At 44.2% G+C, this 112,803-nt stretch overlaps 1 protein-coding gene and 3 long non-coding RNA genes across 11 annotated transcripts; all 4 read left to right on the top strand.

Moving 5' to 3' along the window:
• Positions 1–20,903: 20,903 nt before the first annotated feature.
• LOC308484581 lies at positions 20,904–39,568 on the top strand. Its single transcript, XR_013990009.1, has 5 exons — positions 20,904–21,020; positions 29,007–29,153; positions 32,259–32,390; positions 38,548–38,707; positions 39,149–39,568. It is a non-coding gene; the product is annotated as an uncharacterized lncRNA (long non-coding RNA).
• A 2,839-nt stretch (positions 39,569–42,407) lies between these two features.
• LOC308484578 lies at positions 42,408–48,541 on the top strand. 2 transcript variants are annotated; one of them, XR_013990005.1, is made up of 4 exons: positions 42,408–42,520; positions 45,112–45,222; positions 47,004–47,134; positions 47,910–48,541. It is a non-coding gene; the product is annotated as an uncharacterized lncRNA (long non-coding RNA). The 2 variants fall into 2 exon arrangements; XR_013990004.1 differs by having other exon boundaries at positions 47,004–48,541.
• A 1,211-nt stretch (positions 48,542–49,752) lies between these two features.
• LOC308482350 lies at positions 49,753–53,655 on the top strand. The gene is made up of 3 exons (XR_013989242.1): positions 49,753–50,317; positions 51,380–51,744; positions 52,826–53,655. It is a non-coding gene; the product is annotated as an uncharacterized lncRNA (long non-coding RNA).
• Positions 53,656–55,785: 2,130 nt separating this feature from the next.
• Positions 55,786–110,478, top strand: LOC308484449 (uncharacterized protein). Of its 7 annotated transcripts, XM_081019414.1 has the most exons (5): positions 55,786–55,849; positions 59,440–59,532; positions 62,765–62,911; positions 65,168–65,299; positions 110,050–110,478. In XM_081019414.1, the coding sequence occupies exons 1-5, from the start codon at positions 55,801–55,803 to the stop codon at positions 110,211–110,213; spliced, it is 585 nt and encodes a 194-aa protein (XP_080875540.1). In that variant the 5' UTR covers positions 55,786–55,800; the 3' UTR covers positions 110,214–110,478. The 7 variants fall into 7 exon arrangements, 2 of the variants coding, with proteins under 2 accessions (XP_080875540.1, XP_080875539.1); XR_013989918.1 differs by lacking the exons at positions 55,786–55,849; positions 59,440–59,532 and adding an exon at positions 60,302–60,495; XM_081019413.1 differs by lacking the exons at positions 55,786–55,849; positions 59,440–59,532; positions 62,765–62,911; positions 65,168–65,299 and adding exons at positions 61,105–61,675; positions 106,866–107,012; positions 109,577–109,699.
• Positions 110,479–112,803: the final 2,325 nt, after the last annotated feature.

Genomic DNA, 112,803 nt, shown 5'->3' on the forward strand with positions numbered 1-112,803 from the left:
ATTTGACCATGCCTCTTTCTCTTTACCAGGTGACAGTTCAGTTCCTGATGACATTTATAAAGGCTGTGCCAGCCCATCTTTTTGTGACTTGGCCAGGAAATTCTGGTATGATAAATACTTTTCGAGCAGAATAACTGAAGCACGATGCTGTGATACGCTGCCTTCCTAGAACAGCTCAACTTTGAAGAATAGTTAGGAGAGTAAAATGTCTTCTTCTGGTCCATGGGGTCACCATTTGCTGCAACAGTTGAGGTGGAGGTTGCTTGCCTGGTGGTGGGAGTGCAGAGCGACTGGGATTCACAGGACTCCTCTCTTTGACATATTGTGAATGGGATGCAAAGGCTAGAAAAGCTAAAGTGGGAACGTGGGGCTTGGTGGCTCCGGCTCACAATAATATGGTACAGTATATGGGTTGAAATTTCCTTTGTTCATAATCAAAATAAATTGGTGTGGCAAATGAAAACTGGTGTATGTCAGCATTTATCAAATGAAGGATATTTTTCAGTGGCAGCAGCAAGAAATAGTGTCTTTAAAAGATACTAATGGGTAATTTATAAATTATTTTATTGATTTAGCAAATGCTTGTACCACCACGTATTTCAACGAAATCTCCAAAGATTCAAACAAATACAATAAAAATTTTCCCACCAACTTATACAGAGGAGAACATTGATGTCCAACATCATTGGATTAGTTCTTCCCACCTCCACCCCCAGGCTCTGCTCTTTGGCCTATAAATACCCCAAAAGTCAGCCTCTTCCTCCACAGGTCACCTGCTGCTTTGCTCTGAGTCTTCTTCAGCTTTTGATCCCTCCATTGCTATGAAGGCTTTCCTCTTGGTGCTGCTTTTTCCGGGTGAGTAGGACGCTGAGATGATGCATCGTGGGGGTTCCTACTAAACCTCTGTTTGAAGTTGCCCAGTCAGGTGAGGCCTCAGGGATGGGGCTTGGGAGTGGGCCAGACTACCTGCAGCCTTCACTCCAGTCAGCTTCCACTGCTTAAAAGGCAGCTAGCCCTCTCCCAGGCACCACATTTGGATAGAAATGGATGTTTTGCCTCCCCCATAGCAATAGTGTATGCTTTGGCAGATGAATGGCTGGGTGAAATGGTGTCTCACCCCCATCTTGGAGCAGTGTGTCTGCAGGGTATCCTGTTAAAGGGGTCTAGACTCTAGAGGAAGGTTTCTGTCCATGAGCCAGTCATCTGGCAAATGGGCCATAGTGCTTCCTTCAGCGGCGTAGGAAGGCCATTCGTGTAGACCTGTGTCTTGCAATGCACCCATATATCCTAGGATTGACCCTGTAATGCCCCAGTCCTCAACATGTAAGGGATACATGACCAAAGCCTATGTCAAAGCCTATCTACATTTGTGATCAATAAAGTTGTAGCCAATTTTAAATCCTGTCCTATTCTGTATACTGTTTACTTGGGGTCTTGCTCACTGAGGTGGAAGGTACTGGGAGTGGGACAGCAATGAGCAACCAAGTAGGGTAGCACTGAGTGTTTCCTCCTCTCTCCTCACAGCAGTGGCAGCTCTCCTCTGTTTTGACAATTCTTTGAATCAAACAGAAGTAATCCGTGATTGCAAAACTGATGACGTTTGCTTTTTGCGTACAACTGAAAAGATTTCAGGTAAGTATTAAAATTTTCTGTCTAATTCAAATAGTGTGTTGCCCCTCCATTTGCTCCCTGGAGTATCTTGGACTCACTTGCATATGTTCATGTGAAATGGCCACAGTGTCCTGATCTCACCTTATGTTTAGAAACACAACCCTTTTTTTCATGCATTCATTTGAGTCACTAAGTGCTGAAAAATCAAAGAACTGGAGATGATTGATTGATTTAAATCCTTTATTAGGCATAGCACACCACACACTATCAAACAAACATCAAATACAGACTGTATAAAATACGGGCTCAGCGAACACAATTTATCCCAGTCCTATTCTTAACTCCAAGAAATAAATCGATGTACATAGATAATATAATACAACAACACAGCAACATCACCTACCATTAAAAACCACAAGTCTCTTTATCATGGCCCATTCTTTCTTCATGGACAGCACTTAAAAATTCAGCCGCTATTAAAGTAATTTGATCATCGCTGTCCGCCAGCAGGTCCTGAACAGTTGGTTGTGTAAAAATCTGTCTATTAACTTTTAGGGCCTCAAATAATTGTTTTCTGGCATAACTACCAAAATCACAGGAAAAGAATATATGCTCTAGAGTATCGGGTTCCTGTTTTCTGCATTTGCAGAGACGCTCTGATTCTGGGATAGCTAAGTATCTTCCTCTCACTACCACCGAGGGAAACATGTTGAATCTGGCCAACATAAACAGCCTACACGATTCATGTTTCTTCAGATTTGTCATGTATCCCTTTTGGAAATCTCTACACAAAGGGAGATTTAAGTGGATAGGAGAGCAAGTGCTGTGCTTTGCAGCCTCAAGCATGGCGAGAACACTTTTTCCGGTAAGAGTCTTCCTGATAATTTCCCATATGTCTTTGGGATCAGAGATTACAAAATCAATTAGAGTGAGCCCTATCGAATCCAGTTTTCTCCTACAAATCAATGATAGATTGTAGATTGCACTATCACTTAAAAGATCGTAAAGTAGAGAATTAGGGGATAGGGCTCTATAATGGAGGAAGATCCAATATTTCAAGGTCCTCAACCATGCTCTTACTGATAAAGGCAATATTCCCAGCTCACAACATATTGTTTCATATTTTACAGAGTTTGCAAGTCCTAATAATGACCTCAGAAGGGATGCGTGGAATTTATCCAACCTCTTGAGGTCACCTGAAATCCACACTGGTGTGCCGTGTAGAAGTTGGGCACAAAGTTTCATGTCAATCACTTGCAATACGGCTGGAATAAATCTGTTTCCTACTGAAGAAAAAAAGTAGGATTTAATATGGTGGGCTGTCACTTTGGCCTTAACTATTGCAGCACATATATGTGTATTCCAATTCATCTTATTTTTAAATGTGATTCCCAGGTAATTGAAGTGCTTAACTTCCTGTATTAAATGTCCATTAATTATACAGCCTTTTGGGTTCCCTCTCTTTCCAAATTGCATAATCTTTGTCTTATCATAATTAATTTTGAGGTTATTGAGAGAGCAGTAGTTTGAGAAACTCTTAAATAATTTTTTTAAACCCAAAACAGAGAGTGAAATAATTACAGCATCATCTGCATAAAGTAATAAGAAAAGTGGGCTGTTGTTTAAATAAGGAGTATGAGTGGTTGCGTTTTGAAGAAATAATGGTAGGTCAGATAAAAATAAATTAAATAAGGTAGGGGCCAAGATACAGCCTTGCCTAACTCCACGATTATTCAGAATAGGACCTGCAAGTCTAGCATCTTTTGATACTTTAACATATATTTGGTTATTAGAATGTAAACTTTGAATCAGTGTAAGTAGATATGGGTCGATACCAAGATGTTCTAGTTTAGTCCATAGTTTGTTACGGTCGACCGACTCAAAGGCACTTTTTAAATCCACAAATGCCACAAAGAGTTTTCGTTTATTTCTCATGACATATTTATCCACAAGATGACTTAACACTAGACACTGGTCAAGAGTTGACGTGCCTGCCTTAAAACCAGCCTGCTCTTTACCAGGTAGACCTTTTGTCAGCATCCATTCTTCCAATTTAATAAGCAGAGATTTGGCATAGATTTTACTTATGCATGGTAACAGACTTATAGGCCTGTAATTCTCTTGACAATTCCTATCACCTTTTTTAAAGATCGGTACCACTACTGAGTTGTTCCACGACTTAGGTACAAGGGCTGAGTGATAGATAGAATTAAAAAGCGGCACAAGTTTAATGGCCCACCATTCTACATCTAATCTCAACAGGTCAATTGGAATGCCATCCATACCAGGTGATTTCCCTTGCTTAAACGAAAAAATTATCCTTTTCATCTCCTCAACAGTAATTTGAAATTGTGTGGTTTTTGCCAAAGAAAATTTAACATTTTCCTTTTTACAAACTTGGTGATCATAAAAAACATCAGTAAAATGTGAAATCCAAGCCTCATCGCTTATATTAGGAAAATCAGTGATATCTTTTATTGAGAGAAGTGACCAAAAGGTTTTGGTATCTTTGATTTCTAATGCAGTAACAATTTTAGACCATTTGGCTAGTGCAAACTCAGATTTTTTTTCCAGGAGCATGTTCTTAAAAGCATTTTTCATTTCAAAATAAGTCTTCCAGAGACCTTGAGAGTTGGTAGTATAGGCTTCTTTTAGACAAATTCTCAGTTCTTTCTTATAGTTAATACAGTCTTTATCAAACCAGTTATACTTATTTAAAGGTTTGTTGCTGAACTGAAGGTCTAAAAAAGAAGAAAATAATTCCTGGATAGTCTTATAATAACAATCATTGTCCTCCAAGGGCAACAAATTTTGGTTAGCCACAGGTTCGAGAATAACTGGGTTATTTTCAAATACAGCCAATAAATCCTCCCTATTTTTATCACTTATATAAATTCTTTTGGCATAAATAGTCTTATCAATACTAATAGGAGGACTAATATCATTATTTCTAGAATTCCTGCACATCTCTAAAACTATTGGAAAATGGTCACTCTCTGAGCGAGGTACAACTGTAAAAGAGGCAACTTCATTTAACATTTCAACGGAAACTAGAGAATAGTCAATTACGCTCCTACCCCTTTTGGAGCTGAAGGTAAAATTTCCTGGAATATCCGGCCGCATTGAGCCATTCAAAAATGAGAGGTTAAATTCTAAAACCAATTGTAAAAGTTTTCCTCCCGCTTTATTAATAATGATGTCCTTTGAATTCCTCCCTATTCTCAATGGAAGTGGGGCATCTTCAGCTAGATTTGAGACATAGCGTTTATAGAGAGCTATATTATCTGATCCAATTTGAGCATTGGTGTCTCCCATTACAATCAAGGGAATATTTGGAGATTTACTACGTATTAAATACAGCTCTTCAGAGACTATATTCCAACCATAATCTGGTCTAATTTCCAACTCTATGGGAGGAAAATATATATTTAAAAGAAGAATTTCCCTGTAAACAATGGTAAATGATAACAATTGTGCATACTGTCCAATATTTCTGATATAATTAATTTTAAGGTTAGAAGACTGTTTAATACCACAGATCAAACTGGCTTTAGGGCGACCTTTTGTTGACATTTTAGTAGCGGGTAGATTGTAAGTAATAAAATTAGGGATATTTAAAGGTTTAAGAGACCAGGTTTCCTGCAAAAGTATTATATCATAAGACTCAAGAAAATTTATAAAATCAGAATCAGCTAATTTACATTAGTCCAGCTACATTCCAGGACATAATAGAAAGAGTTTGGAGAGATCTTTGATTTAAGGGTGCTAGTGAGGTATGCGTGGTGCATTCCATATGTCACACCAAGATTCTCTGGTTCTTACTATTAGCCCTTTCAGCGGGTTCAGATAGTTCAGATGCTAATTCAATGATGTTTAAAGATGTATTCAGTATGCTCACATTTGAGGAGGGTGGAATGCTAGGGTTGCAACCTGGCGCACCCATGCTGGGCACTTTATTTGGGGAGCCCAATTCAGTCTCATCTAATTCTCTCATTTTATCCCATGCTAATGTAGTGACCAGGTTTGCCTCTGGGATGGATTGCATGCGAGCTGGATTATAGGAGGGGCGTTTCAGCTCCAAGATCTGAGAGGATGGATTCATCTCCGCAGTAACCAATTGGCCTGGGGTAACGGAGGGTTTCCCGACCCATAAATCCAGCTCGTGACGATAGAAGCATGAAGCCTGATCTGGGACATAATCAGATATATTTTGGTTGTGTGGTCCCAGTTGGTCCTTCGTCAGATTTGTCAGACAAGAGCGAAGGTTATTCAGTCTATAAAGTATTTTGTTCTGAGTTTCTTGAGGGAGAGCGCAATAGGAGTAAATTAAGTTATTTTCAAAACTTTCGAACCCGTTACCTTGGCTCGCCTCATATAAAGTCCCGGGAGAGTCTGGTCTTTGAGGATCATTAGTAAGTAACTCTGGGTGGTGATTAGGTGAGTCCTCAGTGGCTTTTATATCAATTAAAGTGTGGTATTCAGCCTTTTGATGAGGTGCTGCAGTCGAAGTTGCAGAACTGGGGACTAGTGGGATAGGAGAGGCCTCATTTTTAAAGAACCTTGATATTTTTACACCACTTGTCTTTAGGTGTTCTCTGTGTTTATATATCAGTTTTGCCAATCTCCGATCATGGAATGTAGCCACCGCCCTGGCACTCAAGCCATCAAAATATAGATATTCCACTTGGTCCAACTCCGAGGGATTACTCAAAGTACCTGGCATGTATGCCTTAAGGAAATTCAGTAGATGTACTTTGCGATCCTCTTGAGATAAAAATCCTGGAGGCTTAGGATAGCTTGAAAAAACAAGTTTGTTTTGAAGCAACACCAGCTTCCAGTTCTTATTTGTTGGAATGCTCTCCTTATTGGATTTGGAGTTATCTATGGTTAAAACGTAGGACCATGGATCTTGGGGCAATAAATCTTGCTTAGAGCTTGGTGGTGGAGCAAGTGCTGAAGGTTTTAGACAATCCGGAGCTTTATCAGCACAGACGTTTGGAGGCAAATCCTGTTCAACTGACTTCTTGGCTAAAGACTTCACCGGGTTCCCTCTAGTGCCAGAGGCTGTTGTGCTCTCGAGTAAGTTAATAAGCTTTTTAAAAACCATTTTTTTATAATACACTGTCTTAAGATTTTTTATGTTTTTACTTTTTTTAACATTTTTTACAACTGTGAATCTCCTTTTACAAGCATTAGCTCTGCAGGCTTTCTTACCCTTCCTTGATGAGCCACTCCTACAAAGGGTGGAGGCGAGGCCATGATTACTTTCCAATTCTGCAGGCATTCCAGGTTTTCTCCAGAGAGTTTTACAGGAGTCAGCCATGATGGTAAGAGTTTTTGTGCAAATGTCCAAGTAGGACTTTATGGATTCAATGTCCTCAGTAAGGAGCACTAGCCATTTGATGATTGAGAGACCCTCTTCATTTGTCTCATGGGAATGAGAATAAGAGTCTTTCGAAGGTTTGATATTTCCCGAGGCTAATTCCGAAATTTGTTTTAACATTAGTTCCTCCATTTTTTGATCTAACGATGGTTCGAGAAGAACTTGGGATTTGGCTTTCAGTTTCGGGGATGCTTCATTGGCTGTATCGAGGATATTTTGTGTTGCTTCCAATATATTCAGGCTTTTATCACTGCTTTTAGTACACTCCTTTCTTTGCATAACCGGTCCTTCACTATAGCTGTAAGAGGGATTGGTAGGAGAGAGTAGAATTTCCCTTCCCTTCTTGTTCTTGTTCTCATTCATTTCAGTCGTTTCCTCATTTGTTCCACATTTTGCTCTGTTCATGTAGAAGCGAGTGATTTTTGTTTGTGCTTTCTTTAGAGTGGCTCTTTTAAAGGTGGGTCTTACAGCTTTCAGAGAAAAGCCTGAGGTTTTGCAGCCACTCCTGGTCGTCACCATTGTTTCTTTAAAGTTGTAAATTATTTCTTTATTGTTGTAATAAACACGCTACAATGCGTTGACTGAGATAAATAGATAAGAGGTAATTGTAAAAGAGAAGAAAGACAACGTGGTGGAGAAGCAGGGGTGAGTTTACTTCTTCAATTGCTGCAAAGTGATTACCTCAGAGGCTCTGGTGCTCCCCTGGTAATAATCAAAATGCTTAAAAAGGATATATATATATATATATATATATATATATATATGTCTTCTTTCAGGGTCTCAGTACCTTAAAACTTTGAGTTAAAAACTTAATTAAACTAAACTAGAATCATTAGCTCCGTCGCAGGGCTCTCCGGAAGTCAGTTTTCAACTGGAGATGATATGAGGTGAGTGTGTATCTGACACAGGCCTGTGATTCTGCCCAAAAGACCCTGTTGAATCTGTTGACATATAAGGGACTTGCTTTCTTCAAGGGATCTAGGGTGCATCTGGATGATTTCTCCTGCTGGAGCTCCAGAAATGCTGCTAGGACACATGCTGTGAAGAAAGGGCCTGAGCTGCCTAGCATTTCTTTTAGTCAAGTTGTCACGTCTCTCCTGCCAAGCCTCTTCTTTGCAAAAAGGAGATTTAAAAGGCCTGTTTAAGGGACCTGAGAAACTTGACCAGAAAGAGCCAAGTGGGGTGAGCCTTTTAAAAAACTGTGCAGCTTCTTGCACCTTGTTCCCCTCCCAACATTAGGGAATCCAGTTTCCTATCCAGCACTGGGGTTCTAAGATGGGATCTTCAAAGAATCAGCCTTGATGATTCTTTGTGAGTAAACTTGACCAATGGGTGTTGTGTTTTTGCTAGGATTAGTTCAGTTTAGAGTCACAGTGCTTGGGTTTATTTTTATTCTGCTTTGACTTTCTGCCTGTTTCCTTGCTATCTTTACTCCCAATAGCATTTCTTAATCTGATTTCTGAAGTGTGTATGTCTGCCTTTCATGTTTATTCTTTTCACTGATATACATTCAACAGGGGAGAGCCACCATGGTGTTTTACTTTCTAACAATTCCTTGTATCTGGACCAGACTTCATAAAGTGGCTTCCTTATTACAAGACTCTCTCAGTGAGGTGGGGGGTAGAATGTAACAGCAGGAACAGTGTCCAGTCGTATTCAGCCCCTTGCACAACCTAATCCGAATTTTATAAATATTCTTTTGTGAAGAGGAAAGAGGCATGCAAAGCGTGATTTACTGCCTTTTCCCAGATTTCTAATTATTTCTAATTATTATTATTTTTTCTGCCGTAGTTACTGAAAATCACCAGCAGATGGCATTTATATGTTAAGTCACTGGAAGTACCTTCTCTGCTGCTTCTAAATTTCCTGGAATCACACTTAAATTGAGTAGAATGTAAGCAGACAAGCAGATAATTCAAACAGTCTTTCACCATGCATAGTTCAATCCAGTCCCCCACATTCATTTAGCTCTCTCTTGCACAGCCTAATCCAAATATGGTAAATCTTCTTTTAATGGGAGCATTAAACCCAAAACCATTCTTTTTTAAAAAAATCAATTTTATTGATTTTCCAATAAAAACAGCCAATCAACATGTCCACATCATAATCCAATTAAAAACTAAAAACTAAAAAAAGAGAGACCAAATTGTATTCCAAATTGTAATTAATTTTTTCCGGGCTCCCCATAGTCTGGACCTCTGAAGCATATCTCCAAATCTTCAGTCCTTCCTCCTCTCATTGTTTTCATATTTTCCACATTCCGATCTTAACGCTTTAAAGTTATCCGTCCCTGGCTCTGCGATTCTCAGTCATGTCAAAAATCATATATCCTTTTGTCTGTCAAATACCGGTTTAATTTTGTATATATATATATATTCAACTGTCTATTTACCAGCGCAGCTTTCTCTGTCTCCATTCCAATCTTCCAATCCAGGCTCTTGTCCAAGTCTATCATCTGAAGTTTAATGACGCAGCAACTCCCAAGTTGTTAAATCATTCCAATCTGGGCTGTTGTCAAAGCTTTTCGTTTGAGATTTAAGACATACCAAACACCTCTGTAATCCACACGCCATGATGAGAATCTCTTTGAAGTCCGAGCTTAAACACCAGGGACTGTACAGTTCTGCAGGTTTTTCCTTAGTCTTCTTTGGTCCAGACTATGTCTATTTATTGTCCAAATCCAATCATTTCATCAAACAGATATTTCTGGCTATGAGAATGACATCAGAGAGTGCCAGCTGGCTCGTGTTCTGGGTCATAGTGTCCTGCCGCTTGCACCTCGATGCAAGCTGACAATCTCGGACAATCTGCGGATCTGCGAGATAGTCCTTCCCCATCCTGGGGAGTCTGCCAGGGCTAATTACCTCCACATCAGCCCTGAATTACTGGCACGGCTGGGATCCGATCGTATGGGAGTCAGCCATTCCCACCACCGGAAACAGGAAGCTGAACCTGAAACAGTTCTAAAACTGAGGCGCGCTTTCGCTAATGGGGCCTCCTGCTTCCACGCCACCGGCGTGCAATTTCCGTTCTCATCCTGGGGCAAAGTTCGTAACCCAAGGTGCTGTAGTTTGAGGCAGCTTCTTGACTTTGGCTCTCAATCAACTAACTGATTATCAGGTAGAGATGGCTGGTAGCTCAACCTGTTTTGGGCCCTTACTGTTTTGTTTGTGTAGAGATAAAGTCTGCCTTCTCCCATTTATGTGCAAATTTTAACAGAAATGACCTAGAATAAGTTTTTGTTGATTCTTACAGAAAGTACTTGAAGGGATATCCTGCTAAATTCAGTTGTTGCAATATTTGTTTTTCTTATACCACCCATTTGACCACCCCAAAATTAGAAAGCAGCATACATATTTCAATAAGAAGAATCTTGATTTGATTTTTTGCAGATGTAGTTATTCCTTTCCAATTTTATCTCACAGATCTTGCTTTGGCAATCCAGTTTGAAAATGGATGTGCTACAAATTGTCCCTCAACAGATTACAGTTTCTCTACAATCGGTTATGCCTTAATTAGTACGACCAACTACTGTGAAGATGACTTATGCAATTACTTTGACTGTAAGTAGCTGTATGCTTTTAGAATTATATATCTGTATATTTTCCAGAGCATTAATAGCAAATCTCTTTCTCAATTGCTTTTCTACAAATGACACTGCGCTAGTCAAAGATTCATTTCCCTAGTTTATCAGGGACATAGGTAGTGCTGTGGTGTAAATCACCGAGCCTCTTGGGCTTGCTGATCAGAAGGTCAGCAGTTTGAATCCCCACAACAGAGTGAGCTCCCGTTGCTCTGTCCCAGCTCTTGCCAACCTACCAGTTCAAAAGCATGCCAGTGCAAGTAGATAAATAGGTACCACTGTGACAGGAAGGTAAATGGCATTTCTGTGTGCTCTGGTTTCCATCACAGTGTCCTGTTGTGCCAGAAGCAGTTTAGTCATGCTGGCCACATGATCCGGAAACCTGTTTGTGGAGAAACGCCAGCTCCCTCGGCCTGAAAGCGAGATGAGCGCCATGACCCCATAGTCTCCTTTGACTGGACTTAACCATCCAGGGGTCATTTACCTTTCAATCTTTCCTAGTTTACATAGGAGATGGTTAGAAACAGCATCACCACTTGTGTTTGAAAGAGAAAGGAGGTGTCCTGCCTGAAATACTTATTGACCACAACTTTTAGGAGCCACCTGGGTGTGTGGAAAACACTCTGCATATACTGGGAGATTGGCAAGAGAGAGGAAGAGAGAGAAGAATACATTTTCTCCTTGCTCCTTGCTATCCCACATAGCCCTGGGAGTTGTCCTGCTGGGAAGAACTGGGGAGGAAGTAAGTGGAGCCCTCAGTTGCTGCTGATGGCCCCCAGCCAGAGAACTACAAAAGCAGCACTGCTGAGGCAAAGGGTGTTGGGATTGTGATGAGGGTACCCACAGTGAGGGTTTTAAAATGGCCCCTTGCATGAGTTGGATTGTCTGAGCACACTCCTTGGTAGAAGGAAGGAGTATCAGGGAATCAGGGTGGGCACTTCTGCCTATCCTCAGGTGAGAGTCTGGAGTGGGAGACAGCAACCTAGGAAGGAGCAAAATTGTTGTCAGGAATACCTGTGTGACTAATGGGTTGTAATTTGTACTATTATTTTATATGGTTCAACCAGTGAACAGTTCATTTCTTTCCTTAGTTTTTGTATAACATTTTGTGTGTGAGGAAGGGGTGACTGGTGTGAGTGGTTGGTGGCTGAGTAAGAGATTCTTAAATGACTGGATGGAAGATATATATGCATGCATTTGTGGAGCAGAAGGATGTGTTGCACTGATACCTTGGTTTTAAATAGATTTTATTGTTTTATTGCATTGCATTGTAATTATTTTTAAAATAGCTTTTTATTTTATTGTAGTTTCTCAGTTTCATGTGTGTTTGCGTATGCGCAGGGGACCAACTTGAATAAAATATTGGGGAGGCCCAGGTAAGCCCTCCCCCACATAATAAGAAGTACATACACAATTTGAAAGGCAATGGCCATCAACTGGGGGGGGGGGGCAGCCACCTCCAACATTTTATTTGGGAGCAATGGGACCTCAACCCCTAGGAGTTGGCTCCTTGATTACCTCCTTGATTAATTCCAGAAGCATGGGACAGTGGAGAATATGAAACCCACCCCTGAGGATTATAGAATTGAGGCCTAGGGTTTTATGGAGAAATATGTGTTGGATCAATGAATTAACTGTAGTCATTGCTTTGGGCAGACCCATTTGGTGCTGACTTCAATGAGCAGAAGTGTGAGGCCTGTCATGTTTCTGGCTCACAAGCTTGTCCACACCTGGAAACTGTTCCTTGTTATGGTGCTGAGACTCAATGCATTTCGTTTGTTATTGTTCACAGTAAGTAAGCACTGCCAGCCAATGAATGGGAGAGGAGAAACACAGCCTGCTAGCGGTGGGTGGGTTGCTTTCCTGTTTTATTTGCGTGTTCATGCCAGACAATAGATTGCATGTGTGTTGGGGGGAAGGTTTTATTTTTCTTGAAAATATCATTGTTAAAGTCACTTTTGCTTTTTATTTATTTAGATTAGCCTGTATCTTCCAGGGGTGAGGGGGTGGGGGTGAGAAAGGGATAGAAATAATGGGTTTGTTAAATTACGTGCAAAACTGTTTTTTAAACTAGCCTTTTTAAAAAAAAGTAAAAGCAGACATTCAACTCTGATCTAGAATGCAGTTTCCCCTAACAGTCTCTTCCCTGTAAGAGACTTTTATTATATCTAAATGTTAAACATGTGTATGATATTAAACCATATGATTTTTAGAAGACATCTGATGGCAGCTCTGTATAGAGAATTTTTTAATATTTGATGTTACTGTCTTTTATATTTTGTTGGAAACTGCTCAGAGTGACTGGCGCTATCCTGGCAGATGGGCAGGGTACAAATAATAAAAATATTACTACTACTACTACTACTACTACTAACAGCAGCAGCAGTTACTAAAACCATCTCATGATGTGATTCTGGCATGATTTCTATACTTGCACAATTCCCTTAATAACAATGAAAATGCTCCTATTCTGTATCTTCTGCACACACAAACACATCCCTTACTACCCAGGCACTCATGTGACCATGCCTCTTTCTCTTTACCAGATGACAGTTCCGTTCCTGATGAGATTTATAAAGGCTGTGCCACCCCATCTTTTTGTGACATGGCCAGGAATTCCCCGTATAATGAATACTTTTCGGGCACTATAACTGAATCACGATGCTGTGAAGCTCTGCGTTCATCAGAACAGCTCAACTTTGAAGGGTAGTTAGGAGATGTCTTCTTCCTTTTGGATTCCACCATTTGCTGCAGTAGTGGAGGTGGAGGTCGCTTGCCTGGTGGTGGGAGTGCAGAGCAAATGGGATTCAGAGGACTCCTGAGTCCACTCTTTGGCATTTTGTGGAGGGTGAATGGAATGCACAGAATAGAAAAGCTAAAGTAGGAAAGGGGGCCTTGGGGGCTCTGACTCATGGTTATATGGGTTAAAATTTCCTTTGTTCATAATCAAAATAAATTGGTGTGGCAAATAAAAACTGTTGTGTGTCAGTATTTATCAAATTAAGAATATTTAGCAGTGGCAGCAGCAAAGAACAGTGTCTTTAGAAGAAACAAATGGGTAATTTGTAAGTTATTTTGTTGATTTAGCAAATGCATATGCCACTCCATATTTCAACAAAATCTCCAAGTGGCTAACAATATCAAAAAATTCAGACAAATACAATAAAAAAATTCCCACCAACTTATCCAGAGGAGAATATTGAAGAAAGGTTTAAAATGCAGCTGACTCTGGGCTATTGTAGCTGCTTTTCTGGCAATTTGCCATGCAGCACTAGGCAGCCAGGGGAGATTACTGCTGTCTGGCGAAACTCTGGAGAGCCATTGAGGGACTCAGGAGAGAGGTACATAAGAGGATCCCTGCTGGATCACACCAAAGACCCCTCCTTGCTGCTATCACATTCCTATATAACCCCATGCCTATGAGGAGCCCAGAAAACAAGGCATGTACACAATACCTGGGGTCTCCAGTATTGAGTAGAAAGAGCATTGGAGTCCAGTCCACTAATGGGGCAATGCCCTCCCACTGAAAACATCAAGCGAAAAGTGCCCCCCCCAATCTTAAAGCAACAACACTTTCCTGTCTCATACACATTTTATGTTTCCATTTCTGTTAGTCTCAGATCAACCTGCTCTTTGCACCACTAACCCAATCCTCGTCCCAAATATAGCTATGGCAAATGAGTACTTCCGGTCCTGCATACCTGAAGGTGCATCTTCAGTTCCATTGTTCAGGATACTAAGGTCCAGCTCTGAGGCCCTGCTGGTAGTTTCCTCACTGTGAGAAGTAAAGTTACAAGGTACCAGACAGAGGGCCTTTACGGCCCTGGTGCCCTCATTGTGGAACACCCTCCCATCAGATGTCAAGGCGATAAATAAGTACATAACTTTTAGAGAGAAATCTTTGCTCTGCACTCCTCTCAGCTCTCATTCCTCCCCCTTTGACTGCTATGGATGCATGACCTGCCTGCCTGCCTCTAGGCACTGTGGTGGTCTGCAATGGACTCCCAAATAGATGGGTGGATATTGCCAGTCATCATGTCATGTTTGCAGACATTCTGTGGAAAGGCGATCCAATAAAACTTTGTACGCAGTCTCTATTTTCACCATTTCCCTCCCTCACTGGATAAGTTCTTTCCAACTCTAGCCCTTTTCTTCCAGGCCAGTGTCTTCCTCCACAGGTCCCCTGCTGCTTTGTTCTGAGTGTTTCTTGGCACTATGATGGCTTTCCGCAGTGCCTGCCTTCTCTTGGTCCTGCTTTCTCCAAGTGCATAGGAGTGAGTAGGAGCCTGAAATTCTGGATTATTTTTCCCCTCTACCTGGGAGGAGAAATGCAGAGGACAAAGCTCGTGAGAAAGAGATAGGTTAATTGGAGACAAATGAAGCTGAAGAAGGTGGATTAGACCAGGCACAGGCAAACTCAGCCCTCCAGATGTTTCCGGACTAAAAGTCCCATCATCCCTGACCACTAGTCCTGTTAGCTTTCTTTCTATACTTGAGCAATACAGTTAATAACATTTGAAATGCTCCTATTCTGTATCTTCTGCACACACAAAGTCATCCCTTACTACCCAGGCACTCATTTGACCATGGCTCTTTCTCTTTACCAGTTCAGTTCCTGATGAGATTTATAAAGGCTGTGCCAGCCCATCTTTTTGTGACATGGCCAAGAAATCTCCGTATAATAAATACTTTTTGGGCAGAATAACTGAAGCACGATGCTATGATACACTGCCTTCCTCAGAACAGCTCAACTTTGAAGGGTAGTTAGGAGATGTCTTCCTCCTTTTGGATTCCACCATTTGCTGCAGTAGTGGAGGTGGAGGTTGCTTGCCTGGTGGTAGGAGTGAAGAGTGACTGGGATCCACAGGACTCCTAAGTCCTCTCTTTGGCATTTTGTGGAGGATGAATGGGGTGCAGAGGATAGAAATTCTAAAGTAGGAAAGGGGGGTTTGGGGGCTCTGACTCGTGGTTATATGGTATATGGGTTAAAATTGCCTATGTTTATAATCAAAATATAGCACTCCATATTTCAATGAAATCTCTAAGTGGCTAACAATATCAAAAGCACATCATCAAAAATTCAAACAAATACAATAAAAAATTTCCCACCAACTTATCCAGAGGAGAACATTGAAGAACGGTTTAAAATGCAGCTGACTCTGGGCTATTGTAGCTGCTTTTCTGGCAAGTTGCCATGCAGCACTAGGCAGCCAGGGGAGATTACTGCTGTCTGGTAAAACTCTGGAGAGCCATTGAGGAACTCAGGAGAGAGGAACATAAGAGGATCCCTGCTGGATCACACCAAAGACCCCTCTATGCTGTTCCCATATTCCCATAAAATCATATGCCTACAAGGAACCCAGAAAACAAGACATGTACACAATAGCCTTCTTCCCTCTGGGATCTCCAGTAACAAGTATAAAGAGCAGTAGAGTCCTGCCCACGAATGGGGCACAGTCCTTCCACTGAAAATGTCAAGGGATTAAAAAAGAAAAGTGCCCCCCCTCAAAAAATCTCAAAGCTATAACACTTTCCTGTCTCATGCATGTGTTATATTTCCATTTCTGTTAGTCTCTTATTCTCAGATCAATCTGTTCTTTGCACCACTAACCCAATCCTTGTCCAAAATGTAGCTTTGGCAAATGAGTCCCTATACCTCTGTGCCAAAAGGGAGATGGATTGATTGAAATGAGTCCCTTCGGTGTGACTGCTTGGGCTGCACAATGTTCAGCCCTACTAGGAAGGCCCTGATTCCATTTGTTTTTATGAGGCCTATCCTGTTATAACAGGTAAGGGATGATCAATGATCTCTGGCTGGGTAGGCACAGAGGTGAAAGCTGTTTCCTGGTTCTGCTGGATTTCTCAGTGGCTTTTGATACCATTCACCATGGTAACCGTCTGGATTGTCTGGAGGAGTTGGTAGTACTGCTATACAGTGGTTCTGCTCCTTCCTCCTGGGCGTTGCCAAGAAAAAGGTGTTGGGGGATGAGCGTTCAGATGCCTTGCTGCTCATGGCACCCTCTGAGTTGGCAAGGCTCAACTGTTAAATGACTGAAATGTGTCCCAATATAGGACTGTGATTCATTAATCTTTCCCCAGAATGTCAAAGTGAGTGAATGCAATGAACATCCTGCGTGAGTGCCTGGAGGTGGATGGAGGATGGATGGTGGTTAACGGGTTGAGGTTGAATGATAACAAGACAGAAATACTGTTTCAGGGGCCAAGAGGTAGGTGTGGGTGTGGGTGTGTGTGAGAGAGAGGGGGGGGGGGACTCCTTGGTCCTGAAGGACCAGGTGTGCAGCCCGGGAGTCATTTTGGATGCACAGCTGTCCATGGAGGCACAGGTCAATTCTGTTTCCAGGAAAGTTGTCTACCAGCTCCATCTGGTGTGCCGGCTGAGACATTACTGCCCAAATGCTGTCTTGCCAGAGTGGTACATGCTTTGGCTATCTCCTGCTTGGATTATTGCAATGTGCTTTACTTGAAACTACCCTTGAAGGTGACTTTGAAACCATAACTAATCCAGAATGTGGTTGCCATACTGGTGACTGGGACTGGCCACTAGGACCATATGACACCTAAAGGATCATGAAGGATCTAAAATGGCTCCCAGTGTATTTCTGAACACAATTCAAAATGTTGGTGCTGACTTTTAAAGCCCTATGCAGCATTGGCCCTGCATACCTGAAGGAGCGTCTTCACCCCCATTGTTCATGATGCTAAGGTCCAGCTCTGAGGGCATTCTGGTGGTTCCCTCACTGTGAGAAGTAAAGTTACAGGGTACCAGGCAGGCTGCCTTCTTGGCAGTGGTGCCCTCCCTGTGGAAAACCCTCCCACCAGATGTCATGGAAATAAATAAATACCGGTACATAACTTTTAGAGAGAAATCTTTGCTCTGCGCTCCTCCCAGCTCTCATTCCTCCTCTGGTGACTGCTATGAATGCATGACCTAACTGCCTGCCTCCAGGCACTGTGGTGGTCTGCAATGGACTCCCAAATAGCTGGGTGGATGTTGCCAATCATCATGTCATGTTTGCAGACATATTTGTAACCCAGAGTTGGTCTGCCAATGGGTCTGGTGCCCGAAGCCAGCTCCCTGTAGAGCATATCCTTGGGGCCATCCTACCATCTTCCATTCTCTGGGAATGACCAAGCCAGTGCAGAATCTTTGAATGAATTAATCTTTATTTGTGTTAGCCATTGGCCATAGCAACAAAACAACAATGTGATATACAAGGAACAGAAATAAAAAGTCGATTATATAAAACACACCTTAGGGTCCTGTCAGGGAACTGACATCAGAGCGGGAGGCGAAGGGAAGGCTCCTGGATGATGCTGGAGAAGGACCCAGCAGCAGGGGGAGAGGCAACTCAGTGGAGGGGGAAGCATTTAAGCGCAACACCAGGAACAAAAGTGAGCAGATGGGGAAATCGGAGAGAGGGCTCACGGACTCTTCACTGGAACTCAGTGAGGAGGGGACAGGTCCCCCGCTACCCACGCCCACCCTGCGCAGAAGGCTCCCGCGCAGTGAGAGGCGGAGGAGATTGGGTGTCAAACAACTCTTATGTTGGAAGAGATTCAAGAAACGCCCACTGACGGATTCTGCTAGTGACTGAGACAGTCATGATGAGAAAGGGCTGTGCAGTCAGAAAGGTTTAACAAGGCAAATTAGCCTAGAGAGGCACCCGTTTACGCACGAGTAACTCATACTCATTACAGGTCCTGAATCAGCAGTCAAATAGTGAACCTTATTCTGATTGCCCCAGCTAAAAACCTAGCAACCTTTGCTGTCATCTGCTCATCTTGATCTACCAAGAGAAAGGACACTGTGGCAGTGGTTGGGCGACCCAGAATGGACAATAAAAGAGAATCTTTGTGATTCTGTCCTGTCATGTAATGCCCAAAAATCTCCCTGATACAGCACATGTGGAAGGCATTAAGGTGTGGCCTATAGTGGTTGTAAATTGCCCACAACATACATTAATAAAGCAGCATGCTCAACGTGCAAGGCTAGTAGACCTTCAATTTGGTATTGGTCATAAGTATCACATTCTCCCACACCCTTTTGGAGAGTTGAGCCATTGCTGCAGCTGGCCTGCCAATACACTTGCCCATTAATGGAGAACTTGGTGGTTATGGTAAAACCCGGGTAGAAAAAAAACATCTGTCACCCCATGGATGTCTGAGTGCTGTGAAAACAATGAAACAAAAAAATAGATTCATCTTCACTTCTATTTATGTTTTGAAGGATACATTTTGTAAAATGATTGAACATTAAAGAATTGAACACGTTAACTTGGCTGACTCTAGTGATACAACACTGAACTTTGTGTTCTAATAAAACATTATACGCAATCTCTATTTTCATCATCTCCCTCCTCTCACTGGTGTAGTGGAGCCAGTGTGGTGTAGTGGTTAAGAGCGGTAGTCTCGTAATCTGGGGAACCGGGTTCATGTTTCCGCTCCTCCACATGCAGCTGCTGGGTGACCTTGGGCTAGTCACACTTCTCTGAAGTCTCTCAGCCCCACTCACCTCACAGAGTGTTTGTTGTCGGGGAGGAAGGGAAAGGAGAATGTTAGCCGCTTTGAGACTCCTTAAAGGGAGTGAAAGGCGGGATATCAAATCCAAACTCTTCTTCTTCTTCTTCTTTCCAACTCTAGCCGCATTGATCCAGGCCAGTGTCTTCCTCCACAGGTCCCCTGCTGCTTTGTCTGAGTCTTCCTCAGAGGTATGAAGTTGTTCCTCAGTATCTGCCTTCTCTTGGTGCTGCTTTCTGAAATCCTGGTTTATTCCCCCCCCCCCCATCTAGGAGGAGATATGTATGCAGTGGACTAAGCTAGGAAGACTGAGATAGGTTCATGGATGAGAAAGGAAGCTGAAAAAAGTGGATTAGACCAAGAGGATCTGGGGACACAGACTATAAATTTTGGAGGGTGGGAGAAGACCAACAAACCACATTTCCAGGACCTATAATAAATAATAACAACAATAATAATAAATTTTATTTATATCCCGCCCTCCCCAGCCGAAGCCGGGCTCAGGGCGGCTAACAACAATAAAACAGTACAAAAGTACAACACAAACAGCACTCTAAAATCATTCATTATAAAATTAATTCTATAGCCATTCAAAACAAAATCTATCCCCTAAACACCTCACTGTCAAATAGAATAGTAATTTTGTTATGGGACTCATTAGTTGAGGGTCTGGTAGAGATTACTTCTGTTTCATGAAATTGGCTTTATGTAAGTCTTCACTGGTAGTGCTTGATTTTAGGGTCAACACTCCCAGTGTTACCTGTGCTGATCTGGCTACTCTGCTTTGGCTTGATAAACTTCTCATGAGACTGGGGTACCAATGTGGCTTATAGGCAACCTTCCAGCTGCAACAGGTTGCTTATGACCCCTATCTGTGGATTCACCCTTTGCCTTGTGTTGGTAATTGTGGTTCCCTCAGCTGGCCAAGCAGCAGTTTGGCAGGGCTGATGAGCACAATTTCCATTGTGAGGAAGGTTGATGGGGAAGCCTCTCTTGGTGTGCCTTTCTCCCCATTACCCTCATGCACCCAACAGCTTTTTGTGAGCTGTGTGCAGAATGTGTGGTGGGATTTCTGAAATTGCACTGTGGCGCTCAGTGCCCATCTGACTGGTGCTGGGACAAAGTGAGATCGACACAGCCAGATATCTGGTCAATAGGAATGCAGAAGGTAGAATGGGGGTGGTTTACATTTTCCTATTACCATGTGTTATGGTGGGGAAAGGGGATGCCTTTGCTCTAGTGTGTGAATGCATAAATCAATATAAACTATTTGGCTGTCTGTCACTGTGTGCTTGTGTGTGAGAAAGGGGGGGGGGGGAGGTGTGTGTCTGTGAACATGCATCTTTCAATCCATTACTGCTTGTGAATCCTGAAAGCTAGTAAGATTGTTATATGACAAGACTTCCAAAATTCCATTCTGTACCTCAATTGATTGGTGGATAGGAGGAAAGTGTGATGGGGTGTCAGGGTGCTTCCCATCTCTGTGTTTTGAGAAGTGGAAACATGTGTATGCATATGTGGTTATGAATAGGAAGAAGACTATGCATCTGCCAGTTTCTCTGTATATTTGTGTGTTTGTGTGATGGAGGAAGTTGGTGTTTCTATGTATGTAGCCCTCGACCCACCATTGCAAGTGGATCCTAAGAAGATGAAAACTGCTCATGTCTGGCTGGGTGGATTGCATCCAACAAAGGGTGCGATCATGGCCATATTTCTAACCGTGAATGTAGATGTCATTTCTCAAAAAACGGGCAACTCAATGGGGTAGCACTGTCTCCTCCTCTTTCCCTGCAGCAATGGCATATGAGGAATGTTTTGACAATTCTTTGGGTGAAGATGCATGGGATCCATTTTGCGCTATTGAGGATGGCCTTTGTTTTGCCCATTTAACCAGAAACGGGTTACGTGAGTACAAAACTTTTCTGTCTTATTAAAACTGAGTCTGTGGGCCTACCATCCCTAGAGTATCTAGGGATGACTTGCATATGTACGTTCACGAGAAATGTACGTGTGAATCTTGATCTCATCCTATGTTGAGAGACAGAAACCATTTTTTTTAAAAAAGTGGAGAGATATTTCATGTATTCAGCTGAGTCATTAAGTGCTGAACCATTAAAGAACTAGAAAAGATACAAGGTGTATATGTGAGTTTATACGTGAACCAAGCCTGTGATTCTGCCTAAAACACTTTGTTTAGTCTGTTGACATATAATGGGCTTGCTGTCTAAGGTGCATCCAGAAGATTTCTCTTGCTGAGGTCCAAGAGATGCTGCCTGGGCACATTCATTGAAGAAAGGGCTCAAACTTCCCACCATTTCTCTTAGTCAAATGATCTCACCTCTCCTGTCAAGCCTCTTCTTTGCAAAGAGAATACTCAAAGGACCTATTAGAGGGACCAGAGAAACTTGACCAGAAGAAGCCAAGGCTTCTCCACTCCCATGAGAAGGGAATGAGCCTTCTAAAAACTGAGCTGCTTTTTGCAGTTTGTTCCCCTCCCAACGCCTTTCCATCACTGGGGCTGCAAGATGGGATCTTCTAAGAAAGAACCTTAGGCTGAACTGTTACATGACTGAAATGTGTCCCAATATAGGACTGTGATTGATTAATCTCTCTCCGCACTCCCCAAATGTCAAAGTGAGGCTTTAAAAAGTGCCTGGTCTTGTACCACACTGACAGGCCATAACAATAAACAAGAATGTAAAATTGCTGGGGCATCATCAGGTAAGTGAATTAACTGACCTGCCATAGTTTGGAAATTTGGGCAAAGAGGCAGTAGCCACAGGTTCTGTGCCAAAGGGATGCTGAGTTTGGGAGCTCTGTAGAAGTGTTCCCCAAAATGCCCCCCCTCAAAAAAAAAAAAGACCACTTGCCTGTTGTAGTAATTATAATGTGATGTGCTAAATGCTGTGTGGTTTTTAATTCTAACTTTTGTTATATTCTTTTATTTCTTCTTTTGTATTTTACTATTTCCTATGAACTTGACCTGTGAAGTCAACACTCACCACCGCCTTATTAGCCTTATCTTTTTCAGGTTTCCAGTTCTTCTTACTGTCGTATTCATTCATGTCAGAGCTGGCTCCAGGTCCCAGCTCACAGAGGACCAACGCTAGCCGGCAGTAATGTACAAAAGTCTTTATTGAAGTACAGTTTCCATTTTCAAGCCGCAGCGCCCCAGCTCTACGTCTAGGGGTTAGATCGGCGAAGCTCCATCTGAGTCTCCGCCCCCTGTACACCAGTTTAAGATTCTAGCCTTACTCCACCTCTTACGTCTCTCCTTTCTCCTCTGGGTCCTGCTACCCCCCGGGGTCCCTTCCTTCCTGGATTCTTCTGACACTGACGTTGACCCCCCTGACTCCTCCCCCTCTTTTCGGCGGGCTTTGGGACCTGGCTCCCTATCCGGGCTGCCAACTGCGCCGCCCTCCTGTACATTTGAACTTGGCGCGCGCGCCCAGCCTTCAACCTTCCTCTCGACCGTTTCCTCGCTCCCCGATGGAGGCGTGGCCAATCCTGACTCATGTCCTCCCACTGGCAGTGCGCCGCCTGATCCCGATGCCTGGGACTCCTCCCCCCTACTGCACTCTGGTGTGGACGCTGGTCCTGATTTCCAACTGCTGCTCTCTGAGTCCCCTCTGGCCCCTTCTTCCTGGGGTGTCCCCCTCGGCACCCCCCTTGCTCTGACCATGGGAGCCCCTTTCTGTGAATCTTCCGATTCGCTGGAAAGACTCAGAGACCTCGCTCTCTATTTCCTCCCTTTCCTGTGCCTCTGCTCCTGAACCCCTGACATCCATCCCCCCCTCGAAGCCCCCCCTTCCCCCCTCCCCTCCTTCAGGTGTGGGTACTGGGTGCTCCGTCGTTGTGGGGGTGAGTGCCGGATACAGTTCGTCCCCCGTGGCGTGCATCCAGCCGGATAAGTCCGGCTCGTCCTCCGTGCTCTCGCCGACCTCAATTTCCTCTGCTTCCATCTCTTTGCCGCCGTGCTCGAACCCAAGGTCCTCCCCCAACACGTCCATGTCCGTCTCTCCCCCGGTCTCCTCCGGGGACGTTGCCTGCCAAGGACCCCCCAGCCACTTCCTGCGCCACTGCTCCTCTGGTCGATTGTCCCACCAATAGGAACGGTCTGAGGCAGACCCCGAGGGTGATCCCTCCGGGGAACGTGTTTCTAGTGCCGGTTCCTCGTCCGAGGTGAACCCCTGGAATGTGCTAGCTGAAAATGTGGGTGTGAAAAGCCAGTCGTCGAAATACTCGGCTGGCATGGGCCTGTGTGGGAAAAGGGCATGAAACTCGTCCTTGAGAAGAGGTTCGTCCAAGGCATAGTCTGGCACCCAACTGTTGGCGCTGGCCGGGGTACCTTCTCTGGCGAGAAGATATTCTACTCCCTCTTCCCCCCATCTCGAGTCTAAAATCTCTGTGACTTCGTTGACGGGTTCCCGCCTTGGCGACCCCCCCCCTTGTGGGCGTTTCCCTGAACGGGTCTGGTGCCGTGCCTGGCTCCTGAAATCTATGAGGTGCTTTGTAGGGCGTGAGCACTGATCTATGGAAAACTGGGTGCATTCTGGATCCCTCCGGCAGTGTCAACCGGAAGGCCACTGGATTGACCTGTGCCTCGACTTGGTAGGGTCCTAGCTGCTTATGCCCTAGCTTCTTCTTCGCTAACGATCTGGCCGGCACTGCCTGGGCTGCTAACCAAACCCAGTCTCCCACCTGTATGTCTTCCCCAACCCTTCTGTGCTTGTCAGCCTGCAGTTTGTATGCGTGCTTTGCTAGTTCTAACTGCCTCCGAAGCTGTTCGTGAACCTCCTGCAACTCTGATGCTAAGGCTTCCGCTGCCTGTGGCTCCCCCTCCCCCGCTCTCGCTAATCCCGGGAAGGTTCTGGGATGCCTCCCGTTGTTGGCGAAGAACGGTGTCACCCCCGTGGACACGTGCTTCGTGTTGTTGTAGGCGAACTCAGCGAGCGGCAGGTAGTCCACCCATGTTGCCGGCTGCTGATTTGCGTAGCATCGCAGGTACTGCTGCATGATGGCGTTGACTCGCTCCGCTTGTCCGTTCGTCTGCGGGTGTCTCGCCGACGCTAGGTTGATCTTGACGTTCAGGAAACCCATCAGCTTCTGCCAGAAGTTCGAGATGAACTGTCGCCCCCGGTCGGACAGGATAGACCGTGGCAGACCGTGAACCCTGAACACGTGGTCTATGAACAGTTTGGCGGTCTGTTCCGCCGTGGCCACCTTCGCGCACGGAATGAAGTGGGCCATTTTGGTGAACATGTCCACCACCACTAGCACTGCCGTCTTGCCCCTCGAGCTGGGTAGGTCCGTGACAAAGTCCAGGGCCACCCTCTCCCACGGTTCGAGCGGTGTCTGCAGCGGTTCGAGCAGTCCCACCGGCGGTTTGTGCACTGACTTGGCCCTTTGGCAGGTGTCGCACCTCGAGACGTAATCCGCGACTTCCCCCCGCATCTTGGGCCACCAAAAATCTCTGGCTACTAATTCTACCGTCTTCTCTTTGCCAAAGTGCCCGGCGGTGGGTGCGTCGTGCAACTGCTGCAGTACTTTCGCGCGGAGGTCGTCTCCCGGTACGTAGAGGGCCCCTCTGCGGATGAGCAATCCGTCGCGTATCTGGAACTCGTCGTCCTCCGCCGTGCCCCTTTGCACCTCCTCCATCTTGGCTTGTGCGAAGGGGTCCTTCTGCAGTGCTCGACGTACAGCATCCAGGTCCACGGTTGCTGAAGCGCACGCCCACGCTTTCGGTGCGAAAATGTGCTTGGCCGCTGCTGGTGCCGCCTCCTCGAGGTATTGCGGCTTTCTGGACAGTGCATCCGCCATGATGTTGTTGTCGCCTGGGATGTACTCTATCCTGAAGTCGAAATCCGCAAAGAACTCCGCCCATCGTATGTGCCTCTGGTTCAGGAACCTTGCCGTGTGCCAGTACTCCAGGTTTTTATGGTCCGTGCGGACCTGCACTGTGTGTTTGGCTCCAATGATGAAGTGCCGCCACGCCTTGAATGCTGCATGAATGGCCAGCAACTCCCTGTCCCAGATGGCGTAGTTCTGCTCTGACTTGCTGAGCTTCCTGGAGTAGAAGGCACACGGTCTCCAGTCCCCATGCGGGTCTTGCTGCAACAGTACTGCCCCCACGGCTCTGTCTGAGGCGTCCGTTTCAACCCTCATCGGTCTGCTGGGATTCACATGCAGTAGCTGCTCTTCGGACGAGAAGAGACGCTTGAGTTTCTGAAAGGACTGCTCCGCTTGCTCCGTCCAGATGAACTTCTTCTTCTTGGAGCTGAGCGTGTCGGTAATGGCCGCCGTCTGCATCGCGAACCCCTTGATGAACTTGCGGTAAAAGTTGGCGAAACCGACAAACCGCTGGACCTCCTTCCGATTGCGCGGGCTCTTCCAGTCCAACACTGAGCGAACCTTGGCGCTGTCCATGGCGAGCCCCTTGTCCGACAACTTGTAGCCCAGGAAATCTACCTCCTTCATGTCGAACTGGCACTTCTCCAGCTTGGCGTACAGCCTGTGCTCCTGCAGTCTCTGCAGAACTTCCTTGACGTCTCCCTCGTGGGTCTCCTCTGATTCTGAAAATATCAGGATGTCGTCCAGGAAGCAGACGCATTTCTTGTAGAGGAGACCCGCCAATACGTGATGCATGAAGGCTTGAAAACAGTGGGAGCCATTTTGTAATCCAAAGGGCATAACTCTGTATTCATAGGTGCCCAGGGGCGTGAACATGGCAGTCTTCCATTCGTCGCCCTCCCGTATGCGAATCAGGTTGTACGCCCCTCGCAGATCCAACTTTGTGAAAACGCGTCCTTTCCTCACCGTTGCGAGCAGGTCATCTATCTTGGGCATGGGAAAGGCTGTGGGCTTGGTTTTCGAGTTCAAAATTCTATAGTCCACCACAAGCCTTTTTTGGGGCGTGTCCTTCTTCTTCACAAAGAATACAGGACTGCCCCCCACTGCCTTCGACTCCTGGATGAAACCGCGCTTCAAGTTGAGGTCTATGAACTCCCTGAGTTCCTGCAGCTCGTCTTCAGACATGGAATACAGTTTCCCGGTTGGCAGCGTCGCCCCTGGCAGGAGGTCAATCTTGCAGTCATAGGACCTGTGGGGAGGCAGCTTGTCCGCTTCCTTCTCGCAGAAAACCTCCAAAAACGCTGCGTACTTGAGTGGCACTGCTTGCAGCGTGCCTAATTGTAGCTGCGGGTCATCCTCTTCCCCTTCCGGGCTAGGCAGAATGCAATGTTCCGCACAGTATGAGGAGCCGAAGGTCAGTTGTCGCTGGTACCACGCCAATGCTGGGCTGTGCCTGTGCAGCCAACTCATGCCTAATACTATAGGCGTGTCCGACAGTTGGGTGACATTGAAGCTGATGACTTCTCGGTGATTCCCAATTTGCATCACCATCGGAGGCGTTTGCTGCACCACCTGCCCCCCCAGCAATTCCCTGCCATCCACCGTGACAACCTTCAGAGGCAGCGTGGCTGGCAGGAGTGCTATGTTGTGCTCTTGAATGAAATCCAGTCCTATGAAGTCTGCGTTACTACCAGAGTCAATGGTAATCGGCACTTCCATAGTGAGTCCATTGGGTAGTTGGAGCGATGCTGTGAGCTGCACCACTGGTTTGGGCGGGAGGGGGTCTGTGGGCTGCAAAATCTCTGGGGACGGCTTCATTGACTTGTCTGGCTGGGCCCCAGTGCCTCTTCCTCCAACCAGACTCTGTCGTTTCCCTGCTGTGGTTCTCTCTGCTGAGTTGCGTCTGTTACTGTTGCTGAGGCTGCAGTGTGCTTGTGGAGCCTCTGGGGACACTCTTTCGCCATGTGCTGAGCACTGTCGCAGATGTAGCACTTCCTGTTCCCTCTAGGAGGCTTCGCTTTGACTGCTCCCGGTGTTAGGGCTCTGGTTGCTGACTGAGCCCTGGCGCTTCCAATCTCCATCGGTTCCTCTCCCCCTCCCTGCGGAGGTGTGGATTGCGCACGCGCTGCATCCTTGGGAAAGAGGGGAGGTGCTCTCACTGGCGTACGTCCCCAACGTCCTTCTTCTCTGTTCCATGGACGTTCTTCCAGACGCACCCCAATTTGCAGCGCCCGCCGGACAACCTCCTGAGTGCTCTTTGGTCTCTCCCCCCTTGCAATCTCATCTTTCACATTTGCATTCAAGCCTTCCCAAAAAAGGTCTCTGGCTGGGGCAGAATCCTTCTCCCATCCCAGCGCATGGACTAACGCAAAAAAGCGGGAATGGTACTGCCTTACACTGGCTCTGCCTTGTTTGAGCCCATGTATGTCTTTTCTGGCGATATCAATGTCTATATTTGATAAAAAACACGAATCCATCGCTTTAATGAATGCATCCGCATTCTGGAGCGCCGGATCCTTATCTCTCCACAGATTGCACAGCCACGCTTTAGCTTCCCCATGCAAATGGGACAAGATAAACCCCACCTTCTCTTGCTCATCTCTAAAGTCTTTATCCAGCAGTTCCAGCGCAAACAGCACGTCTGCTCGGAAGTTAGGGTACTGCTGCAAATTCCCATCGAAATGAGATACCAGGCTGCCTCCTCTTTTCGCCAGCCCAATCCCCTCTGATTTGGGTCCCGGTTGCCCCTGCTTAGCAAGCACTTCCAACCTGGTTGCCCCTGCTTAGCAAGCACTTCCAACCTGGCTTGGAGATCCCTGCAGGCGGCAGCCGCTTCCTCTTCCCTTTTCCTGGATGCGAGTACCTCCGCGTTGAGTTGTGTCACTGCATCTTGCAGGGCTGCTAGTTGCTGTTCTGTAGTCATCTTGCCTGACTTTTGTGAGCTCGCGAAGCACCAATCTTCTTCCCTCGCTGCGTCCACTCACGTTACGAGGTTTTTGGTGCAAAACTTTTAGAGATGGAGCTCGGACCGCTGTCATCGCTAACATTTCCTTCGGACTCCTCCCCCTCGCTCTCTATTTCCTCCCTTTCCTGTGCCTCTGCTCCTGAACCCCTGACAATTCATTTCTTAGATTTCTATAACACCCTTCATCCGAGGATCACAGGGTGCTTTACAATATAAAAACACAAAAATGTAAAACATAGTAACATCTTCTGTCTCTCAAAAATATAGTTTGAGGCAGCTTCTTGAATTTGGCCTCTCAAACAACTCCACCTTCTCCCATTTATGTGCAAATTTTACTGGAAATATCCTAGAATATTTACATGGTTTTGTTGATTCTTAAAGAAACAACTTGAAGAAATAGCCTGCTAAATTCAGTTGTTGAAATCCCCCCCTTATATCACCCATTTAGCCCCCCAAAATCAGTAAGCAGCATACTGTCCCCAAACTTTGCCCCCAAAGACCACCTGCCTGTTGTAGTAATTATAATGTGAGGTGCAAAATGCTCTTGGGTTTTTAATTCTTCCTTTATTACTTCCTTTATTTATTTTACTGTATTTTATTACTTCATATGAACTTGCTCTGTGAAGTGAACATTCATAACCCCCATACTAGCCTTATCTTTTTCCAGGGTTGCCAGTTCTTCTTACCATCTCCTTCATTCATTTCTGTAATTTCTACACCACCCTTGCCTCTTAAAAATATAGTACAAGGCAGTTTCTTGAGTTGGGCCACTGAATCAACTCAGTGAATATCAGGTATAGATGGATGAACTCACTTTGAGTGCTTACCAGTTTTTGTGTGTAGAAAAACAAGTCTGTCTTCTCCCATTTATATCCAAATTTCAACAGAAACATCCTCAACTATTTACATGGTTTTGTTAATTCTTAAAGAAACTAAATTCAGTGCTTCCATTCTTTTTCTTAAATCACCCATTAAGCCCCAAAATATGTTAGAAAGCATTATATAGATCTCAATAAGAATCATCTTGATTTTTGTGTGTGGAGATGTAGTTATTTCTTTCCAATTCTCTCTCACAGGTGGCTCTAAAAAAGACAAATTTGTAGTGGGGTGTACTCCAAATTGTACCGAAGAGAATTACAGTTTCACTACAGTAGACGGTTACTTACAGACTATCCGTGAGTGCTGTGCCGATTTTCTCTGCAATGATGAAATACATGATACTGGTAAGTAGCTGCATGCTTTTAGAATTATATATCTGTATATATTCCTAAACATGAATAGCATTGAGGTTTCAAATTTCTTCCTTGGTTGGTTATATAGAAATGGCACTGTTCTAGTCCTTGATTCATTTCCCTAGTTTACATGGGAGAGTGTTAGAATCAGCATCACAACCTGTGTTTCAAAGAGAAAGCATGTGTACTGCCCAAAAGCATTTATTGGCATCATTTACTGACGATACTTGGGTGTGTGGATCCCTCCGGATGCATTTTGGGTACTAGAGAGGGGGAAGGAGAGAATAATACATTTCCTCCATGCTCCTTGCTATTCCACTTAGCTCTGGGAGTTGTCCTGCTGGGAAGAACTGGGGAGGAAGTGAGTGGAGCCCTCAGTTGCTGCTGATGGCCCCCCAGCCAGAGAACTACAAAAGCAGCACTGTTGAGAAAAAGGGTGTTGGGATTGTGATGATGGTTTCCTCAGTCAAGGTTTTAAAATGGCCTCCTGCATGGGTTGGATTGTCTGAGTGTACTGCTTGGTGAAAGGAAGGAGTATTAGGGAAGTGGAGTGTACACTTGTTTGTACACAAACAAAAGAAAATATGATTATGAAAACCTTTGGTCCATGCATACATCCATCTTCTCCAGTTTCTGTTTAACAATGTCTTTTCAGTCTGGGTGTATCAGAATCATTCATTTCTTTTTCTTACAAAAAGTCCAAGAAAGTTTCCCTAATTGTTCATATTATTAATAAACGTTAACCTTTTTCTTTTCTTTTTCTTTTACCTGTATTAATTACCACTACCATTACTCTGTCTTGAATAATACTAAATTCCATAAAATGTCCAAATAAAGTCTCTCAGTTGTGATCACACATTGGGTCAGTATTCAATTTTTGTTTCTCATTATAATTTGTTGGTTCATTTTCCAGTTCTGTATATTGTGTTCCATTTCTTTTTGTGTTTATGATAGCATCCCAAACTTTTCTTCTTGGACCTTCCAGTTTCATTTTTTTTCTTCAGCCTTTCCCCATAAAAAGTACCATAACTTTATTGGCTCCGGATTGTATGCAGAATACTTTTTCTCTACTAGAACTAAAGAAAGGCCAGGACTGAAGTCCCAAAGCTTTGTCCCTTCTTGACTCCATCAGTGTCAAAAGCAGATTATTATCACAATCATTATTTGTGATTTTATCTTCTACTTCTCCAAATTCTTGTATGGAAGTCATTTCGATTTCCGCATGACAATCTGCTTCCTTCAATTGAATTATTTCCTGATGCAGTCCTGCCAACTTTTCATCAATTTGGTCTGAAGCCTCTGCACATTCCCCATTTCCATTTCCCACATTAGAGTCCTCTGGCTCATTCTTTTCATCATCCTCTGACTCATTTTCTTCCTCATCAAATATTGTTCTGATCATTTTTAATTGTTCAGCCATCAACGGTTGAATACTACCAACAGTTAGTGGATGATCCAAATGTGCCTTTGGCATAAGAGATACTTTTAATGTTCTGAAACGTATTAGCCACTTAATCCATTTTAATGTTTCCTCACAGAATTGGACTTCCATAAGTGTGACTGTGTTATCTTAAAGCAGATTCCTTTCTGCAGATTCCTTTCGCATAGCTAATTATGGCTGTGTCACTTTCATTTTCTCCAGTACTTTAGTGGCAGGGAACAAACAAAGACACAAACAAAAAGTATTATGGATTTTTTTACATACCGGATTTTTTACGTTCCTATCATATGTTTTAATCTTTCTTGTCCACCATAAATCAAGCTTTCTGCTCTACTTTAGACACTTTAAGAATTAGTTTCCTTTCTGTTTTCTCAACAACAGAAAATGGTACCCACAGATTTTCAATTGTAGATTCACCCCAACAAATGGAGGGGTGTCTCTCATTACAATGTCATTGTCCAAGAGATGCTTTTAAAAGAGAGGGTGTGATTCTTATAAGGCAATTTTGTGGCATTTGGGCATGATGGCCAGCTCATTCTAAACCCTGTCCAAATTGCAAGGCCTAGGCTGTAGAAAAATGACCTTGATCCCAACATCTTGGAGCTAACTCCCAGATCATCCTTATGTCCAGAGTGATTTAATAGCCATTCTATTTGTTTGACTATTATCAATCACCATGTAATTATCTTCTGTCAGGCAGAGCTAGCAGAGAAATAATCGCCATGCCTCTCTCCGGGAAGTCCTACACTGTTACCTGGTGTTTATGTGTTTGTGTGTGTGTGTGTGTGTGTGTGTGTACACATGCAGAGACCTGGGGCCTCTTTTAAGTATTAAGTGTATATAAATGTATTACATACAAAATAATAATAGTAATAAATAAAATGCACAAAAACACAGTTACACACAAACATACACATATATATTCTTCTATAGGTGACAGTACAGTTTGGAACATCGTAACAAAGAAACAACATAATATACATACATAACATTATATACATAAATATATTTAATAGTAATAAGAAATACATGCCACAATGCATAATGGAAGATAAGCAATGCAGAAAAAGCAGCAGTGGCAAATTAGCTACATTGGCAACCCAGCACTGTACTTTACAAGTCATCCACTACAATGTACAACTCTTTTTTGCCCATTTCAGTTGTGACTTTAAAATATAACACATATTTTAAAACAGTACCAGTATGAATATTAAGAGAAGAAATGAGAGAAAAACTATCAGCAGCATATTTCTCTCTCTTGAAAGCTAGCTCTTAATCCCTTCTCCTGCCAAGGACAGATAGCACCCAAAGCAGAAAACACCAAGCAGAAAGAAACTGCTGTTAAAGTTGCCCCTTCAGGGTCAACCTACCAGGGCTGGCTAATCACAGGACGGTCTTGCACCCGAAACCTATCTGTTCTCTCTCTTCCCATCCCAAAGCACACCATAAGACAGGCGAAGTCCAGCACCCCAGTTGCTGGCACCTCTGTCTAGTTTTTCAAGGTAGTAACCAAATCTGCTTGTTTAATGCCAGAAGCAGAGTGCAGTGGAGAATACTGCAACCACCTCTGAGAATTATAGAACTGTAATGTAGGAATTTTTATGGAGATATATGGGTTGGATCTAGGTGTTAACTGTAGTCATTGCTTTTGATAGACATAGAACGTGTTCGCAATCGGCGAAAGTGTGAGGCCTGTCATGCATCTGGTTCAGAAGGTTGTCCGGACTTGGAAACTATCAGTTGTTATGGGAATGAGACTCAATGCATTTCATTCGTCCTTGTTCATAGTAAGTAGCATTGCCAGCCAAGGAGTGGGAGAGGAGACACACAGCCTGCCAGGGTGCATGGGTTGCTGTCATTCTGTTTGAGGCTTCATGCCAGAAAATAGTTTGCATGTGTGTTGCAGGGGCAGGTTTTATTTTTCTTGAAAATATTACAGTGTTAAACTCACTTTTGCTTCATATTTATATAGATGAGCCTGTATATTTCGGTGTGGGGGGGTGAGAAATAGAGAAATAATCTGTTTGTTAATTTACATGCGAGACTGTTTTTTAAAAGAGGGTTTTCGTTAGCCTTTTTTGAAAAGTAAAAGCAGCCATGGAGCTCTGATATGGAATGCAATTTCAGTGTGGATTGGGCCCCTCTCCCATAATAACTAAAAGAGAATTTAGTTAATTTTTTTCTACATTTTAAACATATGTGTGATATTCAGCTATACAACGTTTAGAAGACATCTGACAGCAGCTGGGGCAACCCATTCAGGTGGGCAGGGTAATAAGAATAAGAATAAGAATAAGAATTCATCTCATGATGTGATTCTGACATGCTTTATATACTTGTGCAATACATTTAACAATAACAACAAAGTTCCTATTCTGTCTCTTCTGCACAAACCCACATCCATTACTACCTGTGATGGGACGATGAGCTGCTTGTGTGTAAAATCCTAGTCCCTCAGAGTTTGGTCAAGTTTGCAAACCTCTGTCTGTAACGGAGCCCCTTAAACATGGCTCCGTCAGTCGCTGGCAGATTCCGACAGTGGTTGCTTTCGGAATCGCTTCCAACATAAAAGCTCCTTAACGGAAACACGTCTTCTGGACTCTCTGCGTGACAGTTTCCGGCGAGGAGTGGGTGTCCCTACAGGAGGTCCTGAAACCTCCCCACTGTTTTCGCTGGAAGTGTCTCTGAGCCATCCCTCCAGCTCCCTTTCCCTCAGCTCAGCTCCTCTCCCCCTACTGGTTCCCTCTTCAGCTGCTGAGTCTCTCCCAACCTGTGTGAGCCCTTTCACTTCCCTTCCTTCCGATGGCAGTTCCCTGACATCCACCTCCCCTCCAGGGCCCCCTTCATCCCCTCTCGCCCCCTCCTCTACGGGCGGTGAGGAGGCAAAACCCCGGAATGAACTTCCTTCATCTTCCGATGTCCCGAACACTTCTCTCCACCTGTTGCGGTTCCTGGTCTCGAAGTACTCCTCCTCCTCAGAGTCCATCTCCCCTTCCCCTTCCGATTCCGAGAATCCTTCCAACTCCTCCTCCTCATCGGTGGTCCCAAAGTATTCCCTCCGGAACCTCTCCACAGGCTGAGGTTTCCTTGGGAACCTTTGATGGAACGTTTCTATCAATACCTCGTCATTGATATCTTCTGCCATTACCCAAGTGTTTTCTGACTCCGGTTCTCCTTCCCACGCTACCAAATACTCCACCTGATCCCCCTTCCACCTGGCGTCGAGGATTTCTGCCACATGGCTGCTGCATTCCCTTTCTTCTATGACCGGTCCCCGAGTGGCCATCCCTTCTCGTCCCCCCTCATACGGTGACAGTAACGACCTGTGAAATACTGGGTGCAGTTTCATGTGGTTGGGTAACCGGAGCCTGAAAGCCACTGGGTTGACCTGTTGAATGACCTCAAAGGGACCCAATCTCCTGGGTCTTAATTTCTTACAACCTCCTTTGAACGGCAACCCTTGGGTTGACAGCCACACCCTATCTCCCACCCTTATGGTTTCACCTTCCCTTCGGTTCTTGTCTGCCTGCCTCTTGTATTCTTCCTTCGCCCTTTCTAAGTTGAGTTGGAGCTGACGATGGATTGCTTCCATTTCTTCTACAAAATGCTCGGCTGCCGGGACACCCCATCTCTCCCCTTCTCCCCCTGGGAAAGCCCTGGGATGACACCCATAATTAGCCAAGAAGGGGCTCATCCCTGTGGACACATTCTCGGCATTGTTGTAGGCAAATTCCGCCAGCGCCAACTTTTCTACCCAGTCATTCTCTCTGTCATTGACATAACACCTCAGGTATTGCTGGAGGACCCCGTTTGCTCTTTCCGCCTGCCCGTTGGTTTCAGGGTGCCGGGCAGTCGAAAAGTTGACCTCCACCTGCAGTAAGCTCATGAGCTTCCTCCAGAACCTGGAAGTAAATTGTTTTCCTCGGTCTGAGACCACCCTCAATGGCACTCCGTGCAACCTAAAAATGTGTTCTACAAATAACTTCGCTGTCTCTTCCGCCGTGACTGCATGCGAGCAGGCTACAAAGTGGCACATCTTTGTTAGTAGGTCTACCACCACCATGATGGCTGTTTTCCCCTTGGACTTCGGCAGATCAGTCATAAAATCTATCGACACTGCCTCCCAAGGTCGTTCTGGGGTTGGTAAGGGTTCTAATAGCCCCGCCGGTGCCCGCCTCTCCCCTTTGGCTCGCTGGCATTGCTCACACCCTCTTACATACTCCCGTACATCTTCCCTCACCTTAGGCCACCAAAATTCCCTGGTGACCAACCACATGGTTTTGTGTTGTCCAAAATGCCCCGCCGTGGGGCTGTCGTGCAACTGCTTGAGTACCCTCCCCCTTAAGTCTCCTTCAGGGATATACAGTGCCCCTTTGTAATACAAAGCTCCATTTCTTTCCTCGAAACCCCCTGGTTCCTCTCCCTCACCCCTAAGACCTCTGAGCTTATTCTGGGCGTATTCATCATTCTCTGTTTCCTCTACCAGTTCTCTTTGTCCCACCAATGCCGCCCCACACACCCAGCGGTCCTCTGGAATGACATGTCTCTCTTCGGGTGCTCCCTCCCCCTCCAAATATTCAGGTTTGCGTGAGAGAGCGTCCGCCCTAATGTTCTCTGGGCCTGGCACGTAACAAATCTCAAAGTTAAATTTGGAGAACTCCTGGGCCCATCTCACTTGCCGTTGGTTGAGCACTCGTGCCGTCCTCCAATACTCTAGGTTCTTGTGGTCAGTGCACACTTGCACCTTATGTTGTGCGCCAATTAGCAGGTGCCTCCATCTCCGGAACGCCTCATGAATGGCTAGTAGTTCTCGGTCATACACCGTGTAGTTCCTCTCGGATTTGTTCAGCTTTCGCGAAAAAAAGGCACACGGTCTCCACTCTGACTCCTCCTTCCCTGGCTGCAGAAGCACCGCCCCAATAGCTCTGTCTGATGCGTCAGTTTCCACTCTCATCGTTTTTTGTAAATCCACATGCAGGAGTTGTTGTTCCGAGGCGAAGGCCCTTTTTAGTTCCTCAAATGCTCGCTCCGCCTCCTCAGTCCAAACGAACTTCTTCTTACTGCTGAGACAGTCCGTAATGGGCGCCGTCAGGTGGGCAAAGTTTCGGATGAACTTACGATAGAAGTTCCCAAATCCTAGGAACCTCTGCACATCCTTCCTTGTTTTGGGTGTTTTCCATTCCAGCACCGCCTGGACCTTGCCGGGATCCATGGCCAATCCCTTGTCTGACAGGCGATACCCCAGGAATTCCACCTCCTTGGTATGAAACTGACACTTCTCCAGTTTCACCCACAGCTGGTTGGCTTGCAGCCTGCTCAACACTTCTCTGACGTCTCTCACATGCTGCTCCTCATTCTCAGAATACACCAACACGTCGTCTAAGAAGGCCACACAATTCTTGTAAAGCAAAGGCCCCAGGACGTGGTTCATAAACGATTGAAAGCACGCGGAGCCTCCTTGTAGGCCGAAGGGCATAACTAAATATTCAAATGCCCCCAAAGGGGTGAACATGGTGGTTTTCCATTCATCCCCCTTCCTTATTCGTATCAGGTTGTACGCCCCCCTTAGGTCCAGTTTAGTAAAAATCTTTCCCTTCCTGACCCTTGTCAAAATGTCGTCAATCCTGGGCATAGGGAAAGCCACTGGTTCTGACACTGCATTTAAGGCCCTGAAGTCACACACAAGCCTCGGCTTGTTCGTGTTTTTTTTATCCACAAAAAACACTGGGCTGCCCCCCACCGCCCTGGACTCTCTGATGAACCCTCTCTTCAGGTTCTTGTCAATGAACTCTCTTAGCTCCTGCATCTCTCTGTCTGACATGGCGTACAGCTTGCCTACAGGGAGCTGTGCCCCAGGGAGTAAATTGATTTGACAGTCAAAGGGTCTATGCGGGGGTAGTTGGTCAGCTTCCCTTTCGCTGAAGACGTCGCGGAGATCTGCGTATTGTCGTGGTACCTTCACGTTCTCCGTTACTTCAGTCCCTGCTAGGGTGGCTTGGGCCCCTGCCAAACCCTTTCCCTCTTTGCAGTGTTCTAAGCAATGTGCTGAACCAAAAGAAACCACTCTCTGATGCCAGCCCACCAGCGGATCATGTAACGCTAGCCAGCTCATCCCCAATATAATGGGAGCTCCTCCCAAGGTGGCCACATTAAACGCTATCAGTTCGGTGTGCCTTGCCACCTTCATTATCATTGGGACGGTCTGCAAGCTGACTTCTCCTCCCAACAGCTCCCTGCCATCGATCGTGGTCACCTGCAGGGGGTTGCTTAAAGGGATCGTCTGTATCTGGTGTTCAGCTGCAAACTCTTTGCTCATGAAATTGCAGGAGCTGCCTGAGTCCAACAGCGCCTTTATCTTTAGAGGGTGTCCGTTTGGCAGCTCTAGCGCCACTTCTATCACTAGGGCGGGTTTAGGAGGTTCTGGCGTGGGCACTTTCACTGCTCTTTGGCCTGGCTGCTGTGCCCCGACGGTGGCAGCCAGGCGTTGGCTTTTACTTGCTTCGGTATTTCTTCCTCTCTTCCCTCCACAGCTCCTACCATCCCTTGCCATTCCTTCCTCTGGGGGCAGACTCTGGCAAAGTGACCTGGCTGTTGGCAGAGATAGCATTTCCGGGCGCCTTTTCCCTCCTTCTTTCCCCCCTCACTGGGCTTTGAAACTGCACGCGCGCGCGCTGTTCCGATTTCCATCGGCTCTGCCGGCGGGAAAGTTGGCTCTGGAATGTCTGGAATGCGGAACTCCTTCCAACGTTCCCCCTTCCCTTCCCGCCTCTCCAATGCTCTCGCCTCCTGGCGCGCTCCTATGGTCAGCGCTGATTTGGTCAGCTGGTCCATAGACTCCGCCCTGGGCGCCCGGGAAAGTTCGTCTTTCACAGCCGAAGAAAGCCCTTCTTCAAAGAGCATTTGAATGGGTTCCGCCGATAGATCCCACCCCAATTTATGGATCAACATGGTGAACTCAGTCCAGTACTCACGGACAGATCGGCTCCCCTGTTTGCAAGCCATTAACTGTCTGCGGACCACTCCCTGTTCAATATCGCTGGAAAACATCAGATCCATGGCGCGAAAGAACTTCATCGTGTCCTTTAGGACGTCACTATTCGCTGCCATCAGGGGTCTAACCCAGTCTCTCGCCCCCTTTTCAAGATGCCCAATCACGAAAGCCACTCGTGATTCCTCGTCAGGGAATTCATCAAACTGCAGATTGAGGGCATATTGCATCTCTGTCCGAAAGCCATGATAGTCTTTGGGCTCCCCCCCAAACTTCTGCACCAATCCTGGTACCTTTCTGACGAGCTGGGTGTCTTTCCCCTTTTTGTCTGCATCCTGAGCCCTCCTCTCCTCAAGCCTCGCCGTCTGCAGCGCTAGCTGGACCTCCAACACCCGGTACCTTTCTTCCAGGCTTGGACCCGCTCCAGCTCCTGCTTCTCCGGTTCCGGCTGGGTTGCTCATGATGCCTTCTCCTGCACAAGCTGCTCACGGAGACTGTCGGAATGCTGTGATGGGACGATGAGCTGCTTGTGTGTAAAATCCTAGTCCCTCAGAGTTTGGTCAAGTTTGCAAACCTCTGTCTGTAACGGAGCCCCTTAAACATGGCTCCGTCAGTCGCTGGCAGATTCCGACAGTGGTTGCTTTCGGAATCGCTTCCAACATAAAAGCTCCTTAACGGAAACACGTCTTCTGGACTCTCTGCGTGACAGTTTCCGGCGAGGAGTGGGTGTCCCTACAGGAGGTCCTGAAACCTCCCCACTGTTTTCGCTGGAAGTGTCTCTGAGCCATCCCTCCAGCTCCCTTTCCCTCAGCTCAGCTCCTCTCCCCCTACTGGTTCCCTCTTCAGCTGCTGAGTCTCTCCCAACCTGTGTGAGCCCTTTCACTTCCCTTCCTTCCGATGGCAGTTCCCTGACACTACCCATTACTCCTGTGACCATGCCCCTTTCTCTTTACCAGATAACAGTTTGGTTCCTGATGTATCTTATAAAGGCTGTGCGACCCCGTCTTTTTGTGAGTTGGCGAGGACATCACCGTATAATGGATACTTTTTGGGCACTATAACCCAGGCAAGATGCTGTGACACTCTGCCTTCCCCACAGCCGCTTAACTTTGAAGGGTAATGTAGTGGGTATGAGTTACTCGTGCGTAAACTGGTGCCTCTCTAGGCTAATTTGCCTTGTTAAACCTTTCTGACTGCACAGCCCTTTCTCATCGTGGCTGCCTCAGTCGCTGGCAGAATCCGTCAGTGGGCGTTTCTTGAACCTCTTCCAACATAAAAGTTGTTTGACACCCAGTCTCCTCCTCCTCTCACTGCGCGGGAGTCTTCTGCGCAGGGAGGGCGTGGGTAGCGGAGGACCTGTGCCCTCCTCACTGAGGTCCAGTGAAGAGTCCTGGAGCCCTCTCTCCGATTCCCCCATCTGCCCCCCTTTATCCCTGGTGTTGCGCTGATTTGCTTCCCCCTCTACTGAGCTGTTTCTCCCCCTGCTGCTGGGTCCTTCGCCAGCATCATCTAGGAGCCTCCCCTTCGCTTCTCGCTCCGATGTCAGTTCCCTGACAGGTAATTAGGAGAGGAGAATACCTTCTTCCTTTTGGAGTCCACCACTCAATGGAGGTGAAGGTTGCTTGTCCATGGTGGGATTGCAGAGCGACTGGGATTCACAGGACCCTTGATTTTGAGTCCTCTATTTTGGAAATGTGGTGCAGGGGTTAGAGAAGCTAAAGTAGAAATATGGGTCTTGGGGGCTTTGCCTCATGATATACGGGTTAAATTTTCCTTTGTTCACAATCAAAATAAATTGTTGTTGCTGTAACATCTGTGTTGTGTTTCAGTATTTATCTAATTAAGGATATTTGGTCATGGTGTTGGGGAAGGGCAATGTTCTTAGAAGGATCAAATTGGTAATTGCTAGTTTATAGATTGAACAGTATATGTAAGAATAGAAACATATAACAGAGACACTGTATCAGTTATTGCTTTTGTAACTTTTAAAACCAGTTTCTGCAAGTAAAGCTTTAAAACTTACTTTTGTGTGATGTGAATTTATTTCTACACAACGGTCAGATCAGAAAGAAAATTTCCACTAGCTCCTCATTTCTTCAGCTGACACTCCTCTGGCCCAGGGGATCGTTTGATGAGAGGGAGAAGCAACTTGGTCACTTTAGCCCGTTGGGTACCCTCTTCTCACACTCAAGCACTGTAAAGCAATCACTACCCCACCCCATCTGTTGTAGCTAATCAAGGTACACTCAATGTACTTCTTTTGTAGCTGACAACCACATCTCTCTGTTATGTGAGGGGTGGAAACTGTGCACCCCCTTCAAAAATCTCCCAGTTGGGAAATTGGATCTAGCCCTCTAGTTTTCAGCACCCTCATAGCAATTTTTACAACTTGGGCATTTGATAGGTTTAGTCTTAATCTGAGCACTGATTGCAGTCTCTGCCTGCCCCCTCCCCCAAATGGGGTATCCAGAGGAGAAGCTTCTGTTTGTATGCCCATGTGGGGGCAACGGGCCACAATACTCCCCACGTGCAATCCAGTGGGGGTATTACCCCATTATGTATGTCAGGACCTCCTCAGCCCAGACACTGAGATCCAGCACCAAGGTCCTTCTGGCATTTCCCACACTGCGAGAATTAAAGTGCAGGGAACCAGGCAAGGGGTCTTCTCAGTAGTGGCGCCCACCCTGTGGAAAGCCCTCCTATCAGATGTAAAGGAGATGAGTAATTCTATATATTTTAGGAGACATCTGAAGGCAGCCCTGATTAGAGAAGCTTTTTAAAGTTTAAGGTTTACTTTGTTTTTATATATGCTGGAAGCTGCTCATAGTGGCGGGGCAACCCAGGCAGATGGACAGGGTACAAAGAATAAGAATAAGAATAATTCCTCATTTCCAGTTTACCTCAAACTGTGAGTTCTTCTGGCAGGAGGGTTGGAAGGGGTGGGGTCTACCCAATGCCTATGTCAAACCACTTACATCTGTAATCAATAATGTTGTGTTCTGATTTCACCCAAATATCTGTTGTCGTGCCTCCTCTTCTTGGTATTGGTGATGCCTGAAAGGAAAGTGGGGATGCATTGCCACCCAAGTAAATACTGATAGGGTTGCATGGCTGGCATGTTTTCCCCACTTACTTTGGATTTAATTCTCCCCAAAAGCCAAGAGAGATAGAACCCATAGACTGTCTCAGATAAGCAGAGTGGAGGATGAGGCTCATTCTGAAGGATGATGCTGGGTGATGAGGCCCAGGTTGATGTGGCCTCAGGTAACCACTGACAAAAATAGATCAGATGACACAGTTAAGGTACAACCCATTCTACTCTTGCTGGTAATGTGATGCAATATGGGAACATCTGAACAAAGTTCCTGCAAGGGATTTCAACATAGGTATATAAAACTTTCTTAAACCATACCAATGATTACAATATAAACAGCACAGCTGCAGCTCTTCATTAAAACCAGAAAGTTACCAAAAACCTGTTGGGACAAGAAAGTATCCACCTGCTATGAAACAGGCTGTGCACTGTCATGGTGCCTTCTGACCCAGGTACACACTGCTGGGGTCATGCCAGGTTTTGTCACCTGAGCGGTATCTCCTGAGTTCTGCAATTCAGGATCCAGCTCAAGTCCCCATCACAGCAATGGATAGCACCAAACCTGGTGGTTGAACCCAACCTCACACCCCATCCCAGGTCTGGATTAGTGATTGCAGATTCCTGATGAGTGCACTAGAAATAAGATGGGTGCTAAAAATATACTCCTCACATGTCAAAAGGCAGCGTAAAGAGGTGCCAGATGCACTTCCATGGGGAAGGAATCCCCGAATTTAGGGCCCTCTAAAGTCCTGATACCGTCACAACAACTGATGACAATCCCAGGTACGTCTTCCTTCCCCAGCAGAATATTTTTAAATAATACCAGGCCAGGGCAGATATTTAGAATCTCCGCGGAATGGTAGAAGCAGAATTGCCAATACAGTGGACGCTTGGGTTGTGAATGTGATCCATGCGGGAGGCACGTTCGCAGCGATTCGGTGCTTTTGCGCATGTGCAAAGCACAATTTAGTGGTTCTGCGCATGCGTGAGCACTGAAGCCCAAAAGTAACCCATTCTGGTACTTCCTGGTTTGGTGCGGTGCGCAACCCAAAAACACACAACCTGAAGTGTCTGTACAGCAAAGAAGAAGAAGAGATAACGGCTTTGCCAGTGTTTGATGCCTTCATCCTAGCCTGCAAACTTTTGCCATGTACAGATCCTCCTGGTAAGTATTGGGAAGGATTGCATTCACTCTGGATTTGGGGGCATACGTCTGATATGCCCTTCCTAGCCCAGTGTTTAGAAAGATCAGAGAACGGTAAGCTTGCCTAAAGCCAATATCATGTATAGTCAAAGCACATTGGGTGCAGTGGTGGGTAGGATAGCCAAAACTTTCCCCTCTGGATGCCCACTCCCTTGAAGTGGTAACTTCAAGACTTGGTTACTGCAACATGCAGTGGGGCTGCCCTTGCATCAGGCTTGGAAGCTGCAGCTAGTTAACTCTCAACACCCCCACCAAAGGGCTCTGACACAATCTCTGAGGACACGTCCAAGGCCTTGCAAGGCCCATCTGAGCCCCTGCGAAGCCTCGGAAGTGATGTTTGAGGCCCTAACAGGCCTCCAAATGAGGTTTCAGGTATAAACCTGAGGTTGCATCGGAGGTCTCGTGAGGCCCCAGAAGCAGCTCTGCGGTGGCACCAATGTCATGTGACATTATGATGTCACAATGTCATGACATCACGTTATGTTGCAGGTGCCATTGGACATCCATAATCTGGGGCCCATGTTGACACCCTGGGCCAGAGGGCTCATAAGCAGCAGGCTACTGGCATCATGTGGCTCTGTGGATGAGCCAGTTGCACTGGTTGCCAAGTTGCTGCCAGGCCACATTCAGGGTACTTGTGTTTATTTTTACAGATTCCTGAGCAATGTGAGCCCAAAGTACATTGAGGACAGCACAATCCCTTATGCTCCACCTTAAGCAGTGAGATCCTCTGGTGGAACAATTCTCCCTACACCCCTGAGGATTAGCCTCCAAGTCAGATCAAGCTTTTCGTGTGACAGGCCCTGCCAGGTGGAACGCCCTGCCAGTAGACTTTTGACAGGAATCTGTGGCAGTGAATGGCCTTGGTGGAGGCCTCGTGCCATCTCCATAGAGCCGTTGGAACCCACACTCCAATGCCTCAGCCCTGCCACTGTGGAAGTGGGTTCCAACAGAGGCCCATTTGATGCTGGGGCACCTGAGAGCAGTGGCAGCCGGCGGAGGCCTAGCAGCACGCACATGACGTGATGTGATGTCACAATGCACATGCATGCCACTGGGCACCCACAGTCTGGGAGTAAAACTTAGCCATTGTGACTAGTATGCCTAGACAAAGCCACATCACTTGGTAGCCATCACTACATCTTGCGGGGATGAAACTCATAGCTTAACTACACACTTTTTGAAAAAGAATCATAGAATCATAGAGTTGGAAGAGACCACAAGGGCCATCGAGTCCAACCCCCTGCCAAGCAGGAAACACCATCAGAGCACTCCTGACATATGGTTGTCAAGCCTCTGCTTAAAGACCTCCAAAGAAGGAGACTCCACCACACTCCTTGGCAGCAAATTCCACTGTCGAACAGCTCTTACTGTCAGGAAGTTCTTCCTAATGTTTAGGTGGAATCTTCTTTCTTGTAGTTTGGATCCATTGCTCCGTGTCTGCTTCCTTTGTCCTGAATTATTCTGTATTTAGCTTCATTGGGTGTCCCTGAGTTATTTATTATGAGAGAGGGAGAAAAACATCTATCACTGCAATAGTGTGAATTCTGATTCTTATTTGTAGATATATTTTCTACCTTCGAATAAAACTTCCAATATCATGATGCTACTATGCAAGTCTATGGTGTGACAATATCAGGAATATTGTGTACAGTTGTCTCACCTCATAGAAGATATTGTAGAGTTGTAAAAGCTTCAGAAAAGGAGTATCAAAAGGAGTTGAATAACTATACAACTTCTCTCTGCGCTCCTTCCAGCTGTTGTTCCTCCTTTGGTGACTGCTATGGATGCAGGCCCTTGGGAATACTGCCATCTTCCGTTCTTTGGACATGACAAAGGCAGTGTAGATGTTGTTGAAGCAGGAGTGTGAACATACTGGGAAGGTGGACTTTCATTTAGAGTTCATTCAGACTTTGGCTTCCTGAGATCAAGACTGGTGACACCAAATGGGATATGAGAAATGGGTCGATGAAAACAGAAATGGATCTCTTTCAGGGTCAACACTTCTAGTGATTCCTGTGCTGATCGGGCTACCCTGTTTGGGCTTGATATACTTCTCATGAGACTGGGCCACCTGCCTATTACTTTCATCACAGCTGAGCAACCTGTGGCCTATGGGCCTCATGCCAGCCACAACAGGTTGCTTATGTCCCGTACCTGTGGATTGACTTCTTGTCCTGTGTTGGTAATTGTGCTTCCCTCAGCTGGCCAAGGAGCTGTTTCCCAAGGCTGATGAGCACAATTTTCATTGTAAGCAAGGTGGAAGCCTTTCCTGGTCCACCTTTCTCCCCATAGCCCTCATGCTCTCCTGATCAACCCAACAGCTATTTGTAGGGCTGATGGGAGCACACTTACCATCACCAATAATGTGGGCTTTGTGTGGAAGTATGTGATGCACTTCTGAAATCGCACTGTGTAGTTCAATTCCCATCTGATTGGGAAGAATTAAGAACCACACAGCCAGATATCTGGGCAACAAGGATGGGGGAGATAGAAGAGGGAGGTGTGTATATTTACATGCATCTTTCAATCCATCAATGTTTGTGGATCTTGAAAACCAACAAGACTGCTATATGATGGGACTTCCAAAATCCCATTCTGTACCTCGCTGCCCAACTCATTTATGTGGAAGGGGGAAATATGATGGGATGTCAGGTTTCTTCCAATCTCAGTATGTTGAGGTGGGAGAAGTGTGTGTGTGTGAGTGCATATGTGATTGTGAATGGGAATAAGGCTGTGTATCTGTCAATTTCTGAGTTTATTTGTGTGAGAGAGATGGGAGAAGTGTGTGTGTGTGTGTGTGTGTGTGTGTGTATGCAGCCCCTGTCCTGCGGGAATTAGACCTTACAGAGTTATGCGGAAGTGAACCCAGGTGTTTGACCCTTTAATCAGATCCTCTTTCCCTTCTGTAAAAACTGTTCAAGGCACTCTCTTTTAAAGTTTAAATACATTTTGCATACATTTGTGTCTAAGATAAGTACTGTTACAGACTGACTATCTCTGAGCAAACAGTTCAGCTGCTCTCACACAAAAGACGATTAATAAGTGCCACTGCTGTACCACCTGACATAACTGCCTCACATGTATGACATGTCTGGTTTGGGGGACTGCATCCAACAAAGGCTGAGATCATGGCCTTATTTCTACTGTGAATGTTGATGCCATTTCTCAAAGAATGAGCTGCTCAATGGAGTGGCACTGTTTCCTCCTCTCCCCTCACAGGAGTGGCAACTCTCTTCTGTCACAGTGCTTTTGACCTTGGAAACCCTGTTGAGATGGGCTGCAGTATTGCCAAAGGCATTTGCTTTATTCGTTACACCAATGTCTTTTTAGGTGAGTATAAGGTTTTTCTGTCTAAGTAAAATTGGTCGTTTGGCATTTTATTGATTTATTGCAATGCATTGTACACATGTATAAAATTGTTTTTTAATTTATTGTAGTTTCTCAGTTTTGTATGTGTGTGTGTGTGTGTGTGTGTGTGTGTGTGTGATGCCCAAAAATCTCCCTGACACAGCACATGTGGAAGGCATTGAGGTGTGGCTCTTGGTGGGTGTCAATTGCCCACCACACATTAGTAAAGCAGCATGCACAATGTGCAAGGCTAGTAGACTTTCACCTTGGTATTGGATGTAAATATCACATTCTCCCACACCCTTCTAGAGAGGCAAGCCGTTGCTGTAGCTGGTTTGCCGATACACTTACCCATTGATGGAGAACTTAGTGGTTATGGTAAAACCCAGGAAGAAGAAAAAACTATCACCCCAAGAATTTTACTGATTTATTGCAATGCATTGTAGATATGTATAAAATTGCTTTTTAATTTATTGTAGTTTCTCAGTTGTGTGTGTGTGTGTGTGTGTGTGTGTGTACAAGCACAGGGGTGTCAACTTGAATAAAATGTTAAGTAGGCCCAGGTAAGCTCCACCCCACAAAATCAATCACAAGATGCGGTACACACAGGAGAAGCAGCAGTGACAAACATTGACATTGCAGTACTGCAACACAACTCACCCATTACTATGTACAACTCCTTGTCTATTCATTTCTGTTGTGACTATAACGTATAATACATATCTTACACACATACAATACACATTCATATAGTTTTAATTTGTAAACGACATGGAGACTGTGGATCCAGAGCAGATGCTTCTGTTCATACGCCCATGTGGGGGCAAGGGGCCACAGCATTCCCCAGGTGCAATCCAATGGGAGTATTACCCCATGATGTTGGTCAGGTACTCCCTCTTTCCATTTCTCTCAGAAATGTAAGTTATTCCAGCAGGGGCCAGTATACAATCTATACTGAGCCTACGACAGAGAGGTTCACAGCATTAGCACCCCAAAAGGGTCTTCTTTCTCCCTTAGTCACGGTATTGGATTCAAACACACATCCTCTGTACATCAAGCAAATTTTGTAAACGCTCAGCTAAAGCCATTAGAATTGTTAAACTTGGCAACAGTGTGCAGACTTTGTGACCTGTTTCCAAACATTTGTGTTAGATTAAGACTACTAATAACCATTGAAGGAACATTAGCTTCTGTAGACAGGTCATTTCGCAAACTTCAGCTAATTAAGAATTATTTATGGTCTTAATGTCTCAGAAACATCTTGTGGATTTGGCCAGGCTAGGTATTGCACCCACCATTGCCAGAACAATTAGTTTTCATGCTATGATTTAAAAGATTTCACAAAAAAGGCCAGAAAAGTTGTTTTTCTAAAGTAAATTGGATGTCTGCAGTATATCTGTCTATCTATCTATCTATCTATCTATCTATCTATCTATCTATCTATCATCTATCTATCTATATCTATCATCTTACTAATACTACTGTTGTATGATTATGTAGTGGTTAAGAGCGATAGCCCCCTAATCTGGGGAACCGGCTTCGTGTCTCCGCTCCTCCACCTGCAGCTGCTGGGTGACCTTGGGCTAGTCACACTTCTTTGAAGTCTCTCAGCCCCACTCACCTCACAGAGTGCTTGTTGTGGGGGAGGAAGGGAAAGGAGAATGTTAGCCGCTTTGAGAGTGATAAAGCGGGATATCAAATCCAAACTCTGCAATATAAAAAGAGGTTTCAGCGTGAATTCTTTCTCCTTATCTGTATTGTAGATGTTCAAATCAAATGGGCTTTCTTATCTCTGATCTCTGGGCCTGGAGACGATCAGTCAGGACATGTATCCACAGCAGTGACCAGAGGAGGAATGACCACTGGGATGACCACAGAAAGAAGGAACACCATGGTATACCTGCATCACCACAACCAGACACCTTGAACTGACCCAGCAGCAACAAAACATTTCTCTCCCTTATCGGTCTCTACATCCACAGCAAGCGTTGTAACTCTCCAGTGGCTTGACTTCACCCCTGAAGGCACACTCTTTCATTGTCTTCTGAGACAGACAGTTGCCAATTTATTTAAATTTATTTATCTTTATTAGGGTATATATATTATAGTATGAGCAGAAATCCATAAATGCAGAAGATTAGCAGAGCCTTCCACGCTATCCCTCTCCCATCTTTCACAACCTTTCTACCTTAAAGCCGACAGCTCGTGGCATAGAACCATAGTGCATAAAAACATAACGACTACTGGAGAAGGGAGACAGCCCAAAATAAATTGTATACCCCTGAAAATAATAATCTCAGATGCCCTGCCTCTCCACCTGGAGATGCACAAGGCCAAAAAATTGAGGTGTGTCTCCTGGTAGCTGTAAGTTGCTTGTAACTTACTTTCATATAGCAACGGGCTCAACATGTGAGCATAGCAGACCTTCAACTTGATATTGGTCATAAGTATCATATTTTCCCACATCCTGTTGGAGAGGTGAGCAATTGTTGTAGCTGCCTTGCCAACATGCTTGTCCAGTTCAGCGCTGATGGAGAGCTTGCTGGTTATAGTGAAACCCAGGTAGAAAAAATCTTTTATCATGGCAAGCATATGTGAGTGCCATGAAGATAACAAAACAAAAATATGATTCATCCTCACTGAATTAGCCTCCCAAATATGTTTTGCAGGATACATTCTTCGAATGATTGAATATTACAAAAATGAATGTGGAAGGTCACTTGGTGAAATTATATCAAAAGGAGAACAATACCAGTTGTTTCTTAGCCCTGCTTATGACATGGAATGGAAGATGCAGTTGGTAGAAGATCATGTCAATCCAAAAACACATTTCATTAATTTCAATACTGAACTTTGTGTTCCAATAAAATATTCTATACAATTTCTAATTTCATCATTGCCCACCCCTCACTGGACCAGTTCTCCCCAACTCTACTCCCAGGCCTCTCCGCTTTGGCCTATAAGTTCCCCCACATCAGCCTTATCTTCCACAAGTCACCTGCTGGCTTGTTCTGAATCTTCCTAAGTTTTTGATCTCTTCAGTGCTATGAAGGCTTTCCTCAGTACCTGCCTTCTCCTGGCCCTGTTTCTCCCAGGTGAATAGGAATCTGAAATCCTGGATAGCTTTTTCCCCCCTATCTGGGAGGGGATGTGGAGTGGACTAAGCTAGGAAGACTGAGATAGGTTCATTGAAGAGAAAAGAAGCTGAAAAGATTGGATGAGACCAAAAGGATTTGACACACACAAACCACATTCATTTGCACGTGCACACACACACACACAGAGAGAGAGAGAGAGAGAGAGAGAGAGAGAGAGAGAGAGAGAGAGGCTGAGAGCCACATGGTGCCCCCTTGGAGGCTTCACAAAGGGCAAAGAACCTGGCTAGTCCCACCCCCTCAAGCAACGACACTGCCTGGTAAGTGCTTGATTTTATAGTGCTTCTTCTCCTGCTGTGGTTACCCTGTCTGGGCTTGATACACTGCTCATGAGACTGGGGCACCTGCCCATTACTTCCTGCACAAGTGAGCAATCTGTAGCCCATGGCAGTTGCTACAGGTTGCCTATGTCTCATACCTGCATATTCACACCATGTCCTGTGTCGGTAACTGTTCTTCCTTCAGAGGGCAAGCAGGTGTTTGGTCATGCTCTAGGCTGGTGGTAGTGCACTTACCAGGACTGATAATGTGGGCTGTGTGCAGAAGTGTGTGGTGGGATTTCTGAAATCGCACTGTGCACCTTAATGCTCATCTGATTGGTGCAGGGAAGATCCACTGATGTGGATCCTGAAAACCAATAAGATTGCTATATGACAGGACTTCCAAAGTTCCATTCTGCACCTCGCTGTCTATCCGATTGGTGGGAAGGAGGAAGTTATGATGGGATCTCGGGGTGCTTCCCATCTTGGTGTGTCCAAGAGGGTAGGAGTGTGTGCATATGTGATCGTGAATGGGAAGAAGGCTGTGCATCTGTCAGTTTCTGAGTATATTTGTTTATGTGAGATGCAGAAGTTTGTGTGCTTGTGTGTGTGCATGCAGCCCCTGTCCTGTGGGAATTAGACCTTACATAATTATGCGGAAGGGAGCCCAGGTCATTTGACCCTTTAATTACCGTAGTTCCCCTTTCCCTCCTATAAAAATGGCACCAAATGCTTTAAATAAGAAATAACTTTTACTTAGTGTGCTTGCACTTGCAGATTAAAAAATACAATGCAGGTATAGGTAAAGGTAAAGGTAAAGGGGCCCTGACCATTAGGTCCAGTCGTGACTGACTCCGGGGTTGCAGCGATCATCTTGCTTTATTGGCCAAGGGAGCCGGGGTACAGCTTCTGGGTCATGTGGCCAGCATGACTAAGCCGCTTCTGGCGAACCAGAGCAGCACACGGCAATGTCGTTTACCTTCCCATTGGTACCTATTTATCTACTTGCTTTTGAACTGCTAGGTTGGCAGGAGCAGGGACCAAGCAACGGGAGCTCACCCCGTTGTGGGGATTCAAACCGCCGACCTTCTGATAGGCAAGTCCTAAGCTCTGTGGTTTAACCCACATCGCCATCCGTGTCCCACAATGCAGGTACATGTTACTTTTGTCAAATACATAATAAATTTATTTTTTGTAACATAAATACTCTTACAGACAGACTAACTGAGGCAGATAGCAGCACACCACTTCTGCTGCTCTCACACAGAAGACAGTTCATAAGGGCCACTGCTATATCACCTGACTTAACTGTTACAAATGTATGACATCACAGAGTTCTACAGACTTTGTGAGCATTATTGAGAGTTTTGGATGCTTTCATCTCACGTGGCCCACTATTGCAAGTAGATCCTGAGAAGATGAAAGCTGCTCATATTTAGTTTGCTGGATTACATCCAACAAAGGTTGAGATTATGGTCATATTTCTAACAGTGAATGTAGATGCTATTTCTCATGGAATGAGCAACTTTGCAGTGCCACTGAATGTTTCTTCATCTCTCCTCACAGAAGTGACAAATCTATTTTGTGGCTATTATGACTCTTACATGTTGCAATGCAAGATTAACAATGGCTTTTGCTTTGAGCATTATGTGCTCTATTTAAGTGAGTATAAGTCTTTTCTGTCTAATTAAAATTGGGTGTTTGGGTCCACCATTTGGTCCTTGGTGTATCTACGGATGCATGTATCATGCATTCAGCTGAGTCACTGAGTGCTGGACAACCAAAGAACTAGAGATGATAAAAGGTGAGTGTATATGTGGACTAGGCCTGTGATTTCCCCCCAAAGACACTGTTCAGTCTGTTGACATATAATGGGCTTGCCCCTGCATGCCTTTCCACAGAGCTCAGGAGAGGGGGTTGCAGGTGGTACATCATACGCCTGTGGTCAAAAAAGGACCATAGAGCCAAAGGGGAGGAGTCAGATATTTATTATCATATATTGTGTGAAGACTAGCATTTCCATTTTGTGTAAGCTTACACAGGAATTCCCCGCACTCACGCTCTCTCTTCAGATCAGACCAAAATATCTGGAGCTGAAGCTCTGGGGTGCCTGGAGATAGGAGGATGTGCGGGAAAGCAGCAGGAACTTCTGCAATACCATGTGCATCACCTGCTAGGAAGGGAGGCTGAGCAGCCTAAACAAAGCCCCACTGCACCTCCACTGTCTTTGGGGCTTCATCCACCCTCATTGAAATCTACTTCGGGTTCCTGGGAGGGTCTCTTCCCAAGCCACGAGGACTCTCCTGCTTTCTCCCATCATTTCCTGGTATTCTATTTGTTCATGTACTTATTTTCTGGCACTGTGAGCATATGCAGTCGTGCTTGTCGATCGTGCATAAGGGGGAATGCTTGTATAAAATGCCACAACAATTCTTCCCCTGCCCCCTTCTCACTTGGCCAACGTGCCCCCGCCTACCACCAGCCTACTACCACTGCTGCTGCAACTTCTATTAGTATATAATATTTTTTGTCTTGTTTTCCTCTCTCCCTTTCTGAAGATATATAAAAAATCCATTAATTTATAAATCAAGCTTCCAAATTGTATCACAGATCAGGAACAAGAAAAGACAAGAAGGGGAAAATGAAAAAAAAGGGGTCAACAAACTCTCTTTCAATTTGGATTAAGTGAAGCTTCATTTTGTTTTATTTTTTACTTACCTGTAGGATTGCAGCAAGATAATCCTGTGGAAAACCTCATCTCCAAACAAGGAGCTGTTGATCTGGATAATCATGTACAGTATTTGGATGAAGGGGCACATGCAGAACATGAGAATGGAAAACAGAAAGAAACAGACATATGGGGAAGCGAATTTGGAAGGAGAGAGGAGTAATCATGATCAAACTTGACAGTGGTTAACTTTGGCACCTCAAATTTCAGTGGCACCCTGTGCACCAAAATCTACCCCCCACCCATCTCTCACCTTTCGTTGCATGTCATAGTTGCAGCATCTGCTGCAGCGACTCCAGAATCTCCACACCTGATGCAACCGCACCAGTCGTGCTCCCCTAGATCCATCTTTGCACTGAATGTAGGAAAAGCAAGTATCCATTTCAAAAGCAAATAGAAAAGTATATTATGAACAGTCTCATCTCTCTGCCTAAAACATTCCCAGAACTAGAAAGATGCCTGCTGTCTTGGACAGGAGTTGACATCATTATAGAAGTGTCAAATTTCAAGTGCTTCTGCTTCAAACATTTTAACTTTTTTCCAACTCTTTGTTTAATCATGGCTATCAAATTTTCCCTTTTTAAAAGGGAGATTCCCTTATTCCGAATAGGATTCCTCGCAAGAAAAGGGAAAAGTTGACAGCTATGGGTTTAATAACAATGACAGTCTAATAGTTTGTAACATTTTATTATCACCAGGCTTGTCAATTAAAGAGTTTTCACAGTTTGCTATTTCTTTTAATTGTCGGAGCCAGCCGTTACAAATGGCGAAGTTTAGCATAAAATCAAGACACAGAGAGCCAGCCATATTTTCATGATGGTATGAGCAGCTCCTTTCGAACTTCCCTCTCCTCCTGCAGCTTCTTTTATTATCCTTTGTCTCTCTCCAGCCGCATGGCCGTTTGCCAATGTCTCACGTTACCTCATCCGGTCAAGGCTTTTGTTGCCCCCAACACCATATAGGGTCATCACTGCCCAGAGGAAACACAACTGCATTTAAGGTTAATACATTCCAATACATTGTAAAGCTCAGAGTGCTGGTCAGCCGAGGTCAGGGGGCACCCTGCAATATTACAAGCCTTTGCCGTGGCTTTATGACTCCCACATTTAATATGTCTTTTGATCTTTCACCTTTTTTGATAAGCATTTTGCTGTTTGAAGGAGCCTTTAATAATCACCTTCCCAGTATGCCATACTGTATTTAAATCTGTACATTTCCCTATATTTAACTCAAAGAAGTCAGTCAAACATTAAATCTCTTTTGCATTATTCCAGACTTTCTAACAAGCTGTCATTCAGCTTCCATCTCAAAGTGGTATTTGGTTGGCCTTTGGTAATAGTAAATATCAGATTATGATCTGATAAAGTTCTCAGTTGTATTTCAGTGTTCTTAAAACCAGATACTATGGACTTTGATACCCATAACATGTCTATTCTTCTAAGGTTGTTTCCTGGAGGAAGCTGGACCAAGAGGAGGCAGGTGATCAGGAGTGTATTAATCATTCTAGAAAGCTGAAGAGTCGGGAAGAGCAGTGGGCCATACAGGGAAGCATGAAGAGGCTTAGTTGGAGGAAAGTATAGGCCACGACAAGGAGCACTTTGCCAGCACCCAGGAACAACAGGTTCAGAACAGTGTCACAAATTGCTAGAATTCTAATAGCACCATACCAGAATTTGAAGCAGTGTTGAAAGCAAATTAAATCTCTTTCCCCTCCCAAGAACTCCAAGGACACGTCCCTCCTAATTGTGCCAGCCTCAGTTTCACCACCCTGTGGAAATGAGGCCTCACAGGTTACGCTAGATTTCATAGCTCAGCAGCAAAATTGGATTAGGTTTCTGGAACCTCAAGCATTTTGCCAGATTTCACTGTCAGTGGTATGAAACTGATTGTGAGGGGGAGACAAGTGTTCCAACAAGGGATTTCAACCTCATGCCTTAAAGTCCTAGGAATCCTAGGAAAACATGTGGTCCATAGTCATCATGCCTTTGTCTCTGACACAGGTAAAAGGTAAAAGTGAAAGGACCCCTGGATAGTTAAGGCCAGTCAACAGTGACTGTGGGGTGCAGCGCTCATCTTGCTTCAGGCCGCAGGAGCCAGCATTTGTCTTCAGACAGCTTTCTGGGTCATGTGGCCAGCATGACTAAATGCTGCTGGCACAATGGGACACCGTGACAGACACCAAAGTTGCTTTATCTCTCTGTCTTCTTCCAGCTTGCTGCCTTAACATCTGTCTCACGTCACTGCAAAACTCTGCTCTCACCTCTGGCTTTGTTTCTTGAAGGAGGGCCCCCCACCCATTTTCTGTTTTGCACAAAGCCCCTTAATACCCCATCAGCTCACCAGGAACATGGTTTGACTATTCTGCCAATGGACTAACTTTTAACACTTACTGGATCCAGGGAATAGATGGGTCTGGCATACATCTTAGGACCCCTTTTGTCCGCCCCCCTCCAACCCCCCCCAAAAAAAACCCCACCTCGTAACAATTTATTTATTTTATTCTGTCTTTTCCCTGATGGGCCTCAAGATGGTTTACAGGTAAGAATAATAACCATTTTTAAAAAAGGAAAAGAAGGAGAAGTATGAACAACAATTAAATATCAATAGAATTAAACAATATACAAAACAATCGCAAGTGGGGAGAATGGTTTGCTGTCAATTCCTGCTTTGAAACTTTGCACAGGCATCTGGTTGGCCATTGTGAGAACAGGGCCGGGTTCAGCCGGTTCATTTCAACTCTGCCAGTTGAGGTTCATGGGAAATCTAACATCAGCCAATATTTCCTCAAAATGCTGCTCAGCCAATTTACCTTCTGAATAAGAGTGGAATCATAGTGCACTTATTGAAGAAATGTGGTTTCATAGTTTGGTCTAAAATTACCAAACTGCTCTTTTGGCTGAAAAAGGGAAGCCACAAGCCAGAGAAGATTGGAGGACTATGACCACCAAGGGTGGAGGACATTTGGCTTGGGGGCCAAAAGCAACCCCTGCAAGCCTCTCCAAAGGCTCTCCTCAGGGGAAGGGATAGCAGGTGGTATATTATAGCTGTGCTTGGGGTCAAACAGGAAACAGGGAGCCAAAGGAGTGGAGCCAGAAATTTACATGGACATCGGAAAATGTTTGCATATATTGTGTGAAGATTAGATTTTACATTTTTGTGTAATACTACATAAAATACCATGGCACTTCTTCTTCCGTCTGCTTCCTCTTCTGCCAATATGCTCCTGCCTACTTCTCCCAGCCAATCCAGAGAGGCAGCAATGAAGTCCCGCTGAAAGATACTATTCCTTTCTGTGAGGAACTCAAGCCTATGATAATGGGCAAATATGGCTGGAAAATACAGCAGCGCACAAGCAAAAATACAGAAACAGTGCTTCAGCTTGCGGTTGTCAAACACTCAACTGATGTGCAAATGATGCCACTGAATGCATGCCTGAAGCACTAGCCTTTCTTGGAACAATTCAAGCTGTGTACCACCGGTTCAGTTCCAGACCTAAGTGGAGGGAATTTACTACAAAACCATATTGGTTGTTCTCTTCATGTTATGTCTGGAACAAAATGGTTGACTGTGTAAAGCCTTCTGCATCTCACTTGATTGTCACTTGACTGGTCACTTACCATCAGCTGTGGTGAGGACTGAAGGGCCTGCCCCTTGCAAGGCCTTCACCATCTGGCCTACAGGGCAGGGCCCAGGCCCTTGCACTCCAGCTATAAAGACTCCTGCTCCAGTGAGGACTGGACCTTTGACTGTGGTGAGGAATGCAGGGTCTGTTCCCTTTGTAAGGCCATTACCAGCTGACCTATGAGGTGGAACCAGACTCATGTGAATGAACTCCTTGGGCAGGGCTTGGCGGCGGCCGGGGGGGGGGGGCGGTTCTGCTATTGTTTCCCTGCTCCAAGTTTCTAATTTGTTTAAAACATTCTCAAGCAGCTTTTAATTTGTGGGGTTTTAAAAAATGCAGCTGTTTTGTTTTGCAGGATACATTCTGTAAAATGATTGTATATTACAAAACTGAACGTGCCAAGTTGGCTGACTCTAGAGACTTTCCTCAGACATTGTGGGGAAATTGGGGTGGAGAAGGACTGGAAGGTCATTTGGTGAAATTACATCCAAAGGAGAACGATCGTTTCTTAATTGAAGAGTTGTTAATTAATTGAAAAGGCAGTTGGCAGAAGATCATGCCATTCTAAAAAAAACACATTTTATTAATTTCAGCACTGAAATTTGTGTTCCAAGAAAACATTCTATGCAATTTCTAATTTCATCATTTCCCGCCCCTCACTGGACCAGTTCTTCCCACCTCTACTCCCAGACCTCTCCGCTTTGGCCTATAAGTTTCCCCACATCAGCCTCTTCCTCCACAAGTCACCTGCTGGCTTGTTCTGAGTCTTCCTAAGCTTTTGATCTCTTCAGCGCTATGAAGGCTTTCCTCAGTATCTGCCTTCTCCTGGCCCTGTTTCTCCCAGGTGAGTAGGAAGCTGAAATCCTGGATTCTTCTTTTCACTACCTGGGAGGGGATGTGGAGTGGACTAAGCTAGAGAGACTGAGATAGGATCATTGAAGGAAAAAAAATATGCTGAAAAGATTGGATAAGACCAAGAGCATCTGGGAATCAAAATAGAAAGTAATCTCTGGTAGCAGGGGCGAAACTAGGCTTTATTTCACCCAGGTCAAACACCCAGTTTTGCACACACACCGCACATGCATTTGCACACACATACACACCGAGGCTGAGAGCCGCAATGCAGCCTCTGGAGGCTTCACCAAGGGCAAAGAACTTGGCTAGTCTTCCCTCCCAGCAACGGCACTGCCTGTTAGTGCTTGATTTTATAGTGCTTCCTGTGCTGATGTGGTTGCTCTTTTTGGGCTTGTTACACTTCTCATGAGACTGGGCCACCTGCCCATTACTTCCAGCACAAGTGAGCAATTCATGGCTTATGGACCTCATGTCAGCTGCAATCGGTTGTCTGTGTCACATACCTGCGGATTGACCCTTTGTCCTGTTTCGGTAACTGTGCTTCCCTCAGTTGGCCAAGCAGGTGTTTGGCGGGGCAGATGAGCACACATTCGATTGTGATGAAGGTGGATGGGGAAGGCTTTCCTGGTGTACCTTTCTCCCCATTGCCCTCATACTCTGACTTCTGAAATTGCACTGTACAACTTAATGCCCATCTGACTAGTGCAGCAAAGAAGGGGGAATCACACAGTCAATTATCTGGTCAACAGGGAAGGGTAAGGTAGATTGTGTTGCAATGGGGGAAGGAGATGCCATTGCTTTGGTGTGGGGATGCATGAATCACCATAAAGCTATTTCTCTGTCTATCACTGTGAGTGGGTATGTTTGGGTGTGAGAAATGGGGGGAAGGTGTGTATATGTGTACATGCATTTTCCAACCCACCACTGCTTGTGGATCCTGAAAACCAATAAGATTGCTGTATGATAAAGGGCCATTTGACCCTTTAAGGAGTTCCCTTTTCCCTCTTCTAAAAGCCGAACAAGACACTTTAAAGAAGAAATAACTTTTACTTTGTGTGCTTGCACTTTCAGATTAATATGTACAATGCAGGAAAATGTTGATAATACATTTTATATAGATTTTTTTTTTTAATGATATTTATTGAGAATTTTAAAGTTACAAAGAAAAAATAAAGAAAAAACAAGAAAAAGAGAAAAAGAAAGAAATAAGTAGATAGAAGTAGATAAAAATAACAATTCAATAAAAACCAAAGTCAAAAAAATAACAAAACACACAATACATGAAAATCAAAAAGCAAAAATAAACAAAAAAATTTAAAAACAAGTCCAATATTCCCTAATCCTTAACTTTCATTAACTTATTTCATCGACCTCCTCACACCTCCCTTTTTTGTATTCTAGTTGTTAATTATCTCAGCAAATCCTTTCCATCTTTCACAATATTCTGTCATTAAATTACCTTAATCTATTTTAACCTTATCTTACCCTAAAAAAACCCTAAAACTTAAATCTTATATATACCAAATTCTTTTAACCATAACATATTCTTACATAATTCTTTTTGACATTTCTGCTAAAGCCAAATAATTTCATTCCAACATTTTTCTAATACTCATTAATTTTACGATACTTTTCTAAAAGAATTTTTAAAACTTTCTTCCAATCTTCATCCATTGTCTCTTCTTCCTGGTCTCGGGTTTTGTCAGTCCTTTCTATCCCATCCATCTAGTCCATCAACCTGGTGACCTTATGTCCGAGGCTCTTAAGTCTCTTCCATGTCCCTTCCGCAGATCTTCTTCTTGTTTAAACCTGCCCTTTACTTTGTCTTTTGTTGATCTTTTTCTTATTTTCTTTCCCTTCTCATTGGGGGGTAGGTCTTGGGAGGACTCCAATCCAAAAATATCTCCATCTCTCCTCAGCAGATCAGCCCATTCCCCACAGTCCCATTCCCCACAATCAACACTGTAATCCAGAAAGTATTTAAAAGCATATTTCAAAGTCCTTCCAAAATTAAGAGCCCTCACAACTCCAGACCCCCCCTGGTCCACTCCAGATTCAAACTTCAAAAACAGTGGCTTATACTCCTGCAATGCCTCGGAGCTCTCCATTTGTGATATTTGAGGTTCAACAGCAACCTCCTCCATTTTCTTCTGCACTTGCGCTTGCCCTGTCAAAACAGGTTCCTGGGCTGGTTCCTGAATGGTTTCTATATGAGTATTCGCCGTTTGTCCAAAGTTTTTAACTGCAACAGTCATCAAATCCATCTTCTCATGCATCTGCTCCAGCAAAGCACTTGTCTTGCAAAAAGCAAGCACCAAGACTTCTTGTAAACACATTTTTATTCAAGGTTAGAGTCTGGTCTCACAATCCTAATCTTACATCTGTGAGGTCCCCAGATCGTCTCCGGCAACAAATTAACAAGCTCCCTCTAGAGGAGACAATTTCTATTTGTGTCCATCTTTTGAAAGCAGGACCAACAAAGGAAAATTACTTTCACTTTTCAAATACTTTCTTTCTTTTGATTGCAAGAAGCAACATTGGAGTCAATTTGTTTCTCTCTTTTTTTTTTACTATCTGTCAAAAGACGTTCCATTCACAGTCAATGAACTTCCCCATAAATTTCTGTCTCTGACACCCCGTTCCCAGGTTTGAGACGGTGGAAATTTATCTTTCTTTACTCTCTCTCCTGCAGGCTTAAACAATCAAAAATACCCCTCTTTTCTCCTGCTCCCAAGAGGGGTTTTGGTGGTAATAAATGAAGGAAATTTAGAACTTTATATACGACTTTCCAGACTTTAGCTTACAAAGTTTTTGCTTCAATCTATTTACAAAAAACGGGAGGCGGACTTCCTGTTTAGAGCCTTCCCGTCAGTACCAAATTAAAATGTTTCTTAATCCAATTTTCCGTTCTACTCATGGGTACTTGTTTAGAGTCCAATTGTCCACAGGAAAAAGTCAGCGCTCTCCGGCAACGGCTGTGCGGCTTCACTCCGTAAAAGTAATGGTTGATTCAAAACACCGCGCCACTCACCCCACGTCGCTTCGGATCCCCGAAAAAGGGTTTCCCTGCGAGTAGGGGAGGCGCTCCTGGTGTCAGCCGAATCCCACGTTCCCAGGCTTCCTCTGCCTGGGATTTTTAAAGGGTCTCCGCCTTCGCCGCGGCAGCAAGACCCGATTTTCACGGAGCGGGTTCCTCTCGGTCAGAGGAACTCCGCCATTGCCGATGGCGCTGACCCGGAAGTCCCATTTTATATAGATTTGTTTCTAACATAAATACTGTTAGAGACAAACTGAGACTGATAGCAGTACCTCACTTCTGCTGCTCTCATACAGAAGATGGTTAATAAGGGCCACTGCTGTACCACCTGACATAACTGTCTCAAACATATGACATTACAGAGTTGCACAGACCTTGTGAGCATTATTTAGCGTTTTGGATGCTTTCATCCCACATGACCCACTATTGCAAGTGGATCCTGAGTTGATGAAAGCTGCTTCTATTTCGTTTGTTGGATTATATCCAACAAAGGTTGAGCAACTTTGTGGTGCCACTGAATGTTTCTTCATCTCTCCTCACAGAAGTGGCAAATCTAATATGTTCTGACGGTTACTTGAGTTTTTGCGATATTGACGACGGCTTTTGCCTTCAACATTACGTCGTGGGCTCTTTAAGTGAGTATGTCTTTTCTGTTTAATTAAAATTGGGTGTGTAGGTCCACCATTTGGTCCCTGGAGTATCTAGGGATAACCTTTCATGCATTCAGGTGAGTAATTAAGTGCTGGACAACCAAAGAACTGGAGATGAATTGAGGTGAGTGTACACATGAACCAGGCCTGTGATTCTCCCCAGAAGACCCTGTAGAGTGTGTTGACATATAATGGGCTTGCTTTCTTCAAGGGGTTTGGGTACATGTGGAAGATTTCTCTTTCTGGGGCCCAAGAAATTCAGCCAGGAAACATGCTGTGAAGAAAGAGCCTGAGCTGCACATCAATTCTGAGTCAAGCCTCTTAGCAAAGAGGATTGTTAAAGGACCTATTTGAGGGACCAAAGAAACTTGATCAGAAATAGCCAAGGCTTCTCCATTCCCATAAGAGAGGAGTGGGCCTTTAAAAAACTGAGCTGCTTCTTGCAGTTTGTTCCCCTTCCAACAGGAGGGGATCCAGCTGCCTTTCCAGCACTGTGGTTCCAAGATGGAATCTTCTAAAAATTGATGATTTTTTGTGAGTAAACCTGAACAACAAGTGATGTGCTTTGGTTAAGATTGGTTTAGTTTAGAGCCACAGTGCTTGGGTTTATTTTGTATTCTGCTTTGACTTTTTGCATGTTTCCCTGTTACCTTAATTCCTGGTAGGTTTCTTAACTTGACTGCTTAAGTGTACATGTCTTCCAATGTCGGGGTTTTAGAATCCACACATGCGTAGAACCTACTGTGAGTTTAGGATAAGAGATGTAGGTGACCAGCACACTCTTCTGAGTCCTGGGAGACTCAGAAAGAGTATGGGGTGCCACTATACTTTGAGACAAACCACAAAGATGCACGGCAGTCAGAGGAGTGTTGTGGTACTGGCTCCAAACCTTTGAAAAAGTGATTGCTTTAGTGTACTCCAAGTTTTCTCCCAACTGGGACTGCAGGAGTAAGTGAGAGCATGGTGACACCTTGTTATTTGCTTGCATACAACATAGTGCTGTAACACACCTCTGTATTTTCTTTGTGCATGTGTGCAGTTTTGTTGTTTTGCGTCACATTCCATAACATTTAGAGAGTGCCAAGAAAGTGACATAACTGGGAGTGCGATAGCACTAATCTATGCAAATAGTAATGCATTTAATTCAAGCCTCACATATGTTCTTCACTGAAATGAAAGAAGGTTTATACATTACATTGTTTCAGTGATATAATACCTGCTCACATGAAGACAGGAAGCGGAAGCTACCTCCTGCAGACTCAAACCCTTGGTCCATCTTTATATTGTCTAAACCAATTGGCATGAGGTGTCTACTGTCTATTGGTAATTTTCCCCATCCATACCTGGAGATGTTAGTCATTGAATCTTGGACCTTATGCATCCAATGCAAATGATCTACTAGTGAGTTAGGGCCCTTCCTCTGTAATTTGATAGAGTGTGTAATTTGTCAGCTATGGACTTTAGACAGGGCAGCCAATTACTGTTAACATGCTTTCTGTGAATATTCTCTGGCCTTTGCCTCACACCTCCCTCAACTGATTTTCCCAACTGCCATGTATGATAATTCCTCACTGACAGTTAACTACCAACTGATAAGAAACATGAGCCAATTGGGGTCTGCTGTTTCCTTGACCAACCAGAATTAAATGACCTGAACCCAGCCCTTTGAAGCAAGATTCAAAGTCATCTTCTCACTATCTGCAAAGCAGCTGCTGCCAAGTAGGCAGTGATGTAGCATGGGAGGGGCATTGCCCTGGGCACATTTTTTTCAAGTGGGTGCCACCATGTACTGCCACTATAGCTCCCTCATTGAGGGAACCCACAACTGGGCTGGCCTTTGGGGCTGGAGTGTGGGTGGCAGCAGCAACCGGTCCATTCCTGGATCAGGCGTGACTTGGAAGCAGAAGCGTTGGAGAGGTGGTGATACTGCAGCCGAGGGAGTAACGAAGTCCATCTGCCACTATGCCTTGCATGGCTGTTGGAGCTCATTTCTCCCTCAGTACATGGGGCTACTGGGGTGCTGTGTTGGGCTCCTTCATCTTCTGCGTCCCTCTCCCAGTCTGCCCTGCCCTCCGGTGCTCACAGATACACACGCTGGGCACCATGGGCTCATGCAATGCCGCGGCAAGTAGGTCTGCAATATTATAATATCATACTTCCTCAAACCCTGACAGGCACACTCTGACATTTCACACAAATCTCTCTCTTTAAAAAAAAGCCAACATGAACAGACATATATACATTTCCTCTTAGAAGGTTACATGCATCAACCACTGGATCCTCCTGGAAAAGCTATCTGAGCTGTGGGTGGGTGGTAGTGCTTTGTAATCATTCTGGTTGTCTTCAGTGGGTGATTTTCAACTCTATAGAGACTTGTACCTGAGTGAGAGGCCACAATGATAAACAGGAATGTAAAGTTGCTGGAGCATCATGAGTTAAGTGAATTAACCAACCTGATATAGTTTGCAAATTGAGGCAAAGAGGCAGTAGGGATGTTGAGTTTGGGAGCTCTGCTATCCCCAATTCCCACCCCCAATACATTTGCTTGTTGCTGCAGTTCTCAACTGATGTGCTAAATGCTGTGTGATTTTTAATTGTACTTTTCTTATTGCCTTTAATTCTTTCATTGTATTTTATTTTCTCCTACAAACTTGGACTGTGAAGTGAACATTCACCACCTCAATACTAGCCTTCTCTTTTTCCAGGGTTGCCAGTTTCTCTTACCATCTTATTTATTTATTAAATTTCTATACCACCTTCATCCGAGGATCACAGGGTGGTTTACAGTATAAAAACACAAAAATGCATAGCATAGTAATATATTCTTCTTCTGCCTCTTAAAAATATAGTATATGGCATGTTCTTGAGTGGGCCTCTGAAACAACTAACTGATTATTAGGTAGGGATGAATGGTAGATTAGCCTGTTTCAAGCCCTTAGCAAAAACAAGTCTGCCTTGACCCATTGATGTGCAATTTTTTAAGGAAATATCCTAGAATATTTACATGCTTTTGGAGACGAAAATATGTTGTACTCATTGGTTGATTACTAATGAAATGACTTGAATCACTAGCTTGCAGATCCAGTGCTTGACATATTTTATTTTCTTCAGTCACCCATTTGACAATTTTTTTTAAAAAAAACATCATCCAGATTTCAGTAAGGAGAGATGTGGTTTGAATTTTTGCAGATTTAGTCTTTCCAATTCTTGCTCACAGATGGGTCTTCAGTAACATCCAATATTACATTGGAATGTGCTACAAATTGTCCCTCAACAAATTACAGCTTCTCTACATTAGAAGATTACTTCACGAATACGATCTACTGCTGCCAAACTCACTTCTGCAACGAAAGACTGATTGACTGTAAGTAGCTGCATTCTTTTAGATTTATATATCTCTATGTATCCCTGAGCATGAATAGCATTGAGGTTTCCCATTTCCCCATTGGTTGCTGATAGACAAATGATACTGTTCCAGTGCAATAGCCATCTTCCTAGTTTACATGGGAGATGATTAGAATCAGCATCACCATCTGTGTCTCAAAGGGGAAGCAAGTGTCCTGTCTGAAGCACTTATTGACAAAGAGCTTCAAATGACCCCTGGGTGATTCTTCATTTATTGGGCGATTGGGGAGCGATAGAGAGATGAATAACCACTAAAACATCTGACAGTGGGTGCCATTTGCAGACCAGCGCGCAGCACTCCCGATCTCCCTAGAGACAAGCCGGTTGGCCTGAGCTGGCCTGCCTTCCAAGATTCGCGGACCATTGGGGTTCCTGCCAAACCCCTATTTAAACCAGTCAGTCTGTGGTGTCACTAAGCGCCAGGCCAAGTGAGCGGACCGCGAGTGAGAAAATTTCATTCCGGTCTGCTCTGGGGTTTTATAAGTGGGGCGGAGCCAGCGTGGGACACACAGTTGGTTCTGGAGCTTCACCCACCCAATCCTCTCTTAGATCTCTTCCTTTTGTGGCAGTTTAACCATTTTCCTTCCATGTTTGTGGGTGTTGCTACCGTCTTATGATGGTTGCTGTTGAAGAGCCAGGAAGGAATTGTCCCTGCTCCGCAGGTTTCACCTTCCCCGTAGGAATTATCACAACACTGGCAGTTTTAGGCCTTGGACAGAAACCTTTAGTCATCATTCTAGGGGTGGGGGGTGGTGACTCACCCCTCCTTGCGATGGCGTTTTCAGGGTTCAGGACTTGTGTGAAGGGGATCACTGGCCATACACTGGTAGGTTGTTGGTGAACTTCCCAAAATTGTGTGGAGAAGTGGGGGCTGGCTATGTAAAGATGCATTTTACAATGCCCCCTCTGATCCAATTAACTCTGCTGTGCCTCAGTTCCCTGGCTGGGGGGCTGAGAGGGATACATGCCCAATGCCTAAGCCAAAGTTTCCTACATGTGAAACTGTGGATAAAGTTGTGGCCATTTTGATCATAATAAATGTTGACGTGTATGATTCATTGCTCTGGGCCTGTCTCCTAGGGGAGAGGGGGGGTCTCCGCCTGGACACACAATACATTTCTTCCTTGCTCCCTACTAGCCCAACTAGAGTCTGGAAAGGGAGACTGTGACCTGGGAAGTAGCGAAATTGTTGTCAAGAATATATGTGTGACTAATGGGTGGCAATTTGTATTATTGTTTTATACGGTTCAGTAAGTGAACCATTTCTTTCTTTCTTCGGTTTTTGGAGTACATTTTTGTTGTGTGGAAGGAGTGACAGGCGATAGGGGATGGTGACTTGAGTAAGAGATGCTGGAGTGACTGGGCAGATTGTGTGCATTTGTGAAACAGAATGGGATCAGTGATAGTGACTGAGTAGCAGGTATTTTATTATTTGTGTGAATGTAGGGCCATAATTTCAGTGTAATGTGTAGTGAGTTGGGAGATGTCTTGGCAAAAGGGTCTCTGAAGAGAGGGAAAGGATCCCTGAATCTAAATATATCTTATTTTTATTTCTTTTGAGATTTGATTGCTTTATTGCATTGCATTGTAGTTATGTGTAAAATTGCTTTTTATTTTATTGTAGTTTCACAGTTTCATACACACACACACACACACACACACACACACACATTTTTAATTGGCAAACCACTTTGAGACTGTATTGTGGTATATAAAACATATATAAATGTATTGAATACAAATAATAATAATAATAATAATAATAATAATAATAACAAGCTGTATTTACTATTTTAAAAATGTATATATCTATATGTAGATATTTATGTGTATACCCTTCAGCAATAGGTGACAGCATAGTTTACAACATAGTAACAAAGTAACAAACAACATAATGTAGGGCTGCCAAACGTCTGGGTTTTCCCGGCCATATCCATGTGTTTGTGAGAGGGTGGGGGCAGGAGATGTCCCAATATCCTCTCAATAAATGTTGGAACATATGCCTACCAGGGCTGAGCCTGGCTCACAAGTGGGTGGCCTACCACCTGAAGCCTGTCTGGCTTCTCTCTCCCCAACCCAAGGTAATAACCAGATCTGCATTGTCTGCTTGATTAATGCAACCCTCTGGCAGCATTGTAGAACCAAGGCCTTGGAATTTTTTATGGAGATATATGGGCTGAATCCATGTATTTATTGTATGGATTGCTTTTGGCAGGGACAGGATATCTTCTCAATGGGCTAAGGTGTCCGTTCTATGATGCTTCTGGCCCAGAAGATTGTCTAAAGTTGAGAAATCTTAGATGTCGTGGTGATGAGACTCGATGCTTTGAGTTTGTCCTTGTTCACAGTAAGTATCACTGCCAACAAATGTGAGGGAGATTAGAAACACAGCTTGCCAGGGTGGGTTGGTGGCTCTCTTATTCTGTTTGCAACTTCCTGCCAGAAAAAAAATTTCATGTTTTGTGGGGAAAGGCAGGGTTTTTCCCCCTGAACATATTACAGTATTATGCAGTATATAGTTGAGCCTATGGAGCGGTGATCCAGCATGCAATATTGAGCCTTTCTCTCTCTCTGTCTCCCCATCCCAGAATGTGGATTAAGCCTCTCTTGCATAATAACAAAAAAATACACATGTGACCATGCCTCTTTCTCTTTACCAAATGACAGTTCAGTTCCTGATAAGGTTTATAGCGGCTGTGCCACCCCAACTTTTTGTGAGTTGGCTAGGACATCACCGTACAATGACTACCTTTCAGGTACTATAACCAAAGCACGATGCGGTGATACTCTGCCTTCTGGAAAGAAGCTGAACAATGAAGGATAGTTAGGAGAGAAGAATGTCTCCATCATTTTGGATCCCACCACTTGCAGCATCGGTAGAGGTGGAGATTGCCTCTCTGATGGTGGCTTTGCAGAGTTTCTGGAATTCAGAGGACTCCTGTGTCTTTTATCTGGCATTTGGTGGAGGCTGAATGGGATGCAGGGCATAGAGAAATGTGGGGCTTGGGAGCTATGTCTCATGATATGGTTTATGGGTTAATTTTTCCTTCCTTCATCATCAAAATAAACTGGTGTGGCAAATAAAATTATGTTGTGTTTCTGAATTTATCAAATTTACAATATTTGGCAGTGGTGGCAGTGAAGGACAGAGTCTTTAGAAGGAACCAATGGATAATTATTAGTTAATAAAATTACTAATAACTAATTGCATTATGTTTCTGGAAGCCCAGGCCAATTTTCCAGATTTTCCTGAGAATCAGCAGCATAAAATTCAATGAAAGGGGATAGAGGTATCTGTCCACAATTTCCTTTGCGAAACAGTAATAAAATGAACAATGACTCATTTTGTAGATTTCCTCACTTCATCATCATGAGGAGGATAATGGTATAATGTTGTTATCTAATTGACTCTTGAAGCTTAGATAATTCTCTTTGTTTCTTTTAAAAATGAGACTCTAACATTGGGACTCCCAGATGCTGGGAATCATGATGGAGGGGGCAGGGAGAGTGCCATTGTGACAGTGTCCCTCCTCCATCACCCATTTGGCCAAAAAATAAGTTAGTAAACATCATCTAGATTTCAGAAAGGAGAGAACTGATGAGAATTTTTGCAGATGTAGTTATTTATTTCCTCTCTATCACAGATGGGTCTAAAATACATGGCAAGGATGACATGGGATGTGCTACAAATTGTCCCTCAACGAATTACAGTTTCACTACATCACAAGATTTCTTGTGATAGTGATTGTGATAGTGTCCCTCCTCCATCACAATCATCATCTTCTTCATCACCATCATCTTCTTATTTAAACATGTTAGTTGCTTGGTACCTGAAGGTCTCTAAGTAATTGTTGTTAAAATTTATATACCACCCTATATCCAGAGGTCTCAGGGCGGTTCACAGAATATAAAACCACAAAATACACAAACAAAGCAAAAACAAGCCAATAACTCCCCCAACACATTTTAAAACGGCATAGGATGCCAATCAAACAAAGGCTTGGTTAAAGAGGAACGTTTTTACCTGGTGCATAAAGGTGTATAATGAAGACCGCAGGAAAGCATTCTACAAATAATAATAATAATAATAATTAATAATAAAATTTATTTATATCCCGCACTCCCCAGCCGAAGCCAGGCTCAGGGCGGCTAACAACAATAAAATAGTACAACATTCTAAAATGATTCTAAAATCATTTCCTTATAAAATGGAGAACTACTACAGAAAAGGCCCGTTTCTGTGTTTCCAGCCTCTGGACCTCTTGAGGATGAGACACGTGAAGAAGGGCCTCAGAAGATGATCTCAGGATCTGGGTGGGTTCATATGGAAAGAGGCAGTCCTTGAGATATTGCGGTCCTTAGCTGTTTAAGGCTTTATAGGTCAAAACCACCACTTTGAATTGGGCCTGGAAACTAATTGGTAGCCATTGCATTCGGACTAGGATTTGTGTTGTGGTAAGAATTCACCTCTACACCACCTTGTTCGTTACCCAAGTGAGGAACAACCAACTTTTGAATAGACCACAGAACCAAGGTAACAATTTTCAAGTCTAGCATCCAGATTTAAGGTCCCAGCGTTTATTATAGCTATTGCAACAGGACAGAGCTCACTCAACTCAACGTGCCAGTTGAGAAGGTCTGCCCCGAGGCACCTCAGACAAAAGCTTAGATAGTAGTTCTCAAACAGCCAACAAAGAGTCATAAAACATCTTCGCATACATCAGGAAAGGTTAGATGTCTGGAGAAATAACACATTTATGGCTCCATACTGATATCTTCACCCCTCCAATGACCTTAGAGTGGCCCCGATGTGCCCAGACCATTTGATCATTTTAGGTTTTGGATGTCCAGCATTACCCTGGCAACCTAGCATTCAGTGAGGGAAGAGCATCATAAAATCCTCTTCCTGGGTCTCAGAAAACTTCTAAGATAGCTGATATATACCCTGGTGCTAAAACTCTTGTGCTAAAATATCCTGCCATTAGTACCACTTTCAGCGTTAGATAAGGAGACATGGAATGCAGTGTAGGAGGGAGAGACTTACAAATGCAGAACACATGAAAATCAAGCCTGATACATTTTTAATGTATTTTTTATTAAAGATTTCTTGCTTTACAAAAGTATGTACAATGTCTCTTTTTTCAAGTTACATTTTTTACAGATCAGTTTCATTTGTTGAGACATTAGTGTTACATTAGGAAGAAAAGGGGGGTAGAGGTAGAGGGGGCCATGGGGTGTGTGTGCGGGGTCGGGTGGCAATGTTTCTATTTTACTCAATGTATGTGTGGAGTTTTGTGTCAGCGTTGCTTGTGCAGATTCTCTTTGCTATTTGCTTGTGTTCCTTTGGTAGTGAGAGAGATTGGGGTGTCCAAGGGTATGGTTGTGGATATGGCCGGGAAAACCCAGATGTTTGGCAACCCTACATTATGCTGTTTACTTTGTTACTATGTTGTAAACTATGCTGTCACCTATTGCTGAAGGGTATACACATATATATCTAGATATAGATATATGCATTTTTAAAATAGTAAATACAGCTTGTTATTAATTATTATTATTATTATTATTATTATTATTATTATTATTATTTGTATTCAATACATTTATAGAATCATAGAATCATAGAGTTGGAAGAGACCACAAGGGCCATCGAGTCCAACCCCTGCCAAGCAGGAAACACCATCAGAGCACTCCTGACATATGGTTGTCAAGCCTCTGCTTAAAGACCTCCAAAGAAGGAGACTCCACCACACTCCTTGGCAGCAAATTCCACTGTCGAACAGCTCTTACTGTCAGGAAGTTCTTCCTAATGTTTAGGTGGAATCTTCTTTCTTGTAGTTTGGATCCATTGCTCCGTGTCCGCTTCTCTGGAGCAGCAGAAAACAACCTTTCTCCCTCCTCTATGTGACATCCTTTTATATATTTGAACATGGCTATCATATCACCCCTTAACCTCCTCTTCTCCAGGCTAAACATGCCCAGCTCCCTTAGCCGTTCCTCATAAGGCATCGTTTCCAGGCCTTTGACCATTTTGGTTGCCCTCCTCTGGACACGTTCCAGTTTGTCAGTGTCCTTCTTGAATTGTGGTGCCCAGAACTGGACACAGTACTCCAGGTGAGGTCTGACCAGAGCAGAATACAGTGGCACTATTACTTCCCTTGATCTAGATGCTATACTCCTATTGATGCAGCCCAGAATTGCATTGGCTTTTTTAGCTGCCGCGTCACACTGTTGGCTCATGTCAAGTTTGTGGTCAACCAAGACTCCTAGATCCTTTTCACATGTACTGCTCTCAAGCCAGGTGTCCCCCATCTTCTATTTGTGCCTCTCATTTTTTTTGCCCAAGTGCAATACTTTACATTTCTCCCTGTTAAAATTCATCTTGTTTGTTTTTGCCCAGTTCTCTAATCTGTCAAGGTCGTTTTGAAGCGTGATCCTGTCCTCTGGCGTGTTAGCCACCCCTCCCAGTTTGGTGTCATCTGCAAATTTTTTCAGGATGCCCTTGAGTCCATCATCCAAGTCGTTGATAAAGATGTTGAATAAGACCGGGCCTGTGGTAAAGCTTTGCCCCCAGGTGCCCCTCCCTCACCTGTCTTTGCTCTCCGGCCAGAACAGTTTTCTTGAGCAGGCTGGCAGGCGAAGGCTTTATTTTTTCAGAAACACAGAAACACAGGCCGAAATAACACCGGTAGGGCTGCCACCACTCCCTTTGTTCCGGGGAACCCAGAGCCACAACCCAGGGAGAAGGGTGTGTCCCTTTAGACTGGCAATTCCCCCCTCTACAAGCTGAATCCACAGACTTGCAGACAGAAATTCTTACGGTAGAGCGTAACCAAGCGTAAGGCTAGGATTTAGCTATTCCCCCGGAAAAGGCACAAATACCAAACAGGTTCTTCTTTAAAAAGTTATTTTAAAAGAATAACAGAAAACATGTTGAAACAACAGGCACCTCTTATGGAACTTACAGATAAGGAAAATAAAAATATTGCATAGTCTAACTAACTTACATACTCACAAAGACAAACACAGCTAGGATAGTCAAAGTCCTTTCAGGCATCCGCGTATTGATGGTGTTTGAAGATTTCCATTTCAAAAGGCGAAACGACGGCTATTAGGTGGACATCACAGCCAGGCATCTTTGCGGATTGCAATGAGCGATGGCAAAGAGCAACTTCTCTAACAATTCCTTGATCTTTTATTTACAATTCTTACTTGGCGTCGTAACTCTCAAGCCAACCATAAGTTCTAATTATTTTTTAAACTCACCAATGACCGGCTTGCTAGTCAATCAATCTACCCCTGTTGCAGCTGGGTCAATTTAGTATTCAAACCCAAATCAAGGAATTTCCTCCCTTACGTGGAAATTAACCAGATCTCCGTTCCCAAGCACTTCAAGGACAGATAACATCATTGGAGGGGATGTTCACACCCTAAGACACAGGTGTCGAGGCTTTCATTAAATCAAGGCTTCCTTTACTCCAATAAACCTTTCACGCCAAGGAGCCAGCTAGTCTAGGTTTTAAAGATACACAACTTCTTTCCCAGGGTCCTTGTGGCTGATGAAGTTCCCACAAGGCTTTGCTCTTTTTACTTGACCAAGGAATGATTTCTAAGCAGTATCAACTTTACTACACCCTCCCCCCTAAGATGAAATTACAGGGTCAAGTCCCGTAATTACATCCAACAAAAGTATATACACTGAGGTAGATTTCCCGGTCCAGGGGGTTCTAGCGGCTTTAAAACATACATAACGAGCAGCACCCCCCTAATCCGATATTTTCACAGTTTCAAGACAATAATTTCTCAGCAGAGGATGCAGACAGAATACATATCCATACTTCATTTAACAGATTGGTACATCCTAGATAAAGTGTCAGCAACCACATTGTCCCTTCCAGCGATATGGGTGACTTTAAACTGGAAATCCTGTAGGGCCATGCTCCATCTAAGCAATTTCTGGTTGGAGTTTTTCACTCTTTCCAACCAACAAAGTGGAGAGTGATCAGTTTGGACTTCAAAGATGGCACCCCACAGATAAGGACGCAATTTGGTCAGAGACCAGACCAAAGCAAAGCACTCTTTCTCTATGGTTGAATAATTTTGCTCCCGGGTTATCAACTTTTTACTCAGATAAACCACGGGACGCCAATTTCCCTCCTGATCTTTTTTGGAGTAGAACTGCTCCCAGCCCAGTCTGACTGGCATCAGTTTGCACTACAAACGGCCGTCTCTGATCTGGGGCCAACATAACTTGAGAGCTCACCAGGGCATGTTTTAACAAATCAAAAGCCCTTTGACACTCCTCCGTCCATTCCACCTTGACCGGCAAAGATTTCTTGCAAAGGTTAGTGAGAGGAGTTGCTAAAGTTGCAAAGTGATTGATGAACCTCCTGTAATAATTTACCAGCCCTATGAAAGACTACACATCTTTTTTCACCACGGGACGGGGCCACTCTTGGACGCATTGCACCTTGGCCTCCAAAGTTTTGATGTTCCCGGACTTCCGGGGGCGGCGCGAACGGCAATGGCGGTCCTCTTCTGAACGGGAGAGGAGGCTCCGCAGGCAACGGGTCGTCCGCTACGGCGAAGCGGAGACCCACTCTGGAAAACCCCAGGCGGCAAGAGCCTGGGGTCTTGAGGCTCGGTGGGCGCCTTGAGCGACCCTCCAAGTGCAGAAGGAACCCCGTAAGGGGCTCCGGAGCGCGGAGGGGGGTTGCGGCGCTGAGAGCTGTTTCACAGCCTGAGGAGCGAAGCCGCGCTGCTACTGTCGGTGAGCGCTGATCCCTTTTCCTGCTAAATTACGGATTCGGACGAAAAAGCAACTAACTTGTGAGTAAAAGACTGAGTCACTTGAATTTGAGACTTTAAAGGGAAAATTTAAATTGGCTTGAACTTGGCTGAAAGCGGAGAGACGTGGAAGCAGGAAGTCCGTCTTCCGCAGCCATTGAACTTGAAAAAAGCAATTAGCTGGAGGAGTGGAGGCTGAAAGAAAGAGATTCTAAGTTTTACAGATCTAAGCATCTATTGAACTTGCATCTTAAAGTAAAGACTTTAAGCTAAAGATTTGGGATTTTTACTTGCACTTGACTTTCCTCCTTTTATTGGATTACAAATTAGAAGGTGAAACCCAGAGTCAGGAGCTGCCTGAGCACTAAGGGAGCTGTCAGCACTGCAGATTTGGATACTGTATATTGGAACTTGAAACAATCTGAGGGTATTGAGACCTTTTAAATTTGAAACATTCTTTTTGGGGATAAATAAGCACTGTCTGCAACAAAGTGACTATTTACAAACTCTGCTAAATATTTGTACTTGAAGGTTCTTGGACATTAAATTAGACTCTGAAAGACAGATTAAGCTCCCTCTAGAGGATTGGACTAAAACAGTGACTTTACATGCACTTTTTACTTTCGATTCCCTTGCTGTTTGCTTGCTCTGGACCTTTCCATTCCCATGGGAATAACTCAGTGTGACCTTGACTGACAGATAACGTTGGAATGAGTGGCACAAGAAAAAGAGGGAGAGCTAAACAAACAACTTTAACAACTCTAACCTCAGCCTCACAGACACGTAGATCATCTGTGCCTACTTTGCCCTCAGAAGTGGAGGGAGAGGGCGAAGCAGAGCAGTTACAATTGGAAGATATGGCCTCAGGAGCATCTGTTTCTGTTCTAGACAAAATTTTTGAAAAATTGGAAGCTTTGGACAAGAAAGTAGATGCGCAATCAGCAAAGATTGACAAAAACACAGAATGTCTAAATAAATTAACCACACAAGTGGCACAGAATGCACAAGCAATTGGACAGTTAACGGAGGCCTCAGCAGAAAATCGGAAATTGACTGAGGACACTAGACAAAAATTAGAAAATTTAGAGCAAGAGGTAAGACCACTCACTAAACAAGTTGGGGAACATCAGATTTATCTCTCTATGATAGAACTGCGAAACCGTGAGAGCAACTTAAGGATTAGATCACTACAAGAGGCAGAAGAAGGACATCTAACTGAGTTTTTGACCAAAGAATTCTCCAAGTTCTGGAACTTGGAAGAAAAGGACTTTAAAATCGTGTCAGCTTTCAGACTTGGAAGATTCATAAAGAAGGAGAGGCCCAGAGACTGTTTGATAACATTGAGATCAAAGGAGGAAAGGGATAAGATTTTGGGACTACATTTTGTAAAATCACTGGAGGTCTTGGATAGAAGAATTGAAATTTATAAAGATATCCCAAGACTACTGCTTGATCTTAGAGCCGCCTATTCTGAACTTGTTAAACTACTAAGGAGCAACGCAATTCCATTCAGGTGGGAATTTCCCCAAGGAATATCTTTTACCTTTAGAGGGAGAAAGGTCAAAGTAAGAACACTGGAAGAGAGAGACAAATTCCTGTCTACATACGGAGAGGACCTTCAAAAAGGAATTGAACTACCTTCTGGGCCTGAAGCAACGCCAGTACCAACATCAGCATCTGTGGAACCTGAAGATCCTGAGAAGATACCACCCCTTGAAAAATAACCAGATAGTTCAGGATGTCTCTGCAACTGTTGAGCTGGAATATTAATGGTTGTAACATTCCGGAAAAAAGGAAGAAAATATTTCATATATTAAAAAAAGAACAATTGGACATTATTTGTTTACAAGAAACACATGTGACGAGGCTCCACAGAAAAGTGTTAATAAACAAAAGATTGGGCCAGGAATTTGTATCGTCCGACAAAGTTAAGAAGAGAGGTGTGGTGATATACGCAAAAGAGAGCCTGTCACCTAAATTCCTATTTAAAGATGAACATGGAAGAATTTTGGCTATTGAGATACAATATCAAGGAGAGAAACTGCTGATATTAGGAATTTATGCACCTAATGAAGGGAAATCGGAATTTTACAAGAAGTTGCAGGAGACAATGCTGGACTATCTAGACTATAACAACATCATAATGATGGGAGATATGAATGGGGTCGTATCAGCTAACATGGACAAGTCACAAAGTCAAAATGTTACAAAAGACGGCAGACTACCTAAAACCTTTTTTGAAATGACTGACAATATGGATTTGATTGACATTTGGAGGACAAAGAACCCACTAGGAAGAGAGGGAACATTCTTTTCTGAAGCCCAACTGACCTGGACAAGAATCGACCAAATATGGATTTCTAGAGGCCTGGCACCTAAGGTCAGAAAAGTGGAAATCTGCCCAAAGACCTGCTCCGACCATAATGCAGTAAAGATGGATATGACACTATTACCAACTGGATCCTTTAGATGGAAGATGAATGACAATTTGTTTAGAGATCAGGAAATTACCAAGAAGGCCCAAAAAGTCTTGAAGGACTATTTTGAGATAAATATGAATAATATGGTGGAAAAAAGAATAATCTGGGACGCAAGCAAAGCTGTAATGAGGGGATTCTTGATACAACAGAATGCAGTAAAGAAAAGAACACAAAATGAGAAAAAAGATAAGATTCTGGATAAAATAAAAGAATTAGAGAAAAAATTAAGAGTGAATCCGAAGTCACAGCCAACTCTGAGAGAAATTAAACTTTATCAAACACAATATTCTAAATTGATAAATCAGGAAATTGAATGGAAGGTTAAATTAATGAAACAAAAAACGTTTGAGTCGGCGAATAAATGTGGAAAACTGCTAGCTTGGCAGCTGAAGAGAAGACAAAGATTAAATACTGTTACAAACTTAGAGGTTGATGGAAAAAACATTCAGAATCCAGTGGACATCAGAAAGTGTTTCCAGAGATATTTCAAAAAATTATATACCCAAGGGCCGCAAGATGATGCTGAGATTAAACAATTTTTGGTAAAAAACGGACTATCTAAATTGTCACAAGAAAATAGGACAATCCTGAATTCTAAAATAACACGACAGGAGATCGAACAAGCCATCCAGAACATGCAACTTGGCAAATCTCCAGGACCAGATGGGCTGACCTCCAAGTACTATAAGACATTAAAAGACTATTTGATACAACCTTTGATGGAGGTCAGCAATGAAATTATGGAGGGGAGGAGGGCACCGGAGTCGTGGAAGGAAGCGTTTATCACATTAATACCAAAGTCGGAAGCTGAAAAGACACAACTTAAGAACTACCGTCCCATCTCTCTTTTAAATGTGGATTACAAAATATTTGCAGACATTTTGGCAAATAGATTTAAAAAAGTTTTAAATGAAGTAATTCATAAGGACCAGGCCGGCTTTCTCCCAGGAAGACATCTGTTTGCTAATACAAGGAACATTATTGACATTTTGGAACTTTTGCAAACAGACATAAATACAAAAGCAGTTTTAATCTTTATAGACGCGGAGAAGGCCTTTGACAATATCTCCTGGAAATTTATGATGGGAAATTTAAAAGAGATGGGAGTGGGACGGGGTTTTGAGAATGGGATCGGGGCGATATACTCAGAACAGAAAGCTAAACTGATAGTTAATAATGTGGTTACAGAAGAGTTTAAAATTGAAAAAGGGACACGACAAGGTTGCCCTATTTCCCCTTTGTTATTTATTTCGGTTCTGGAAGTGCTATTGAACATGATTAGAGAGGATCGGTTGGTGGAAGGAATTCAGGTCGGTCAGAAACAATATAAATTAAAAGCTTTTGCAGATGACCTGGTTTTGACCTTGCAGAAGCCAGAGCCCAGTACGAAAAGAGTATTACAACTGATTAATGACTTTGGTCGGGTGGCTGGATTTAAACTAAATAAACAGAAAACTAAGGTTTTGGGGAAAAACTTGACTGATACAGAGTCAGAACGGTTTCAGAATGAGACGGAACTTAATGTGGTTAAAAAAGTAAAATACCTAGGGGTAAACATAACAGCAAAAAATCTAAGTCTATTTAAGGACAATTATGAAAAATGCTGGACAGAAATTAAGAGAGACTTAGATAGTTGGTCAAAATTGAAACTTTCTTTGTTAGGCCGAATTGCTGCTATCAAGATGAATGTATTGCCAAGGATGTTGTTTTTATTTCAAACACTTCAGGTCTTGGACAAAACGGGGTGCTTTCAGAAGTGGCAGAGAGACATTTCTAAGTTTGTCTGGCAGGGCAAAAAGCCCAGAATTAAGTTTAAGATATTAACTGTTGCAAAACAAAGAGGGGGCTTTGCCCTGCCAGACTTAAAGTTGTATTATGAAGCCGCAGCGTTCTGCTGGCTAAAAGACTGGCTACTTCTTGAGGACACTGATGTGCTAGATCTGGAAGGGTTTAACAATGCTTTTGGATGGCATGCATATTTATGGTATGACAAGGTTAAAGCAAATAAGGCCTTTAAGAACCATATTGTCAGAAAATCATTGTTTAATGTCTGGATAAAATATAAAGACTTGCTGGAAAATAAGACACCAAGGTGGCTTTCACCTTTGGAAGCCAAGGCCCGAAAAAGACCCAATATGGAGGCTAAATGGCCAAAATATTGGGAAATACTAGAAAAGGATGGAGACAATTGGAAATTGCAGAGTTTGGAGAAAATGAAAGACAAAGTGCGAGATTGGTTACATTACGCTCAGATTAAAGAAGTTTTTAAAAATGATAAAAAACTAGGGTTCCAGGTGGAGAAATCGAAATTAGAAACAGAATTGTTAGAACCAAAGATTAAGGTACTTTCAAGGATGTATAACTTGCTGTTGAAATGGAATACACAAGATGAAACGGTTAAATCGGCTATGATAAGGTGGGCACAGGACATTGGGCATAATATCATGTTTGAGGACTGGGAGAGGTTGTGGAACAATGGATTGAAATTTACTGCATGTAACGCTCTGAAAGAAAATGTAATGAAAATGATTTATAGATGGTATATGACCCCAGTCAAACTTGCCAAAATTTACCACCTGTCTGATAATAAGTGTTGGAAATGCAAAGAGTGTGAGGGAACGTTCTTCCACCTCTGGTGGACTTGCCCTAAAGTGAAGGCGTTCTGGGAAATGATTTATAATGAACTGAAAAAGGTATTTAAATATACCTTCACTAAGAAACCAGAGGCCTTCCTTTTGGGTATTGTCGGCCAAGGGGTGGCAAAGAAGGACCAGACATTTTTTATGTATGCAACAACAGCAGCAAGGATACTTCTCGCAAAACATTGGAAAACTCAAGATCTACCCACACTGGAAGAATGGCAGATACAACTGATAGACTACATGGAACTGGCTGAAATGACCGGCAGAATCCGTGACCTGGGAGAAGAGAGGATTGAGGAGGACTGGAAGAAATTTAAGAACTATTTACAAAAGTATTGTAATTTGAGTGAATGCTAAACAAGACGCTAGATCAAAATAACTGAGCACCACTAAATTTAGAAGTTTTTAAGAAAATAAGTAAGATTGTGAAACTTAGCTCCTTTTGAGAACTATAAGATTATGAAATATAAGGGATATAAGAATTTTAAATAAGATGATAAATTGCTGACAAAACGTTATAACGATGAAAATGGGAGCGGGAGATGTGAGGAAGTCTAAAGAAAATGTGAAAATATGTTAAGATCAATGTTACATTGTTTATTATGTTTATTTTTATTGTAAAACTTAATAAATTGCTTTAAAAAAAAACAAACAAAGTTTTGATGTTCCCCGACCCCACTCTGAATCCCAAATACACCACTTCTCCTTGAGCAAACTGACACTTTGATATTTTAACAGTCAAATTTGCTTCTTGTAACCGGGCCAAAACTCACTGCACATGTTTAAGGTGTTCTGGCCATGATTCAGAAAAGATCGCTAAATCATCCAAATAAGCACAACAGAATTCACTCATGTCATGAATCAAGGAATTGATCAACCTTTGGAAAGCTGCAGGAGCATTTCGCAATCCAAACGGTAACACTTTAAACTGGTACAAGCCTACATGAGTAATGAAGGCAGATTTTTCAGAAGCTTCTGGGGCAAGGGGATTTGCCAATACCCTTTTGTCAAATCCATGACTGTGATGAATTTCGCACGTCCCAGCTTTTCAATCAACGTGTCAATCCTAGGTAGGGGAAACACATCAGGAACAGTGACAGTATTAATTTTCCTATAGTCCACACAAAAACGAATGGAACCGTCAGGTTTCGGAACCAGTACTATGGGAGAAGCCCAAGCACTTTTACTAGGTTCTATGACCCCCAACTCCAGCATTTCTTTCAATTCGGACTCAATGTTTTGCGCATGGGCCTCACTAGCTCGATAAGGACGTGAGGAAATAGGAGGGGTTTCCCCCGTAACAAAATGATGTTGCGCCAAGTGAGTCCTACCCGGCTTGGGGCTGAAAGTGTTGCTATAGGGTTGCAGTGCCTCATAAAGCTCTTTAGCCTGAGTCTCACTTAAAGTAGGCAACTATAACACATCCGAAATCTCTCCAGCCTGTTTGTATTCAGTTAAAAGATCAACAGGCGAAGAAGGTACCTCTTCTTGACTCTGCGTAATGGCCAGCACAGAGATCTTTTGTTCCACATACTCTTTCAAAGAATTTGCATGATACTCGCGAGCTGTGGGGTGCAATTCCTTGCAGCTTACCAGATAACGCACAGAGCTCAGTCTTGCCTCTACAACACCCGGACCTTGCCATTTCACGTCCAACTTGTGAGGGCGAGATGGTCGCAAAATCCATACCTGGTCTCCCACCTCAAACTGTTTGCACACAGCTCTAGCGTTATGTACCCTTTTTTGATCTAATCGGGCACTCTCTAAATTCTCTTTGGCCAATTGCCAAACATCTGCCAGGGTTCCTTTCAATTGAGCAAAGTACTCACTGACAGAAGGCAGTTTTATCTCTTCCTCAGAACCTTCCCACTCTTTACGAAGCATTGAGAGAGGGGTATTCAGAAGCCTTCCAAAAATTAACTGATTGGGTGCAAAGCCCAAGCTCCTTTGATGGGCATCGTTATAAGCAGCCACCACCAAAGGTAAATCTTGGTCCCAACTGGAACCATGGGCCAAGGCATACTTCGTAACATCTGGACTAAAGTCTTTTGTACTCTTTCCACCAACCCATTTCCCTGATGCTGATAAGCAATGGAGGTATGGTGGCGCACCTCAGACATCCGCAAAACCTCTTGGGTCAACTTAGCCATAAAATTAGTTCCCAAGTCGCTCACCAAAACTTTAGGAATCCCCAAAGAACAGAAGGCAGAAATCTTTCACCAGGTTATTAGCAGAAGTGTTAGCCAAACCTGTTGCCCAGACATAACGAGACGCATAGTCTATTATTACACACAGGTATTGCTTTCCTGAGCGAGTTTTTGGTAAGGGACCCACTAAATCAATTCCCCATTTTTCCAAAACATTTGCTTCTAAGGGGACACTTTGTAACTCATTGGGCAAATTATCACGGTCATTTCCCACCCTCTGACATATCACACAAGAGCGCACATATGCTTTAGTTGTTTGGTATACATCAGGCCAGTAAAAGTAACGACTCAGTCTCTCTAAGGTCTTTTGTCGTCCCATATGGCCTGCTAAGCCGTCTTCATGCGCTAGACTGAGGACAGTCGACCGCTTCTTTTCTGGAACCACTAGTTGTAAAACAAAGTCTTTGTCCTTCACCTTTTTTGGTACAAATTTCCGATACAAAAGTCCCTTTTTATACACAAATTGGGCCCTCTTCGCCCCCCCGGAGGGGAGCCCCAACCGCCTCCCGGCACTCCTGCAAGGAGGGGTCTGCTCTTTGCTCAGCAGCAAACTCTCCGAAATCTCCCAGTTCAACAGAGGCATCAAAGTCCTTCGTGGGCTCCATATCCAAAATAGGTAACTCTCCCTCCCCTCCGGGTCTTCCATCCAACCCTGTCTCAGGCTCAACAGAATCTGTCCCTGCCTGGAATGAGGTGGGGGGAGTTGCTACAGTTACCGGATTCACCTTGAGTTGTTGTTGCAGATAAACTTGGAACCCAAGATCATTCCCGACCAGAACTGGACTTTTGCAGACTTCTGGATCATGAACAATCACCAAATGGTCCCTGCTATAGCCTTTGTATTTAAGGGGGACTATTGCTGTTGGCTGAAAAATCTCTTCCACCCCATAAGGGCTAATCTTTAGGGGTTTAGCCTGCATCTGGCTGGGTAAAACCAGATCCTTAGATACGCTGGTAATATCAGACCCAGTGTCCCGGTAAGAGTTCACAACAGTTTTATTGACTTCGATAGGGGCGGAAAACTCAAAATTCGCCCAATTCACATGGGGGGTTTTCAGATTACTCCCTGCACTCACCGGCCCCACATTAACAGCGGTTACTGGGACTGCAGGTGTTTCAGATTTATTAACATCAGGTGTCACCCCACCCTTCTCCTCCAGAGCCAAACTCTGCTCCACTCCAGATTTTAACTGTTCCTCCTCCCAATCTTCCTCCGGCCTGGACGTGAGGACAGGAGGCTTTTTGTTACCCAGCTGGGGACAAGCTGCTTTCACGTGCCCCGGTTTTTTGCAAAAGAAACACAGTCCAGAAGTTGGGGGCACTTTAGGACGCTCTCCCCCTGCTGCAACAGAGTCTTTGACAGGTGTAGAAAAACTTTTGCCAGGTTCCTTGATGGGGGGGGGGTGGATCTTCCCGACCCAGTTGTAGGTTTGTTCACATTGCTCACCCCCTTATTGGCCCAATGGGCGCGGTTAACCCTAAAAGACTCGGCAAGGGCAGTGGCTTCCGCCAAAGTTCGTGGCTTTTGGTCTGCAACCAAGCTAGCAATTTCTGGGGACAGGGAGCGCATCAGTTGTTCGATTAACAGGAGCTGCTTGATCCCTTTCAAATCCTGAACCCCCTCGGCTGCAAGCCACAGTTCAAAATTCTGAGCCATTTTTGCTGAGAAAACCGCAATGTTGTCATTGAGCCCCGCTTTCTCGACTTTCTGAAAAGCTTTTCGATAATGCTCGGGGTGTAGTCCATGTCGCTGCATGACTAACCTTTTAAAGCTTTCATAGTTATTAAGTTGATCTGGGGGGAGGTTTCCCATAAGCTCCGACCAAGTCACCACAAACTAGGGGACGTAAAACCGCCATGTACAATTCTGGAGCAACCCCCATGTCCTTGCAAGTTACCTCAAAAAGGTTTAGGTAACTCAGTACATCAGTAGGAGGCTGATATTTCTGGAACACCCTCCAATTAAGATTACTTAAAGTCAGTCCTGGAGGGGACTGCTGTCGTTGGTCCCCCCCCCCCGTACAGGGACAAGTTCATACCTCGGTGCTAAATTGGGAGGCATCTGCCCATCCGGGTGTAGCTGTTCCGCTGCCGTCGCGTATCCACGCTTGGGTCTCCGCAGGAACTCCTCCTCCTCCTCTGCCACGTACCGTTGCACTGGCACTCGTACTTCTTGAGCTCTGATGGGCGAGTAGACCTTCCCCGGACTGAATGAATGCTGTCTCACCATCCGGCGGACGTCCGGCGCACACGCCTCTCGGCTGTAGTCTCCCACCATCACCTCTTGTCGCTGCTGCGGCAGATCTTGGTAGTCATACGCCATCCGGCTGACTCTCGGCCCCATCAGGATAGACTGGCCCATTTTTGGACACTTCTCTCGGCAACGGAATCCACCATCCACCGGATCTCGTATCCACTCCACATCAAGACCTTCTGAGAAATCCATCTCTTTATACTCTGTGTAAACAGGAAAATTCCCCCCAGGACGTGTGGAGGCCACCCCGACTTCCACCTCCTCACGAGGAGTTAGGGTTTGGTACTCTGGCACACCCTTCCCTCCTTCCACAAGGCAGGGTTCTTGCTGACCCCTCCGGACCGTGCCTGGATTACTGGCATCCACCAGTTCTCCCTCTGAGTCCGAGCCATCCGAAAACCAGGAAGCGGATTTCACTCCAGGGCTTAAAGTTCTAGTGGGGTTGGTTTCCACCGGCAGGGAGCTAGCTTCTCCCACTACTCCCCATTGATCTAAAGTTCTTAATGATTGCTGCGAAGTTGCTAAACTTTCCTCCATCCTAACTATCTCTATCCAAAAAAAATAAACCACCTGTAAGCCACAGAAGATGCCAATTTTTTTTTTTAATATTTCAGTGCCTTTCCGCAGGGAAGCCCGATCCCACCGCTGCCACCATGTGGTAAAGCTTCGCCCCCAACTGCCCTGCCCCTCCCTCACCTGTCTTTGCTCTCCGGCCAGAACAGTTTCTTGAGTAGGCTGGCAGGCGAAGGCTTTATTTTTTCAGAAACACAGAAACACAGGCCGAAATAACACCGGTAGGGCTGCCACCACTCCCTTTGTTCCGCGGAACCCAGAGCCACAACCCAGGGAGAAGGGTGTGTCCCTTTAGACCGGCAATTCCCCCCTCTACAAGCTGAATCCACAGACTTGCAGACAGAAATTCTTACGGTAGAGCGTAACCAAGCGTAAGGCTAGGATTTAGCTATTCCCCCAGAAAAGGCACAAATACCAAACAGGTTCTTCTTTAAAAAATTATTTTAAAAGAATAACAGAAAACATGTTGAAACAACAGGCACTTCTTATGGAACTTACAGATAAGGAAAATAAAAATATTGCATAGTCTAACTAACTTACATACTCACAAAGACAAACACAGCTAGGATAGTCAAAGTCCTTTCAGGCATCCGCGTATTGATGGTGTTTGAAGATTTCCATTTCAAAAGGCGAAACGACGGCTATTAGGTGGACATCACAGCCGGGCATCTTTGCGGATTGCAATGAGCGATGGCAAAGAGCAACTTCTCTAACAATTCCTTGATCTTTTATTTACAATTCTTACTTGGCGTCGTAACTCTCAAGCCAACCATAAGTTCTAATTATTTTTTAAACTCACCAATGACCGGCTTGCTAGTCAATCAATCTACCCCTGTTGCAGCTGGGTCAATTTAGTATTCAAACCCAAATCAAGGAATTTCCTCCCTTACGTGGAAATTAACCAGATCTCCGTTCCCAAGCACTTCAAGGACAGATAACATCATTGGAGGGGGATGTTCACACCCTAAGACCCAGGTGTCGAGGCTTTCATTAAATCAAGGCTTCCTTTACTCCAATAAACCTTTCACGCCAAGGAGCCAGCTAGTCTAGGTTTTAAAGATACACAACTTCTTTCCCAGGGTCCATGTGGCTGATGAAGTTCCCACAAGGCTTTGCTCTTTTTACTTGACCAAGGAATGATTTCTAAGCAGTATCAACTTTACTACAGGGCCCAAGACAGAACCCTGTGGCACCCCACTAGTCACTCTTCTCCAGGATAAAGAGGAACCATTGATGAGCACCTTTTGGGTTCGGTCAGTCAGCCAGTTACAAATCCACTGAGTGGTAGCATAGTCAAGACCGCATTTTACCAGCTTCTTTACAAGAATATCATGGGGCACCTTGTCAAATGCCTTGCTGAAATCAAGGTAGGCTATATCCACTGCGTTCCCTTCATCTACCAGGCTTGTAATTCTGTCAAAAAACGAGATCAGGTTAGTCTGACATGACTTATTTTTCAGAAATCCATGCTGACTATTGGTGATCACAGCATTCCTTTCTAGGTGCTCACAGACTGTTTGCTTAATGATCTGCTCCAGAATCTTCCCTGGTATTGATGTCAGACTGACTGGGCGGTAATTATTTGGGTCCTCTCTTTTCCCCTTTTTGAAAATAGGGACAACATTTGCCCTCCTCCAGTCTGAGGAGGGGACAGTGCCGGCTCCCTGCCTCTTGAGCGAGATGAGCGCGCAACCCTAGAGTCAGTCACGACTGGCCTTCGGGCAGGGGTACCTTAAGGGGCATGAAGAGGTATACAAATTTATTGATAGTGTGGAAAAATGGATAAAGAAAACTTTTTATTCCTCTCTCATTGTTAGGATTCTTTTCCCATGCTTGCCGTCATGGGATTGTTTTTTTATCACATGACGGTGTATGTTTTCATTCCACAGTTTGGGAAGTGACGGAGACAGCATGTTTGTATTACTGTGTTCCGTGATGTAGGATTATTGTTTTTTTGTTCTTTCTCTTTGCTGTTTGATGATGAGGAAGGAGCTGAGTTAGAATGCTCCAAGTGTATTATATGTAAATAAAGTAGTTTAGCCAAAATGCTGCGCTACTGAGTCTGTCACGCGAACTGCACACACTCTGCTGATCCTAAAGTGTGCTGGTGACTCTGGTTATCAGTCACTGTGATGTTCGGGCTGGAGAAAGCTTTTGAAGCTCCGGAACAACTGACCAGGAGAGAGAGAAAATGCCAGTCGGGAATGTGTCTCTGCCAGATGCCTACTCGTGTGTAGGATGCTCCTGACACTCATAACACTAGAACTTATGGCCAATGCACCCCTGCTACTACTAGCCTACTACCACTGCTGCCGCAACTACTTCTACTACTGAATTATTAGTATATAATTTTTTTCATCCTGTTTTCCTCTCTCCCTTTCTGCAGATATAAAAAACCCCAAATAATTTATAAATCACCCATCCAAATTGTATCACAGATCAGGAGACTAGAAAAGAGAAGAAATGTGAATAAAGTACAAATGCAAAAAGGGGGTCAACAAACGCTCTTTCAATTTGAAATAAGTGAAGTTTCATTTCATTTCTTACTTACCTGTAGGATTGCAGCAAGATAACACTGTGGAAAACCTCATCCCCCAACAAGGAGCTGTTGATTTTGGTAATCATGCACTGTATTTTGATGAAGGGGTACATGCAGAAAATGAGATTGGAAACAGAAACAGACAAATGGGAAATCAAATTTTGAAGGAGAAAGGAGTTATCATTATGTAGGCCTTGAAACTTGACAGTGGTTAACCCTGGGACCTCAAATTTCAGTGGCACCTTGTGCTGCAAAATCTGCCCCCCCAATCTCTCACCTTTTGTTGCATGTCATAGTTGCAGCATCTGCTGCAGCACCCCAGAAGCTCCGCACCTGATGGAACTGCACTGGTCGCGCTCTCCTAGATCCATCTTTTGCACTGAATGTATCACAACCAAGTTTCCATCTCAAAAGCAAATAGAAAAGTTTATTATGAACAGTCTCATCTCTCTGCCTAAAACATTACCAGAAAGCAACTTCCGAGATAAGGAGGAGGTGGGGTTGCGGGCTTCACGCCCCTTCCCCACACTCGCGGGGGCTGGCCCCAGCCCACGTGATAGCAGGGAATCCTCGGCCGCATCATACCCCGTGCCAGCCAATCGGCTGGCTCCGGGGGTGTGGCCTTGCCTACTTAGGTCTGGCGCGGCCGAGGCTCCCCCTCTTTTCCTCGCCGCAGCTGACCTGGTTTTCCCTCCCTGCCCACCCTTTAGGCTAGGTTCTTTGACGTTGCTATGAACTTCGGTCGGTCGCCGTCAAGGGGCCTGGTAGGAATTTTTCCAAATGGCAGATTGGCACCAGCCATTTGGTTTTCACCTACCTCGTAGCAAACCGTCACAACTCCTTGATATTGGCGGTTAGGCATTGGTGGGGGTACTGTTTATTGTTATGCAGATGAAGGGGGGGGAAGGATCGCCATCACCTTTCCCCAAACAAAGTGTAGTCCGGTAAAGGATTCTGTGGGGTGTGGCCTTGTCCTAAGCCTATGGAGGTGTGGGCCCACGGCACGCCCCCGCGTGGTGACTCCGGGGGAGGTCCTAGTTGACGTGCCTCAGCAGGACTCCTCCCACTGGTGGTTAACCCTTACTGGCCTACAAGCCGGTTAGTTGTTAGGACCAATGCCTAAGCCAATACTGCTCAATTCCTGTAATCAATAAAGTTGTAGCCTAATATGACCCATTAACTCAAATTCTTGTGTCCTGTGTCTTTATTTCCATGGGGGGAGGCGGGAACTCGCCACGCAACCAAGTTTTCCCAGAAAGCATACTAGAAATTTCAAAGCACTAATGAGAAGTAGATGTACAACTGGGCTTTCTCTGCAGTCAACAGAAAGAAGCTTAATATTACTTTCCATGTTTAATATTTTGGCACAAGGCATTCAAAATAGAAAAGTATATTATGAACAGTCTCATCTCTCTGCCTAAAACATTACCAAAACCAGTTTTCTCAGATAGCATACTAGAAATTTCAAAGCACCAATGAAGCAGTAAATGTACGACTGGGCTTTCTCTGCAGTCAACAGAAAGAAGCTTAATATTACTTTGCATGTTTATTATTTTGGCACAAGGCATTCAAAATTAGCACTTCTGTTTTTTAGTCTGCACTGGTATCTGCTGAAAGCTGGGATTTTAATGGGAAGTGGTGGAAACTTTCCTACAAAAAAACAACAACAGCAACAATAAAGCAGAACAACCCTCATTAAAAGCAATAGTCACAGGGACACCATGACCGACATCAAAATTGCTTTATCTCTCTGTATTCTCCCACCTTGCTGCCTCAACTCTGCTCTCAGCTCTGGCTTTGTTTCTTGAGGGAGGGGGCCCCACGCATTTGCTGTCTTGCACAGAGCCCCTTAATACCCCATCAGCTCACCAGGAACATGGTTTGACTATTCTGCCAATTGACTAACTTTTAACACTTACTGGATCCAGGGAATATATGGGTCTGGCATACATCTTAGAACCCTCTTGTTCCATCTCTTGGTTTAATAACAATGATAGTTTAATAGTTTGTAACATTTTATTACCATCATGCTTGTCAATTAAAGACTTTTCACAGTTTGCTATTTCTTTTAATATGTCTTTTGATCTTTCACCTTTTTTGACACGCACTTTGCTGCATGAAGGAGCCTCTAATAATCACCTTTCCAGCATCCCATACTGTATTTAAATCTGTACGTTTCTCTATATTTAACTCAAAGAAGTCAGTCAAACATTAAAATCCCCTTTGCATTATCCCAGTCTTTCTAACAAGCTGTCATTCAGCTTCCATCTAAAAGTGGTATTTTGTTGGCCTTTAATAATACTAAATATCAAATTTTGATCTGATAAAGTTCTCAGTTGTATTTCAGTGTTCTTAAAACCAGATACTGTGGACTTTGATACCCATAACATGTCTATTCTTCCAAGGTTGTTTCCTGGAGGAAGCTGGACCAAGAGGAGGCAGGTGATCAGGAGTGCCTTAAACATTCTAGAAAGCTGACGAGTCAGGAAGAGCAGTGGGCCAAACAGGGAAGCACGAAAAGGCTTAGTTGGAGGAAAGTATAGGCCACGACAAGGAGCACTTTGCCAGCACCCAGGGACAACAGGTTCAGCACAGTGAACTGCTAGAATTCTAATTGCACTATACCAGAATTTAAAGCACAGTGCTGAAAGCAAATTAAATCTCTTTCCCCTCCCAAGAACTCCAAGGACACGTCCCTCCTAATCTGTGCCAGCCTCAGTTTCACCACCCTGGGGAAATGAGTCCCCACAGGTTACGCAAGAATTCAAAGCTGAGCACAAAAATTGGATTAGGTTTCTGGAACCTCAAGCAATTTTGCCAGATTTCACTAAGAGTTAGTGGTATGAAACTTATTGTGAGGGGGAGACAGGTGTTCCAGCAATGGATTTCAACTACAGCGGTGCCTCGCAAGACAAAAAGAATCTGTTCTGTGATTCTCTTCGGTTAGCGGTTTTTTCGTCTTGCGAAGCAAGCCTATTGACGGATTAGCGGATTAGCACTATTAGCGGCTTTTAGCGGCTTATCTGCTGATCGGATCAGCTGATAAGCGGCTTAGCGGCTTAAAAAAGGGGGGGGGAGGAAAAAAACCCGCAGGAACTCGCAAGGCATTGTCGTCTTGAGAAGCAAGCCCATAGGAAATTCGTTTTGCGAAGCACCTCCAAAACGGAAAACTCTTTCGTCTAGCGAGTTTTCCGTCTTGCGAGGCATTCGTCTTGCGGGGCACCACTGTATGTGCCTTAAAGTCCTAGGAGTCCTAGGAAAACATGCAGTCCATAATCATCATGCCTTTGTCTCTGACACAGGTAAAAGGTAAGAGGGAAAGGACCCCTGGATGGTTAAGTTTAGTCAAAGGTGACTATGGGATGCAGCACTCATTTCGCTTCAGGACAAGGAAGCTGGCATTTGTCTGCAGACAGCTTTCCCCTTCTGGCACAATGGGACACCGTGACAGACATCAAAATTGCTTTATCTCTCTGTCTTCTCTCACCTTGCTGCTTTAGCATCTTGCTCGCATCGCCACAAAACTCTGCTCTCACCTCTGGCTTTGTTTCTTGAGGGAGGGAGCCTCACCCATTTTCTGTCTTGCACAGAGCCCCTTAATACCCCATCAGCTCACCAGGAACATTGTTTGAATATTCCACGAATTAGAAGAGCTAATTAACCTTTAACACTTACTGGATCCAGGGAATAGATGGCTCTGGCATACATCTTAGAACCCCCTTCCTCCCACCCCCCCAAAAAATCTCATAACAATATATTTATTTATTGTCTTGTCCCCTGTTGGGTCTCAAGATGGTTTACAGACAAAAATATTAACCATAAAAAACAAAGAAGAAAAGCATGGACAACAATTAAATATTGATAAAATTAAACATTGATAGAATAAACAATATACAAAACAATCAGAAGTTGGGAAAGTAGTGTTGCTGTCAAGTCCTGCTTTTAGGCTTTGCATAGGAATCTGTTTGGCCATTGTGAGAGCAGGGCCTCGTTCAGCAGGTTCATTTAAGCTCTGTCAGTTGAAGTTCATGGGAAATCTAACATCAGCCAAAATCTTAATTGCTTCAAAATGCTGCTCACCCGGTGTACCTTCTGAAGAGGAGTGGATTTATAATGTACTTCTTGAAGAAATGTGGTTTGACAATTTGGTCTAAAATCACAAGTCTGATCTTTTGGCTGAAAAGGGGAAGCCAAAAGACAGAGAAGATATGGAGCCCTTTTGTAATCTATTTCAGGGTTGAAGAACATCTGGCATGGGGGCCAAATCAGCCCCTGCAAGCCTCTCCAAAGGGCCCAGGGGATGGGATTGCAGGTGGTACATCATATCTGTGCTTGGGATCAAACAAGAACCTGGGAGCCAACGGAGTGGAGCCAGAAATTTACCTGGACATCGGAAAATGTTTGCATATATTGTGTGAAGATTAGAATTTACAGTTTTGTGTAATACTACATAAAATACCATGGCACTTCTTCCTCCGTCTGCTTCCTCATCTGCCAATATGCTCCTGCCTACTTCTCCCAGCCAATGCAGAGAGGTAGAAATGAAGTCCCAATGAAAGATACTATTCCTTTCTGTGAGGAATAGAACTCAAGCCTATGATAATGGGCAAATATGGCTGGAAAATACAGCAGCGCACAAGCAAAAATACAGAAACAGTGCTTCAGCTTGCGGTTGTCAAACATCAACTGATGTGCAAATGATGCCGCTGAATGCATGCCTGAAGCACTAGCCTTTCTTGGAACAATTCAAGCTGTGTACCACCGGTTCAGTTCCAGACCTAAGTGGAGGGAATTTACTACAAAACCATATTGGTTGTTCTCTTCATGTTATGTCTGGAACAAAATGGTTGACTGTGTAAAGCCTAATGCATCTCACTTGATTGTCACTTGACTGGTCACTTACCATCGGCTGTGGTGAGGACTGAAGGGCCTGACCCTTGCAAGGCCTTCACCATCTTGCCTACAGGGCAGGGCCCAGGCCCTTGCACTCCAGCTATAAAGACTCCTGTTTCAGTGAGGCCTGGACCTTTGACTGTGGTGAGGACTGCAGGGTCTGTTCCCTTTGTAAGGCCATTACCAGCTGCCCTATGAGGTGGAACCAGACTCATGTGAATGAACTCTTTGGGCAGGGCTTGGCGGCGGCGGCCGGGGGAGGGGGCGGTTCTGCTATTGTTTCCCTGCTCCAAGTTTCTAATTTGTTTAAAACATTCTCAAGCAGCTTTTAATTTGTGGGGTTTAAAAACGCAGCTGTTTTGTTTTGCAGGATACATTCTGTAAAATGATTGTATATTACAAAATTGAACGTGCCAAGTTGGCTGACTCTAGAGACTTTCCTTATACATTGTGGGGAAATTGGGGTGGAGAAGGACTGGAAGGTCATTTGGTAAAATTACATCCAAAGGAGATCAATCGTTGTTTCTTAACCCTGCTAATGACATGGAATTGAAGAGGCAGTTGGCAGAAGATCATGCCATTCTAAAAAAAACACATTTTATTAATTTCAGCACTGAAATTTGTGTTCCAAGAAAACATTCCATGCAATTTCTAATTTCATCATTTCCCGCCCCTCACTGGACCAGTTCTTCCCACCTCTACTCCCAGGCCTCCCCGCTTTGGCCTATAAATTCCCCCACATCAACCTCTTCCTCCACAAGTCACCTGCTGGCTTATTCTGAGTCTTTCTAAGCTTTTGATCTCTTCAGCGCTATGAAGGCTTTCCTCAGTATCTGCCTTCTCCTGGCCCTGTTTCTCCCAGGTGAGTCAGAAGCTGAAATCCTGGATTCTTCTTTTCACTACCTGGGAGGGGATGTGGGGTGGACTAAGCTAGGGAGACTGAGATAGGTTCATTGAAGGGGGAAAAATATGCTGAAAAGATTGGATAAGACCAAGAGCATCTGGGAATCAAAATAGAAAGGAATCTGGTAGCAGGGGCAAAACTAGGCTTTATTTCACCCAGGTCAAACCCCCAGTTTTGCACACACACCCCACATGCATTTGCACACACATACACACCGAGGCTGAGAGCCGCAATGCAGCCTCTGGAGGCTTCACCAAGGGCAAAGAACTTGGCTAGTCTTCCCTCCCAGCAACGGCACTGCCTGTTAGTGCTTGATTTTATAGTGCTTCCTGTGCTGATGTGGTTGCTCTTTTTGGGCTTGTTACACTTCTCATGAGACTGGGCCACCTCCCCATTACTTCCAGCACAAGTGAGCAATTCATGGCTTATGGACCTCATGTCAGCTGCAGTGGGTTGTCTATGTCACATACCTGCGGATTGACCCCTTGTCCTGTTTCGGTAACTGTGCTGCGCTCAGTTGGCCAAGCAGGTCAGATGAGCACACATTCGATTGTGATGAAGGTGGATGGGGAAGCCTTTCCTGGTGCATCTTTCTCCCCATTGCCCTCATACTCTTACTTCTGAAACAGCACTGTACAACTTAATGCCCATCTGACTGGTGCAGGGAAGAAGGGGGAACCACACAGTCAATTCTCTGGGCAACAGGGAAGGGTAAGGTAGAATGTGTTGCAATGGGAGAAGGAGATGCCATTGCTTTGGTGTGGGGATGCATGAATCACCATAAAGCTATTTCTCTGTCTGTCACAGTGAGTGGGTATGTTTGGATGTGAGAAAAGGGGGGGGGGAGGTGTGTATATGTGTACATGCATTTTCCAACCCACCGCTGCTTGTGGATCCTGAAAACCAATAAGATTGCTGTATGATAAAGGGTCATTTGACCCTTTAATGAGTTCCTTTCCCCCCCTCTAAAAGCTGAACAAGACACTTTAAATAAGAAATAACTTTTACTTTGTGTGCTTGCATGTTCAGATTAATATACACAATGTAGGAAAATGTTGTTAATATGTCTTATATAGATGATTTGTTTCTAACATAAATACTGTTAGAGACAAACTGAGGCTGATAGCAGTACACCACTTCTGCTGCTCTCATACAGAAGATGTTTAATAAGGGCCACTGCTGTACCACCTGACATAACTGTCTCAAACATATGACATTACAGAGTTCTACAGACCTTGTGAGTATTATTTAGCATTTTGGATGCTTTCATCCCACATGACCCACTATTACAATTGGATCCTGAGTTGATGAAAGCTGCTCCTATTTCGTTTGTTGGAAAGGTTGAGCTCATGGTCATATTTCTAACCGTGAATGTAGGATGCTGTTTATCATGGAATGAGCAACTTTGTGGTGCCACTGAATGTTTCCTCATTTCTCCTCACAGAAGTGGCAAATCTATTCTGTGGCAAACATTTCAAGCTTTTTTGCGAAATTGACAACGGCTTTTGCTTTAAACATTATTTCGAGGGCTTTTTATGTGAGTATGTCTTTTCTGTTTAATTAAAATTGGGTGTGTGGGTCCACCATTTGGTCCCTGGAGTATCTAAGGATGACCTTTCATGCATTCAGGTGAGTCATTAAATGCTGGTCAACCAAAGAACTGGAGATGAATTGAGGTGAGTGAATCAGGCCTGTGATTCTCCCCAGAAGACCCTGTAGAGTCTGTTGACATATAATGGCTTGCTTTCTTCAAGTTATTTGGGTACATCTGGAAGATTTCTCTTTCTGGGGCCCAAGAAATTCTGCCAGGAAACATGCTGTGAAGAAAGAGCCTGAGCTGCACATCAATTCTGAGTCAAGCCTCTTCTTAGCAAAGAGGATACTTAAAGGGCCTATTTGAGGGACCAGAGAAACTTGATCAGAAATAGCTATTTTTTGATATTACCAGCTGACATATTTTTTGATATTACCAGCTGAAGAAGGCGTGTACTCCGAAACAGGGCCCTGTCCTGGTCACCACTACTGAGTCATACATCTGATTCACACTCCGGACACTCCTTTTTGGCCCCATTTGATCCTTTATTCTTTATTCTTTATTCTGATTTTATACAATATGGACTCTTTTTGACTGCTATTGAGACTTGTATAAAACAATTGTTGTGCACTGGTATTTCATGTACCTTTGTACTATATCACTGTGTATTTGAAACTCATTATTTCTGTACTTAAACGTTGTATCCAAACTTACCATTACTTTAAAACTATCGTACTCACATGGTGTGTTTAATTTACTACTAGCTTCAAACTGTTATTCTTAGCAGAATATACACGTTTTTCTTTTCAACTCTTGAGTAGGAATTATTCCTTATATTGAAACTTTTGGCCAGAGTTCTTGATATATCCTTTTCAGTGCAGCAAGTAGGTCTGCAATATTATAATACCATACTTCCTCATAGAATCATAGAATCATAGAGTTGGAAGAGACCACAAGGGCCATCGAGTCCAACCCCCTGCCAAGCAGGAAACACCATCAGAGCACTCCTGACATATGGTTGTCAAGCCTCTGCTTAAAGACCTCCAAAGAAGGAGACTCCACCACACTCCTTGGCAGCAAATTCCACTGTCGAACAGCTCTTACTGTCAGGAAGTTCTTCCTAATGTTTAGGTGGAATCTTCTTTCTTGTAGTTTGGATCCATTGCTCCATGTCCGCTTCTCTGGAGCAGCAGAAAACAACCTTTCTCCCTCCTCTATGTGACATCCTTTTATATATTTGAACATGGCTATCATATCACCCCTTAACCTCCTCTTCTCCAGGCTAAACATGCCCAGCTCCCTTAGCCGTTCCTCATAAGGCATCGTTTCCAGGCCTTTGACCATTTTGGTTGCCCTCCTCTGGACACGTTCCAGTTTGTCAGTGTCCTTCTTGAACTGTGGTGCCCAGAACTGGACACAGTACTCCAGGTGAGGTCTGACCAGAGCAGAATACAGTGGTGCGTCTCAAGACGAAAAGAATCCGTTCTGTGATTCTCTTCGTCTAGCAGTTTTTTCGTCTTGCGAAGCAAGCCCATTGACGGATTAGCGGATTAGCGCTATTAGCGCTATTAGCGGCTTTTAGCGGCTTTTAGCGGCTTTTAGCGGCTTATCTGCTGATCGGATCAGCTGATAAGCGGCTTAGCGGCTTACAAAAAGGGGGGGGGGAGGGAAAAAAACCAGCAGGAACTCGCAAGACATTGTCGTCTTGCTAAGCAAGCCGATAGGAAATTCATTTTGCGAAGCACCTCCAAAACGGAAAACTCTTTCGTCTAGCGAGTTTTCCGTCTTGCGGGGCACCACTGTACAGTGGCACTATTACTTCCCTTGATCTAGATGCTATACTCCTATTGATGCAGCCCAGAATTGCATTGGCTTTTTTAGCTGCCGCGTCACACTGTTGGCTCATGTCAAGTTTGTGGTCAACCAAGACTCCTATATCCTTTTCACATGTACTGCTCTCAAGCCAGGTGTCACCCATCTTGTATTTGTGCCTCTCATTTTTTTTGCCCAAGTGCAATACTTTACATTTCTCCCTGTTAAAATTCATCTTGTTTGTTTTTGCCCAGTTCTCTAATATGTCAAGGTCGTTTTGAAGTGTGATCCTGTCCTCTGGGGTGTTAGCCACCCCTCCCAGTTTGGTGTCATCTGCAAATTTGATCAGGATGCCCTTGAGTCCATCATCCAAGTCGTTGATAAAGATGTTGAATAAGACCGGGCCCAAGACAGAATCCTGTGGCACCCCACTAGTCAATCTTCTCCAGGATGAAGAGGAACCATTGATGAGCACCCTTTGGGTTCGGTCAGTCAGCCAGTTACAAATCCACTGAGTGGTAGCATAGTCAAGACCGCATCTTACCAGCTTCTTTACAAGAATATCATGGGGCACCTTGTCAAATGCCTTGCTGAAATCAAGGTAGGCTACATCCACTGCGTTCCCTTCATCTACCAGGCTTGTAATTCTGTCAAAAAACGAGATCAGGTTAGTCTGACATGACTTATTTTTCAGAAATCCATGCTGACTATTGGTGATCACAGCATTCCTTTCTAGGTGCGCACAGACTGTTTGCTTAATGATCTGCTCCAGAATCTTCCCTGGTATTGACGTCAGACTGACTGGGCGGTAATTATTTGGGTCCTCTCTTTCCCCCTTTTTGAAAATAGGGACAACATTTGCCCCCCTCCAGTCTGCCGGGACTTCGCCTGTTCTCCAGGAATTCTCAAAGATGACTGCCAGTGGTTCTGAGATCACATCTGCCAGTTCTTTTAATACTCTTGGATGCAGTTCATCTGGCCCTGGAGACTTGAATACATCTGGACTAGCCAAGTATTCTTGTACTATCTCCTTAGTTATTCTGGGCTGTGTTTCCTTTGCTGAATCATTTGCTTCAAATTCTTCAGGTCGGGCATTGTTTTCTTTATCGGAGAAGACTGAGGCAAAGAAGGCATTGAGGAGTTCAGCCCTTTCTGTGTCTGTGGGGATGCAATAAAAAAATAGCACCCTTGTGCAAGATTGTGCAAGAGGAAGCATCTGCTGACTTGTTCCCCCACATGCCTGGGTCAGTGTCGCGCTGCCTAAACAGCAAAGCTTACGCGGCTGTCATGCTGTCTGGTAGAGAAGTTATTCTAAGAAATGCAAACCCTAGCTTTTTTCCACCCGAGTGCTACACGTGTATATGCAACATGATGTAATGTGCGCAAGGCTAATAAACATGCAAGGCTGCTGGGGGAGAGAGCTCACTCCTTGCTTAAACCTTCACCCATGACTCTTCGTCATTTTTCCTCCGCACCTGGTGGGCTGGTTTCCCGACAAATGGTGCCTCGTGTGATTGCCTGAACGGCTTCCAGGACGCGTGGTGTCAAAGACGGTCCTTCCTGCTACTCACCCGCCCGGCTGTGGCTCAAGGCGCCTTCTCATCTTCGGATCCCCGGTGAGTAGCTATTTTTCTATTTTTATCATGGGTTCTGCGCTCTCCAACCCTCAGAAACAATTTTTAAAAGACATGCAGCACCTCCTTCGGGAAAATAAACAGCAAGTTCCTGAAGGTGATCTAATTGCATTGATTCTGGCCATAGATGAACACTGTCCGTGGTTCCCTGACGAGGGGACGTGGGAAATTCCAGACTGGGATAGGATTGGCAACCACTTTCATGGCCATGGCCGCATAAATGTTCACGTCCTCAGTGCCTGGGCTAAAGTCCGTGGCTGCATGGCAACTCTTACGCCCAAAAACATTCTCTTGGCTTCATCGCAACCAAAACAAAAAACAGCATCTGCGTTAGACGCACCGCCTCTACCACCACCTTTTACACCTCCTCCACGACCGCCAGATTCTCAGCCTTCACCGGCACCATCTGCTCCACCCATTAATCCTCAATTGCACCCACCGACGCCACTGGGGACTGCAATTAAACAAGCAGCCCCCCTCTTAGGTTTTTCATCTGGCACAGAACTTTTTCCTGTCTTGGTACCTGCTGGACCAGGGGGAGGGCCACCTCGTCATGAACAATTTGACTATAGACTAATTAAAGAGGTGCATGACTCCGTCCAGAAAAACGGCATCCAGGCTCCATATACATTGGGTCTGTTGAACACTATTTTTCAGCAGCCCTGTCTTCCGGAGGACATAAAATTGTTGGCTAGGACCATACTGCCACCGTCTGGAGTCATTGTATTTATGCAGGAATGGCAATTTCTGTGCCAACAAGAAGCCCCAAATGTTGCCATGGCTTTAAACAATGCAGCAGCAGCAGCAGCGGCCGCAGCTCCAGCACCTGCCGCAGGAGGAGCACCTCCCCCCCCTCCTCCAGTCCTTACTCCTCAGGACGTTATGCATGGTCTTATTGGAACTGGCAATTTTTTTACCATCGCCCAACAGATTGCTGCAGGCGCTGCATATTGGGAAGTTGCTACCCGCTGCGCCCAGACAGCGTTTCAAAAGGTGCCTGACACGAAGGGTGACAGTACGTCCCGTTGGGGTACTGTTCGCCAAGGTCCAAATGAGCCATATGCTGCCTTTATCGATCGCCTATATGACTCTTTGAAGCGCCAAATAGCAGACACTCAAGTTCAGGAGGTGATCTTGAAACAACTTGCCTTTGATAATGCGAGTGAGGATTGTAGAGTGGCACTTCGCCCTCTGATCAGCCAGCAAGGGATAAATATAGCCGACATGCTAAAGGCTTGTCAGTCCATCGGCTCAGAAAGCCACAAGGCACGGCTACTTGCCGCAGCTTTATCCCAGGCTGCCAACCCTATGAAAGACAAACTTTGTTTTGGATGCAATAAGCCTGGCCATTTCCGCGCACAATGCCGCTCCACTGGCAGTCAGTCTGGAAAGCGCCCCCCCTCTAAGTGTCCTATCTGCAAGAAAGGCTTTCATTGGGCAAATCAATGCCACTCAAACCCTGCTAATCAGAATCAAACCTCTAGCCAAGGACAATCATCCCAGAACCAGGGAAACCGGCAAACGGGCCCTCCCCGGGCCCCAGTAAATCAATAGGGGGACAATGTCTGATGCCACAACTTATTCTCACTCAGGATGTACGATTCCCGGTTCCATTTTGTCCTCACAAAGCCTTGGTTATAGCCTGTGGATTTGCTATAGACAATTCTCAACGTTGTCTTGTCTTGCCACTTGCCTCTGCACAAACTGTTGGGGTATATGCTGTGCCTGGAACCATTCAAGGACCCTATGATTCAATCACCATTACGCTATATGCTGATCGCCCCTGCCATCTCCCATCTGGCACGCCAGTGGCTAAAGTCATACTGCTCCCTGCGGATGCCACAACTCCTACAGATACCCCCTTAATTGCTGCAGCAATGCCTCTCACAGCTCAGCGCCCTACCTTAAAAATGACACTGGGTGGACGTGAGGTAGAGGGGGTTCTAGATACAGGGGCAGACGTTACTGTGATTGCTAAACAAGCCTGGCCTCCCGAATGGCCTACAAAGGCAGCTGCCCAAGTTTTGGGTGTCGGGGGAGAAACCCCAGCTTGTCAAAGCCTTCACCCAATTATGATTCAAGGCCCTTCGGGTCTTTCTGTCACCATTTATCCTCTCATTTTGGACATTCCTGTTTGTCTTTGGGGACGGGATGTTCTTGAAGCCTCAGGCTCTTCCATTCAGACAAATTTATTCTAAGGGCCGCCCCTGCACACCCGAGGACCACACTAGCCCTCACCTGGACATCAAACACGCCTGTTTGGGTTGAGCAATGGCCTCTGACTAAAGACAAACTTGCAGCGGCGGCCCAGCTTGTCTCGGAACAACTTCGCCTCGGACACATAGAGCCTTCTTCCTCCCCATGGAATACACCAATTTTTGTCATCAAAAAGAAAACCTCTGGCCATTGGAGGCTCATTCAGGATTTAAGGATGGTAAACAACCAGATGCAACCTATGGGCGCATTACAGCCTGGTTTTCCTAATCTTAATATGATACCAAAAGACCACAAACTTCTGGTGGTAGATATAAAAGACTGCTTCTTTTCCATACCACTAGCCCCGGCAGATCGTCAGCGTTTTGCCTTTACATTGCCTGTTCTCAACAATGCTCAACCAACGGAACGCTACCAATGGGTTGTTCTGCCACAAGGTATGAGAAATTCTCCAACTTTATGCCAGCACTTTGTCAATTTAGCCCTAAAACCTTTCCGCCAGCGCCACCTAGAGGTTATTTGTTGTCATTACATGGATGATATCCTTGTGGCTGCACAGGACATATCAATGGAATTATTAAAAGACCTTACGTCTGCCCTGACAGATTTTGGACTGTGTATTGCCCCAGATAAGGTTCAGCAAACTTTGCCTATGTTATATCTTGGACATAAATTGACACAACAAGCAGCCATTCCGGTTGTTCCCCAATTGTCTTTTCCTGCCCGCCTAAGGCTGGTTGACCTTCAACAACTTTTGGGACACCTGAATTGGATAAAGAATTACCTTAATCTGCCTACTAGCACCTTGTCACCAATGTTTTCTGCCTTACAAGGACACAAACTACCTGGAGAAGTCATCCCAGTTACAGAAGAAATGCTACAAGCCTTACAACAGGTTAATGCTTTATTAAGAGACCGAATGGTGGATCGCATAGACACTCTGCACAATGTGCAGTTATCCTTGGCAATTTTTTCCACACCCTTGCTGCCTACAGCCATTCTCTACTCACAGAAATCGGCTGCCCCCTCGGGTGTCAACATTGTGGAATGGATCCACCTTCCGCATACTCCACCGCGCAACATTTATTCCTCTCCAGCGGCTGTAATGGATTTGGTAATTAAAGGGCGCGCTCGAGCAAAAGCCCTCTCTGGACTGGACGTTGAAAAAATTTACTTGCCTTTTTCACTCACAGAAACACAACACCTGATTTCCACCTCCGTGGCTACTCAAGTAGCACTTGTGGATTTTTTGGGAACCATCACGCATAATCCCCCCTCTGATCCACGCCTGTCTTTTCTTTCTCAAACTGTCTATACTTTAAAAACTGCTCTCTCTCCGACCCCCATCCCCTCTGCCCTTACCCTTTTCACTGATGGGTCAAAAACGCGGGGGGTGGTGGCATGGGAGGAGGGTGGAAAATGGAAAACTGAATTTACTGAGCAACAGAGGTCCGCCCAGCGGGCTGAACTTGCTGCTGTAATCCTTGCCTTTCAACTCTTTCCTGATAAACCTTTTAATTTGCTTGTTGATACACAAAATGTGTATCGCCTTCTGTCTTCCCTGCCTGTTTCTTATATCACGCCTGCGTTAGATGCTGATTTGTTTGTTCTTTTTTCTACCTTGCAGTATCTTATTCAAGAACGCCGTCATCCTTTTTATGTTGCACACCTTCGTTCCCACACCAATCACCCAGGGTTTTTGGCTCAGGGAAATGCCGTGGCAGACGCTGCACTGCGATCTGAAGTGTTTTCCTTGTTTTCTGACCCTATTCTCTCTCATTCTACCTTTCACCAGCCTGCTAAAGTTTTGGCAAAAATGTTTAAAATCCCTATTGCACAGGCACGAGACATTGTCTCTCAATGTTCTATCTGTTCTAAGGCTCCAACCATGATTCCCTTTGATGCGGTGAACCCTAGGGGTACGTCCCCTCTTGCGGTTTGGCAGATGGATGTTACTCACACCCCTCTGCTCGCACCATTTTCAAAAGTTCACCTGACAGTGGACACCTCATCTGGATTTATCTGGGCCATCCCATTGAAGGGTGAGACCGCTTGTCACGTCATTCAGCACACCCTGCGCTGTTTTGCTGTGATGGGTAAGCCACAAAGCATTAAAACGGATAATGGCCCAGCCTATATTTCCTCTCAGTTTTCATCCTTTTGTGATTTATGGAATGTGAAATTAATCCATGGTTTGCCTTTCAATTCAACAGGACAGGCGATTGTGGAGAGGGCGCACCTGACCTTCAAGACTCTGCTGTCCAAACAACTTGGAGGTCGAAGTGCCCCCTCCGCCGAGATTCCTTCAATTGTGCATACTGTTTTATTCACTCTTAACCATATTTTGTGTCCCCATAATAAGGAATATACACCGGCTGAGATTCATTTTCGAAAAGCAGAGCCTTTGGCTCGACCTCTTGTATCTTACAGACAGCTACCTGATCCAACATGGCATGGTCCTGTGTCACTCATCTCCTGGGGACGCGGCTACGCGGCAGTGGACCTGGATGGACGGCCTACCTGGTTACCAGCGCGCTGTGTGCGACCCTGGCGAGCTTCTGCCTCGGAAGTGAAAGCAGCAACGAGCCATACTTCACCCTCTCTGGCGGACGTCGCCTTCCTGCAGCCCTGAGTCCCTACTGCACTTGGAGACATCGCCATCTGACCCTGAACGTGCCGTGGTTGGAATCACCTGTAACAGCGATACCAGTCTTTCCTGCAAAACTACCAAACCATCTTGTACCTTATTCTTTGCAAGCTCCACGACGCTCCTGGAACCACACAAAAAGGTTCCATTATGGTTTTGCCGCTGCCTGCTTAGGAAACTCTCCTGGCTATGAAGGATGCCCGCGATATACAGGTTTGGCATGGGTTTTGCCGCCCCGTGATAGTACCCCTACTTGTGTTCCCACCACAAATTGGGAATGGTCTTTCCAACATTCCCTGTCACCAATTAACAAAGCCTATATTGGTCAATTGGGATCATGTGTCTGTCGCACTGGTTGTTGGACTAAACCAGGTTTTTGGTTTCTGAAAAAAGGAAATGTTGCCACCCTCTTTCACAGAGGCTGTGAAGAGGTGGCAGTTGCTGTCCTTTTCCCTTATAACCCATATTGCCCACCTGCACAGCTCATCTGGTTCCTGCAACATTGGCCGAAACAAAAAAATTCTACTGGCTGGCTGCATCCACAGCACTTTCGAAGACATCGACGCTCAGCTAGCCATGATCCCAGTATTTTGTCTAAAACTAATCGTTCAGAGGACTATCATGCTCTCTGGACTGATAATACCTTTGTAAAAGACATGGCTCAATTGTCAAAGATTTTGAATTATACTAATTGTTGGATTTGTATGCATATTCCTCCACAGGCTCGACGCTCTGGCATATTGTTGCATGGCATCCCCATTAATGATTCTTTTAAGATAAGTAATAATCTCAAGATTAACCGCACACGTTTTCCACCAGTGGCATTGACCTTGTTAGAACCAGCAGATAGGTGTTTTAAGTTTAAACATAACACATCTGTATTTCTAGGGAACTACCCTAATTGTGCTTGGACTTATGAATATGTCAATACCTCCTCTTGTTTCTTGAACACAACCACACGCAGTGGAAGACCACCAGTAGTTATAGGGAATGTTACCCACCGTATGACATGGGGCCAGCATGCAATGTGCAATGATTTTGATGGATGGATATGGTGGATGAAAAAGAGTAGTAGGACATCCATGGTTTTACAGAATGATCTTTGGCTTTTCTGCGGACATAGAGCCTATAAGGAAATTCCTAAAAGTTTTTCAGGGATTTGCACCCTTGGTATTGTAGTTCCATTGATTTATAAGTTAGACAATATTTCTTCGCTTCGGCTTCGCAATAAGAGAGATGCTAACGCTCCTATAGTTCATTATGCTGAAACTGCAATTGCTAGGGCTGCCCTGCCCCCTCTTGGTGTTGCCATGAATTACAGGGACCTCCATAGACTCTCCAACTGGACAGAAGGGCTATTCAATGCAACTATAAAAGCCTTGAAAGTAATTAACCAAGAAATGTCCAATATTCGTGAGGTTTCCCTGCAGAACCGCTATGCTTTGGACACCATTTTGGCCTCCAAGGGAGGGGTGTGTGGGTTAGTGTTATCACACTGCTGTATGTATATAAAAGATTATAATCTTAGTATTTCCACAACTATTAATGAAATGGAAGCCATGGTTAAACAAAATCCGATCTCACATCCTCCCATTCCTGACCCTTGGGAATGGCTTTTTTCCTGGCTTCCCGATGGATTTTGGTTTCGTCATTTATTGCTAATAGGCTTAGGATTGGTTATAGGATTTGTGTGTATTTGTTGTTGCATACAATGTGTTCCCTCGTTGATCACCCACTGTATGGGGTGGTGGTCTTCGCGACGCACTTCCTTAGGTGTCCCCCGCCGAGAATATGTTGCCAGATACACGCGCTTTCGCAATGAAATTTATGACTCTGATTAAATAAAATAAAAAAGGAGGGCATGTGGGGATGCAATAAAAAAATAGCACCCTTGTGCAAGATTGTGCAAGAGGAAGCATCTGCTGACTTGTTCCCCCACATGCCTGGGTCAGTGTCGCGCTGCCTAAACCGCAAAGCTTACGCGGCTGTCATGCTGTCCGGTAGAGAAGTTATTCTAAGAAATGCAAACCCTAGCTTTTTTCCACCCGAGTGCTACACGTGTATATGCAACATGATGTAATGTGCGCAAGGCTAATAAACATGCAAGGCTGCTGGGGGAGAGAGCTCACTCCTTGCTTAAACCTTCACCCATGACTCTTCGTCATTTTTCCTCCGCACCTGGTGGGCTGTTTTCCCGACATGTGTCCCCTGTTTGCATTTCACCATCTTCTCCTCTGAGTGACCCCACTGTTTCTTTGTTCCTCCTTTTGCTACGAACATACCAATAAAAACCTTTTTTTGTTGCTTTTAACCTCTCTAGCAAGCCTGAGTTCATTCTGTGCTTTAGCTTTTCTGACTTTGTGTCTACACGTGCTGGCTATTTGTTTGAATTCCTCTTTGGTGGTTTCCCCCTTTTTCCATTTTTTGTACACATCCTTTTTTAATCTTAACTCAGTTAAAAGTTCTTTAGATAGCCACCCTGGCTTCTTTAAGCATCTTCCATGTTTCCGTTTCATTGGTATTGCCTGACGTTGTGCTTTTACTATCTCCCTCTTAACAAACTCCCAGCCATCATGAACTCCCTTTCCTTTTAGTATTACTGTCCATGGGATCTCACCCAGCACTTCCCTAAGTTTTATGAAGTCGGCTTTCTTAAAGTCAAGAAATTGAGTCCTAGTATGCTTGGCTGCTCCTTTCCGCTGTATAGTAAACTTCAGAAGAGCATGATCACTCACGCCTAATGATCCTTCCACTTCTACCCCACTAACCAGGTCATCAACATTGGTTAGGACCAGATCTAAAATGGCTGTTCCTCTTGTTGCTTCTCCCACTTTCTGGACAATGAAGTTGTCTGCAAGGCCAGTGAGGAATCTGTTTGACCTTATGCTCTTGGCTGAGTTTGACATCCAACAAATATCCGGGTAATTGAAGTCCCCCATTACTACTATCTCCCTTCCTTTTGCATGCTTGGCCATCTGTTCCAGGAAGGCATCATCTATGTCCTCCGTTTGGCTTGGGGATCTATAGTAAACTCCCACAATGAGGTCACTGTTATTCTTCTCTCCCTTAATTTTGACCCAAATGCTCTCACTTTGGCTTTGAGGTTCTAAATCTTGGATCTCTTCACAGGTATACACATCCCTGACATATAACGCCACTCCTCCTCCTTTCTTGTCTGGTCTGTTTCTCTGAAATAGATTGCATCCCCCCATTATTACATTCCAATCGTGGGACTTATCCCACCAGGTTTCAGTGATGCCTATTATGTCATATTTAGTTTGCTGTACCAAGAGCTCAAGCTCATCTTGTTTATTTCCCATGCTTTGCGCATTAGTGTACAGACATTGAAGTCCATTAATCATTCCCCCGTGTCTCTTATTTAAGGATTTTTTCCTCCCACCACTAGGTCTGCGTGCTGTTTGCTCCATTTGGTCTCTGACATTTGGATGATCATCTTCATCAATTGATAGACTCCTACCTTCAGTAGCACTGTCTCCCTTCCCCACATTAGTCAGTTTAAAGCCCTCCTGATGAGGTTTCTGAGATTTTTGGTAAAAACATTCCTCCCAACCATTGTGAGGTACAGCCCATCGCTTGCCAGAAGTCCATCTTCAAGAAACTGCAGTCCGTGATCTAAGAATCCAAACCGTTCCTGTTTACACCATTTGCGAAGCCAGCTGTTCACTTCCACTATTTTTCCCTCTCTCCCTGGGCCACGTTGTTCAACTGGGAGGACAGATGAGATGACAATTTGTGCATTTAATTGCTTCAATTTCCTGCCCAGAGCCTCGTAGTCTCTTTTGATCTTCTGCTTGCAGTGTCATTGGTTCCCACATGAACCAAGAGGAAGGGGTGTTTGTCAGTGGGTTTTATGATTCCTTGCAGTCGTTCAGTTACATCTTGGATCTTAGCCCCGGGGAGACAGCACACTTCCCGAGACATCTTGTCAGACCCACAGATCACTGCTTCTGTTCCCCTCAGTAGGGAATCCCCTATCACCACTACACGCCTCCTCTTAGGTTTGGTTGGGGTTCTTCCGTGAGCTGTCCGTTCCAAGATCGCCTGCACATTCCCTGAGGACTGACTTTGCTGCTCGTCTTCATATACCTGATCGACTGTAATGAGGGAGAGATCCTCAAATGGAGTCTGCTCTTCGTCTTCCATGTTAGGGGAGAGGACCTCAAAGCGATTGTGTATTTCTAAACAATCAGACCGAACCCTGGGCCTCCTACTTCTTTGAGTCACGTTTCTCCATATATCTGGCTCCTGTGTTGGTGAACTAGCCTCCTTCTCAGGGGAGTCCCCTGTCTCCTCCTTGGTGGAGACGGTGTGCTCTGTTGCTTCCAAGAAGACCTCCAGCTCTCTAATTCTTTGGAGCGTAGCTACACATTCCTCCAGTTGCTGGACTTTGTCTTTTAAGAGGGCAATCAACATGCAATTGCTGCAGGTAAAGCTGCCTGCAACCTTTGGCAAGATGGCAAACATTGTGCAGGAACTGCAGGCGACTGCAGCTGTTCCCTCCCCCTCCATCTTGAGAACGTGTCGTTGGGGTGGCTACAGCGATCCTCCATCATAAAAAGCGTGAAGACAGGACAAATAACTCCCCCCACAAAAAACCTAGGTCTCCCCCAACAAACGTTTGAGACTAGGTCCCCTAAATCTAAAAGATGGATCAAACTGAGCGCGCCGCTGCCCTGCAAGCTCTGATAAGCTCCTCCCACAGCTAATCACCTGCCTCAACAGAAACCCTGCCCCCTCTGACCTTTGCACAGGGAGAGCAGCTAATCAGCCACAAAGAAAAGCCTGACAGGCAAACCCTGACAGGCACACTCTGACATTTCACACAAATATCTCTCTTAAAAAACAAAGCCAACATGAACAGACATATATACATTTCCTCTTAGAAGGTTACATGCACCAACCAGTGGATCCTCCTGGAAAAGCTATCTGAGCTGTGGGTGGGTGGTAGTGCTTTGTAATCATTCTGGTTGTCTTCAGTGGGTGATTTTCAACTCTATAGAGACTTGTACCTGAGTGAGAGGCCACAATGATAAACAGGAATGTAAAGTTGCTGGAGCATCATGAGTTAAGTGAATTAACCAACCTGATATAGTTTGCAAATTGAGGCAAAGAGGCAGTAGGGATGTTGAGTTTGGGAGCTCTGCAGACGCAGTCCCCAATTCCCACCCCCCCAATACATTTGTTTGTTGCAGCAGTTATCAACTGATGTGCTAAAAGCTGTGTGATTTTTAATTGTACTTTTCTTATTGCCTTTAATTCTTTCATTGTATTTTATTTTCTCCTACAAACTTGGCCTGTGAAGTGAACATTCACCACCTCCATACTAGCCTTCTCTTTTTCCAGGGTTGCCAGTTTTTCTTACCATCTTATTTATTTATTAAATTTCTATACCACCCTTCATCCAAGGACCACAGGGCGGTTTACAGTATAAAAACACAAAAATGCATAGCATAGTAATATATTCTTCTTCTGCCTCTTAAAAATATAGTATATGGCATATTCTTGAGTGGGCCTCTGAAACAACTAACTGATTATTAGGTAGAGATGGATTGTAGATTAGCCTGTTTCGAGCCCTTAGCAAAAATAAGTCTGCCTAGACCCATTTATGTGCAATCTTTTAAGGAAATAACACAGTTTTGGAGAAGAAAATATGTTGTACTCATTGGTTGATTACTAATGAAATGACTTGAATTACTAGCTTGCAAATTCAGTGCTTGACATATTTTATTTTCTTCAGTCACCCATTTGACAAAAAAAATGTTTAAAAACATCATCTAGATTTCAGTAAGGAGATGAAAATGATTTATAGGTGGTACATGACACCAGTTAAGCTTGAAAAAAATTACCATTTGCCCAATAATAAATGTTGGAAATGTAATGAGACTGAAGGTACATTCTTTCACCTTTGAAAGAAGGTGCCCAAGGATTAAGACGTGCCCAAGGATTAAGACATTCTGGGAGATGATTTATAATGAAATGAAAAAGGTATTTAAATATACCTTCCTTAAGAAACCAGAGGCCTTTCTCCTGGGCATGGTCGGCCAATTGGTGCTAAAGAAGGATAGAACTTTTTTTATGTATGCAACAACAGCAGCAAGAATACTCATCACGAAGTATTGGAAGACACAAGATTTACCCACCAGGGAAGAATGGCAGATGAAGCTGATGGACTACATGGAATTGGCGGAAATGACTGGCAGAATCCGAGACCAGGGAGAAGAGTCAGTGGAAGAAGACTGGAAAAAGTTTAAAGACTATTTACAGAAATATTGTAAAATTAAGGAATGCTAGAAGAATGTTGGAATGAAGTGATATGGCTTTAGTAGAAAGGTTATAAGGAATTAAGTACAAATAGATTAATAGAGTATTAAAAGAAAAATAAGGTTGAAATGTGTTAAGATAATTATAGGATAGGAAACAGGGGAAGATGGAAAGGAATTGCTGAAATAATTAATAGAAGTGGAATACAAAAAGGGAGGTGTGAGGAGGTCGTGGAAATATGTGAAAGAAAGATAAGACATTGAATTTTTTTCCCTCTTTTCTTTTCTTTGTTGATGTGTTTTTAAATTGTTTTTGTTTTGTCTTGTTAGTTTAATGTTTTAGTGTAAGGCAGTGTCTTTGTATTGTAATGTATTGTTTTTTCTTTGTTTGTTTTTCTGTAGTGTTTAAATTGTTGTAAAAGCAATAAATATTATTTAAAAAAATAGATTTCAGTAAGGAGAGATGTGATTTGAATTTTTGCACATTTAGTCTTTTCAATTCTCTCTCACAGATGGGTCTCCAATACCCACCATGTTAAAAAAGGGGTGTGCTACAAATTGTCCCTCAACGAATTACACCTTCTCTACATTTGAAGGTTACTTAAGGAGTGTTATCGTTTGCTGCCAATATGACTTTTGCAACGAAAGATATATTCATGGTAAGTAGCTGCATTCTTGTAGAATTATATATCTCAATGTATCCCTGAGCATGAATATCATTGAGATTTCCCATTTCCCCATTGGTTGCCCATAGACAAATGATACTGTTCCAGTGCAATAACCATCTTCCTAGTTTACATGGGAGATGATTAGAATCAACATCACCATCTGTGTCTCAAGGGGGAAGCAAGTGTCCTGTCTGAAGCATTTATTGACAAAGAGCTTCAAATGACCCCTGGGTGATTCTTCATTTATTGGGGGATTGGGGAGCGATAGAGAGATGAATAACCACTAAAACATCTGACAGTGGGTGCCATTTGCGGACCAGCACGCAGTACTCCCGATCTCCCTAGAGAGAAGCCAGTCGGCCTGAGCTGGCCTGCCTTCCAATAGTCACAGACCGTTGTGGTTCCTGCCAAACCCCTATTTAAACCAGCCAGTCTGTGGTGTCACTAAGCGCCAGGCCAAGTGAGCGGACCGCGAGTGAGAAAATTTCATTTTGGTCCACTCTGGGCTTTTATAAGTGGGGCAGAGCCAGCGTGGGACGCACAGTCGTTTCCTGAGCTTCACCCACCCAACCCTCTCTTTAATCTTTTCCTTTTATTTTAGTTTAACCATTTTCCTTTCAGGTTTGTCTTATGATGGTTGCTGTTGAAGAGCCAGGAAGGAATTGTCCCTGCTCCGCAGGTTTCACCTTCCCCATAGGAATTGTCACAACTTTAGTCGTCATTCTAAAGGGGGGGGGGGGACTGCAGTGGTGACTCACCCCTCCTTGCAATGGCGTTTTCAGGGTTCAGGACTTGTGTGAAGGGGGTCACTGGCCATACACTGGTAGGTTGTTGGTGAACTTCCCAAAATTGTTTGGAGAAGTGGGGGCTGGCTATGTAAAGATGCATTTTACAATGCCCCCTCTGATCCGAGTAACTCTGCTGTGCCTCAGTTTCCTGGCCGGGGGGCTGAGAGGGATACATGCCCAATGCCTAATCCAAAGTTTCCTACATGTGAAACTGTGAATAATGTTGTGGCCATTTTAATCATAATAAATGTTGACATGTATGATTCATTGCTCTGGGCCTGTCTCCCAGGGGAGAGGGGGTTCTCTGCCTGGACACACAATACATTTCTTCCTTGCTCCCTACTAGCCCAACTACATCCTAGGAGTTCTCCTGCACGGGAGAACTGTGGAGGAAGTCAATTGACCTGTAGTTGCTGCTGATGGCTCTCCAGCCAGAGAACGACAAAAGCAGCACTGCTGCGCCAAAGGGCATTGGGACTGTGAGGAGGGTGCCCTCAGCCAAGGTTTAAAAATGGCCTCTTGTGCAGGTTGAATTTTCTCAGGACCCTCCTTGGTGGAAGGAAGGGGTATCAGGAGGGTTGTGTGCACTTCCACCCCTCCTCAGGTGAGAGTCTGGAAAGGGAAACTGTGACCTGGGAAGTAGCGAAATTGTTGTCAGGAATATATGTGTGACTAATGGGTGGCAATTTGTATTATTATTTTATATGGTTCAGTAAGTGAACCATTTCTTTCTTTCTTCGGTGTTTGAAGTACATTTTTGTTGTGTGGAAGGAGTGACTAGTGATAGGGGATGGTGACTTGAGTAAGAAATGCTGGAGTGACTGGGCAGATGATGTGCTTGTGTGCATTTGTAAAACAGAATATGATCAGTGATACTGACTGAGTAGCAGGTATTTTATTATTTGTGTAAATGTAGGGCATAAATTCAGTGTAATGTGTAGTGAGTTGGGAGATGTCTTGGCAAAAGGGTCTCTGAAGAGAGGGAAAGGATCCCTGAATCTAAATATAACTTAGTTTTATTTCTTTTGAGATTTGATTGCTTTATTGCATTGCATTGTAGCTATGTGTAATTTTTTTTTTTTTTGTAGTTTCACAGTTTCATACACACACACGCACACGCACACACACATTTTTAATTGGCAAACCACTTAGAGACTGTATTGTGGTACATAAAAGTTTAAAACATATATAAGTGTATTGAATACAAAGAAGAAGAAGAAGAAGAAGAAGAAGAAGAAGAAGAAGAAGAAGAAGAAGAAGAAGCTGTATTTACTATTTTCAAAATGTATATATCTATATCTAGATATATATGTGTATACCCTTCAGCAATAGGTGACAGCATAGTTTACAACATAGTAACAAAGTAAACAGCATAATGTAGGGCTGCCAAACATCTGGGTTTTCCCGGCCATATCCATGTGTTTGTGGGGGGGCGGGGGCGGGGGCGGGAGATGTCCCAATGTCCTCTCAGGAAATGTTGGAACATATGCCTACCAGGGCTGGGCCTGGCTCACAAATGGGTGGCCTACCACTTGAAGCCTGTCTGGCTTCTCTCTCCCCATTCCAAAACACACCATCCAGAGCAGGTGAAGTCCTGCAATCCGACTGCTGGCATCTCAGTCTAGGTATTCAAGGTAATAACCAGATCTGCATTATCTGCTTGATTAATGCAATCCTCTTGTAGGATTATAGAACTGAGGCCTAGGATTTTTTATGGAAATATATGGGCTGGATCCATGTTTTTACTGTACGGATTGCTTTTGGCAGATCCATCATATGAAAACAATGGGCTAATGTGTCATGCTTCTGGCCCAGAAGATTATCCGAAGTGGGAAAATCTCAGCTGTAATGGTGATGAGACTCGATGCTTTGAGTTTGTCCTTGTTCACGGTAAGTATCACTGACAACAAATGTGAGGGAGATTAGAAACACAGCTTGCCAGGGTGGGTTGGTGGCTCTCTTATTCTGTTTGCAACTTCCTGCCAGAAAAAAGATTTCAAGTTTTGTGGGGAAGGACAGGGGTTTTCCCCCTGAACATATTACAGTATTATGCAGTATATAGTTGAGCCTATGGAGCGGTGATCCAAAATGCAATATTGAGCCTCTGCCTCTCTCTCTCTCTCTCTCTCTCTCTCTCTCTCTCTCTCTCTCTCTCTCTCCATCCCAGAATGTGGATTAAGCCTCTCTTGCATAATAACAATAAAAATACACATGTGACCATGCCTCTTTCTCTTTACCAGATGACAGTTCGGTTCCTGATAAGGTTTATAACGGCTGTGCCACTCCAACGTTTTGTGAGTTGGCTAGGACATCACCGTATTATGACTACCTTTCAGGCACTATAACAGAAGCACGATGCGGTGATACTCTGCCTTCTGGAAAGAAGCTCAACAATGAAGGGTAGTTAGGAGAGAAGAATGTCTCCATCATTTTGGATCCCACCACTTGCAGCCTCGGTAGAGGTGGAGATTGTCTCTTTGATGGTGGCTTTGCAGAGTTTCTGGAATTCACAGGACTCCTGTGTCTTTTATCTGGCATTTGGTGGAGGCTGAATGGGATGCAGGGCATAGAGAAATGTGGGGCTTGGGAGCTATGTCTCATGATATGGTTTATGGGGTAATTTTTCCTTCCTTCATAATAAACATAATAAACTAGTGTGGCAAATAAAATTTTGTTGTGTTTCTGCATTTATCAAATTAACAATATTTAGCAGTGGTGGTGGTGAAGGACAGAGTCTTTAGAAGGAACAAATGGATAATTATTAATTAATAAACTAAGTTTTATTTTGACTATTAGTTAATAAAGTTACTAATAACTAATCACATTATGTTTCTGGAAGCCCAGGCCAATTTTCCAGATTTCCCTGAGAATCAGCAGCATAAAATTCAATGAGAGGGGATAGAGGTATCTGTCCTTTACTAGTTTCCTTTGCGAAACAGTAATAAAATGAACAATGTAGATTTCCTCACTTCCACCTCATGAGGAGGATAATGGTATAATGTTGTTATCTAATTGACTCTTGAAGCTTAGATACTTTCTTTTAAAAATGAGAAACATTGGGACTCCCAGATGCTGGGAATCATGATGGAGGGGGCAGGGAGAGTGCCATTCTGATAGTGTCCCTCCTCCATCACCCAATTGGCCAAAAACTAAATTAGTAAACATCATCTAGATTTCAGAAAGGAGGGAACTGATGAGAAGTTTTGCAGATGTAGTTATTTAATTCTTCTCCATCACAGGTGGGTCTAAAATACATGGCAAGGATGACATGGGATGTGCTACAAATTGTCCCTCAACGAATTACAGTTTCACTGTATCACAAGATTTCTTGTGATAGTGATTGTGATAGTGATAGTGTCCCTCCTCCATCACCATCATCTTCTTCTTCATCACCATCATCTTCTTATTTACACATGTTAGTTGCTTGGTACCTGAAGTCTCTAAATAATTGTTGGTGTCAAAATTTATATACCACCCTATATCCAGAGGTCTCAGAGCGGTTCACAGAATATAAAACCACAAAATACACAAACAAAGTAAAAAAAACCCAATAACTCCCCCAACACATTTTAAAAGGGCATAGGATGCCAATCAAACAAAGGCTTGGTTAAAGAGGAATGTTTTTACCTGGTGCATAAAGGTGTATAATGAAGCATTCTACTACTACTACTACTACTACCACTAATAATAATAATAATAATAATAATAATAATAAAATTTATTTATATCCCGCCCTCCACAGCTGAAGCCGGGCTCAGGGCGGCTAACAACAATAAAATAGTACAATATTCTAAAATGATTCTAAAATCATTTCATTATAAAATGGAGAACTACTACAGAAAAGGCCCGTTTCTGTGTTTCCAGCCTCTGGACCTCTTGAGGATGAGACACGTGAAGAAGGGCCTCTGAAGATGATCTCAGGATCTGGGTGGGTTCATATGGAAAGTTGCAGTCCTTGAGATATTACGACCCTGAGCCGTTTATTTATTTATTTTTAAATGATATTTATTAAGCATTTTAAAATTACAGAAAAAACAAAAAGACAAAGAAGAAAAAAAACAAGAGAAAAACAAACAGCAATTAAACAATACAAATCGATAAAAATCAAAAGCAAAAAGCAAAACCAAAACACATAACACATCAAAATCAAAAAACAAAAGTAAACCACAAAAATTTAAAAACAGATCCAATATTCTCAAATCCTTAACTGTCATTACCTTATTTCATCGACCTTCTCACACCTACCTTTTTTGTATTCTAGTTATTAATTATCACAGCAAATCCTTCCCATTTTTCATAATATTCTGTCATTAAATTACCTTAATCTATTTTAACCTTATTTTACTATAAAAAACCGATTTCTCATAATCATAACATATTCTTGCATAGTTCTTTTTAACATTTCTGCTAAAGACAAATCCATGTGTCGTTCCAACATTTTTCTAATACTCATTAATTTTACAAAACAATCCTAAATAATAAATTTTCTTTCTTCCAATCTTCATCCAACGTCTCTTCCTCCTGGTCCCGGGTTTTGTCAGTCCTTTCTATCCCATCCATCTAGTTCATTAACCTGGTAATCTTATGTCCAAGGCCCTTAAGTCTCTTCCATGTCCCTTCTGCAGATCTTCTTCATATTTATACCTGTACTTTACTTTGTCTCCTGTTCCTTTCACTCGTGGAAACTCCAACTTGACAGTATTTTTGTCCCTTCTCGACAGATCAGCCCCTTTTCCATAGTCCACACTGAACTCCATGTGGTATTTAAAAGCATGTTTCAAGGTCCCTCCAGAGTTGAGGACCCCCACAACCCCAAACTCCCCACGGCCCATTGCCAGACTTGAAAAGTCAAGACATCTCTGCATAGGGGGTCTATCCAGCCCCCCATCTCCAAGCCAAACAAAACTCTATCTCTCCAAATCTGGCTTTTTCCAAGTTGATTTGTCAGATCCAACAACTCATGTTCCTGCTGGGCCACAGCTTCCTCCATCTCT

The sequence above is a fragment of the Podarcis pityusensis genome (genome assembly GCF_964106645.2).
Source record: "Podarcis pityusensis genome assembly, chromosome: 8".
Lineage (NCBI taxonomy): Eukaryota > Metazoa > Chordata > Lepidosauria > Squamata > Lacertidae > Podarcis > Podarcis pityusensis.

What these genes read in the sequence shown, in the direction of transcription:
- LOC308484449 (XM_081019413.1), top strand. Translation starts at nt 61,510, where the DNA reads ATGCCTTGCATGGCTGTTGGAGCTCATTTCTCCCTCAGTACATGGGGC. An exon ending in CAACGAAAGATATATTCATG is followed by an intron (nt 107,013 to 109,576) that starts GTAAGTAGCTGC and finishes TGCTTTTGGCAG; the next exon opens with ATCCATCATATGAAAACAAT. An exon ending in TGAGTTTGTCCTTGTTCACG is followed by an intron (nt 109,700 to 110,049) that starts GTAAGTATCACT and finishes TCTCTTTACCAG; the next exon opens with ATGACAGTTCGGTTCCTGAT.